General features: G+C 46.3%; 1 protein-coding gene across 3 annotated transcripts; it reads right to left on the bottom strand.

Annotated features, from left to right (window-relative positions):
• Nucleotides 1-17,764: 17,764 nt before the first annotated feature.
• Nucleotides 17,765-83,738, bottom strand: SMOX (spermine oxidase). Of its 3 annotated transcripts, none has more exons than XM_083862391.1 (7): nucleotides 83,647-83,738; nucleotides 42,475-42,709; nucleotides 37,291-37,517; nucleotides 29,222-29,395; nucleotides 25,833-26,532; nucleotides 19,581-19,741; nucleotides 17,765-18,257 (listed from the first exon to the last, which is right to left on the bottom strand). In XM_083862391.1, the coding sequence occupies exons 2-7, from the start codon at nucleotides 42,680-42,682 to the stop codon at nucleotides 18,120-18,122; spliced, it is 1,608 nt and encodes a 535-aa protein (XP_083718517.1). In that variant the 5' UTR covers nucleotides 42,683-42,709; nucleotides 83,647-83,738; the 3' UTR covers nucleotides 17,765-18,119. The 3 variants fall into 3 exon arrangements, with proteins under 3 accessions (XP_083718517.1, XP_083718518.1, XP_083718516.1); XM_083862392.1 differs by lacking the exon at nucleotides 83,647-83,738 and adding an exon at nucleotides 78,586-78,628; XM_083862390.1 differs by lacking the exon at nucleotides 83,647-83,738 and adding an exon at nucleotides 67,756-67,888.
• Nucleotides 83,739-103,870: the final 20,132 nt, after the last annotated feature.

The following is a 103,870-nucleotide window of genomic DNA, read 5'->3' as shown; positions in this document are numbered from 1 at the left end:
TATCTTTGCACTTCTGCATATGTGTAATTTGACTCCTGTTTGCTTTTGTGATTATTCAGTTTAAAAAGGGTAGAATGGACTTAGAACAGGCCAAAGATACAGGATAGTTTCCAGCCAAGGAACATATTTAAATCAAATGGCACTCTGATGACTGAGACTTCAGGTCTGTAAAACCAGGAGTGCTGGGGAGAAGACAAGCAGTGAATGAGTGTTCACTGCCTCTCATGGTACAAGAACTAAGTGACATCAAGCCCAATTACCAAAATGAACCAAGCGAGGTAATTCTTCACATGGGCTCATTTTTGAACAGTGGAACTCATCACCACGAGATATTGCATCTGTCTGTAGGGGTTAGAACAGCAATTAGGTGCCTCAGTGACAGATAAACCCATCAAGGGCAGTTGGAAACGTTTATATAATCTCTGAGCTGAGAAATCCCTGAGGCAGCAATTGCTGTCAGCTGGGAGGATATTTCAAGGGATATTTCACTGTTGGCTTTTTCTTTCCCTCTATTCCTTCTGAATTTCCCATGGTCAGAGAGGGGACTCAGAATGATCCAAGCTCTGGGAAGGTCCAGCACTCTTTGTGTCCCTTCCCTCTGCACACTGAGCTAAATCCATGCCAAAACTGCACCCTGCATTCCCCAGCCCATAGGCAAAAATGAGGGGGAAAAAACAAAATGGAAAACTCAAGTTTAGTCCCAAATGTACATCAAGTCATCCAAAGATTTTGCCATCCCTGTGTGCCAGTTCCTGCTGGGAAAATTTCTTTTGTTACTCAGAAATTGAAAACCATCCCTCTCAATAAACTGACTTACACAATTTTTTTCACAGGGATTGTAGCTGGGGCTGGGAGTTGCCCCAGAAGTTTCCCAAGAAAATTCAGCCATCCTGTATGAAGGTTTCTATTTTGTTTTCCACTTCCAGACCTTTAAGGATCCCTCTCTGGAGACTCACAACACACAGAGTGACACTAAGGTCACTGACAAGTAGGTTTGGGTTTTTTTGGAAACTTCTGTGGGATTCAGATCATGGAGTAAAACCTCTCCATTCCAATGAGGTGTCCATGTATAAGTCATGTTTAATTTCCATTAAAGAAAAAAAAAAATTGATTGAATATGGGCATTTTGTGCCATTTGAGCCATTCTGGGCTATCGAAGACATCTGCACACATCAGGAAACCTGATGTGCAAAAGTGGCTCAGGATCATGGCAGAAGGACCTGGGCTGGGAGTTGGGGAAGTAAATGTTGGACAAAGAACCGAGAGAAACTGAAAACCTGAGCCCTCCTTTTCTCTTGGGGAAAAGAAGACACAGGATATTTACTGTGGTTGAACTCATCACCAAAAGTTAGACCAGGACAGACCACACTACCCAGCCCCTGTGACATCCTGGGACACAGAGTCCTGCCAAGAGGCCAAAAAGGACAAATCAGAGATTGTAAGTTACCTTGAGGTCTCAGGAGACCATTAAAAAAAAAAAAAGGGTTAGAGCAAAAATGTTCAGTTCTATTCAGTTCAATAAGCCAAACTTGCCCAAATTTAAAGATTTCCTGTGTGGATAAACAGATGTCTTGAGGGTTTGAGGGAAGGGTGTAAGCATCAAAAATAGGTTTTATGCACTTTCTGAGAACATTACCTGGCATTTTTTGTGCCCAGATCTCCAATTTAACTTTTTATAATACACCCTCGAGCAGGACATTTCACACAGTCTGGAGATTGCTGAACTATCTTCACTTCTCTCCTTTGCCTTCAAAAAGACTGAGGCAAGGAGGGACTCAGCCCATTTTAGTCCAGCTCACCATGGCTAAAAATCTCACTAAAAGAAAGCATTTAGGATTTTCACCAAAAAAAATCAAGGCCTGATCCAGCTCCTGTGCTGAAAATTTCCTCTTCTTTTGTCCACAGCTGCTGTTTTCTGGATGAAAAATAATAATAATAATAACAATTTCCTAAGGCCTATAGATGATTCATAAATCTCACTGAAATGTGACATAATGAAGTTAGCAGCACTGCTGAGAGGAACAGCACTGCCTGTTCAAACCCCTCTGCTCTCCCCTGGCAGAGCCATGCTTGCTTTAAAAACTGACAGAACAACAGATGGATCAGGAATTTTGGAGTTCAGCTGTGGCAGGAGAGTGGTTTTGGAAAGAGGTCCCAAATCTCAGCCCCATCCGTGGCCAGGAGGCTTCAGCTGGAATCATTAGGAGATTTTCTCCTTGTCAGTGGAGATTTCCCATTCCCAAAGCTCGCAGGAGCTGCTTGAAATTCTGACAAAACTCACAGGAGCACAAGAAAAGACCCCCCCCAAAAGTCCTAAACCCAGCATATACCAATAGGAACAAAAAGCCAAACTTCACCTAGACTGAGGTATCCCAAAAGCCTTCCTCGTCTGCAAGTTGGAAGTTGGAATTTCTCCACACATCCTTGGGAAAAGGGTAAAATGCCCTTGGGTACCCCTGTTTTTGCTCACAGCAAGGTGGTTTTATGGGTTTAAAAGGTTTGCTGCCTCCACAGCACAGTTGTTAATATGGGAGTAGATTTCCATTGTTTTATGCATGTTTATTACTGCAGTCCTCAGCAGATGATTCATGGAGCAAATCCAATTTCACTCTGATTGCTGTGGGGCTCTCGTTTCTGAGCTGTTTCAGAGTTTCAAGCTTAAATTCTGCTTCTTAAAGCTTGAGGGGACAGGGGAGGGGGATTGGCAGGGTATAAATATGTTTTTAAATAGGTGTAAATTCACATATTTGTATTAATAGATATGTCTACTCAGATCTGCACATAAACACAGATAAACATGTGTAAAATTTATCCTTCTAACACTCTCTCTGTGCTCTCTTTGCCAAAGCACTCAGGGGGCTGTGTCCCTTGTCCTCCTCAGGGCTACCCAAAATTCTGTATGTTCAGTGCAGCTGCTGAATCACCACATAAGAGATGCAGAAATCAATAAAGGGTGTTCTGATATTCCATTACTGAAATCACTTGCCCTGATGGGACGTGGATTCTCCACCACTGGAGTCCAGGAAAATATTTATCATGGGATGGAGTTGGAGGCTTCTGAGGCTCCTGTGAGCTGCATAATTCCATATCCTGTGCTCTTCCATGTATGTGCTCTCACCTTTTTTCTTTCAAGGATCTTGTTAAAAAGAGGGAGAGCAACTTTTTAGATGAGTAGATATAGTGACAGGACCATAGGAATGGCTTTAAGCTGAACGAGGGCAGGTTTAGATGGGATATTAGGAAAAGATTCTTCCCTGTGAGGGTGGGGAGGCCCCTGGGTGCTCAGAGAAGCTATGGCTGCCCCTGGATCCCTGGAAGTGCCCAAGGTCAGGCTGGACAGGGATTTATTGTTTTCTACAACACACTCCCAAGGAATTAGAAAGTGGGTGGGTTTTTTTCAATTTTTGTGACTTGGCCATCTATTTCCATTTGCACAACAGGTATTTATCCCACCTCCAGCTTTTCAAACTGAGCAACGATGAATAATTGTTACAACAAACTGCCTGTGAAAAGGAATAAATGCATCCCTGCTGATTAATGTACCAGGAGATGTGATTTAGCTTTCGTTTCCAGTCTCCACTTTCTCCAATCAGCCTCTAAATTATCATCTTTGCTCTGGCAAAATGCTGTTCCTGAGACTCTCACAAGCTCCAACTGATCCCAGCCTCTCAGGATCTGGGAAGCAGGACTCTCATTCAACAGGCAAAGGAATAGAAAATCCACTGGCAGGGAGATGAAAATTTTTAAAAAATAAAATTAAATTAAAATCAAAAGCAAAATGAACACAGGGAGTTATTAACAAACAGCAATTTTTTCAAAAAAAGTGAGGGTGGGGAGGCTGAAATGCAAAACTTGGAAGGAAAGAGAGAATTATTTTGCAATGCATGGTCTGGCTGAGGGAAAAGTAATGGGTTTGATGTAAAAATTTGCTCTCCTGCCCTGCTTATAGAAGAGGTCAGGCTCAATTACCAAAATATGCTGTCTGTCCTTAAAAATAAAAGTTTTACTGCCTGACTTGGCAATTCCTGCTGAGCTCAAAGTATTGGCCAGAGATTGCACCTGTTTTGCAAAGGAGAAAATACTGTGCTGAGGTGTCTGCCACTGACCCAAAGGAACCTGAATAGAAAGGTAAGGACTCTCCTCTCCTTCTCCCTCTCCTCTCCAGCAATTTATCTAATTTTTGCTTTATTTTTAGCACCCATCCTTTGCATTACATTTTTCTACCAAGGGCCCCCTCAGCTCTATCTGCTGCTGGATATTGGCCAGATCAGTGGTGGAGTTTTTGACCCTTTTCTCTTAGGTATTTATTTTGGAGGGATTTCTTTAGCAGAGAGAAGAACCTGACTGAGAGGTCTCTCTTTCACTCCATCCTCTCTTTAAACCAAGGAATTGAATTTTGACACTCAGGGCATGCAAAGAAAGGGTCACCAATGGGCCTCCTAATTGCTGGATGTTTCTAATTCCTTTTTCATCCCACATCTCCTTTCAGGATCCAAGCTATCCTGTGGCAACAACTGCTTCCCATCTGCTGTCCATGGATGTGTGTAATTAATTTACAAATTATAAACCATCATGTCCAGCCTCACCATCCCTTTTCCAACGAAGGAATCCTGTCCCAGAATCTCAGAATTATTTATGTTGAGAGGGACCTTAAAAATAATTTCATTCCACCCCCCTGCCATGGGCAGGGGCACCTTCCCCTATCCCAGGCTGCTCCAAGCCCCATCCAGCCTGGCCTGGAACATTTCCAGGGATGTGTGTCCCAGCCTAGCTGAACTGGAGGTTTTTCCAGACCTCTCAATTCCCTCCTCCCCTTGACCTTTTCTAGGTCTGTTCCCTCCTTTTTTATGAACATGTGGCCAAAGACAACCTGAGTATTTCAGTAGCAGCTCCTCCAGGGATGCTGTTACATTCATAACAACATCATGCACAAGGAATAATCATATTTTTCTTTATTCACAATTCCTTACCAAGCCATCCCTACCTTTTTTTTTGTTTGTTTTTTTTTTTTTTTTTTTTGTTTTTTTTTTTTTTTTTTGCCTTTCTGACCACAGAGTTGAGGTTCCCATTCCAGCGACTCACAAAGGTTCAACAGCCCTTCCCTGGAGGCTGCTGCCTTCTCCTGAGTGCACAACCACCTCACCACCTGCTGATCCAATATTGAGACATCTCTTACACAAATATTCACAATTAGCATTAGCTTTGACTGCCCTGAAAAACAGAGGATTGTCACCAAACTGTCACCAACCTTTTTCCCAGGTCTTTTTGGAATGCAGTGATGATTGTGGGACCTAATAAATAAATTTTGTCCAATCTCAGGAATTAATTTAATAATTTAATCATACTCCTTTTGGTTTGTTTTTTTGTGTGTGTGTGTTTTCTTGGTTTTTTTGTTTTTTGGGGTTTTGTTGGGTTTTTTTTGTTTGTTTGTTTGTTTTCTGTTTTTTGGTTTTTTTGTTTTCTGTTTGGTTTTTTTGTTGTTGTTTATTTGTTTTTTGGTTTTTGGGTTTTTTGGTGGGGTTTTTTTGGGTTTTTGTTTTTTGCTTTTTTTGCTTCTTCACTGTTTATTCCACCTGTTATCACACCTTTATTCCACCTTTTACCTTATCCCATGGCAGCTTAGAGGGAGGGGAACTTTCTCAGGATAAACTGCTGAATGAGGAAATAAGGCTGTAAACAGAAATAAACCTTTTAAAGGAGGTAAATATTGACTATATGGGAAAGAAAAGTGGAAGAGGAATGGGTAATAGAAAGGAAATAATATCACAGGAGAAGAATTTCAAAGGCCATCAGCATATGGATACTGTGTACATTATACCTCACATTCTAACTTCTCAAAATCCTATACTTTTTTCCATGGGTGTAAAAGTTTAATAGCAAAATCCAATGTGACAGACAAGTGGAAAGTAAAATAGTTTATTTGTTTATTTATTTTAAACAAGAAAATGGTGTTTGTGTCAATGTATTCCTGAAAACACCTCTAGCAACACAAGGGGGAAAAAAGGTCATGGGCAGTGAACAGACAAAACTCAGGATTAGTTTATATCTTTTAATAAATTAAGTAAATAGAAAACCCCATAAATCTGTAATTGCATTAGGTTAGAAATATTTAACAGAGCTTAAAAATATCCCAAACTCTAGGTTACTTCAAGAGGTAATATCTAATGGAGGGATAAAGTACCAAAAAACTGAAAAAGGATTTTGAAATATCTTCAAATGAAATTGGAATCTCTCAGCCTAGTGCAGAACAAAAGGAGGAAAAGGCTCCCAGCTCTGTGGCTCATTCTGAGGCAGGTTGAAAGAGGATCTTGGTGAACCTCTCGCTTTGAGAGTCTCAGATCAAACAGAGCAGCCAGAATATCAGCACTGGTTGAAAAGAAAAGGGAACAAAAAAGGAAAGAGAACAAAAAAGGACTTTAGCGTTTGCATAGACCATAAATAATTAATCAATGAAAAGAAAAGTTAAACCAGTATTATGCTTCCCCATCCAGGGGAGACATCTGGGCTTCCATCCTGCAGATCAGCAGATCTCTAGGAGATTTCCCTGAGATAAGGGCAGTTTGGGTAAGGATCCCACTTTGCTGGAAGTGAGGCTGCCATGCAAAACGACCTGGGCAAGGGAGGCCAGAGGCCACAGTCATGGTGAGGAGTTTGGAGGGTGCACTCAAGGAGATGCTGAGGGAGTGGGGTTCATCCACTCCAGAGAAAAGAAGGGTTTAGGTGGATATCTGGCTGCACTGCTACAGAGGGGATGCAGAGAAGTCAGAGCCAGGCTCCCCTCAGAGGTGATGGGATCGACATCCAACAAGGGGAATTCCCACTAGAAGCAAACGAAAAAATGGTATTTCCTCTGAGTTCAGTGCAGCCCTGGATCAGGGATCCAGAAGGGCTTGGAGAGATACCTGAAACTGCCCAGAACAAAACCCTGGGCAACTTGATATTGGCCAAGTGTTGAGCCAAGGACTGAATTAGAGACCTCCAAAGTCATTAATTCCTCAGTCCTATGATCCTTTGGAACACAGATCCCATCTGTGTGAGGCTTCCAGCTTTGGGAGGTGGGTTTTTCTACAGGCCACCATTTGCCTTGGGTGAAATTCCTCTGAGGCTGTGGTAAGAAATGTCATCCTTTTTTCCATGATTTGGAGAGGGCAGAGCTTTACATTTTCTCCTGGAGAGAAACAATCAGATCAGAGGCTCTGAAGGGCCTTGGAAGCAGCAGATCTTATCAGGTCCCAGAGCAACTTTCACATACTCCTCAAACAGGCAGATGAGGTTGGCCACAATTTTAAAAACACTTCATTAAGAAACACTGGCTGCCCTCCAGGATATTAAAAATATAATTAAAAAAAAAGAAGTAAAACTGTTCTTCTCCTCTGCTGGTTTTGATTTGTTTACAATCATGGGGAGAAGGCAGTCCCTGTTGTTTCATTTCAGATGTTCTCTGGAGGTCAGCACACCCTGCGCCCCGGCAGTGCTCATAAATCAGGGATGACCTAAGTTTTCATCACCCTAATTTGCTCTGGCTGGTCAGAGCTTTTTATTACATCTTTCCTATCAAAAGGGTCAAAAGGGTCAGAAACTGAAAGGGCACCAAGGTCAAGTGATGTGTTTCCAAGGGAAAGACCCTCCCAGCCTGATATCCCAGTATTGATGATTGAGTCTCACCAAGGTGGGTGCCAGGAGAGAGGAGAGGAGTCTGTGGAGTAGAGGCTGGTTATGACTCCCCTCTCCAGGACACCCCACATGGGTGACACCAAGCTCACATTTCCAGCCTCAGCAGGCTCTGGGAGCCATTTGAGGGCACAAACAGCATTTACCCAGGAAATGGAGAAAGTTAACCAAAAATGCCACCCTTGGCTGGATTGTTCTCAGTCACTCCAAAACAACAACAACAACAACAATAAAAAAAGCATGTAAATATCATCAGCTAGGAAAAAAAAACGCTGATGACTGGAAGTGAAATTTGCCATTCAAAGTGGAAAATAAGTGTGGTGCACTCAGAAGCATCTAGACTTAGAGACTGAGTCATTTTTATGCAAATATATCCTCGCCGCCTCCCCAGTGGATACGAAAAATGGTCTTATTTATTGTAATTGATGTTTATGATAAAAGCACTTCCATATTCTCTGTGTACATACACAGTTACTCAGAAAGAAAACTTATTTTTCTCTCCTCTTTTATTTTCCATAAATTCTTCCTTGTTTTCTCTTTGGAAAGCGTGGCTTTCATGCAAAGCAAGCAGCAATATCTGCTCAGGCCTGTAAAGACAGAGGTTGGCTCACACAGGGACCAGAATTCTACTCCCTTGCCCTTGGTCACCTGTGGCTGGTGATGTGGCATTGGTGGACTCTCACTGATGAGGTGCACAATCTCATGTGTCATGTCCTTCTCCTCCTCTTTATCCTCCTCCTTAATGACTCTGAGCTAAGAAGAAAATTTCCAATCACTGGTGGGCTGTTGCTCTGATCTAAGAGAGTTGCAGCTCAATAGAGGCCCAAAACGCAACGTTCAGCTGTGGAAAAATCAGCTCCAAAGGAAATAAATAAAAATCTGACACTTGTTCTGATCTCTGGGAGGACCAGCTGTGAGCATTCCCATATCAGAGCCCACTGATCTTGATCTCTTCTGATGTTTTGTGTCTCTCAGTTGTGGCTGGCTCAGATCTCTCTAATTAGGAGTTTTGAACCACACCAGCACTTTCTCTCTCTCCCTTCTTTCAAAACCTTGGTGGTGCTCAGAATACTCTCCATTCATGCACGGATTTGGAAAATCTCCCACTCCCAAATTCCTTCCCCAGAATCCAATTTATCCCCCACCTCCACCACAGCAGGGATCTGCTCCAGGCCACCATCCCTCCTCCACTCCTGCACTAACAACCTGGAAAACATTACAATTTTTATGATTTATGGTCTCCTTGCATCAAGAAATCCACGAGCACCTCTGCTCTTGTCCTGACACTGAAGTGGAATGAGGCCAGAGGATAAAGCAGAGCCAGGTATTGGAAAAATATCTCGGGTTTCATGGCACTGAAGGACCTGCTGGAGGGTTAATGTGACATCACAAAATCCCACCAGATTAAACCATTGATACCCCAGAAGGTTGAGTTCCCCTCCAGGTACATGAGAGGGATTTCAACATTTTGATTGCATCCCACAGAGAATCACAGAATATCTCCACTTGGAAGGGATCCAGAAGGAACATTGAGTCCAGCTCCCTGCCCAAACCCATCAGTGAAGAAAGCTGAATAATCACATGTGAAGGGACAAAATTGAGAGCAGGTTCAGAAGAAAGTGCCTATGTCAGGGGAATAAAAAAAAAATCCAGGCAAGAGTATCTTTACCCTTCCATGAATGCTTCAAACTATGCAGAGAAGCTGCCAAATTTTTCATACAGCTGATGCTGCCAAGGGTTTTGACTTCCTGGAAAAGGGCCAGTGCTATGATCAAGCATCTAAAACTTGTGTTTGGTCAGAGCAGCAGCACTTGTGGCTCTCAAAAGCAAACAGCCTCTACCAGGCAGGCAGGGGGTTCCAGAGGGGCTGCCTCCACCCATGTCCCCATGGCATTTTGAGATGACAGCTACTGGCAGGAAGGGGTGTGAAATTTAAAAAAAAAAAAAAAAAAAAAAAAAAAAAAAAAAAAAAACAAAAAAAAAAAAAAAACTCTTCTTGACAGGAGAGGAGGAACTGTCAGTCCAAGGCCAGGCTGGACAGGGCTTGGAGCACCCTGGGATAGTGGAATGTGTCCCTGCCCACGGCAAGGAGTGGAACAAAATTAGCTTTAAGGTCTCTTCCAACCCAAGCATTCCATGATTACAGAATCCTGTGGGTCAGTGGTGGCCTTGGCAATGCTGGGTTGGTGGTTGGACTGATGATCTGAGAGGTCTTTTTCAAGCTAAATGATTCTCCCTTGGAGGTCTTGCAGGGAGACATCTCAGGCTCTTCTGTGCTTGCTGGCCTCCTCTGGAAGGAAAGCTGGCCAGGTAACCTAACCCCAAGTGTTGTTTTCCTTTTGAATCTTCAGAAAAACAAGGCCCAGCACTGCTGTGATCTGCTGCATCCCAGGACATCCATCAGCCTGAATTGTTCCATGTGCTTTTGCAAAATAACCCCTTACTTATGTTGCAGACACTGCAAGTGTTTTTCAGCCTCTCCCCGTGGCTCAGCTGTCTCAAGGCCCTGCATCCCAGTTGCCAAAAGCTGAGAGACCCTGATGTTACTTTTTTGAGGACAACACATCGATTTTTAAGAGAAGGTGCCATCAGTATTAGTCAGCACTCAGTGTTCATAAAACACTGTTTTGTTTGTTTTCATGACTGCAATTACAGAGTGAAAAGAGGCTTGTATTGAGCTGTGTGTCCTGATGCAGAGGTGTCACTCTCCACAGACACGGGTTAGATGAAAACTCTGGCCAGCTCAGGATTTGCTTTGTTTCTCCTCTGTGTTAGTTTGCATTTTATCCATCCCCAATCCCCTCTGTGGTGGTGATGCCGATTCCCCAGGCTTGTTTAGGTGTCTCTGAGGTTCCTCCTTGCTTTTCTACCTAAGTTAGTGTCCTGGGTTGCAGTGTAGGATGTGCCTAAAGTGTATATTCTATCACCATCCTCATGAGCTGTTGGAACCAGGTGGGGCAGTGTTTTCCCAGGCTCCCTCCCTCTGGACAATCTTCTGCTAATGGCCTATCAATGCTTTGCCCATGACTCACAGGTAACTCCCTCCAGCAGTTATCTCTGTTTAATGGGCCATCAAGGACCCACTTCACAACTCATCATCCCATTGTGAGATGCTCCACCCAGGGGGAGGAGCCAAGCATTCCCACCTGGAGAGAATCTGGGATTTGGGACAGGACAAGCAGCCCTGATCCACTGGATTCCCAGAGGACCAGAGCTACCAGACCTTTCTATGGGATCACTGCTTCAGGAAGAGCACCTCATCTAGACTGCTACCACCACCCTAACTAGCAGGGTGTCAGGTTGTCTTCTGACTCTATCAGAGGTCTTTTGTACTATTGCTTTTTATTTATTTTAGTTTACCTTCTTTCTAATAAATTGTATTTCTGACTCGGAGTCTCTCACTGGTTTTGCTTTCAAACCAGCAGTTAGCTCCAGGTCATCAGGATGCTCATTGGCCTCTCTTTCCCAGACACAGATCAGCCCATTAACCAGCACAGCACACCTGAGACTGATCCCTGACCTGGGACCTTCTGCCACAACTGATCCGTCCATTCTCCAATTGCCTTCTCCCAGGGCAGCTGTAGAGACACCACAATAGTTTCCCACTGACCCTGTGGCCTCTCTTCCTCTGGGAGGCACTTTAGACACTGTTAAAGACCTCTTGGGTATCCAAAGGCACCATGTCAACCAAGTCTCCCTGATCTACAGTTTCCCAATACAGTCATAATCCCTCTGTGAGAATTCTCTCAAACAGACAGTTTGCATCTCTGCTCTCCTGTTGTGAGATGTCTCCCTGAAACACCATTATCCTGGTTTTAAATACCATTTCAAAATCATTTCCCCAGAACGTGTTAAAAGAGGGATGCCCTGCAATTCCCAATCTCATCTCAAGGCTTTTTGAATATAAATGCAAAATTCTTCATATCCCAGAACTTCATTCCTTTCCTTATGAAGCTAATCAAGTCCTACCAAAGCAGCTTAAAAATCTTCCCAGGCAATCTGAACCACAAGGAGAGAGGTGGGGCTTTTCATGCTGGAGAAGTGAAGCATCCAGGGAGAATTCAGAGCCCCTTCTAATACCTGAAAGGGCTCCAGGAGAGCTGGACAGGGACTTGGGACAAAGGATGGAGTGACAGGACACAGGGAATGGCTTCCACTGCAAGAGGGCAGGGATAGGTGGGATATGGGGGAGGAATCGTTGCCTGTGAGAATGATGACGTCCTGTCACAGGGTGCCCAGAGAAGCTTTGGTTGCCCCTGGATCCCTGGAAATGTCCACAGCCAGCTCAGACAGGGCTTGGAGAACCCTGGGACAGTGGAATTGGTCCCAGCCCATAGCAGGAAGTGGAACTGATGGGCTTTAAAGCCCATTTCTAAACAAAACCTATCCTTCTGTGAAAACATCTCACTGAAATGAGGAAAAAGAACACCTGTAGAATGAGAAAGGGCACAATTTCCAGGTGGCATTTCCATCCAGCACCCCAAGTGCTGGGCATGCCTTTCACAGCACCTAAATCTTGAAAAATTCCCTTACAAGATAGCAACACCGCAGATTAAATTACCAAGTCATTTCCTCTTTTAAACTTTTGGAAGAATTCCATTTAAAGAAAAGGAACAAAATCTTGCAATTTCAAGGAAGCTTAACTGGGCAAGCTTCGGGTCCTCTCCCTGCACTTCTGCTCATCCCATTCACTTTTTGGGCTTTCGCTTGCTTGCAAAATTTTTTCCTTTTCCATTTCCAGCTGGCATGTTTTCCCATTCTTTTCCTCTTCCTTCTTCATTGACATTTCTGGCCTGATTGCAGCATTGCAATTGCACTACTTTGGGCAAGTCTTGCTCCTTTTCAGTGCCCCTCATTTCATCTCATCTCGCTCCCTTTGCTTGCAGTCGCTCCACTCACAAATTTCCTCAGTATTTTTCAATCACGCTGGTTTTCCCCATATCTCCTCTCCGGAGTGTCTGTTGGACTTTGTTCTCCTATTCCAGGATTTTGTTCCCTTTCCTGAAAGGAAGGCTTTCCCTTTTGGAAAAGGAAAGATTTGGACAGCACTGCTGTCCAAAGGGATAGGGTGGGATTGTTGGGGTGTCTGTGCAGGGATGGGTCCCTTCCAGCTCAGAATATTCCATGACTCCTGGCTTTTGCAGGAATCTTTTTGTTCCTACCACACAGGAGCACAGTGGTTGTCATCACCAACATTCAACCCATTTGCTTGGGGAACAGGAGTGTGACCAGGAACAGAGATTGCTGCCCTTACTTATGACCACAAACACATCCAGGTGTTACCAAGGTGGTCAGAACATTCTCAGGTCAGGAAGGAAGCATCCATTTGGATTTCGAAGCAGGAAGAAAGCATCCATTGGGACTTTGAAGCGAGTTACCTGTAGGGAAGTTCATTCAGGGATTGCAGCTGTGTAGCAAATGAAGCGAGGGAAGGCAGGGAAGGAGAGGTTTGCTTTGCTGCCTGTGCCAGAGTTTCCTGGAGATTTAGAGCCCTCAGCTGGTGACTTGGAGCACAGCCCCGCTGTATTTCTGTGTTCCCATCCCAGAATGGATGAGTGCCCTCTCTGCTGGCTAAGCCATCACCTGCACCCATCCACCCATCCAAAAAATCTTCCCTGAGCATCCGAAATCCCCTCCCAGTTCCTGGCATCTACCACCTCAGCCCTCACGCCCCACCCAGCCAAACGTGACATATTTAGCTCCACTTTTTTTTTTTTTTTTTTTTTTCTGTTCTCCCACTCTCCCACTCGTGTCACTCATCTTTCAGGCACTCACAGCAAACCCACCAGGTTAACTGGGGCTGGGAAATCTCTCCCTGTGCTTCACAAAGAGATTTTGGAGGGGGTTTTGCATTGAATCAGGTTATAGCTGGTATCAGAGTTCTTTGTTTGGAGAAGTTTCACACCAGTTTCTCAGCCCTTGTGGTTTGTCCAGTGGAAGGTGTCCCTGCCCACGTCAGGGGGTGGAAGGAGATGAGGCTTAAGATCCCTCCCAAACCAAAACATTCCATGATTCTACATCCCTGGAACTCACATAAGTCCTCCATATTCACCACATCACTGCTGGATCCTCACACAGGACCTGATTAATAAGTTATTTCTCCAAATGGACACCCAAATTCCCTGGGGGATGGGAGGCTCCTGAGCCACATTCCTGAGACACCAAGCTCTGGGCACAGGGTGTCCCAGTGATGCCTTGGGAAGGCTGACCTGGAACAGAGACTGGAGAGAGCTAGAAAATAGAGCAGATATTTATTAAAAGGCCTTTAAGGATACACCTTGGGCAGCACAAGAGCCTGACCAGGGCTACACCCAAAATAGTCACAAAATGGATGACTGGTCAGAGTCTCACACTTTTATAGGTTTTGGTCCATTTGCATATTGGGTTTAATTGTCCAATTACAGCTTCAGGTTGTGAAACTCCTTCTGGTTTTCTCTCTTTAGCCCACCACTGTTTGTGCTTTTGGGCCTGAAAACTTGTAGTCATTATCCTTGGTCTTCAGCAGGAAAAGGATTTGTCTCCCTACTCTGTGAAGAGAACTTACCAGCACTTAATATGAGGCTCAGAACTGCACCCCTAGGCAGCACAGAATCTAAAAAACATGAAAGTTAAAACTTAAGGCATCACCAGGGAGCCTGCAGGGTGGCCAAAACCTCACACATGTGGGCTCTGAGAGCTGGGAGATCATTCGGCTTCTTCCATCCACCTTCCACAGCTCCTGCCAACCCTCCAGGGATACTTCAGGCATCCCAGGGCACTCCGGGAGTGGAAACAGAACCTACTGACAAAGGATCAAATCTGTGCTCACCCCTCTGGGCTCCCACTGCTCTTCCTTCACTCACTCGTGTGTCAGTTTGCAGGTATTTCCTGAAACAGTCCAATTCTTACTATTTCTGTAGAATATTTTAGTGCCACGAGATGGCAGCACAAAATCACCTTTCCCAAGTGCTCAGCTTGCAGACGGTGCTCCAGATCCTGCACCACGAACAAGTCAGTGGTCTCACCTCAGGGGTGGCTTCAGGAGGAGAAAAGATCCAATCTTTCCAAGTGCAGAGCCAGAACCCACGTTTTCCATCCCTTTAACCACCTGCAGTGTGAGCACCCACTCATTGTTTCACTGAGTTTGTCTCACCATCTCCCAGTGGGTCCCAATCTCCTTTTTTCTGTTTTGGGTCTGTGTTTGCAAATAAATCAGCACCAGGGGAACTCCTTAAGCACTAAGCCCCACTCTCTTCTCTGTTTTATAATCAGAATCCTCTGGAACAATCTGGCTGGTGCCCACTTGCACCAGAGCCCAGTATGGATCCTGGGATACTCCTGTCATGGGGAAAGGACTAAACTCTGCTAATATCCTCAGCCCTGTGCTAGAAAATCCTGCCAGAGGTCTTAAATGTGCTGGTGCGGAGTCCGGGTGGTCCCCTCTGTGCATGGACAACCACAGGTCACTCCATGCCACCAACCAGGCTGGATGAGAGCACAGAGCTCTTTTCCAACCTTAATTCCGTGGTTCTGGGATTGGCCACACGGTGACACTAACGGGGCTCCCTGCTCACCACGGGTTTGGGCAAGGAGGGGTGTGAAGGCAGAAGCCAGGACCTGTCCCGTAATTCCACCACCCTCCTGGTGCAAGAGGAGCTCTGAGCATCCACTTCAGCTTTTAAAAAAAAACAACAAACAAACAAACTCTTTTTAAAAGTATTTCTTGCCACCAAGTTTAAGGAACAGAACCACGGAACTGTTTAGGTTGGGAAATTCTGAGACCATTGAGTTAAACTGTTCCCCCAGAGCTGCCAATACCACAAATGACCATGTCCCCAAGTGCCACATCCACACGGCTTTTAAGTCCCTCCAGGGACAGCACCACTGCCCTGGGCAGTTTGTGTCACGGCTGGACAACCCTTTCTGTGATGAAATTTTTCCTAATAACTTTCTTAATAAAGTTTTGTGAACGATTTTTCCTGGATCACCCAGGAAAGGAGCAGCCAGGGACAGCCCTGCCCGTTCCTCCACGGCACCATCACCCAGGGGGCTCAGACTCCCACCTCTGCCCTCCCCACACAGCCAGCCAGGAGGAGCAATTCCTAATTAATTCTGAGTAATCAGAAACATCTTACCTTCCCAGCACCCCCATCTGCTTTCCACCAACCTCCATCACTGAGCTCTTGGTGGGCACAGCTGAAATGATGTCACAGGTCTTGGAGAAGGCAGAGCAGTGTGGAGGGTCACAGAGCCCTGTGGTGGCACCACCTCTCCTTGTCACATGCTCAGGGTGGCCTTTGCTGCTACTTTTAAATACCTCTTAGTAAACAGCTGCTAAATTTAGTGTCCCTGGAACATGAGCATCATTTTAAAGGGTGGATTGCTGGTAAGTGATGGCAGCAGAGGAGTGAGGGAGGATTGGCCTGACACAGATCCCTGCTCAGCAAAGCCAGACACCATCACCATTCTGTCTGCACAGAGGAGAAAAAGGTGCTCTGAAACTCTGACCACCAGCACAGCTGTTTTCCTTGGGTGTTCCGTGATAAAGAAGCCTCAGGAATCACTGAATAATTTAGATTGGAAAAGACATCTGAGGTCATCAAGTCCAGCCTTTGACTGATCCACACATTGTCACCCAGACCAGGGCACTGAGTGCCACATCCATTTGTTCCTTGGACACCTCCAGGGATGGGGACTCCACCACCTCCTGGGCAGCCCCTTCCAGTGTCCAGTGTCTCACCCTTTCAGTGAGAATTTCTTCCTAAATTTCTTCACTGAAAAAGCAACTCTTTGTTTTTTTCCTGTGTTGGAGCCTCATATGCCCAAAGGATTTGGTTTTCTCCTCAGATTCCACTTTGCCACAGATCTGGCTGCTGGGACAGCAACTCTGGCTCCTTGAGGCTGAGCTCTGAGTGATTGAAGCTGGACAGACTTTTTATGTCTCTTCAATCAAGTGTGCTGCACTCTCCTCCCGCAGTCCAACTCCCTCTCAACTCAGTAACAGCATGAAAAGAGATAAAATGGGAGAAAAACAGCAATAAATTCAACATACCACCATCCTTCCCAGCTCTCCAGCAGCCAGGAAGGCATCCCACCTCCACAGTACAGCATGCCATCAGCACAGCTCAGCTGAGCTTGGAGAGAACCAGACAAACTCGGTGCCTCCTCTGCAGACATTTATCTTGGGACGCACTGACTCACCCCCTGGAAGGGGATTTTTCCCTCTCTCTGCCCCTTTTCCTCCCCTCTGTAACTCATTTATCAACACAACTCCCACCCCACACACACACAAAGAGGGAAGGGAGGCTTTACACGGGGCAGCAGATGCCAAAGCAGACACATCCCTCACTCCTCACATGAAGCTCTGGCCTGCAGCCAGCCAGATGGAGAAATGGAATGCAGGGAGATAAGGCAGTGGCTAAACGCCCATGGTCTTCACCCTTAAAAACTTTTTATTTTTGGAAACTGTTTAGATATCTTTAAACTATGCTGATGGCTACATTGTGCTCACTCGACTTTAAAGAAGAACATGATTTATCCCTCTGAGGAAGGGAAAAAAAAAAAGAGAAGGTTTTTTTTTTCTCATTCCTGATGGCAATTTCCACATGATCCAAACAAAACCTTGGGAGTCACTTGCATCAGGACTGAGTGAGACACATTTGCACAGTCCAGAGGCTGCTTGGATGGGGACAAGTGCTCCTGTTACAATGGAGGACACACAATTAAAAAATAAGGCAACAGAAGAAAATCCTGAGTTGGGAAGAACTCACAAGAAAACCCTCAAATCCCACCCCTGGTCCTGCACAGGGTATCCCAAGAATCCCACCCTGTGTTGAGAGCCTTGTCCAAACACTCCATGAGCTCTGGCAGCCTTGGGGCAGGGACCACACTGACCACAGAGTTGTGGAACCAGACCTTTGGATTGTATGGCTGGTAGAGGAAATCTTCAGTTGTGAGAGATCCTTCCATACAAACACCTTTTGTGTAATGTGTTTCTAACCTGTTTTCAACCTGTTTTCCTCCAAATTTTTCAGGAAGAAAAGAAATTCCAAAATTACAAAAAAAATATTCTTGTAATGTTGAATAAAAGTTACCAAATGAAGTGTCCAGTAAGTACCACAGCACCCAGTCTTTTTATTACAACATTTATTTTAGTATAGAAGGCACTTACAATACAGAAAGAAGAAAGAAACAAAACAAACATGATAGGCACCAAAAGTGAAATTAGAATTAAAAATGACAGAGAAACAGTTTACCAGACCAAAAGGAGCACCCTTCCCTGTTAACAATACAGCACATGGAAATGAAGCTATTGATGACTAACATTTTAAACAATCAGAGCTTTTTATTTTTATTTTTTTTTAATAGAAAAGATAAAAGGCTGTTCTACTGCGAACTGAAATAAAATAGAACCCCTCCACACACCTGCAGGAGGACTTGGGAGGCAGTGGTGGTCAGGCAGGGCTCCCTCAGGTCGGGCACTGCAGCAGGTCCTGGTACATCTCGATGAGCCGAGCAGCCTCTCTCTGCCCAGAGAGCACAGCACCGTGGGTCGTGGAGTAATACTTCCTGTGAGTGGCCTCCCCCGAAAACATCACCTGCATGGGCTGCAGGGCACAGCACAAGGGGCACAGATCAGCACAACTTACTGGGAAGCAGGTGGGAGGCTAAAAGGAGAGGAATTTTCTGTGCCCTCCCACACAGGAGGGTTTGGGTTGGAAGGGAACTGAAAGATCATCCAGTTCCAACCTCTGCCACAGGCAGGGACGCCTCCTCTATCCCAGGCTGCTCCAAGCCCCATCCAATCTGGCCTTGGACACTTCCAGGGATCCAGGAGCACTCATCTGTTTTGGAGTGCTGGTTCTCAAAACCCCCATGAGATGTCCCACAAGGTACCAGCTCCAAAAACTTTAAACAAACTTGCACGAGGTACAGAGCACATGCTCTGTACCATCTCCTCCCTTTGCTCCCCTAAATTACACTTCAGCCTTTCAGGCATTAAGGGAATTTTTCTTCCAGACAGCAACTTCAGAAGAATAACAGTCATGTCTCAAAACCCAGAGGGTGAGGCACAGCACTGTATCTCTTATACCAATAGTGAGGTGCTTGCTAGAACTGCAACTCGGATTTGAAGCAGGAATTTCTGGGAGGATTTCTCTGGGAACTATACAGAAAGATTCCTAAAGCTCTTGCTGGGTTTTCTTAAGTAGATTTCTGCACTGAATAAAATTATTTCTGCTGGGGCCAGGCTCTGGTGGAGGAAATGGACTAGGCTGCTGCTTGCTCATTTTCATCAGCCTTTGGATTTGGACACATAACCCTGAGTGATGGGGTGAGTTTGGCTTAATGTGTTCCTGAGCTGTGTAACCACCTCCATGTGTGCTCCAGCTCTCCTTGCTAAATTCAGAAAGCAAAGGCAGTGTCTGGGGAGAGAATTCATCATCCCCTGCCAAGGACTGGGCCTCCCTCAGCCTGCACAGCCAGCACAGAAAGATTTCCTAATATGCACCCCTGACACATTCAGACCTAGACATCAGCAGGGTCATAATAACAATAATCTTTAAAACAGATTAGCACGTGCTTTCCTGAGGAATTCTGAACTAGACAATAGGACTGATGGTCATTAAATGCAGATATCACAATTCCAAAAGTCACACACATGTGCAGCTCTTGATAAATTCAGGGAGAGATGAGGGAGTCCCTGAGACGTTGGCATTCCTAATGTTAAAGAGGTAAAATCCTACACACACCACTTGTTCATATAGGCAAAAAAAAAAAAAAAAAAAAAAAAAAAAAAAAAAAGAAAAAGAAAGAAACACACTACTGGAGGCCAAAGCAGAGATTTTCTCTTTCAACCTCCCTCCCCAAAAAGCTGCTGCCCAGTGTCCCATCAATTTTACTGCCACAGACCCCATCTGGGCCATACTCACAGGAGCTTTGGAGCTCTCGGCATAAGGCAGAGGTTTCGCCAGTTTCTCTACGTCGGCCCCGCTGGACCCAACCTGGGTGTAGGAGTAGGATCCACGGAAATGGGGATTGCTGCCCCAGGAGGACCGCAGGATCCGGCGAGGTTTCGGAATGTTTGGATTCCCTGGGTGGAAAGAGGAAGGCAAAAAGTCAGACTGTGTCCAAGAGGGAAGAGGACAGTGCCTGAGCAAGGTGTGTGTGACAGGGGTTCTGTCTGATTTATACAACACTCATCCCAGCAGAGCCCCCAGACCAGATCTCTCTTCCATTATTGAGTTTTACCTATTTTTATGACAGATATTGCCTCCCTTTTCATCTCAGCTCTTCCATTTTCCAGGAATCTGTTGGAGTCTCTATCCCTGGAGGTGTCCAAGGAACAACTGGACGAGACACTAAATGCCCTATCCTGCTTGATAAGGTGGGGAATTGGTCACAAGTTGGACTCCATGACCTTGGAAGACTTTTCCTGCTTAAATGATTCTGTGATTTAATTTGGAAAGCATCATTAAAATGTTTAGGTTCCTAAAAGACTGGGGAGCTTCAGGACACATTCTGGTTGGAAATACAAAGCATCTTCTGGTCACATTTGCAGTGGGGAGCCTGGTGGTATTAAAAGATTGATATATGATTGATCTCACCAAAATTTAGGTATTCAATTGAGTGCTCAGCCTAAATTGGATGTTTAGGAGCCTTGTGAGAGATGTGCCTCCAAAGAGGAAAGAAGGCAAATCTTCATTATGTGGGGGCATTGAAAAACCTGTCAGAAAGTTCTCAAAACCCATATTAAGTCATTCCACCAGCTTCCCATACAGCTGTCCCCACAAATCAAGCTACAATCCAGGAGAATATTTATTTACTGCACAAGGTGTGGAAAGCAGGCTTTTGAGACTGGAAGCAGGATTTCTAGATCACTGTAGGATTTCTCCTGCTAAGAGGTTGTAGGACCTAGAGGTGAAGAATACACCCATGACAGGGTCATCATCAGCCACTGTCTCCATCCCAAAGACCTTGGAGAACATGAGATCCAGGACTGCAGCTGGTGGTACAAGAGCCTCAGGTACAAACAGGGAGAGTCACACTTGGGAGATGCTCTTGCTAGGCTGGTTTTGGACCATCTCAGTGTCACTGCTTTTGCTGGAGTCCTGTGATCATAATTGGGCACGGCAGGAGAGGAACATGGGGACATGGAGAGTTCCAGTGAAGAGAAATTCCCTCTGCAGGAGCCAAGATCCACTCTTGAGGCAATAACACATATCCAGGCATGGTTCAGCTACTTAGGTTGAGTCTAAATCTTCCACAGCAAGGAGACTGGAACTGGATAATCTTAAAGGTCTCTTTCAACCCAAACCATTCTGTAATTCTTCATGGAAAGGGCTGTCCAGCCCTGGCAGAGGTACCCAGGGCGCTGATGGAGTCATCATCCTTGGAGAGATTTAAAAGCTGTGTGGATGTGGCACCTGGGGACATGGGTCCAGTGGTGGCCTTGGCAGTGCTGGGGGAATGGCTGGGATCAATGATCTTAAAGGGCTTTTGCAACTTAAGCAATTCTGTGATTCCAAAAGATCATCAGCACAAAAAGTAGGAGTTTTGAGATGTTCACATGCTATGCCTGCTTCAGACCCTGATTCTGTGACAACCCAAATTCCCCCACCTTTTTCATCCCAGTTTAGAGGGAGACTCAAAAACACCTACTCAAAAGTAAACACCAGTTAGGCACTGCATTATTTAGTCCTCATAAACTACTATTTAGCTGTGCCTTCAATTCCTTAAAATCAACAGCAGGTCCTGGTTCAGGTTCTGCTTTCAGGAGTATCCTGTCAGCCAGAGCTATGGAATAAGGCACTGGAACAAAGCAGAGGATGGCCTGCCCAGAGTACTCTGTGACCACTATAAAACCAGGCCACAGATCAAAATATGGCCCAGACTAGCAAATAAATAAATCCCACAAACAAAATACATCCCACAAAGCAATGTTGTTTCAGGAGCAACAGCTCTGCCTAACAAAGGCCTCTAAAAATGTTTCTGCAAGCCTCTTCAAAGCAGGAATGCCTGGAAGCGGAAAGCCCAAGGGAGTGAGAACTGGGAGCTCTCAGATGTGTCAAGGAAATAAGTTTTATATCATGTTTTATTTTTGAGGGGTGTGGGAAAGCCCAGGAGAACACACCATGGAAGCTGTCAGAGGACACTCCCCAAGCAGGGCCAAGACAGCCACCCATCCCACTGCACTGCACAAAAACAGCACAACGAGGTGTTTTCAAATAAAAGGAGTCTCTGCAGTGGCCTGGCGGTGCCTCTTCCAGAGCTGGTGCATGTTTCCATATCCACATCCTCATTCCCATGAGCTCCTTCCAGGGTCTCCAGCACACCAGGCCACGTTAGCAAGACCCAAGTGTCCACTGTGCAGCAACTGTTCCTCGGCACTCTGCATTTCTGCACCTTTTAATGCAAGCAGCTGCTTCTAAAAGGAAAATCAGGAGACCCAGAGGGGGGTTGTGGTTGAAAGTCAGACAGGAGCACGTAGCACAAGCTCTTGATTCTGAGCTGTTGTTTGAAGACAAACTACAAAGACTGAGAGCCACAGTCCTTCAAGGAACATACTTCACTGGGCTTTCTCATTCTGCTTTTAAACAGGGCAAACTTGCCTTCTTCTACAGATGAAAGTAACAACACAGATGTGGAAACTTCTGTTTCCACCATCCAAAGGGAGATTAAATGGCTAGAAAAAGGATGTTGGCCTTCACTAAAACAGGAGGGCACAAATCTCCATGCCACAGATTTCCACTTGTGACACTAGGGAAGACAACTCCCTGTGCCTCACACAATCCCCTTCTTCTTCACCTCCTAGGAGGTGTGGATACAGAGGTTTATTGGTTATGGGGCTGATTGAATTGCCATAAAATCAACTCACCAGTCTAAATTAAGGCACCCAAATTTATTTATTTATTTGCCTGCCTGAGAGCAGGGATCTAAGATTCCACCAAGGGAGATCTGTGGTACTGCCCCCACACCAGTGGCTACAACCACCAGAGTGGCTACCCCAGACACCCTCATGGGACTGGGAGATGTGATGCAGAACCTAAAACAGATCTGTCCCTCTCCAAATAAATAGCTGGAGGTTAGGGAGGAAAACATCTCCAGCTGCAGCCTGACAGGCTCCAGTGATCCCTTCAGCAGGGAGCCTCTGGCTTCTAACTCTGGGAGCTTATCCAACAAAGGAGGCAAAGCAAGGCTCCTAATTGCTCTGAGGTATTCCATTTAATCAGATTTGGAGGACACTGCTTTTCACCATCCAGTTGTGAAAAGCAGTAATTGCTGATGGTTCTTAGGTTAGAACAATCCTCAGAGCTTTTCACAGCAAAGCCAGATAATCCCCAACACTGATCTGAGAGGAAAATTCAAGGTCAATTCTCAGAGAGATTCTCAGTGTGAGCCTAAAAGAATGGATTTAACTTAAAACTGGTATAACATACTCTGAAGCCAAAAGAAAGGCCACCATGAGCAACAGACTGGGAAAAAACAGTGAAAGATGGGAACCTACCTGGTAATGCATTAACTCTTTCTCAGAAGAATAAGAGCATGGGGCATTTCATACCCAGAACATGAAAGCCACAAAAGGCAAAGCAAACATTAAAAGGCTCCAAGTATCTGCTTCATTACTGAATATAAGGCTCCCTCTATACTCAGTAGAGAAAAGCTGCTTCAGAAGATGCCACAGAGCACCGAGTGAGGTGTGGAAGTTCTGAGCTGCCTTATGGAAGATCCAGGCTTTCCACGGAGGTCAGGATCCTGGCAGGACTGGTTTCCTAACTTGGTTAGCTGACCTGTGTGAACTTGAGTGGTGTGAGAGGCTTTCAAAGCTGGGCTGGGTGGTGCTAACTCGACCAGAGGGGTGCAGCTGTGCTCAGAAGTGACTGTAGGTACATCACAGGTTGCTGGTCTAATCCCCTCTCACACTCCCCCCAGAACAGAGCAGCAGAGAAGGGAGGTGCACGGAGAGCTGAGCACACTTCCGTTATTTCAGCCAGTCTGGCACCTGGCCCAGATCAGCCCTGAGGTCCTGCTCCTTCTGGTAACCTCTAGGGAAAATGGGAGCAAGGGAAAGAGGATAAACTCAGGTTCCTTAGTCAGGGAATCCTGCAAGAGCTGTGAAAAGGTTTTTTACCAACAAGGTGTTTGGGGGCAGAAAGTGGAACAAGTCATGTTGGTTATGGGTGCTCCAAGTACAGATTTTCCTCTCACAGTTTTGAGCAGCTGCAAGGAGCCATTTCTCAGCTGATGCACAAAATGCTTGTTCCAGGGCAAGGCCCTGGTAAATCCAGTCTGGAATTCTCCAGGGAGAGATAACCTTGGATTAGGTCTGTGGAAGAGGCTGATGGACAGTGACCAGGTGCAGCATCAGCTGGAAAAGCAACTGCAGCACAGACCCACAGCCCAGTGCCAACACATTTCCATCCTGGGAGGAGAGGAACATGCAACACATCCAAACAGTAACTGTGAAGAAGCCCAAGAAGGAAGAGGGAAAGTAAACTCCCATGTGCCAAACTACAACAGACCCAAAGAGCCAAATTCCCACTGAAGAACTGAAGTGGAATTTTTTTTTTTTTTCTTTTTATTTTTAGTTAGGCCTTAAGCAAGAAAAGCTGCAACAAATAAGGTTGTTTGTACATTCAGCACTGCAACTACTTGGCCTGTGAGAGAAGAGCATCCTGCTAAGCCTGTGTAGAGCAGCAGTTCCCTGCTGGGGTCAGGGGAAAGACAGCACATAGGGACTGATGTGACATGGGACATCCAAAACTGCTGAACACCAACAGCTCAGGAGGCACAGCTGAAACAGGATGAAGGTTTGGGCACTGAATCAGAGCTTTTGAATCCAGAGTGTCTACCCTACAGCTCCTGCAGGGAGTGGTAAAACCTCTTTTGGCTGTAGTCACTTATAGATGAAGTCCTCAGATTCCAGGGCCCTTTCAGGAAAAAGGTTCTTCACCCAGAGGTGCAGGAACAGGCTCCCCAAGGAATGGTCACAGCATCAAGCCTGTCTGAGCTCAAGAGGCATTTGGACAACGCTCTGAGGCACAAAGAGATTGTTGGAGTGTCCTGTGCAGGGCCAGCCACTGGAAACGATGATCCTGATGGGTCCTTTCCAACTCAGGATATTCTGTGATTCTCTGATTCTCTGGATCTCCATGTGGTTGGTAGCAAATGGTCAGTAAGGACAGGGGAGTGCTGCACTTGGTGAAGGCAAATTTCTCCAGTTATCTGGAGCTCCATGGGCAAGAGGCAAGGTTGGAAACCCACTGAGTGCTGAGACTGGGCAAACACCAGCTAGCAGGAAGATATAAATAATTTAATCACAGGAGCCATCTCAAAAATAGCATAAATCACATCTAATCTTGGAGGATGCCGCTCTTATAACTGCTTGTAATTCTGTATAAATTCAAAACTGCTCTTAAGTCCACCACTTTTTCTTTCAGTGTTACTATCTTACACCTTCACTTGCACAGTGTCTCCCATCAGAGGATGTCAAAGACTCTCAGATACAAAAATCCTTTTTCTTGGGAAGGTGTCTGACCTCTAGAGAAATGACTGTGGGCAAACTAAAGCCCAGCATCCAAGTATTATTGCTTTAAATTATTTCATTTGGATTTTCTCAGTGTAATACACCTAAGATTTGCCTTGGTCCAACTGCTGTCCTTAAACTGATGTGTGAACACAGAACATGAAATCTGTGAACTCCAGGAAGGTTTCAGTGATGCACCCGGGAAATGGGAACTCTCATGATCAATGAATTTTTTGAAATTTAGGCCATTGAGATTTCCATAGAGTTGATACTGAATGAAAGTCAGGGGTGTGATTCAACCACACCTCAGCTGATCTAAACAGGTTCAACTTCTGAATGGGCTGTGCTGCTCTCCACAGCTGAGATCAGCCCTCAGAGCCCAACAGCTTCAGCTGCTGAAGAGCTATTTGTGATTCAATAAAGCAGAGGATGTGGAATCCTCCAGCACTTCTGCCCACCACTTCCTGAGCTGGTTTATCAGCCCCTCTGTATAAATAGCTCTCAGGCACACCCAAGCAGGAGCTATGCTGGAAGCACACGCACATTCAAAGGGACACGAAATGCCAAAGAACTAAAAATGACTTGAAAGCATTTCCTTCCTCGTGGTTATTCAATCCCCCCAGCCCCACACTCCCTCTCCCACCAGAGCACAGCTGACCTGTAAATTTACGCAGCATTTCGGTGCAGGTTTCTGCCACAGTTTCATCATCACACTTCTCCATAATCAAAGCCTCTTCTCCACAGATCCAGCCACTGAGGACGTGGCCGTACCTCTCGGGTGGGTACAGCACATCAAAGCTGCAGATCTTCTTGTACCACAGCTCCTCAGGATAAGTCAAGCTCTCGCTCTCCGCCTCGTCCTCCCAGACAAACTGGATGCTGTTGCACTCAGAGCTCCAGAAAGGCTCTTCGAACTCCAGGAAGATCTTGTCAGTGGTATTGATCCCCAGTTTCTCAATGGCCATCACCTTCTCCTCAGGCAGGCGGGGATGGAACAGGCTCTCGTGGCGCTTCTTCAAGACTCCCAGGGACACAGTCACAATGACGTGGTCGGCTGGGATGAACTCACAGTCCTCGCACTCTACGAAGACATTGGAGCCCTTGTTCTCCTCAGGGAGGTCACTGTTGTGGTCAGCCACCCTCTCAATCTCCTTGCTGACCGACTGGTTCCAGTGGATGCACTTGACCGGCTTGCGGAGCTGAATGACAGACTTGGGAATGGAGCGAGCCAGAATCTCCACAATTTTAATGAAACCACAAGGAATGACGTGATGAGCCCCGGGGATTTCGGTCCATTCCCCAAATTCACTCAGCGAGACTTCATCCATGCTGTGGGAGCTGCTCTCACAACTCTCTACCTAAGGAAAAGCAACACAAAAGCAACATTGCCACAGAGCAACTCCTTCAGCCACAGCACAGCTCTGCAAGGGCACAGAGGAGCTGCATGAGATGAGAGGGCTGAATTCCACTCTGAAACCAGATTAGTTTTGCTAGTAAAGAAGTGCTTGGCTATAGAATCTGACAAAAATCAGTCCTTAGCCTTTCTTGCAACCAGAGAAACCATTTTGCCATGGTAAAGACTTGCATCATCCAGACTTCAGAGACCAGAGGGCTGGAGCCCCTCTGCTCTGAAAACAAGCTGAGAGCTGGGGCTGTCCAGCCTGGAGAAGAGAAAGCTCTGGGAAGACCTCCTGACACCTTTCAGTACCTAAAGGTGCTACAAAAGAGCTGGAGAGGGACGTTGGACAAAGCCATAGAGTGACAGGTGAAAGAATTATGGCTTTAAACTGAGAGTTAAAGCCAGTTTGGACAGGGCTTGGAGCAACCTAGGATAATGGAAGGTGTCCCTGCCCATGGCAGGGGATGGAACTGGATGGTCTTTAAGATCCCTTCCAACCCAAACCATTCTGTGAATCTGTAATTCCATTATGTCTTTGCTTCTGCACAATTCTGGGTTAAAGCTGTTTTCTATCCTTTAAAACCCTCTGCAGTGACCAGGGACCTGCTGCCTGGTGCTCCTACAGCAGAACGTGGAGCTGAGTTATTCAGATGCTCATTCCAGTGCTAACAAATGTTCCCACGAGGAGCCACGAAAAACTTCTGGCAGCTATTTCTGCTGTCTGCAGCTTTCAGCATGCTGTCAAACAGTCAGCAATCAGCCAGCCAACAATCTGCCAGAGGTGAGAGGACCCGGCACAGGAGGAACTAAAGGAGACGGGAAAGGGAAATGCCAAGATATGAGCCACGTGTGTTTGATGTGATTACCAAAGCTTTTAGACCCATTAACCTGTTGGTTAATGTTTGTAGGAGTATTAAGTATAGCTGTAGCTCCCAACAATCCCTGGAACAAAGGCAGGATGTTTGGTCTGTCTTGTGATAAGCCTCTAATGATAATCCTGATGCACGGGACACAGTGATCTTAAAATCTTCACATCACCGGAGTCACAATCGCTCACACACTGTAATTCTCTAAGCATTTTAAGGAATATCACAATTCCTTGCCTCACCCTTTGACCTATTTTCCAGGCCTTTCCACACTTTAATGACTGTGCTTGGAAGCCTGACAAGCCTAGACCCTGGTGCAGAGCAGGGAATCTCTGTGCTGGGACAAAGTGAACAAGTCAGGGCTGCACCAGCAGCTCCCAGGCTGCTCCTGTGACTGCAGGGACAAACAGGTGCCTTCCCTGTCATGGTCACTGCCTGATGACTCCAGTGGGGACAGAGTGAAAATCCATCTTTGGACTGTCCTGTGGTTCCACCCCACTCAAGCCCTTCCCAGCCCTCCCCCAGGTCACACAACACAAAACTCGTGGCACACAGCAGGATCCTCATCCTGCCTGGATGCTCCAGCAGGACACTCATCATCATGAAGTTAAACACTGGTGGCTGGCTGATTCTTTCAACCATGAAGGCAAAATGCCAGGAGAAGAACAAGCAACTGCCAAGACTCTAACCCAAGACAGGTTAATCCCCACTGTTGTCATCTGATAGTCTTAAGCATGAGAAGCTTTGTTGTTCTCAGGTATTTGCATGAGAAGGGATTTGCAAGACTTGCAGGAACAGCTCTGCCTGAGGCAGCCTGGAGCTAAGTACAGGAGAAACCACCAGGAAACCCAGAGCTGTAGCCAATGACTTAACCCTGTCTGCATGGGTACTTTACATGGGTAACACAATCAATAACTGAGCTTTATGTGGCAACTGTGGAGACACCCTGTGATAAAAGGTTTTGTGTGAGGATGCTGAGATATCAGGGTCAGGACACCACTGTTTCAAAGCTCAGCTTTATCTCAAATCTCCTCTGAGACTCTTTAGGTCTTTATTCCTCCTTGGTTTAGCTTCCCACCTGAAAATGGTGAACACATGACAAAGTGCTGCTGCCTCCCTTGTCTCATTTCTGAAGCTTTTAAGTCATTCTAATTGAAATAAAAATGACTGATACACTTTACTCGTGGAGTGCTTGATGCAGCATTAAGTCCTCATCCCACAGAGAATTCATTTAGCCAAGGCACCAAGGATATAAAAAGAACTATGGAAGCCATGTGGAAAGCTGGTTTTATACAATCTATCTTGGATTTTATTGCTTTACCTTCGAAATGCTTTCTGGGGATTTCTTCAGCACATTACTAGTTCCAAAGTTACATTTCTTCTGGTCTCTGAGAGGTAAAAACACTCAGGCAGGATCAGGGAGTGTGGGTGTAAGTCACAAGATGAGAAATTACTAAAAGAACCTGACAACAGAGTAGCTTCAGGTGCTGAAAAAAACTAAATCACACCAGAAAATTTATCAAGGCCTAGGAAAGCCTCTTCTATTAAGAAAACTGGGGGTTTAAGGTAGGGAAAAAGAAGAGTTTAAAAGCATTATTCTTTGCAGCCCACTGCCTTTGGATCTGCATCAGGAGGGAAAACTGTCAACAGAAACACAAACTGCAAGAAAGCACAGAAAGCAATTTCCGGAGTTGGGCAGGGCTCAGCCGGGTGCCTGGATTCAGGATTTGTTTGCTCCTAGTTTAAACAAAAAGCAAACAGCCCAATGACGTGCACACATACCTTCAGGTACTGCTGGATCATGGCCAGTTTCAACCTCTTGACGGCCTCCGTGTCATCCGGGTCGGCCTTGACGCGTTTGCGCACGACGTCCCGTGTGAAAACGCCCACACTGTTCTGGCTCTCAGCATTGACTGGTTTACCTCGTTGGAAGAACTCCTGAGTCAGGTTATAGACCTGCCAGAGACAGGACATGAGGATGGGCCATGGGATTCCCAACAGGATGCTCCCTCACCTGTCCCAACCCACCGCATCCAGATCACTTCCTCCTCCCACCAGCATCCACGTCTTTCCTCATTTCTGATAAAAAGCACCAGCTCTTCTCCCATCTCCATGTCCCAGGTGCAATTCCAGGTTGCTCTAATCTGAAACCAGCCCTTCCACCCTCTCCATTATTTAGAAGGAATCCACCAGAGTTGGGTAAATTCAGTTTCACAGTTGTTTTTCTGTCGTCCCATGAAATCAGGAAGTGACAAACAGCACAGGAATTCTGTAGGCACACACATTTTACTTGAGCACAGGACAGGTAGAAATCCATGGAAAACAGTGACATATCTAGAGCCCCCTCACCAGGAGCCACAAGAAAAATCCCTTGTAACAAATCATTCTTTGAAGATATTCCTGGTGTTGTTTAACCCTAGTTTTCCATACAAGCCACTTAAAGGAAGGCAACACCATCCACCTCGACCCTCTGCTTGTGGCCACCTGGAATAACTTGTATTTCTATCTACAATATTGCCAGAAGAGCCTGCAATTGCATCATGGCTCTTCCTTTCTATAGGAAAAAAAAAATCTCAAGAGAAATCTTTTAACACAGGAAAGCTTTCAAAAGATGCCTCTCAGAAATGCAGCACATCCCATTAATGACTTGTTTGTCCAGAATGTGTCCACTTCTCATTCACATCATGCCACAGGGTGCACAATACTCTTACAAGGACAGGGGGGGAATTTTTCCTGTCAGAGATGGTGTGATTACAGCTTATGATCATTTTCTGGAGACAGATGATTTAGATATGTCAAGAAGCTGAAGTCTACAGTAAATATCTGGTACAAAGCTGGTAAAACTGTGGCAGCCTTGCCTTCAAAAGCTCCTGGAGCTTCCCATGCCCTGCTGATAGGGCTAATCCACTATGGTTTATGTTCTTCCCACTCCAATTTTCCCCAAGAGCTTGATTTTATCTTGGCTTTTAGGAATAAAGTGAATTTGAGGAGGCAAAATAGAGAGAAGAAGAAGAAAGGGAGGAGACTAAACACATTTCAGTGGTAGGAGTGAGACAGAGGTGGTCTGTGAGCAAATGGAGGAAGGTGAGTTGACGAGTAAAGGATGAGGAGGAAATAAAAGAAAATAATTGAAAGAATGAAAAAAAAAGCGGGGGGGGGGGGCGAAATAAACTATAAAAACAAGAGAAGAAACAATCGCAAGGAAAATGAGTGGGACTGGCAAAGACAGAAGAGAATTGCAGACACTGCCTGGGAACAGCCATTCCAAGGAGATTCCCAGATAAGAAAGGTGGGGCCCAACGCCCTCTATGAGAAAACAGCTTCCAGCAAAGGAAACTTTGGCAGTTCCAGCATCCCCTGGTTCTCAGGTCCATGGATTTCTGAGGCCACGAGCACTTGCAGCAGGTCCGGGCTGCACAGACCTTGCGTCAGCACAACGAGCTCGGCTTTCATAAGCTGATTGAGCTCTGTAAGCAGATAACACACTCACAGGACAAGCAAAGCCCTGCTAAAACCCAGCCACCACTTGGCCCACAGGAGAAGTGAGCCTGACTATGTTTTGTTAACTATTATATTCTTTGCTGCCCCACAGGGAAGAGAGCAGGAAGTTCTCTGTGCTGTAGCCATCAAGGAAAGTCTTTCCTGGAGGTGCCATCCCACTGATCAGACATCAGGTGTGTTTAATCACATCAAGATTTCTTATTTCTCCTGTTATTTCCTTGCTTTTCAAGTTCAAGAAGGATTTGGACAACACCCTCAGACGCAGGGTGTGATTTTGGGGGGTTTTCCTGTGCAGGCCCAGGAGCTGAAGTTGATGATCCTCCTAAATCATTTCCGACTCAGGATATTCTATGATTCTTGGGGGTGCTGAACCATCTGAGGAAGGACAGGAGGCAAAGCTGTGGTAGGCAAGAAGCAAAAGGAGAAACAACAGCAGGTCCTACATTAAGAGATATATTGACAGAATAAATGAATGAAAAAGATGCTCAAAATGTGTGTTTTAATGAACGTGAGCAGCAAACACATCCTGTATAAGAAGCTATGGAAAAGCTTCATAGGACACCCTCATTTAAGGTAGATTTGCAATCAAGCAGGAGCAGAACTGTGCTGTCTGGAGTTGGAATTACCCAGGTTTTCCTTCCCCATGTGGGGAAAGCATTATCATTCCTATGGGACCAGCACTGGGGTCACTGCAACAGGCACTTGTAATATCTGAAAACCCATACTCCTACAATCATTTCAGCATTTCAGCAGCAGGGTTCCTGAGAGAGTAGAAACGGGCTTTCCCTCAAAGATCCTGGGGAAAGGTAACAACAAGAACGACCTGAAAGATTCTGCTGATTTTCTAGTTAACCCTTCAAAATCTCCCTGCATCCAAACTCGAACTCCAAGTCCAGCAGCAAGGAGAGCTACACCACAGACAGTCCAGACAACCTGGACTTTTTCTATTATCATACACCTGATACAAGTAGGGAGCAAAACCAAAGGACAGACTGCATCAACTCCCATCTCTTACCACTGGCAATCTCACATCCCAGCAGATGACCTAAGCATTTCTCACTCTAAAGCTCCCCTGGATTGAGACAGAACAAGAGGCCTTGGAAGCTTGTCTGAAAAAACTGAAGTAAAAGGTAGAGAACATCTCAAGTAACCATTCTAAGAAGTTTTCCTTCCCTCATTCTGAAGGTTTATACACAGTCCTCCAGCAAATTCAGAGAATCAAAAAATGTTTTGGGTTGGAAGGGACCTTAAAGCCCACCCAGTCAGGGACACTTTCCACTATCCCAGGGTGCTCCAAGCTCCATCCTACCTGGCCTTGGACACTTCCAGGGATCCAGGGGCAGCCACAGCTTCTCTGGGCACCCTGTGCCAGGGCCTCCCCACCCTCAGAGGGAAGAATTTCTTACCAATATCCCATCTAGCCCTGCCCTCTGTCAGTGGGAAGCCATTCCCCTTGTACTGTCACTCTGTCCAAAGTCCCTCCCCAGCTCTCCTGGAGCCCCTTCAGGCACTGGAAGGTGCTGGAAGCTCTCCCTGGAGCCTTCTCCATGCTGAATAACCCCAACTCCCTGGCTCTGCAAGACAGAATGGGTTGAAGGTAAGAAATTAAAACGAGTTAATTGAATGTCCATAGTCCTAAAACAGCTTCACTTCAGCTTCCATCTTCTGTCTTCTTTCTGACCAGCTTTAGGGCATCACACAGCCAGGGTCTGTGCAGAGAACGTGGATTCCAGCAGGGATGTCCCCTCTGTTACCTACAGACTTCCTCCTCCACATGTTTATTTACTACCTACGTGCTCCGCCACCACAGGAAAAGGCAATTTTGTAGGAAGAACAAAGCTAAATAAAGAAGTTTCTCTGCACTGAAGGAGGCCAGGAAAGCACATCCCCATCCACACTCCTTCCTGTCAGCACCGGTGACGATGCCCAGCATTGTCTTTTTCTCACTTGGCTTACAAACTGCTGTGACTTAATCCCTGTCCAGTAAAAAGCCCCGATGGAGATAGGGCTGTGCTGTTCCCAGGCCAGACATCTGTCAGTGCAATAGAGGCAGGGAGGGAACAGTGACTCTCAGTGGCCCTTTGGTCCTGCTCTCCATGATAACTGCAAGACAAGGCACTGGAGCTTAATTGGGGATGGCAGGAAGCCCAGCACGGGGTGGGGGTGAGGAGGATGGAAAACGTTGTCATTCTTTGGCTGCATCCCTCCCTCACAAGCTGTTGCAGTGGGACAGGAGAAAGCTGACAGATAACAAGGCCATTAATTAGCTGATTGTTAAAGGGAGGGTTCCTTGGAAGCAGCTCTTTAGGGACCACATCCTTGCTGAAAAGATGAAATAAAAGCAGGCACTTTACCTAAATCAGGCTGGTGAAGGAGTGTGATTTTTTTCACCTGCATTAACCTGTCCACCTCACCACTTCCTTCCCACTCTTCACTAATAACTGGGAATCAGCTTTGAATTCCTCTCTGGAAAGGGAAATGAGGACTTAGCAGGGACAGAGGAACAACTCTGAGATGAATTGTCCCTGTTCACATTTTCTGAGGAGTTATACACACACACAACCCTGAAGCTGCAGCCATTACCCTCAGAAGTCCCACTCTGGTCATTTTTCTAAGAGCCATGCAGATGTGGTGTAAGTAGAAAGAGGCAAAATCCTCTTCCAGCCACAGGATTTCCTCAGTTATCCTCGAAGGAATGGAGAGGAGGCTGGGAAGATTACAAATACATGATGTGGGGCATCACACCCTGGGGAACCTCGCTGTGCTGGTGCCTCTTTCCCTTTGGAGACTGACCAAACGGAGTGACAATGACCCTGAGCACTGCCAGCCCCACACAGCTAAGAAGGACAATCCTAAAAGTCATGCCCTGTCTCAGGTAGCTTCCATTGGCCATGAGTGGTTGGGAATCCAGCTGGATGCTCTGCAGGACTGGAGACCTTCTTTGAAGGCATACCTCTCCTTCCATGAGGAGAATTCAGGTCACCTTAGTCACAAGCTCACAACAGATCCTGACTGACCCCAGTGGAGGGCAACAGCCTCTTCTGAGGAACTTTCTGCTTTCTCCAACTTTCTGCTGGAGAAATGAAGAGCTGAGCAGTCTTCAAGCAGTCTGACTGCTCTGCTTCCTTGCAACCAAATAAAGGCTTCTGTGAGACATCCCTACAGCTATTAAAAATTCAGGCTACTGCAAACAAAAAAGCAGCAAAACTTAGTATTGAGGTAGAAGAAGCCAGCCAAAAAAGACTGGATAAGTGCCTGGAAAAAGCCTAAAGACTTTCCAGATGAATTAGTGAGGAAAAGCTCTGGAGGTACAGGAGGGCTTTGCCTTTCACTCCAGGAAAATTCAGCACAGAGAGAACCTGCCTTGCTAAAATCTAGTTTCAGAGGCTCCACAGGCCCCAATGGAACTGAAGGGAGGCCCCCAGCACTTTGAATTCCCTAGAATTTGGCATCCAGATGACAAGATCACCAGGGCTAGAGAGACCTAGATGGAGAAGCAGGGTGAAGGCACAGGCTGGAGCCCCAGCAGCAGCTGCAGGGAAAGCCAGGCAGGGTGTGAATGCGTGGGGAGCGACCCGGCTGTGCACGGAGGGCAGGCCTTTGGAATGATGACAGATTTAGCCCTGCTCATTCAGGAATACATTTTCCACTGCTCATGCCAGTCCTACATCCCTGATTAGGTTTTGGGTTGCTGTCTGTTTCATGGGGTTTTTTTTCTTTTCAACTCAGGACAAGGTGTGTCACAGCCTTTGCTATCTCAGCCACCTGTGAAGGGATGAGATAACATGACAGTGAAATTGCTAATAAAAACCTGAGGAAGGCCTGGGAGCTGCTATGAGACAAGGGAAGACCCTGATCTCAGGATTTCATGATCTGTAAGATGACTTTTTACCCTGGACAACTTTAAAATGCTTTAACAAAACAAATCACAAAACCAGCCTCCCAAAAAAACCCCAAAAACCAGAGATGCAGAACTGAAAATTCCTGCTGCTCCCCCCCAGCATTCATTTCACCACCAGTTAAAGCAACAGAACTTTGGCCAAAAGAAAAGAGATGGAATAAACTCTAATGAACATGCAACACTCCCCCCAGAGAATCACAGAAAGGTTTGGATTGGAAGGGACATTGAGGATTGTATTGTTCCAACCCCCTGGCCATGGGCAGGGACATCTTCCATTAGATCAAATTGATCCAAGCAACATCCAACCTGGCCTTGAACACTTCCAGGGATCCAGGGGAAGCCACAGCTTTTTCTGGGCACCCTGTGCCAGGGTCTCACCACTCTCACAGTGATGCTGGGGAAGTGGGGGACACCACAAATCACAAACCAGAAATGCCCCACCAGACTCAGCATGTGTGGAACACCCTCTGCACTTTATGCCAGAGGAAAGTGTCCCCAAAGCCACACACCTGCTGCACATGGTCCTGGCTGCCCTCCCTCCAGGGCACATGTATTTCCTATAGCCATTTTAACTGGGTATTTTCATGAGATCACACAGTCCACCTGAATTCCCACTTCTCCTAGGCAGAGCAGGGAATAAAACACAGTCAAATGTCTTAAATCAGTACAGATCCTCCAGCCTGGCACCCCAAACAGGCTGGGACAAGCAGCTCAACAAAACCATGAGCTGCTGCTGCAAGAAATTCCAGCAGGCTTTGGAGGAAGGCAGAGAAAGCCCCTCCCAGCAAGAGCAATCAAGGGGCTGGCTGATGTCCCCTGCTTGGCTCCAGCTGTCCCTTACATATTTTTTATCGACACGAGTGGCTGCAGACATTTTTACAGGCCGTAAATGTGAAAGCCTTTTCTGTCTCCTAGTGATAAAGATATCCTGCGGCAATGATAAGCTAATTAGGTGTTGTGTAAAGAAGATTAACTTTTAATGTGCTGTTCTCTCATGTCACTGGCTGCCCCCTTCTCTCCCCTTTAAAAGAAAGGGTAGATTTACCAAATTAATCATTTCTAAAACACTGGTACCTTGTTATGGCCTTTATCTTGCCGGGTTTATCTCAAAGCTAAGTGGCTCTCATCTTTGTATTCCCTTCTCATTTTGGAGTCTGCCCTCCCTTTGCTGGAGATTTTCCTATCATCTTCCAGACAGGATGATCACCAAGCCCTGCATGCAGTTTGGCAACGTTCCATTTACATAAATAATGCTGCTCACTGCAGTATTTTCATTTACTCTTTCTAGCCCCAGTTGCTGTTAATCTTCTTCCACACACATCTCACCTGTCTTTTTTTCCTGCCTGGAAAAACTCTCATTCATTTTTAAATCCAGTAATAGGAGAAATTGTTCAGATGAATTATATCCACCTGCATTTGTCCAAAATGTTGTCCACAAGTTGACAAATCCTTCCCACAACAAGATTTCTTTGAAATACCAACTACTCCTCTCTAAAACTGAAATGATTTTGTGCCATCCCATCACCAATTCCAGTTCAGAAACGTAAGAGAGTGCCAAAAATATTTTCAAATGAAAAAAAAATACCCTTTTCTGCTCTCCAGCCAATTCTTGATAATTCTTTACAGGCTACAGTGACTTTTCTAATGCTCCCAGATATATTTTTAAACAAAGTATGCAAGAGTAACCTGAATCTAGTGAGTGTTCAGCCAAGAGTCAAATACTGAAGTTTGCTGTCAGATGGAAATCTGAAGGTTTTAGGCACAGCTACAGCCTGATGAAAATACTCATGTTTTGTTCCATTTTCTACAACCCACTGAGAGATCACATTACCTGGAGGGCCAGACAGTCTGCACTGATCTCTTTAAATGTACTTCACAAGCGACATTAAAAAAATGTAGGGAATAATTATAATTAACTTTGGCAAGCAAAAGAGTTGAAATAACCTTCAACTGAAGTCCATGATGGTCTGAATCTCCCAGAAAAGATGTTCCTTTCCTTCTGATGCAAAAAAACCTTTACAATTCCTAAGACACTGCACTTACTTTGGCACACCATACAGTATTTCACAGTATTCATAACCAATAAAAAGTCACAGGGATGCAATATTTAGCTGGTTGTTGCTAAGGTTTTGCCTTCTACTTTGTTTAGCAATTTGATCCCTCCACTACTCTAATTAACTTTCCCCAGCAAATTACTGGATCTCCCCAGAAGTAGGTGCTGGAATTGATTAAATGGATGACAAATGTGAAAAGATTGTTCTCCCTCACCACATCAGGGACAAATGGGGTGAAGTGAAGCAGATGAGAGAAAACTCAAGTGTTGGGGTTTTTTTCGAAGGAAATTAAAGACGTCAATGTTTTTCTACCTTTGTCCTGGAATGTTCTAACTGCCAAGGGGTCTCAGTGTTCCAGGCAAATCTACCACTTGACAAAGCAGCTGGACACCAACCTCGTTGTATAAATCACTGAATTCTTCAACCACATCTTTCGGGATCCTCTGCCCGTTGTTGGTGAGGTGATAAGCCACCCCATTCTTGGAGTAAAGACTGATCCGCCCAACGCTCCTCTCGCTGTCAGTGGTCTCTTCAAGCAAACCATTGTCTTCTGCTAGATGATAGACTGGGTTTCCATGTGAACCATGAATCCACGTAGCTCCCAGTTCAAAAGTGGCATGCCCTGCAGGAGAGGAAGCCAAGCAAACTGGTTAGGGAAGCCTGTCTTCCTGAAAGCTTCTCACGCTCAACCCTGAATAAAATGCGTAACAGCAGAATTGCCCAAGGACAACACGTGTTTGAACATCCCTTGAGGGAGTTTTCCCTGTTAGACACAATGCCAGCATTCTTCAAACTGGTCCTTTGGGACACAGGTTTGTGTATTTCCAGAAGGATGGGATGTTGCAATAAAGATCCATCACAGTGACACACCTCTGATACTTAAGGAGAAATTCAGACCTTCTCCCTTCCCAGTTCTCATCACGGTTGTTGCCAGCAGGGAGATGTAGGAAAATGTGGATAGCAACATTGGCCTGAATACTGAACTTTGTCCTGTGACTAAAACTGGTTGTTATTTACAAGTACACCGCTGATTAACTGTAATACAATATGCATTTCCATTCCCCAAATGAGTAAATAGGCTGTATTTTATTATTTATGCCTTTGGAGATTTATATATCAGGTTGTTTAAAAGGCTAAAGCACTGAAAGCATTTTGTTTTCATCACCTGTACTCTCTGCTTGAAAGTCACAGAGAGTTTGGTCAGCCCCACTCTCCCCATCCTTTACAACTACCTGGATTTACACCAGGGTTTTGTCCCTCCCAAATCCAGCACTGCCAGACTGGGCTGAGAGCACAGAGAGATGCTCAGCAGCTGAAAGGAGGTGCTAAAAATAAGCTTGGGCCATGTCTTCCCCCTTGTATTTTGACAGATTCTCAGAAGTCCAAAGCTGGTTTAAAGTCTGACAGAGCTGGGCACCTCCCAGCATCCCCACAGCAGTGTGGGAATGCCTGATTAAGCAGGGTAGTTAATAGGATCCTGCTTGATGAAGAAAGGATGGTGCAGTTCCCAGCTATCATTTGCTGTTTAACATGTAAATGTATGCTCAGAGAGAGAGGCACTGCAGCACTGAGCTGTGCTGCAGTCAGGTTTAAAGGGTGAAAGCTCAAAGGAATGCTGTTCCCTGGCTGAGCCCCTGCCTCTGAGGGAAGCTCCATAGATCTCATTTTCCAAGCAGCCCCTTTGTCAGTGAGAACTGTGCTGACTGCCCTTCAAAACCTGCAATAGAGCATGAGGCTTCTACACCACAGCACCCACACACAAACGTGAATACTTCAGGTGCCACCGACTCCCAACACATCCCACAGCCCCCAGCCAGGTAGAAATGACTGAACAGTGGAAGCCAAAGGTGGAGACCTCATCAATACTGCAAGTGGCAGTCCCCTGGATAATGCAATCCTCCTGCAACTCAGCCCATGCCAAGCAGCAGCAGAAATGCTGCCTCCTGCTCCTGTTCTCTGCTGCACAGAAATCCTGCTGAGACACCTGATCTTTGAAAGAAAACAATTTGCCAGCAGGTCCTGCTGCTGCCTTAGTGCTTTGGTGAAAGTGATGATGTGTTCCAAGCTCTCCTGTTTAGCTATGTGGAACATAATCAAATACCAACAAATTAAAAACTAATTCTTGCCTGTAATATTAATGCTCACTACCAAGCAGATAAACCAGGTCTTACCAGGTGTAAGTTAAAATGATTAATTATCTAAAAGTGTAAAATTAAATAAAACTCTTTTAAACAGAGACAGCCAATTTACTTTCAGGGCCTTAAAGGATTTTAGGTTCAATACTAATCTACTTGGAACGACTCATCCTATACAACAACAACAACAACAACAAAATAAAACAGAGAAACACACAGATTGTGCATCAAGCCTCCTGGATAGGGATGGCAATTTTCACATTTCCCTTTGCAGCCCTGACCGTTTCTTGGGTATCCTGTTGTGAAATAGCTGCAGTGGATACAGATGTTATAGGTCATGTGCAGGAAACACACAATGCACAAACACACAAACCCTCTGCCTCACCTGTGCTAGAAATAAATCTCTGAATATCCAAATTACTCCCCTAGGCTGAGAAGCAACAGTCTGTTGGAAAATACAGTTTCCCTACAAGACGTGGCTCAGTGAGGGGGAAGGATTCAGATATAACCCTGAGAAAGTGCCACAATGCCACAGAATGGTTTGGAAGGGATCATAAAGATCATCTCATTCCTACCCCCAGCCATGGGCAAGGGACGCATTCCACTAGCCCAGGGTGCTCCAAGCCCTGTCCAACCTGGCCTTGGACACTTCCAGGGATCCAGGGGCAGCCACAGCTCCTCTGGGCACCCTGTGCCAGGGCCTCCCCACCCTCACAGGGAAGAATTTCTTCCTAATTAGCGCCTCGGCTGAAATTTAAATCAGATCTTTAGTCAAGTGTGCAGACAGGGGAGAGGCCAGGGCCAGAACACAGATCCACCTTGGCAGAGAACTGCAGCCCACACCCACACAGGGCAACCTTGGGAGCTTGCAGAAGATAAGAAAGTTTGTAGTTTTAAAAAATTATTAAAAGACTAAGACTTTGGATGTCAGCCTCTGCTCTGCAACTAAGTTACATCTACAAACTCTGAGACTGCCTCCAGACTGAAACACCTGCTCATCTCCTGTTAATTAAGAGGTGTTAATGAGGAGGAGGAGGTGGATTGCCAGCAAAGGCAAATATGTGAGTTACTGGTGAAGGTGGGTAAAGATGAGAGAATCAGTCTCGGTGCTGAAACACCAGAACTATTTCACAAGTGCACTGGGAGAATGATCTGTTGCTCCCTAAAGATTTCAGCTCTTTCACACTTCCCTCCTCTCACAGGCACGATCCAGGATATTTTTAATACAGCGGATTGTGAGTAAAGGACACACTTCCCATCCTAACCTCTATGCCAAGTCTCAGCAGAATGTAAAGTGCCCTACTCAAACCCCTGGAGATTAGATTTTCCCGACTGCCTTTCCACTGGTTTCCCTTCTGCAAGTTCACAGGAGGCTGCTGTTTATTTACTGTGCTGAGTTTATCGAGTAAAACATAGTAAGTGATGTAAGCACCTAAGAAATAAAAAGCAAGCAGGGCAGCAAGAGTGCAAAGGTAATACCCAGAGTGGGATCAGAAACAGAATTAGTTAATTGGAATCAGGAAAGCAATTTGGGAAAAGCTGAGAGTTTTATGTCTCCTGCAGAGAAGAGACAGGCAATGTCCTTCTGGATACCAGGAAAAGCTTCAGTGACTCCCGTGCTGCAAAGGGCAATGTTTGTTCTAGGAGTGTTGCCTGTAGAGATTTTTAAATTGAGCTGGCATTCAAATATCCAGAGTCTGCACCTTTATTACACACTAAGAAAGGAGGCTGCAGAGATAGGAAACTAGAAAATCAGGATAAAGGGATACACTGAAGATGTTTTTCCAGCAGCTTAATTCCCAGTGGGTAGCGCCCTACACAGTAAATTAGCTCTAGGGAAATGAACGGGGTTGTTTGTGAAGCAGAACAGCTCGGGGTTTCCCCTTTCCAAGGGCTCTAAGCCCTGAGAAACAGCCCTTCAACAGCCTGGAGATTTACTGGCTGCTCCTGGGAAAGAGTCAAGCCGGAAAACCTGAGTGGAAACCATCTGCATACAGTTACTCAATCACAGACCTGTTACACAGAGCTCTTGCTGAGCGAGAGAAAACAATCACCCCAATCTTTTATTTCATGGAAACACAGATTTGGAGCAGCCCTGGGCCAGAACTGAGGCACCAGACAGCACAGAACCACCCACCGTAGTGTGTGATAAGCATATGCTAAGGTCTAGCTTACTGTAATGAGGTTTTTTTCTTTAGAGTTATTATGGTAGTTCTCTTTTAAATATCTTTTTACTTTAGCTTGGGTTTTGCAACTTTATTGTAATGAAGTTTTTTTTTTTTTCTTTAGAGTTATTACGGTAGTTTTCTTTTAAATATTTTTTTACTTTAGTTGGGTTTTGAATTTGTTATGTAAGTAATAATTTGCATATAGTTTTAATGTCTTTATTGTGTAAGTTATTTTTTGGACTTTTAAATTTTAAGTCATTCACAACAAAATATACAAAGCAATGTTAAAACGTCACATTTCTATTAGAACAGTGCACAGCAGATCCTTGAAATGTTGGGTGTCTACTTACATCCAACTTGACACAGAGCTTACTTTTTTTGGACCCTTACTCAGCTCTGGAAAGAGCTCTTGAATCTTAACGTCTAGTAGAACACAAGTTCTACTACATGATAAGATTCAAGTTCTGTTGGGAAAGATGGGACAGGAAGGGCTTATGGATATGAATGCCTGGTAAGAAATACTGGAGATGTAAAACCTGTGAGTGAAATAGAAATGAAGGCCAGCTTTGAGATGTGATCACGGCAGGCAGGAAGATGGTGATTAGCTGGAGTTCGGTTGAAGGACAGAAAACAAAAGGACCCAAGAATGTAGCCCCTCTCCACCCTGCCAAGGTATCAAGGAAAAAGTAGGTAAGAAAAGTAGTCTTTAGAGTTTAGAATATAGGATTATATGGTAATATAGTAGTTCTCATAGGCTGCATGCAAAGTTTGTAGGTTTTGTATCTCGTGCCAGTTGGTCACTGTAAATTAGAATGTTCAACACAAAAGGAGACATAATGTATTGTAACAAGGTCCTTGCTCTCTCTTACCTCTCTTACTGCTCTGACCCCTGCACTCTTCTTACCTCTCTTACCTCTCTTAGCTTTTTTACCTCCCTCACCTCATACCCTCTTCTCTCTACCCCTCTGTCTTTGGGGCTTCTCTTCAGCCGAGGTGGTGGCTGAAGGCAAAGCCCTTTTTACCCACAACCCTTGCCATAAAACCACATGTTTCTAGAAAATCTCAGGTCTGCAGAGTTCCTTCTCCCTGCCATCCACGGATGATCCTACAAAGTTCTACACCCCAAGAGGCACCCAAGGATTTAAACACTTCCACTCCCGACACCGCCACACTCCAAACCATTTTGCACATCACATAACCCCATTTCCCAAGGTTAACCTGACCTCATGGCCAGACACAAACCCCACCAGCAGCCCCCTGCAGGCGCTGCCCTCACCGAGCTGGACGCTCTGCACGCGGCCCCCGATGCGGTCGGTCGCCTCGAGGACTGTTACATCCGTGAATCCGCTTTCCAGGAGCGCCTTGGCTGCCGACAGGCCCGCGAGCCCAGCACCGATCACGACTATTCGAGGCTGTCGCTTTCTCCGTAGGCCACTACTAAGAGGATCATCCGTGCTGTCTCCAGATATTTCACAACTTTGCATGCCGTCCAAGCTCTCTTTCTAAGGAACCTGTGGGAGGAAGCAGACAGGTGTGTTCAGGGAGCTCAGGTCCAGCTTGTTCTCTGCAGTTGAAAGGACCAAAAAATGAAGAAGTGCAGCGGAAAAGAAAAACTTGGTGAATTAGACCCAGCCTTCAACATGGGATGGACAGAAGGGATAACTGAGGTCAAGCTGAGATGCAAAACAACTTTCAGCCTGGAGCACCAAGAACTCCAGAAATCTCCACCCTTTCATGCCATGTAGACTATTTCCAAACAAGTCAAAGGACTTTCAAACTCCCATCTTTTTATATAACCTCTGAAAGCGGTAATTTTGTGGTGAAGACTTTTAAAAGAAAGAGAACCACGTCCCCAGTGCTGACAAGCTCCACAACCCAGCAATGAAGCTCCACTTTGCCACTGTGGCAACCACAAAGCCTGAATTTCAGATCCTCTGAGTAAGGGAGGAGGTAAGGAGGATTTAGCTCAAAGCAAGGAGATCGAATCTCAAACCAGCCATTACAGAAATGGGACAGACGGGAAAATGTTTCAAGTGATGAAAGTCAACAAGGGCCAGTCCAAAATTTCACAAAATGCAGCCAACACTGGAGCCAACATTGTCCTGCCACATCAGAGTCAGCCTCAGGCTTAGATGAAGAGAGGTTCAAATCCACACCAATCCTGACTAGTCCAAGTCTACCCAACTCCCCATCTACCAATATATTCAGCTGCTCCTCCAAGCAAGAGGACCCTGTTTTCCTTTGCTCACTCCTAGAAGACACTTTTTTACTGCTATCTGTCTTTGTTTCTCAGGTCCCATCACATCATTTTAGTAGGTAGGACCACAGCCTGAGCCCATGGTTAAGGTTCAACCCTGATCAGGGATGACCAGAGCTTTCCAACCAGGATCCACATGCCTTTATTCACAAAAGCCAGTGTGAACTTACCTGGTTCTGGGTGGTTCACACCTGCCCTCAGGATCACAAAGAACAGGGTGCAGAGATTCCTACCCCTCCAGACCTGAGCTGACATGAGTCCCAACTTGCAAAGGATAAACACAAACCCCAGGATTTATCAGCCCTGGAATCAGCTGATGCCCAGTGATTTGGATAAAGCGTGCACACAATTCCTTGTCTCCCCCTCCTCCCTCCCCAAACAGAGATATCCAAGGAGCTCATAGTGTGCTGCCTCTACCTGTTGCCAAGCTGCTGGATTTTCCATTCTGAGTTCTTCCTCAGTTCTCTTTGGTCACTGACAAAGATTCCTACTCTTCTCTTCCATCACAAGAAGGGTCAGCTTAAAACACTGCTGGCCTACTGTAGTATACAATCACAGGAACTAACGAAGCACAAGCGAACAGCAGTTTCATTTGGAGAGTCCCTTTTTCTCCAGGATTTTATAGAATTTTATGTATGTTGACCAAGCAATATCCACACTCTGTAAGGGAGCTGACATCAGGCTGCAGTCAGCTGATGAAGAGGAGGAGGGTGGTCCCACTGGAGCTCTGACAACTCTTTTGAAAATGTCTGGTTTCAACTGAAACAGCTTCAGCTCAATCCACCCTTCTGTGGACTCACCTGCAAGAGGGATTTGCACTGTGTGTGCAAACTCTGATTCTGCCACTGCAGCTTGTCCCCACGGGCCCAGCATCAGCTCCAACTGCCACTGCAGCAGCTTCCAACGGCCACAGCCCAACAGAAGGTAGATCAGAGAATTCTGATGGATGGGACCTTAAAGATCATCCCATTTCCATCCCCTGTCATGGGCAGGGACACCTTCCACTATCCCAGGGTGCTCCAAGCTCCATCCAGCCTGCCTTGGACATTTCCAGGGATCCAGGGGCAGCCACAGCTCCTCTGGGCACCCTGAGCCAGGGCCTCACCACCCTCACAGGTAAGACCTTCATCCTGATGTCCAATCTAAAGCTCTCTCTAGTTTAAAACTGTTCCCTCTTTGTCTTATCACTCTCTACCTGTGTAAAAAATCACTCTCTGCCTTTTTTGTAAGCCCCCTTTAGCCCTCCCATAGACATTCTACAACCCTCTCCCCTTCTCATTCTCCTGGTAACACTTTGATCCACATATTTTCATTGCCACAGTGAAGGAGCATCTTTTCTGCCATCTATATCCTGTAGAAATTGAAGGGGTTTAGCTCAGTTCTTTAAGCACAGCTTTCCGAATCCTGGCTTTGGTGAGCTCCTGTGAATTCTTCACATGAAAGCTCCAAGAAAATGTTTTCCCTCCTGTTTCAGCATTTTAATACTGGATTAGGTGACCTGTCCAGACAGATGAGAAAATAACAGGGTATTTTGTGTGCACAGAACCCTGATTTGGAAACTACCCTTAATTAGCCAACAACCTGCACCATATGATCAGCAGGGAAGGGCAATTAAAATTTAGCAAAAGCTTGAGCTTTCCAACCAGGATCCACATTCCACAGTGGAATGAATGGGTGATATATATAAAGGAAGCCCCCACTGCACTTTATTTCAGTATCAATTAGTCCCTCTAATTGATAGGTAGGTGGGCTAATTAGGTAGGTTCATGAGTGAGACAAGCACATAAAACACAGCCCAATGTGTGCAGTGCTCTCTCCCTTCAGCACTTTCCAAGCCACCAGTGAGGGCTCTCGAGCCAGTGGATATTACCAGGTCCCCTGAAACAAAAACAGTTTGGCTTTTTACTTCTTGATTGCCAAAAAGGGTTGTTTCTTTTTTATTTTGTTTTTTTTTTTCCTCCTTTAATCACAGGGTAAGAAGTGTGTTGGCTGTTGCACTGTGATTCTCTCAGACTGTAATTTTGCTTTGTGTCCACCTAAGAACAAAAGTAGCACTAAATCACAGCTTCACTGAAAGTAAAATTCTCCTGCTTTGTCTTGCTTACAGCCTTCCTGTGAGACAGTCAACAGGCACTGGTTAACCACAATAAGAAATACCCAGATACACATCTTCTTTTGTCTAAAACATACAGCTTTGATCCTCTTAGCTCGTGTTGTTGTGTCTCACTCGTGATATTTTAATCACTTTTACTTCCAGACTTGCCCCCTTTTCTCAGTTTCTATCACCATTCTGTCCCTGACTCCTTAGGAGAAATTACCCTCCATTCATCCTCTCTCACTCATGTCCATTTCCTTAATTCAAAATAAACAAACAAACAAAAAAAACCAATAAACAATGACGACAACAAACCAAACACCTTAAAAAAATCCCTAAAACCAACCTCTCAAAAAAAAAAAAAAAAAAAAAAAAAGAAAAAAAAAAAAAGAATCCTGAACATAACTGCTGTTTTCCAGCAGACAAATCTTTGCAAAAATACATCTTCTAAGATGGGCATCATTCTATCAACCCAGAATCATGGGTTTCCATTCCTAGCACTTGGACCCACTGCAAGTTCAGTGGGGTGACAACTTCATGACTTTTGTTTTTCCCATTATTTTGCCAGTAAAACCCAGCAGGTGCCAAGGAAGAAGCCAGAGAATTAAAGCCGTTCACAACTGCCCTCCTTACTACAATACTCTGACCAGGCAATTCTTGTTCAGAAAGAGGTCGCTAAGGCTCCAACTATTTAAAAATAGAAAACCAAAATAAACAAAAGCATTTCTCAAGGAAATCTGCTATTCTTAGCTCACACAACTACTCCTGTGGTAGCATTGTTGTAGCCCTGGTGACACAAAGACTTGGGCAAGGCAATGCTCTGGAAACAAGGGCTGTGCGCTTGAAGGCTTGGATGAAGTTTTGGGGATTGTTTGGGGTTTTCCACCAGGATTGGTTAATCTTTAAAAAGTGACCTTCCTTCAGGCTCTGTATCACACAGCAGGTTGTCATTTACCCATGAGCTGGGACTGCTGCCATCCCCAGACCAAATTCATAGTCATCCCAGTGGGACCCATCTCATCCCTGTCATTATTTCAAGTATCCAGCTCGCCTTTGGTGCCCACAGCCTTTCAGGGCATGGAGAGGAGGAGAAATCCATCCTGCTGAGCTCTGGCATTCCTGTCTCAGGATGGCCAAGCTGAAAGGGATCTTACAGACACTTTAAAACAGCCACCAGACCTTCCTGAGTGCTATTAAATTGTGTTGAATAGACAGCCTTCACATTAACAAGTGTAACAGCCAGTCTGGAGGGTGAGAAATGCATCATCAACACAAATAAATTCCCTGCTGACCGCACAGACCAGCAGAAAAATTTACCAGAATCACTTTATTCCCTGTAGGTTTTTTTTTTTATTTGATGAGAATTGAGCATCATCCCTAATCAGAAAGCTAAGCAGTGATATTGCATGTGTTTAAAAGGAACGTGGATAAAAGCAGCAAGAGTCAGCTGAAAGACTAAATGGAAGCACAAGAAATAAACACACTACTATTTCCTCATTATTTTAAGTGCAGCTATTCAAAATACTATCAACACATGAAGGAGCACTGCACACACATGTGTTTATAATGCAGGTTTGTCATCACAGCCTGAAAGTGTTTACAGAGAAAATTTGACACCAAATTAATTCAATCTAAGCAAAGACAAAGCGAGATTGAGAAACCAAGAGCAGAAGCTAGGAAAAAAATCACAACAAAAATAAAATATCTAATTTTAACAATGACACTAATCTGTTGAAATACTTTTCTCTAAAGACAGAGAGGATATTTATTGAAGCTTTCAACTCAGGATCCAATCTGTCATAAACATTTACACTCCAGTCCCAGCAGAAGACCAGGCTGTGGAGCTGGGAATTATCCTGCCAATTCAATGGAGATGGCCAGGTTTGAATTACAAAACAAAATTTTGTGGCCTTTACACCTCAGGAATCTACCATGATGAAAACAGTAAAAAAAAATTTTAAAATAATAATAGCAGCAAACTTTTGATCCAGGGTTTCAAAAGCCTTTTTTTCAAGAGATGTAATAGCCTCTATTATTTCATCAGCTGCATAAGGAAAAGTGCTTATCTGAAAGCACTGTTAGCTGAGCCCAAAGGCAAAAGCTCCATGACAGAAACAGAAAGGTGACTTATCCAGCAGCTGTAAAGATATTGCAGTTGTTAGGCCATTAACTCATTACACAGCCCAGCACTACTTGTACTGAGTATGGTTGTAGGGAGTAACCCTCACCTAAGTAACTGCAATAAGAAAATTTCCAATCAGCATCTCTAATGCACCTTTTTCCCTAAGCTGAGCGAGAAGTGCTTGGAGGGATTATTCTGGTTGGAGCAATTTTATCTCCTCTAACACCTTTGCAGGTTTCAGACTCAGGCTGTTCCCTGAGCACAGGTCAGGACAGATCGTATCTCTGAGCAGATACAGAACTGAAGTGGAAGGGATTTCTGGGCTGGCTCCAGCACTGCCTGTCAGTGCCTCCTGATGCTGTGAGATGTGGTTCTCCACAGCTCCTGGCACAACAAACAAGCATTTTGTAACCTCTCCCTCCTTCCCCCTTTCATCAACCTTCTCAGACACAAGCACATTAATCCTTACTGCCTGTTATTTCAAGATGCTCTTTCCATGCTGCAAACATGTCAAACTGGGAGATGTGTCTCTTTTTCCCTTCTCCCTCCTTTTTAACCCAGCAGGGTGTACACCAAATTCACAACCCTTTTCAAAATCACTATTTACACCCTTTCAGGAGTGTTACTAATTGATCCCAAGTCCTCTGTGTCAGTTAGACACAGGGGGTGACAAAATCCCTGCTTTTCTTATCAGTAAAATTCATTCCCCCTACCACCTCTTCCTGCCTGACCAGGGCAAAGAGCCTTGCACGTCCACAGGGATACGTGAGCCTGAGTGAGCAATCCTGCCTGGTCTCAAAGAGGATTTGAGTGGAACATCATCATCTCTGCAGCACCCTCTCCACCGCATCCCACACCATTTATCCTGCTTGCCTCATCTCTGCCCACCAGCCCTCATGGTAGAAAGATGACCACGCTCATCTTTCTCACCATGATGGTACAAGGAACCCAGACTCACAGAAACAAGCCAGCACTCCTGTGCCAACAAGCAACTTGTGTCCTGCTTTGTATTTCCAGAGGCAGAACCTGAAATGAAGTGGTTTGATTTCCAGAGAGCTGCTGGAATTTTTAGGGGTGGCTGTGAGAGAAAAACAAGCTGGAAGTGAAGATAAATGCAACCATCCAATACAATTTATTCCTTTAAGAGCCCAAGCCATCAAACGTGGCTCGAGGCACTGAAAATGCTGATCTCACATCAACATCTACCAGCTCCATTTACAAATTACTGACCCACCCCAGTGACTGACACACAGGGAGTGCAGGCTGGATCAGACATCAAGGAAGGAAAGGCACTAATGAGACACCACGTGCACTCTTGGACAGCAGCGTGCCAAAATGCTTCCCGTTTTTCCCACACACCAAACCTGCAGCTCACTCCCAAACCTCCTCAGCACTGGTTTTTCAAAGGCAACAGGGACTTTCAGGCTGGCTCTGTAATCTTCTTCTTCTTCTGGACACATCCCAAAAGAGATAGGGAAATACAGCATTAACCTTTGCCTGTCCAAACTCAGGTGTCCTTTACTCTGGGAAGTTGAGCTTCCAAAGCCTTAACTTAATTTCCCCCCTCACTTCCAGGAATATCCCCTCCCTTCATCTCAGGAGAGACAGGAAGGGGGCCATACTAAATTATCTCCTCTTCCCAAGCAGGGAAAAAGCTGTGCTTCTTCAGTGCACACAAAAAATATAACAAACTCAAATAAACTACTCCAAAAGTTATGAAAGAGAAGAAGCCCAAAGGTGATGGATATTAAAGCTGAGGCCATCACACCTTATGCAGAATAGAGGCTCCTACACCACAGCACGACTCTGTGATCCTGCACTGCTGGCCCAGAAAGTGAAGCCGAAATGTTTGAGTTCTTCAACAACAACCAAAAAAATTGTTCTGAGAAATGGTATTTTTTTGCAAGTATGATCCAGGACAGCATCATACAATCCCCTTTGCCTCTTTTCACAACAACATCACCCAGGAAAAACGCAGTGGGGAGGCGGAGAATAAATCACAGAACTCAGAGAACCACTTAGGCTTGAAAAGACTCTTAACCATGACATTTGACATTTTATAATTAACTCTCAATCAACAAAGATGGTGGAACAAGTTCCAGAATAAGATTTCCTGTGACTTTGGAGGCACCAGACACCTCCTTTGCCACCTGATTTTCCAGCAACACACTGAGTGGTCCCCAGAAACACTCACCCCAATAAACCTCCTCCACCCTCCAAAATCACCAACTGGGAAAAATCTCTGCACTTTAGGAGGTTTGAAGGAGATTAAAATAAAACAAAACAAAAGAAAAATGGGTCACTGGATGGTGCTTTTGATCAGGAAACCACTGCACATTTTTACCACTGTGATCCAACTCATTTTAATGCCTGCAAATATCCCTTGAGTCAAATGAACTTGTTCAAAGCTGATTCACACCAAGGCTACTTTTTAAATTGGGTAGTTGTTGACAACTAGAATATATTTAACAAGCCCCAAGCGTCTTGGCATGCAGTATAAAGGCTTCCTATTATGAGCTGGATTTTTTTTTTTTTTTTAAGGGAACATATGGGCAGAGCAGGTTGTCTGCCACGGGGCACTTCCATACAGTGCTTGGCACTGACAGAACTGCAGATACCCAAAAAAATAAACCAAGGCACGTCACGCCAAGAACACAGGGGATGAATCACACGATTTAAAACTCGCTGATAAAATGCACCATTATGTGTTTTTCAAATTCTCCTCATCTGAAGGGAAAAGAAATGAAAATAATTGTGTTCCTCTGGCTGAAAAGGGTACCATGAGAACACAGCAGGCTCTGCCAGCTCCGAGGGGCTGGGATGGGAGCTGCTACCAGGAACACATCCTGGTGAGTGGGGCAGCATCTTGACTTACAGTGTGGGGATAAAATGAAGGACTAGAGGATTCTCTCCACCATCACAAACTCCCACTGGAGGCAGTCATCATTCCCAAGTGATTCCCAGAGAAATGGGATGAGAATGTATTCTGGGCTACGGAGCTTCTCCTGCCCGTGCAACCAGCAAGATCAGAACTGTAACGCTGAGGTTCATGTGCCTGAGGCTACAGTATTTCACAGTGCAAAGGAGTTCCACAGCAGTGACAAAAAGAACAGCTTTGGCACGTTCCTTGGGCAACAGAGGAGCAAATCCAGTGAATCCCCTGCTCTGCAAATCCCCTGCAGATAGAACAAGCGTGTGCTGTAGCTGGCACATCAGCATCCCCTTGTTTTGGAAGGCTGCAGACAGGTAAGAAGGTCCCACCTACCCAGAAAGCATCCCACAATATCTACCCACCACAGAGACAGCTGTTAGTGCCACAACACTCCCCTGCTGTGTCAGGAGAAGCTGCAGAGTTCGGGGACACCGGTTGCATTCAACCTGCCATAGTGAACAGGATACTCCCATCTCAACTCTGGTGATAGAAATTGTGATCTGACCAAGAACTCCAGTGCCTTTGCTTTCCAAATCCTACTGACCACCAGGGATCTGTCAACAGCTGGTCAGGATCTAAACCAGTGCATCAAGCTGCAGTTTGGCTCTGTCAGCCTCTGACAGGACAAAGGGTTGACAGCTCAAGAACAACTCAGAGTTGTTGAACTAAACAGGGCAAGCAGCAACCAGTCCCAAACTGACCTGCCTTTTCTTGTGTCTTTAAGAGCTTGTCAGGCTCTGGTGGACCCTTGGTAGGAATTTTTCCCTATTTCCAGCTCTGCCGACCCCTATTTCCAGCTCCTCAATCCCACTGAGCTTTGGGAGGTATCTGCCACTCCTAAACAACTGGCAGAAGCAAAGCCTGGTGTTTCAGGACTGTAAAAGGAAGGAAAGACAGACAGTAAACTACAGGGGAGAAAAAAAAAAAAAAGGTTACAAGCTAAAAACACTGGCATAATTGATAGAACAATGCTGCAAGCAAATTTCCTGCAGAAGTTGTATTCTGGCTGCCAAAAAGAGCTGTACCCTATCCCGTCTGCACAACCTTGAGATCTTATCTCTTCCACCCTCCTTCTCTCTCCAATTGTTTGGAAATCTTAATTCATAAAACGAGCCTTAATTAAATAGGAAATATGCCTGTGTTTGCACAACTCAGAACACAATTGCGTCTCAGTCAAATAAACACTGGTGTCCATATTACACTTGGGAATTTGCTGTGGTTTGGGGTTTTAAATTTGTTGCAGCAAACTTGTGAGCAAAGTTTCAACAGGAATCTTTTCTTCTCCTCCCATCCTCTGTACCAGGAGGGTGAGACAGGGAACAAATCCCCATGCAAAGAGGCTCAGTACTGGTTCCAGCTCTACGTGTACATGAGGATCATTTCAGGACACACCATATGAAACACGATAGCCAAAAGCAATTATTTTTCCTCACCACTTCTCAAAACCCAGACCTACCAAACTGCCCTGAAATAGCAGCACAGCGCTCGAAATAGCATTATTTCTTCTCTTTTTGAGAAGCAACACCCACACTAAATCTTTGATTTTAAGCCATCCCCGAGCAGTTACCACATCTTTACCATTCAAGCCACAGGGAAAATCATTAAATCCAACAGCAACACTATGGGAAGAGAACCAGAATTAGAAAAGCCAAACACCACATGGATTTACTCCCACAGTAACTGGATCAACTTCAGCCTGGAACAGACTAGACATGACTCCAGGAAAAATACATCTCTCCAGGTGCAGCTGTATCAAAGAGACTTTCCCTGGGCTCGTGCTTTGCTGGAGAATTAAACAAACCACATGTTCCAGCTCTGAGGCAGCAGACACGTATCCAGGGCTGGCCTCGGCACGCTGTGATTCACACAGCCTTCTCCATCCTTCTGTCTGCACAAACACACCCCTGGAGCAGCACGGAGCCCAGGGCAGGGGAATTCAGGCTGGGAAGCAAATCCTTAGATCCTGAAGGCTGGGGTTATGGCTGGCAGACTGGATTGTCTGGTCCCATCAAAAGCTTCCCTTGAAGAAGATGGGAATTTTCCCCATGGATTTGATTTCAGTACAAAAGGGAAGAGATTCTCCTCACTACAGACCGTCTGCATTCAGGTCACCCCCAGAGATATCCAAAGGAAATCGGCACTGCTATGGAAAATCTCCTATATAGGATCACATCCTCGCTGTAAAGCAACAGGAGCAATTCCCCCCCGCTGAGTGATTTTCCTCTTGAGTGCAGAATGGAGCAGAGAGCAGAAACAGCTCGTGAATCATGGAATCACAGAATAGCCTGGGCTGCAAGGGACCTTTAAAGGTCAAGACAAGAGGCAGAAGGGTGGGTGAGGAAAGACATGAAAACACAACAGTGACACCTTCACCTTTGTTCCCATCTTGTCGCAAACTTCAAAACAAAGCCTGAGGATGAAATTTTGTCTGGAGATTCCAACAGAAAGCCTCCTCCACTCGACTTGTTCTGCTTTGAGGTTTTAAGTGCCTTGCAGGCAAAGTGGAGCCTGGAGTACTGTGAGATGCACTCCAGTGATGGATTACCACTGCTGCAAGGTGCCTTTCATTTCCCCTGACACACCTGAATTCAAAACGTTTCTTCTCTGTGAGAATCAAGACATTTTACCAAAACAAAGGGAAGTTTATTTTAGTATTGATCCTCTGAATGAAACTGTGCCTCAAACAGCTTCACAGAACTGAGATAAAATGTTGCTCAGAAAGAGAATAATTAAATACCACAGGCTGAGGAAAGAAAAAAAAATATTTATTTTAGATCTAAGACATTTTTCACAGAGCAGGAAGATTTGTCATATGGTAAACAGTAGAAACTGTGAATTGAGACACTTGTGATTTATCTCTGCTTCCACAGCCTTCCCATGTGACTGGGGTAAAAGAACAACAGTCCTACCTATAACTTGTTCAAAATAAAGCAGAGTTTCAATGTGTTTAGGTGGAAGCTCATTTTATTCAGCACACTACACTTGATCCTTTCAGTCCCTCAGCTTCACCGAATGTAAAACAGCAACAAGCACCTGGCTGTGCCAGAAAAGCATTTCCATTAATGCCCTTGAATGAAAAGGCATCAGTATAAGATATTAAATCCCTACCAGGAGAGAGCTATGTGCAAGTCAGATGAGATAACAAGCCAGTAAATTTCAAATCACCACTTGCATCCATCCCATAACTACATGCTGAAATCCCTCCAGCTAGGCTGGCGTGTTGGCAGAAAAAAAATTGTCATTGCTAAATTTAGCAGACACCTCAATCATTGTGTGATGCTTCAAAAGCAATGGAGATGTAAAGTGGAATTTGTAGGACACCATTTAAACTGAAATGAGAGCTCTGCTCACTGAGCAAAGGCTTTTCTTAATTCCCTTCCTGTTTGGACAATTTGATCCACTTCTTTTTTTTTTTTTTCCATTACAACCACAAAGGTCTGTCCTGCAGTGAATGGATAGGCTTTTTTCTGGGATAACTTCCAGGTTAAAGAGAAAGGATTTACACTTGAATGAAACATAGGCACTGTATTTGGAAAATTTGTTTTGAAAACTTGGGAAGGAAGCAAAGCCTCCTTCATTTAAAAAGGGACTCAATTAACATTCTCCAACAAGTCTTCCTATCGAAAGGACAGTATTTGCTGGGGAACATGTGATCTGAGACTTGTTCTCCTCGCTCACAATGTTCCTTTCTGAAATACAGGGCACTGCTTTGGAGAGACACGAGGATCTTTGCAGAGCTTTCCAAAGGACTGCCTGTCACAGGCCAGGCCTTGACTCCAGGCATCAGATCTTCTGTGACTTAAGCTCAGGAAACTTAAAATAGTGCTTAAAGACCCTAACGAAGACCTAGAGTGACACAATCCTACTGTGGCTCCCTCTACAAGGACAGCTCATCCATGCTCAGCCATAAGAGCAAGATGAATAAACGGCATCACAAATCTCACCTCCTCGTTGTCCTGAAAAAACACATCTTTAAAACTTTCTGGAATGAACACACTAGAGACCAACCAAGCAGGTGTTCTGCTTTTGATTCCTGCTTGTCTGGGTGTGGGTTTGATCTGTAGCAGGCAGGGGCCAGACAGGACCACCCTAAGGGTAATCTTGGGTTGGAAAAACAATCCTGAGAGTGCTGGGCATGTCTAGAAATTGCCCACGCAGGAGGAAGAAAACAACCCATGCCATTATTTTTTTTCCAGATAAAGAGGGGAAAAATGCTACTGACAGTTTAATGTGCATTTTTATTTCTAAATTCCCTTATCAACTGCATAAGACAGAGCATTCTTCACTCTTTAATAAGTACAAGTTGAAGTTGAGCCTGACTCAAAGTTGATGACGGATTGAGTCCACATCAATACCCAGCAGGTTTGGATGGGAGACAAAGGCAATATTGGTGTGTATAGCTACAGCAACCATGCTATCAACACATCCAACACTTTGGGGAGACCATCTGTAGCAGCCCACTCTCCTTCATTTCTTCTGGATGCCTCCAATTGCAGCATGACCCAAGCACAAGCAACAGAAGGGAAGAGTTACCTGCAGCTACCCCCCACCAGTGCCTCAGAGGGACTGTGTAAGCAAAACAAGGACAGGCTGTCTCCAGAGCCTCTGCCAGGAATTTGGATGCTGAGATGTGAGCTACCCTTTGGAAAAAAATACTATTTTTCCCCGCTGATCATACTTTTAGTGCAGGCACTGTATCAGGTGTGGATAACCATAAAAATTCTTCTGCATTTAATCACTATTCTTTAGTTCTTCCATCTGGGAGTTTGTCTACACCAAAATGGACCAAACACCCCCATGATGTCTTCCCTCCATCCAAAATAAAAGTAATTTAGGAGTTCTGTTTCTAAATAGCATTTTCCATGGGAAAGTCAGCACGTTTTAAATTCACAGTACAGTGGAATAGTGTCCTCACACAGACAAGTGCCTGACTCTTAACCCTTGCTGAACACAAACACAGATGTCAGGACAAAGCAGCAGAGAATGCTCTGTACATCCCACGAGGTGCTTTGCACAGCTGGGAATGAGCTGCTTGATGATAAACACACTTAATGGAGTTTACATTTGGTTAAGACACTTACAGATTAAGAGGCTGGCTCCTGTCTTTGCTGTCAACTACAGGCAGATGCTGGACAGCACAAGGTGAAGATACTTTTCCTATGAGGTTAAGCAAGAAATAAATTAAAAGCTGTGGCCACCTCACACACAAGATACAGGGCCAAAAGCTGGGCTCAAACTGAGGTTTCTCTGAAAACCCTCCATCAGTCCCAAGACAATCCAGAAAATACATGGAGAGGACACAGTTCACACAGCCACTCTCTCATTACCCTGAGCTAAAGATCCCCTTGGCAGATCCATTTTTTGCACCCAGAAATGTCCCTTGCAGATCCCTTTGCCTGAGAATAGAACAGGTGGTGACAACTCACGAAATGTGTGCATACCCACATCGTCTACAAAAATCTGACTTAGGTTTCATTGCACCTTTGGAAAGAGGCAGCCCACTCCAAAAGTTTAAAACTGGGTAGCTGCAGTAACTGCATTTTTTCAGGAAAGAAAGGGAAGAGTATTTAATAATCAAATAGTTTTTCCTCTCCATGTACAGAACTGTGGAAGCTTCCTGATCCTGTCCACTGGGCATCATACTGGAAACAAGCTTTAGGACCAGGAATGTGCTGCAAAGTCCAGTATCACAAAAACACACAGGATGCTGATCTCTGTTCTATCACGTTGGAGTTAAAAACATGTATAAAGTTATACTGCACATTTTATTAAAAAGAAATTAGAAAGGGATCTAACTAGCAGAAAATCTGTGCTTTTCAAGGTGAAGTTGCCTGGCCAACATGGGTGAAGTGATGTAAGTCTCTGCTCTGGGACTCCAGCATTGATGTAAATGCTGCAGACACACAGAGCCTCTGCCTCAGAAGGTTACTGGGACTCAAGAGATGGGGACACAGCCCCACATTGACACCCCTGCCCCACTGTGCATCCTCTTGTGTCCATTTCTCACCGAGCGCATCTTCCCCTCCCTGCTCCAGAGCAGATTGAACTTAATATACTTATGCAGTTGTGAAGTGTCCTGCCTGTTATCCAATTAGGCAGCTAACGAGATCTGAGTAACAGCACGTAGGCACTGATAACTGCTGCCTGATATCAGCACAGATTAGACACGTTCTTTATATTCCCAGCCCTTGCAGAAAAAAGGTTGGGATTCGTTCAAAGGCTGCTCCGAAGACTGGATTCAGATAATTGTTTAATTTTGTTTGGGATCCATAAACACATCACGTTTGTTTCCTCTTGATCTCCTGGAGCTGTCATGTCACAACTGTCCCATTACAAAACTCCTGATCAATCTGGTGTGATTTGTTCAGTTGAACTTTCAGTGTGGACAGGGGCAGGACTCGTCACCTCCACGGTCCCTCCTAGCATCAGAAATCCATGGAGCAATAAAGGATCTGTGCATCATCAGGAAAAAATGTACAGGATTGATAAAGAGATTCAGAAATGCAATCTTTATTAGCTCTGACGCTGCTCCATATGACATTCCCGTAAGATCCACCTAAGAAAACATTAATTAGATGTAATCACCATAAAATGGCTGTATGTCAACATCATTCTTGGAGCATAATTACCAAGGGTTTGTTATCTAATTGGGAGGGCACTGGAAAGTGGGACCAGCCAGGCATAAGAGCTGTGCAATATTTTCATTACCAGTCGGGATGACAGACTGGAATGTATGGCCATACACCAAACAGATGATTCAGCTGGGAGGATTTGCAAGCACCATGGTGTACAGATTTCCATTTCTAAATGATCTTCATGCACTGGTCCAGTATCTACATCAGGAAATAATTAAGAAAGAGAAGTCCCAGGTACAAATACAGAAACAGGGAGCAACTCTCTATTCAGCAAGACTCCAGAAATGCTCTTAGAGGGTCAAGGAAAAATGGTGATATTCAACAATGTCTCACAGGTGCAAAGTTCAATGGATGAGCCATAGAAAGCACTCACTTATGCCGTGCAATGTCCTGCCCTGAGCTGCTCCTTGCCATGCTTTTTGGAACAGCAGGCCTGAGAGCACCTTGTGGAGAACAACAAAATTAAAAACCACCAGGTGTGAGATTTAGCTGGATCCATTAAAGCCAGAAGTGATCCTAAGAACAGACTAATGCAGGCAAGTAAGTGGGACACAGCCTGAGGGGAGACCTCTCCTTCCAAACCCAGCAGGAAAATTCAGAGTTTGGTTCTCTTGAATTGAACCCTCTGGCTTTAATCTCTGTTTGAAAACAAGGTAACAGCCATCAATATGGGTGGAAAGAACAAGAGTCCAGGCCTTAACAACATAGAAAAATGGGGAGATGGGCAAACACACAGCTTTAAACTGAGAAAGGGCAGGGATAGACGGGATATGGGGAAGAAATTCTTCCCTGTGAGGGTGGTGAGGCCCTGGCACAGGGTGCCCAGAGAAGCTGGGGCTGCCCCTGGATCCCTGGAAGTGTCCAAGGCCAGGCTGGACAGGGCTTGGAGCACTCTGGGATAGTGGAAAGTGTCCCTGCCCATGGCAGGGGGTGGCACTGGGTGATCTTTATGGTCCCTTCCGACCCAAACCATTCTGTGATTCCATGACTCTGTGGTTCAGATTTGCTTGGATCACTTGGCTGGAAAGGCAGCAGCCAAGGGACTGGAACACCTGATGTGAGAAGGGAATGAGGGAATGGGTGTTGTTGAACTTGGAGAAGAAATGGTGTTTGGTGAGGGATCCAGTTACTCTTAACTGAGGTTTACTGAGCAGATGTAGCCAGACTGGATGGCAGAAACAAAAAGACAAGATACAATGGGAATTACTGACAGTGAAGGAAATACTGATATCAGACAGGAGGAAAATATTCCTCACCACAAGAGCACTAAGCATGGCATCAACCTGCTACTCTTGACTAAAAAATGTCCAGGAAAGTTCACAAGAAACCTACTTTTGATGCTGGCTCTGTCTGAAGCAGGAGGTCAGATGAGAGCGCTTCAAATCTCCTGTGCCACTTCACTTACTCTTCACTTCTAAGAAACCTTTATCAAGATACACTGGAAAAGGGATTTTGCCCAAGAGTCTACATCACTCTGCACCTCTTTAGTGCTAGCAGACTCTAAAGCTATGAATAAAATACCTTCCACATGACTAAAGATCCCAGTGGCTGCAACTAACAGAGGAAAAAAAGTAAGGAATAAAAACACCAGAGCTTTCACTGCAATTTGAAAGAGAACAAGAAAAACTGAGGACTCACATTACACAAGCTATCATACAAAACCTCTGCAAGAAAACTGAGGCATTCAAAGATGCATGCTGATAGTTCAAACAAAAAAAAAAAAAAAAAAAAGCCAGACTGCTCCTCCCTACCTTCTCTTCCCACAGCAATAAACAAAAGTCGATGCCAAAAGATGTTTCAGACCTGTCCAGACCAGCCTTCATTTTGGTGAGAGCTTCTTCAGCTTTCTCAGGACAAAGGCTCTCTGTGTGCAGACAAACCTGTCACACACACTTCCTACTCTCTCCCACTGAAAGGTATAATAGAGGTGTTAATAGATCCAGAGAAAACGCCTGGAACAATACACACAGGAAAGTTTTGGGATTTTTTCCCCCTAAAAAATAAAGCAAAGGAGTTTACCATAGCAAATAATGCTTTTAAGTGCTGGCTGACCTGTTTTCTGTCATGTTTTATATTCGAGTGCTACCTCTCAGAATAATCTTCACATCCACTTTTTACCAGCTTTAGAAATGCATGAATAGCTGAATCCTTAAGCAGAACAAAGGGACAGTAGGTACAAAATCAGATGCACAGAGTGTAATCACAGCAGGGAGGGAGTAGGGAAGGTCACTCCTAAGCTACAGCTGGCAGGTCAGAGCAGGAAAGCACATTGGTTGAGCTGTAATCGAGCTAATCATGGGGAAAGCCTTGGTCAGGGCAGCTGGCAAGGACTTCCTTCACCTTACAACAGGGAGGAGTTATTCTGGAACAGTCAGACATCCAGAACACATCCCTGTGGAAAAGACAGCACTTGAACAAGGAAAGCACGTGCTCTCTTTTTATAGTTGGTAAAGAGACAAAGCCATAATAAAACCTTCCATGAGAAAACACTTCACCAGTGCTCTGTCTAAAACTAAAATGCATTCGTCACACCCCAAAAGTCCACCTGAGAGTCACAAAGTGGTGTTTGCTGGCTCAGTGCACGCAGGTATCTGACACAGCACTCCAGGCAAGTTTTGGACCCTGCAGCTCAAGGAAGACACGGCCCAGAGATTCCCAAAGGCAGCTCCAGAGGACTGAACAGCACTCTCTGTACAGTAACAAAAGGGCAAGAGGGCAGCAATTCTCAACTGCTGCACAGAAATCAAAGTCAGAGACTAGGAAAATCTCAGTAATGGCAAGAACAATGACCGACTTTCAAGGATCACCCAGGGAGGATGAGGAAAGTTGATCACTGGAGACTTTCAACAACTGCTCTGGACAAACATCTGCTGGGAAAGTTTAGATAGATATGACCCAGCCTTGGGGCAGGAGGTCAGATTAGACAACTTAAGGTCCCCCTCCGACACTGCAGCTCTTTGCTTGTAACAGAGATATGACAACAGAACACGTCAGCAGCAGCCCCAAAGCATGCAAGCCTCCCTACTATTTCCATCATACATTGGAGAAACACTCTAAGATCCCACATGCACCAGCTGCCTGTTCCCACATGGCACCTGCTCCCCTCACTCCTGGAGGAGCAATACAGGGAGAACACAAAGAGCTGGACTCACAGAACAGGAACAGGAAGAGAAGCTCCCCAGCACAGCCTTCCCAACAACACAGTTCCTCTCACATCCCACAGCATGGAGACAGTTGTTAACAGGAGCCCATCCCCACTGTCCTCGCATTTGCCCCCTTCTCATCTCACCCTGCTGTCTGAGCAGTTCTGTCTTTTTTCTCTTTAGGCCTTTCTTCTGTTCCTCCCTGGAATATTTTTATGTGTTAAGATCTTCAGGACTGGATCCCTGCCCACCACACAGCCCTGGATCCCACCCCAAGGGAATCAGGGAACAAAAAGAGCAATGACCTGGTGCTTCACTCCAAAGCCTGCGGTCACACTCAGCCCTTTGTCAAGTTCTCTCAAAGCCCAAACAGAGACACCAGATGCCATTGTGACACCAGAGCGATGGTGTGAACTCCCCACGACTAGAAAAGGACATTTAATTTAGTCTGCTGGGAGAACTTTATGCTCCTGCAAGCATTAATGAATGGCACCAAGTGTCCCGTGGGGTCAGAGCATCCGAGCAGCAGAGTGTAAACTGCAAACTCTGAAGTATCAGCCTTTATCTCAGGGTTAAAGCTTGACCTATCAAAGCAGTTTTAAGAATTTTTGCTTCCTTGTGTGGCCCCCCACAATCCTCTTGGCTCACTCTTGAAAATCCAAAGTCGACCTCCAAGCTCTGTCTATGGAACAAGAAGGGAGGAAAGTGACAGAAGTGGTCCCAGGGAGAAATACACATGTGAGTGTTTTTGTGAGCACATCCCGGCTATAACCACACGTGTGTGTGTGTTTGTCCACACACCCTGGTACATCTGAGGGCACAGTTATGCAATCCCAGAAAACTTAGATCCCAGTTTGTACTGTCCTTAAAGGACAGCCCTGACTGTACGTGTAGTGCTGACAGCAGCAGTCATGAGACAGGCCAGGGATTGGATCCAACTAAAAAAAATAACCTCATAAAAATAATAATCTTCTGCCAGGTGTGTGAGCTCCCTGACCAAGATCTCACAACCACAGTCACAACAGAACTTGCACAGGAATAGGATGACCCCTTTTCCTAGAAGTAGCATCTTAAATCTCTCTAAGTCACCCACCAGCCTGTGCTCTGGCGGCTGGGAAAGAGTTATGCAAGAGAGGAAACAAGCAGTCGGAGACAGGACAGCTCAGAGAAAACATCTCAGGGCAGTTCCTCTCCTAAAGCCAGGCTCTTGCAAAACAACCCTCGTGCCAGCCTGCCAGGCTTTCCCAAAGGGTCTGTGAGCTTCAGGAGTTCAACTGAAGGATTACCAAGCATCTTCCTGGCAGAGTCCTCTGGGATCGCAACGGTGACTGATTTCAAAAAAGAGAATCCTGTTAGAAGAAGACTGGAGATCAAAGCAGGAGGTTACACTTATATTCTGGAACACGCATCCCATGGGGCAGGACAATTTTTAATTCAGTTTCAGACTAAATACTCGTCCAAGAGAAATATCAGGTGAGCACGCTTGAATGTGCAACCTCTTAGGAGAAAATCCATTCCCCACCTGCCCTGAAAAATTAATTTAACTGAACCAAGTCTTATAAAGGAAAAGAAACTCCTCTTTTCCTATGCAATTCCCTGTTTAGGGATAGGCTAGGACTATCTGCTTCACTTACACAAGGAATTTTCTGCCTGCATCAGCTACAAGGGAGCTTGAGTAAGTACTTCACAACACACATGATCTAAAACCAACATGCTTTTTTTTTCTTCCCTTCTCAAAGTCTGCAAACAGCACCATGTCCTGTCAAATGTTTCAGTCATTCCAAGCCTGCCAGCAACCTACACTATTCCATGCCACTCAGCTCAATCTAGAGGACACACTTAAGGAAAATCTGGCATTATGAAGAATAATGAATGGTGAAGAAATTAATAACTAGGTATCCATTCTTCAAAAGTTATCTATATCCATTTAGTTTTCTACGCCATCAGGCAGGAAGGCAAACAAATATTTTCTTATTTCTTAAAAGGTAGTTTATGCCTTTGAACTCAGTAAGTACACACACATGCACACACACACGCACTAGAAGTGGAAATAAATGAACTTTTCAAGCCATTTTAAAGGCTTTGCAGCCCTTAAAAGACCTACTGGATGAAAGAAATGTAAATTACAAAACCAAAAATTCCCCACAAGCTGAAATCGTCTGGGTTTACACCGGTTCAGCTCTTTAGGGCCCTCCACAGCTGAGATCTCATTCTCTTTCTGGCACTGACCTGTTCTGTGGCCCCCAGTGCTCCCCCCATCTTTCTACTCCAGGAAGTGAGAGAAACGTGTTCTCAGAGCATGATGTGTTAAACTGCCCCAAAGAGGGAATATCCAACAACAACCCTGTAAATCTCTACTCTGGGGCTGCAAAATCTGTCTCCCTCAGACCCAGCAAGCTGCCAGCCACCATCACTTGGAATTAGAGAGCACCAACAATAAGTGCCTTGTTTAACTGAGACATTAAAGCAGGGCCTGGTAGCAGAGAACTACCCGAGAATAGCTCAGGGATCAAACTCCAGCAGGAAAAGCAGGGAGGGGCTTTTTTACCCCTCTTGCATTACATTCCTGCTGCTGAGCTCATCACCTTCAGAGCAACCCATGCCTTTCTCAGATCCAAACCACTCCCTGCTGCATCCTTACAACTTCCATCCCATCCTTGCAACCTCACGGACCTGGCCCCAACATGTCACAAAACAAAAACTTCAAGTCGCCACGAAAAATAACACCAAAACTGCACTTAAAACCATGATTAAAATTCACCAAACACCACCACATTCGCTGCATTTAAAGATTTCCAGAGGAAAAGGTCACCGGAATAGAGAGCACATCTCCCAGAGCTAACATCCTTGTCATGCGGCTGTTGGGTTCAGACAGCAAATACATTGTTATAAAATCCCTGTATGCTGTGTTATCCACAGCTCAGGGCTGCTGGCTGAATCACAGAATGGTTTGGGTTGGAAGAGACATTAAAGATCATCTCATTCCCACCTTTCACTATCCCAAGCTGCTCCAAGCCCTGTCCAACCCGGCCTTGGACACTGCCAGGGGTGGGACAACAACAGTTTCTGTGCCAGGGCTTCATCACTGTCTGACTAAAGAACTCCTTCCTAATATCTAATCTAAATCTAAATCTAATCTGAAAGTCCCCTCTGTCAGTGAGAAGCCATTCCCTCTAATCCTGTCAGTCTGGGTTTTTATCCAAAATCCCTCTCCAGCTCTCTTGGAGCCCCTCTAGGCACTGGAAAGTGGTCAAAGGTGTCCCCAGAGCTTTCTGTTCTCCAGGTGGACACCCCCAGCTCTCTCAGCCGCCCACCTGCACTGTTCCTCCAGCCTCCAGCCCAACCCTGTGCCAGGGTCCCTCAAGGGCACTGCCTCTTGTGGAAACACAAGAACAGGACCTCAAACTAAAGTTCCTCTAAAGCCACTCTCCAGAGCAGAGCCACACACCACATGAAACACCTGCACCACACCAATGTGCTCCTCAAGGTGCCACCCACACTCGTGGCGGTAACAAGAGTCACCACCAAGATTTATGTTTCAAGTGGTTCATATTCCCACCCATGGTATTTCTGGAATCTTTAGTTAAAACAAGAAGGAACCACTGAAATATTAGATTATTTTTTAAAAAAGGAAAAAATTTTCAACCAATTTCCACGGTGACTCCTATAAACTCAAGATTCATTACACTGCACACATCCACAGTGCCCTCAAGACAGAGCACAGAATGCCCAGACACAGCAAAGCCAAAAGAGCCAATGAAAACAGGACACAAAATCAAGGCAGCTGAAAATTTTCATGTCCCCTCAACAGGAAGACAACAAAGATGATCCTACAGTCTGGAAACACCACAAAGGTGGTTTTGAAGCGTCACTTGTAAACTATTTGCGTCTTAGGATTCCATAATTTGATTATTTGGTTGCATTTGGGATTTTTATGCTGCTATTCCCTATTCTCATGGTGGGTTACCATCCCTCTGCCACATTACTGCTGTGCTTAGATCAGTTTTTGCATGCAAGCAGAGCAGGACAGATCCCTCAGCCACATCTTAAAGCCAGAGGTTTAGACTTTAGACTCTCCAGAGAAAGAAGAGTTCAAACCCATTCTTCACCCACATCAATTCCAAGAGGAGACCTTTACAGCTCTTTTATTTATTATTTACCACTCTGACACAATGTTTTAGCTCACCAACAGAACTAAAAAATATCCCTTATTTAATTTCCATAGACTTGACTTCATTAACTTCTGGAGAGGAGTAATGTTTGTGGCCAGTGGGAAAGGGTATTTCTACATTTTTCCATTTTCTGGTCTGTTAATTGCAATTACTGAGAAAAGGAGACAGCGGTGAGATTTGTGAAACACAGCAGGCTGTGTTTCAATACTTGTGAAAAAAAACAGAGAAAATAATTTCTCTTTTTTGTATAACCCAATCATACAAAGTAATTCCACATACTTCAGAAGTCAGCATCACAATTTTCCTTAGACACTCATTTGGGCCAGCAGGAATTTAGCTGGAGAACCTCAATTTTGATTAGAAGGATTTACTTTTCAGTGAGATGAAAGGAACAGAAAATACAAAATGATGGAAGTGGAGTTGAGAGACAGGTAGATACATTCCTGAGGCTGGCAGTGAGATGCAGGAATACTCCTCCAAGCCTCTGAGGCAGACATGGGCAGGGGTCCAAAAGCTTTTGAGGATGGATGAGTGAGAAATACCCCAATTATACTACCTGGCTAAGGTGGAGGTCAGCAAAAGAACCATCACACCTCTTAGATGCTTTGGGAAGCCCAGAAACCACCACGTTCTTCTGTTTGTAAGGAATGTCAACAAACTGACGGAGTTCTCCAAACTCTACCTCAACCCCTCCAGTGCCACCAAATCAACCGAAATTCCTCCATCCCAGTAAAATATTGAGTTTCAGAGACACCACAGTTACCTTGTGACACTTTGGTGGGAGAGACACCACAGGGAGGAAGCGCTTCCAGCTCAAACCAGAGAGAGACAACCACGAGTGCCAGCAGCAGCAGCAGGGCTGAGGACACGGGACCCCAGGACACGTGCAGGGTATTTGTGGTGTTCCAGCCACACACTCCAGCATTTCAGAGAGGTGTGGCACAAAGTGGAACAGCTCCAGAGCCTCCGTTCCACGGAGCCAAAGGATGGAGAGGGATGAACGACCACAGCATCCAACATCAGCCAGCGTTTTTAGCATCTAAAGCCTCAGACCTCTACATCCCTTTCCACATAACAGCTCAGCCAAAACACCAGCTGGATGCTGCTCCAAACCCAAAGGAGTCCAGGTAAACATTTGATCGGCCACACAACGATTTGGATCCAGGCACTGAGTCAGACCAAGCCTGTTGCATTTTTTGCCAGCTCAGTAGTCATCCAAACAGGCTTCCTAGTCTGGCTACCCACTCCACAACAGCGGCACGAGGGAAAGGCAGTGCTGGTTTTTTTACAGGCAAAGCCAGCTGAAACCACAGGGCTCACTACTCCCTAAAAAACACGATACATCTGTTCCACAGCAGTGCCATAAAAGATTAGTAAGTGCTGCCCTAACAATCTGGAAAGGGAAAAGGACCTAAGAGAGCAAAATGTTATCACTGAGTCAATAAAACAACATCTGTAAGGGACTGAGAACATAACAGCATTCTTGCACAATACACAGAAATGCTCCTGGGCTGATTTCTTGTTCTCCACTAAACCTGTCTGGTAACTCTGGGAACAAGGACTGCGTCGTACAGGCTACGGGAAAAGTGGATCAACAGGGTGAGCTAAGGACAGAGCTCTGGGCTCAACTTTGTTTGTGCAGGATCACAGAGTGGACGTGTGTTAGACGATACATATGGTTTCACTTTTATGTAAAGCCTGTGTTTACATCTAATGTATCAGGCAATTACAGCTGGTCCCGGCACCAGGTTTGAGACAGCATGTCTATAACCCACGAAAAGCATATTTTTGGGATGAGCAGAGCAAGGATGCAAGCAGAGCAGCTCTGTGTGTGGGGTTGAGAATGTAAATAAAAGCTTTGTTTTGAGGTCAGTTTCAGTAACTGACAATTGGCTTTGTGCATGTTACTGCCCGGCATTCAGGACTAATCCCCCATCTACCACACCGATCTCAATCAAAGACGGAGAGCAATTCCGCAGGAGCCGCTGGATTCGACTGAAAACGCCAGATCGGTGCGAACCGCCAAGCCCGCGGTATCGTAACAGCTTTGTGTAAACACGAAAAAACACACCAGAAAAACAAACAAGCCGGGAGCGAGCCTTCGCCGCTCGTCATTCACATCTCCAGCACGGTGACTGCCTCGCTTAACCTCTCCTCTTTGGTGTCATCATGCGGGGAAGGGCGCAGGCACCCGCGGACTGGTGTCACAGGAGAGAAACACACCGACATCAACACACGGGAGGGGAGAAATAACACCCAAACCGCCCCAAAATCCCAACACAACCATGCCGGTTTTGCCTCAGCCGAGAGAGCGATCCTTTCTCTCGCAGTCCCGATAAAAAGCGGTCGGGATGACACCTGCTCCGCACCTGGGCTGGGGTGTCAAGGGGCGGAGGAATGAGGGTCGATAAATACCTGGGGTGATTTTGGGGCGTGTGGGATGGGGGCACAGCGGATGTGGCCTGGAGGAGTTTGGGGAGATGGGACTGTGGGATGGGGCACAGGGCTGAACCCTCAGGGCCGTGTGTGGGATGGGGCACAGGGCTGAACCCTCAGGGCCGTGTGTGGGATGGGGCACAGGGCTGAACCCTCAGGGCCGTGTGTGGGATGGGGCACAGGGCTGAACCCTCAGGGTGGTGTGTGGGATGGGGCACAGGGCTGAACCCTCAGGGTGGTGTGTGGGATGGGGCACAGGGCTGAACCCTCAGGGCGGTGTGTGGGATGGGGCACAGGGCTGAACCCTCAGGGCGGTGTGTGGGATGGGGCACAGGGCTGAACCCTCAGGGTGGTGTTTGGGACGGGACACAAGGAGCGACCCCTCGGGCAGCTCTGTGAGATGAGGCACAAGGAGCGACCCCTCGGGCAGCTCTGTGAGATGAGGCACAAGGAGCGACCCCTCGGGCAGCTCTGTGGGGACGAGGCACAGGGAATGACCCCTCGGGCAGCTCTGTGGGGACGAGGCACAGGGAACGACCCCTAGAGCGGCTCGGCTCGGTGGGCGTGTGGGACGGGTCCTCTGTGGCCCCAGACAAAGCCCCCCGCCCTCTCCCCGCCGCTGCCCGGGCGCTGTGTGCGGGGACGGAGCCCGGCAGCCCCGCCGAGGCGGCACCGGCCCTCCCGCCGCAGGTGCCGGCTGAGGGGGCCGAGGGGAGCCTGCCAAGGGGACGCTCGGAGGGGCCCGGGCCGCCGCCCGCCGCGTACCTCTCTGTGCGGTGCGGTGCCGGAGGGGACTGTCGGGGTCGGGGCGCCCGCCCGGCTCTCGCCTCGCTGCCTCCCGCGGCTGAGCGGCTCCCGGCGCGGCTGAGCGGCGGCTGCGGGCACTGCGGGCCGAGAACCAGCGCCGGCCTGTTTTCCAGCCGCCTCCCCTGCGGCCCGCCCCGGCTCCGCCTCGAGCATCCTCCGCCTCCTCCTCTTTCCCCTTCTCCGCCTCCGCCTCCTGCGCCGCTTCCCCCGCCCCGCTCCTGCTCTCGGGCGGCTCGAACGTGGAACTCTGAGGATATCAGCGTCTGTTTGGTGAAACAAGCGTATTAAACCTAGTTTTCTTCCTAAGCGGGACGGGTGTTTTTCACCTTCTGCGGTTGCCGCTGTACTTCAAGGCCGCTTTGATACTCCTGTTCCGGGGCGTTCACCAAACTACAGAGCAGACCCAGGCTGGAAAATAACTTAATTCCAGCGCAATTTATTTTTTTTTCCTATTCCTGTCCAGACAATGAAATTAATCTCATCGGAGTCTACCTCATAATTAAAGCCCAGCCTGTTGACCAGAAAAACACAGCCCACCGCAGTCCTACCCAAACACGGTTTCTTATCTCTCACCATCTGGTTTCTGCCACTCAGTGATATCAGTGTTCACGCACTTGCACCAGGCAGTGTGATATACTGAAAGAAAAAGAAAATCAAAAATAGGCGTAGCTTTAAACTTTTTTAGGCTTGAAGACCCCTTAAAGCTAGCAAAGGACCTTCTCCAGCATATATATACATATATATATACATTCATAATATAAAATGTATATGCAATGTAAATGTGTGTATACATAATACATATTTTAATATATACTGTATGCATATGTGTACTGTATATATATACTATAATACACACATATATATATTTATTAAAAATAAACATTTTGTGTGTATATATATATACAAAATATATACATATATATATATTGGATACCCCAGCCCTGGAAGTAGTCAAGACCAGTTTGGATAAAGCCCTGAGCAACCCAGTCTAGTGGAACCCCCATGGCAGGGGGTTGGAACTGTGTGATCTTTAATGTTCCTTCCAACCCAAACCACTCTGCAATTCTGTATATAATAAGAACGCTCCTAAGTGGCTCTGGGCACAGAGCCTGTGCCATGGAGACTTCTTCCAAATGGAGAGGAAAGCCAAAAAAATCTAATTCTAGTGTCACAATTTGGGAGATGGCAGAGCCCTAAAGCAAAGGGAAGACATCCCTGTTCCTTCTGAATTTGATGCCTTTCATGCAGATGCAAGGTAAAAGCCTCCTCTCCAAGCAGCAGCCCCATAAACACAGGTTTTATTAAATTACAGCTTCTTTCCGAAAAAACTTTGTGACCAGGATTGAGCAATGTGTATGTAACTCATGGGACACGAATCTACCATGGAGCTGGAATACTCAGACATCCCGCAGCCTTCCCATTAAACGCTGGCTGGAATTGCTTTTGGATGCCTGGAGGGAAAGTCTGGAGGAAAGATTGCGCCTTGGATGGAAATCAGTCATGTCTGCACGCTGCCTTCAAGCATTTTAAGGTTTATAAAACACGCTCAGCCACCTGCCAGAGGTTTGCACCTGCACGGCTGGGCTGAGGTTGCTGAGCCAGCCAAAACATCTGGGGGAAACAGCAAGAATAACATGGGCTTCCCAGCTTCCATCAGATGTCAGACAACTGTACAAACTTTTCAATTTCATATTTGCAGCTCGCAGGCTGTTTTCCTCCAGACCATGAGCTTCCCTGACTGCCCTTCACCACTGGACTTAAAATCCTTCAAAGCCCCTCGAGGCACCCAGGTGCTGAAGCCACTGTAATGTTTGACAATCCATATAGGATGAGGGACAATGCAAGGATATAAAGCTATTAGAGAGCATCCAAAGGAGAAGCATGAAACTGGGGAAGGGTCTAGAGGGAAAGCCTTACAAGATGGGATTGAAGTCCTTTAGTTTGTTCAGCTGGAGACTGAAGGAAGGCCTCACCATGGTCTGCACCTTCCTTAGGGAGGGAAGTAGAGAGCCAGCTCTGATCTCTGCTCTCTGGTGACCACTGACAGGAACCAAGAAAATGGCATGAGGCTGTTCCAGGTGGAGTTTAGTTGGATATTAGGAAAAAGTTCTTCCCCAGAGGATGCTGGGCACTGTCCAGGCTCCCCAGGGAATGGGCACAGTCCCAAGGCTGCGAGAGCTCCAGGAGCATTTGGACAACATTCTCAGGGACAGGACGGGATTGTTGTGGTTGTCATGTGCCACAGGGGCCAGAAATTGGACTGATTTGTCCTTGTGGGTCCCTTCCAGCTCAGAATATTCTATGATTCTATGGCCACACACTGTTTGGGATGTGGTTTGTGAGCCTGCCAGCCATTGGGGTGGCTGTCCCCATCCCAGGAGCCAACCTGTGCCTGGTGGTGGGCTCTGCCCTCTCACAGGTGCCTCACAGCCTCAGCACTGGGTCTCCACCAAGCCTACAGATGGAAGCAGAGCTTTGCAAATTAAAGGACTTCAGGGAAATGAGCCATATCCCTGTTCTGACCAGCAATATCTGGAAAGAGAGGAATTGGCAACCAGGCTGGAAAGAGCAGCCTTTCCCACCAGACCGGACAACATTGGAGGTGATAAGGAAATAGGGACAGTTTGATGGTCCAGCCTGGAGATACTTATCTGCAGAGGATGGAGGGGAAGCCAGGATTTCCTGCCTGGAGTGCTCAGCATCTCACAGAGCACTACCTGCCCCTCAGGGCTGCCTCAAATCCAGGCCGTGTTTGTTCCTGGCCAAAGAGGAGCCACGAAGGACAGACTGGTGCCCCCTGTACCCACAGAGAAGCTGAACCATGAGGGATGCTCGTCATCCAGCAGCTGGGAAAGCTGGTGAGCCAATTCCTACTGAATGGCACTTCTATTTCCTCCACAGCAAATAAACAACCGTGCTGCAGGGCTGCACCAGCTCTGAGCTCGCCTGGCTGCAATGTGAAGGATTGAACTAAATCTAGAAAGTTCTGGGTATTAGGAGTCCCCTGGGCTCTACCCTCTTTCTCCAGTTTATATTTGGCACCAGAGCCAGCCCTAAACCCTAGGAATGCTTGTGAGGCATTTTTAGGGTACGCAGAAATGCAATTATCTGTGGGAAAATAAAGCTAAAATACCTTGCCAGCCCATGTTTAATGCAGTGTTCGATGCATTAAGGAAAAGTAATTGACAGATATGACTGAAGCTGGTGCCTTGTGCAGACAGCAGTCCCAAGGAAATTTGATGAAATCTTAAAATCAGCACATTTTGTGCCTTTGACATTTGTTTTCTATGAGCAGATCTCACAGTGAATAAAGCATCTTTCTTGGGAACTACTAGTGAAGGACAGGTCTATAACTGAAATGTAAAGCAAATGGTAAAAGTCTGGTGAGCCTAACCCAAAAACTAGGGAGGAGAAAGACCTTGTGGAGCCTGAAAAGATTGCCCAGAACTGCAATCCAGAGACATAATCGATGTGAAGAAAGAAAAGCATATGATTGCCTGGAAGGCCCTTCTTTCTGGAAGGGCTTTTTGCACCACAGGATGGACAGAAATAGCTCAGGTCTCATGTCCTTCAACACACACCTTCAGATTCTAGCAAACAAATCAGGGGAGCTCATGGTGGGCACATGGAGGGTGGGAGGGTACCTGGGCACTCTGTGAAACTGTATGTCTGGGTTTGGGCGTGTTTGAAGTCTGGCCAAGGAGATATATTGGATTGACTGATGCTGCTTGTTTTGTTTTGTTTTGTTTTTTCCTTTATTTTCTGCCAAGCAAAATAATGACTTAAAGCCATTAAGTGATTGTTCTCTAGATTCCTATTGACCAACATAATGTCCCATTCCTAGAACTGTCAGGTAAGATGAGCATTAAGCCTGGCACAAAGCTTTTTTTAGAAAGATAAGGATCCAGCTGGCTGAAAAAGAGAGCAAAGGAGTGGCAAATAAAAACAGACAGCACAGTGCCCCTCTGTGCTTCAAAACACCACATTTCTGATATTCAGCATAAAAGGGTTTTGCCTTTTATTGTTGTTGCACAGCATCTTTCATCCTCGGATTTAAAAATGTTGGGAAAAGTGCTGTTATCTACTTGAAGTCAGGAATCTCAATACAAAGACCCCTGATATGAGCCACAGGGTGTCCTGTGCTTCAGAAGTTGACCACCCTTGCCAAGATTTGGCTTTGACTTTAGGAGCTGTCTGCAGTGATAAGGCCTCACAAGTTTGGCTGAAGTTTCTGGGTGATCCACTTGCACACTGACATCTGGCAGGATCCTCATGAAGTTATATTTTAAGTAAGTCAGAAGAGGGGTTTCCAGTTTTTTAACCCAGGAATTATTATCCTAAGGGTACCTGGGTACTGATTTTGTCTCCTGCTCTGGGCAGGGTGACACACAGTGACAAAGCTGCTTGTGTTTCCCAAAGAAGGACACCACGTACAGTCTGCAAAAAATACCTGTGTTAAATAACTACAGCAACTCCAAACAAGCCCAGCTGGCTTTTCCATCCTCTACACTGTTTGCTTACTAGAGAAAGACTAATCCCTTTTACCTGCAAAGCAAACTTACCATGAGAGCCCACATATAATGCTTTATTATTTTCCCATCCGTCCGTAATACAGAATTTCCATGATTCATTCACTCACTTGAGGAACACTTGAGCACTCAAACAAAAACATACATTCCCAGGAGAAGAATCAAACTCACGTCCGGTGCAGGAGACAGAAGCATTCTAACATAAATACAAAATCCCACCAGAAATTCTATCTGAATCAAGGCACAAGCACAACAAGGAAGGACAGAGATCAAAAACAGTATCACCTCTTGTGGGTGTTTTCCCCCTTTTCCTCACAATCCCCTGACAACAGGTCAATAAAAGGTTTTACCAAGACTACAAATGGAACCTAAAAGCCCAGCAGCTTCCCTTTGAAAGTAAATTCAGGCTACAGGCAGATTCAAAAGTCACTTCAGAGAGTCTGCTCTTTGCTAAAAAAGCCCCTGTGACCTTCCAGTCATCCCAGTGTAGCTGTAGCAGTTCATGGGAATGAGTAACAATGACCTTTGTTATTCAGTCATCATTTGACAGGCTGTCCAAGTGACAGGGAGCTCTCTCATAAATATTTCCCTATGATGATGAACAATCTGGACATGGAACAACCACTCAGCTCACCTTTGTGGTTAGAAATAAAACTAGTCCAAGTGAGAAGGAGAAACTCCCCTCCCATGTTTGTTCATCTTTATTACCTTCTAGGAAGGCACTTTCTGGAATGAGACTGCTCAAGCAGTAATTTTTTCTAATATCCTGAGAGCCTTGACACTTTGCTTCATGGATTTCTGGAAGAATATAGATGCTGAGAAAAGTATCTGATCTCAACAATGGGAAGAAAAAAAAAAAAAAAACATATGTGGAAGATCCTTTGCAATCCTCAATAAGATGGGGTAGCAAATACACACCCCAAAAGCTTGAAATGTACTGCTCTTTCTGGATTATATTTGTCAAGCTTCAAGCCCAAATTACTTATCCTTACCACAAATTTCTCTCTGCTAAATTTAAAAATCCTTCGTGATTCCATTTCTGTCAGTTCTTGTGCCTAAACTGTCCTTCTGGTTTCATTTGGATGAGGAAATTTGGAAATGCTCTCCCTGGAGCACAGGCAAAAAGCAGATTAAAAGGTGGCACTGTCTTTTCCACACACCCGTGTGCCAGCCAAGGAGAAACCTGAGTCTCCACAAGTGGCAGAACAGGACTCACCACTCTCAGCTCCCAGTTATTTTCTCTCAGGGACTTTGTAGGGTAGACATGGTTCCTCTGTGTTTAATAACCTTCTTTGGATTTTGTTTCCATGAGCTGGTCTGCTCTCTTCAGGTAAATATTGACAATGAATCAGGGAATAGTATCAGTGGCACATCCTTTGATTTGCATGGAGCTGGCTGTTTCCATTCATCATAGAATCATAGATTCATGGAGTGGTTTGGATTGGTAGGGACCTGAAAGATCACCCAGTTTTAATCCCTTGCCATGGGCAGGGACAGCTTCCACTAGACCAGATCACTCCAAGCCATTTCCAACCTGGCCTTGGACATTTCCAGGGATCCAGAGGCACTGAGGCCAGGGCCTCAGGACTCTCACAAGGAAGAATTCCTTCCCAATAGCCCGTCCAGCCCTGCCTTCTGGCTGTGGGAAGCCATTCCCCTTGTCCTGTCACTCCGTGCCCTTGTCCAAAGTCCCTCTCCAGCTCTCCTGGAGCCCCTCAGGCACTGCAAGGGGCTTTAAGTTCTCACTGGGGACTTCTCCAGGCTGAACACCCCCAGCTCTCTCAGCCTTTTCTGGTAGGAGAGGTGCTCCAGCCCTCAATGCTCTCATGTCCTTATATTGTGTGACACAGTGAACAGCTGCATTCTCAGCAACTTATCACTATTTTGTGCACCTCTAGCACATCCTTCACGAGGTATTCCCGGAAGATCCAGTCTTATCTCACCCAACATGCCTTCTTGTGAAAGCAGCTACGAACATTTACACCCATTCGTCACCAAGTCAGCACAGTTTTCATGAAACCACAATCACTTCAACTATTTCAAACACAAAAGGAATCCAGGAAATGAAAATCTGGCAGGTGCAAAGGAACAGGGTTGAATGTGGAAATCTGGGAGGAGGCTTTGCTGCTGACAGCAGCGCAGCTCCTGCCTTTATCTCACAGCAGGTAGAGGAAAGCACGGTGGAAAAATGCAAACTAGTCTCATTTAGGATCTCCAGCACTCCAGGTGTTTCAGATATATTATTCAGATATATTCCAGGCATTATGTTACTGATTTGGATATTTCCCTTCAAAAGCCAAGAGCTCATGCCTGCAAAAGCCAGAGAATGATGCTGAGAACCTCCCCTGTTTCCATCCCAGTCTCTGCAGCCCCTGCCTCCCCTCCTGTGCCTTGGCACTGTGGTGCCCACAGCAGCCTCCTCACGGCTCTCAGCCCTTCTCCCTACCCAGAGCAGCTCCATTTTCCTGCTGTGCCCTGTTCCCTGCCTGTGCCCTGTTCCCAGTTCCTGAGGGTGCCGAGCTGTGCAGGCCTCAGCACAGAGGCTGCCTTTGTGCTCTGCACGTGTTGGCTGCCAAGAGCTGTGAGCCATCCTGGCACTGCTCTCCCTAAAAATAGCCTTGCCCCATGGATAACCTGCTGCCTCTCCCAGTAGCAGGTCTTAAAGATAAACTCTCCTATAAACCTGCACAAACTCAGGTGCAGAAACACTCCTGGGGTGGAGAGGAAAGCTCTGAAGGAATGGCCTGAGAGGTGTAATAAAGAGCACAGGCTTGGTTCAGCCATAGGCAGCCAGGAGAGCATTGCCAGGGGGTCTGGAGAGCAAGTGTTGTGTATAACCTACACATAATACAACAACTGCTGAGCTACAGGGGGTTCTTTTACAGTCAGCTCCAAGTTCTGTGTGTGAAGACACAACACTGCCAGCAAAAGTAATCCAAAAGAACAGCAATCCATCTGAAAAAGCTGAAAAAACACTTTTTCTTTACACGTGGATGCGTATTTTGGATACAAAATACACCCAGATAGCATTTTTGCCCTTCCACGACTTGAAATATATCCATTTGTTCTTTCACATTTTATTTTAATAACAGGGGAGTCAAGTGAGCTCAATTGACAGGCTGGTTCCCAGGGAAACATGAGCAACTTATTTCTCTTAAATAGCAGGCACAAATGTTTCCTGTGTTAAACTGCACAGCCTGCTGTGACATTCAGATCCCCAGGATATAATCCCAAAAGAACAGAACGTTTTTGCCTGGCTCTGAGGTGGGGAAGGAGAGAGGTAGCAGCACACTAAAGCTTCTTATGGGTGCTAGCTAGATGGGTGCTAGAGATCTGGCACCCAAATAATTTTTGAGGAGATATGTCCTTTGTCCCAATCCCCAAAGGAAGGGCAAAACAAGAGTTTAACAATAACAAAGAAAAAAGAAAGGTAAAATTACCCAGTGTTGCTGGGAGAGAAATGGAAAAAGAGAAATCAGTAATAGTAAGCCTTAAAAATCTCAGTCAAAATGCCAGGCTGGCTGCCCAGTGTTGCTGGGACACATTAAGAGGATAAAAACAGCCACAGTGCTCTGGCCCAGGCTCCATCCAGCTTGGGAAGCTGTTTTGGCTGGTGAAGATGAAGGTAGGAAGGGACCTAGAAAAGAAAATGCAAGACAAAGCTGAGCATCCTCATAAGGTGCTCTCTGGTATCATCTGGGGCATCTCAAACACCTGGGATTACCTACATGATGGAGACTTTCCTGCCCCTTGTACCCAGGGATGCTGTTCCCAACTCTGATCAAATGGTGCAAAGTACCATGACTTTATTGGCCAGGTTCATTTTCCTTCCTGCTGCTTCAGGTTAAAGTGATGAAAAAAAAAATAAATAAAACCAGTGGCCACAAGCAGTTGCTCAAGGTTGGGTCAAACACACAAAACACATCTCCCCAAAGCTCTCCTTGCCTTCTTTATATTCACCTCAAGGGATGTCCTGAGCCTGGTGGGATTTGTCTGTTTAGTAAATCCCAGAAGATATCTCTCAATAAATTCCATCATCTCTCGGTTACCCATTTTCCTCCTGAACCTTTTTGTATCCACAATATCCTTCAGAAAGACATTTCCAGCTCAGCTACCCATTGCATGAGGACCCATCTTCATGGATTTATCCCACTAATTTCCCTTGCTGGCCACTAGTTTCTGTAGAGCCAAGACACTGACTGGCTGTTCCCTCGTTACCCTGTCCCTTGAACACAGGATTTTTCCAGACCTCTTTTATGTGCTCCTTCAGTTCTTCTTTTACTTATCTGAGCCAATATTAAAGTGAGCAGGTGATAATTTGGCCTTGGAACAACTTTTTCCCCCTCATTGCACAATTTAATTTTTGGTTGAAAAAAAAAAAAAAAACCAAACAAATGAAACCTTTTTTCCCCCCTCTGTTTCTTTAGGATTCAGAAGAAAAGAAAAAAAAATTATAATGAAATACAGGTTTTGCTTGCCAAAGTTTCCAGGTGCCCGAAATCTTGTTACTGGGACACTGAACAAACAACCTTCAAACACGATCCTTGTCTTTGTTCTCCCAGCTGGAAACATAGGTCACTCTGCACCCAGACACCACCTCGGAGCAGAGATATTCCACTGAGAAAAACTCTCCTTTCATCAGGAAAAAGGAAAAAGGCCAAAAAGGAACCTGGATTTTTTTTTTTTTTTTTTTTTTTATGAGTTCCTGGAGTAGTTTGTTCACCAAGGGATATTTTCTATGAGATCCCTGTCCACACAAGTGACTCAGCTCAGCAAACAGCACCAGTGATTCACTGCTCTGGAGCGTGCCACCAGAGGCTGGAGACCCGTGTGGTGCTGAGTCTGTTGCTCAGCAGGAAACAGCCCTAATAAATGACATCAGCAGCATGATTCAGTCACTAGGACCACGGGCTGCAAGGCTCCCACTCAGATTCCCCTTCTCCAGCCAGCTTTTGCTCTCCTGTGCCCCTCAGCTGCTGGCTCCTGTGCAAGGATTGGCTCTTGCTGCACAACTAAGCAGTCTCCAAGCTGGGCTGCAAACCCCAAAGTGACTAAAAGAAGGAAGGTTCAGATGATACTGGGGAGAAATCCTTCCCTGTGAGGGTGCTGAGGCCCTGGTACAGGTTTCCCAGAGAAGCTGTGGCTGCTCCATCCCTGGCACTGTCCAAGGCCAGGTTGGACAGGGCTTGGAGCAACCTGGGAAAGTGGAAGGTGTCCCTGCCCATGGCAGGGGATTGGAACAAGATGGTGTTTAAGGCCCTTTCCAACCCAAACCATTCCATGATTCTACAATTCCATGACTGCACAGTGAATTCACTCAAACAACAGAATTCAAACCACTTCCCTGAACTTTTCATGAAAATCTTCTACACAGGAGAAAAATAAAGTTACCAAAAGGAAATGAAGTAGATCGGCCACCAAAGGTAGCAGGCAACCCTCCATGGAATTACCTGCTCACAGATCCACATCCCCCAGTCCACCTCCAGCTGGAAACATCTTGTGAGGTCATTGAAATAAATCAAAATAGGAGATGAGGCAGATTTTTACTGCAGTCTGAGAAATTGTGAGAGTACATTTAAAAAGTCATTCTTTTTCACTGCGTTCAGGACAAACACCCAAATACCCAGAGGCTTTCCACGTCCTGGTGCTTCAGGTTTGTCTGAATCTTGCAGATATTTTCCAGAGAAACGGAAAAAAAAGTTGTCTCAAATAAAATAACCACAATCTTACGCAACTTAACTCTTCAGAACTAAGAATGCCTGATGGATGAGACAAGCAACTTACACCCAATTTTCTTCCTAAATACGAAGGGCATTTCACATCGTTTTGCAATTGCCCCTGCACAACCTGCTACCAACACATTGTACAAACCACAGAGCAGACCCAAAATGGCAAAACACTTAATTCTTGTACTATTTTTTCCTTGTCCTGTCCAGATAATGAAATTTATCTCATCAGAGTCCATCTCACAACTTAATCCAAGCCTGGAGAGCAGAAGACCACAGCCCACCAGAATCCTACCCAAACACCATCAGGTTTTCTTATCTCCCAGCATTTGTTTCCATTCAGACACATCAGTGTTTATGCAGTTCCACAAGGCACTGGGATATACAAAAGAAAAAAAGCTATAAAAAAAATCAAAACCAGGCATAGCTTTAAACTCTTTTTCATCTCGAAGACCCTTAAAAACCAGCATGAAATCAGCTCCCACTTATGCATAGCTCAAACTACAGCCCATGGTCCTGCTCATCTTTGTTACCTTTCGCTGAATCTTGCTGGTGCTGGAGGTGGCTCAAAGCAGGTCCCTTTAAATCCTTTGTTGTGTTTGCACAAGTGGAAAACAGCTCCCATAAAAAAAAAAATCCCCTGTGTGTGCCAAGCCGTGTGTAGAGATTATGAATCACTAAATGGCAGCCACGTGTCAGCAAAAGTAGCAGGAAGTGTCTTGCCTTTGACCTTTATTTATTGTAGCAAGAACACTTCATAGCATATAGTTATAGAGATCTAATCATCCCTGCTGGCCAAGAAACATAGGATCTAGTGCCTGCATAATATGTTCTGGCTATTAAAATTAAATTAAAAGAAGAATATTCAGCTTCTCTGGCTAATAGTTTTCAGTTGGGAGAGACTCGGAGAGAAGGCTTTCAGTTTGTTGCTCTTGTGTGTTTGGAAGGCAGAGAATTCCTTTGGGGATTCCCTGGGCTTGTAAGGGAATGGAGGGATTTGAAATCAAGGTGAGCCTTGTGGCCTATCCTTTGGCCCACCTCTCTCATTCCATCAGACATCCTTGTTCCACAGAACTGAGCTGTGAGCTTGGGAAGCAGGAACGTGCTGACCCCTCTCCTTGCTGCACTCAGGGAATTTGATAAATGTCCTTATTTTTTTACTAAATCTCACACATCAGAGAGCATTACTAAATCCAGACAAAGCACCTCTGGGCTGCAGTCCAGGGGAGAGCCTGGAGATCTTCTTGAATTATGCAGCTTTGTAAAGTGCTGTGCCTGGTTCATTCTCAGGTGCAAAAAAGGAATTTTGACATCTTTCCACATTAAGGGGAACCAGGGTGCTTTTCCCACAGGAGAGGGGGGTGCAGTGGGGTCCTGAAGCATTAAGATTCATCCCTTAGGATCCTCAGATCTTTCTGCAGACCTGTCACTGACATAATCCATCAAGGAGATCACAGAATCGTATACTCTTAGAATCAAGAATGGTTTAAGTTGGAAGGGACCTTAAAAGCCACCTAGTTCCAACCCCATGCCATGGGCAGGGACACTTTTCACTATCCCAGGTGGCTCCGAGCTCTGGCCTTGGACACTTCCAGGGATGGGGCAGACACGATAATCCATAATAATGCCATCCATCCATAATCATGCTATCCATCACCATGTGCTGACTGTCCTGTGCCCACCACACTCTGCACCTGGAAATTCAAACCTGTCAGGACAAAAAAAGCCCCAGTCTCTGCTGCTCCATGGTCTTTCTCTGCCTTCCAATAGGATCCTCTCAATGAACCCTCAAATAGAGACCAGGGTGCCTCACTTGGATTTTTTTAAATTAAAGCTCTTCTAATAACATAGAGGTATCTATTCTTTCTGAGTTGGTCAAACCAACTCAGCAAGAAACTGAGTGTTTGGTGGTGAAAATGCCACTAACACTGAGTTCAGCTGGTGGCCACTGTCTGAGGTGGCACACAGCAGCAGGATCAGTCCTCTAATCAGACTGTTCTCCATAGATTCTCATTATCCCCCTCAAACTCTTTTTGTGGTTCATTCCTACACTTCTTCCTCTACTTCTTCTGCTTTAACATTGAGCTGATTCCTGTGTTCTGTCCACCTTGTCTGAGGGCTTCAGCTGTGACTCCACACTCCAGAGCCACATTCTTGGAAAGGACACACACACACCCTGATGTTGGTGTTGCTGCAGCAACCACCCTTGACATCATCACCTTCCCCACATCTACCACTGTCACACAGGAGGTTGTGAAAGCCTCTTTGGCACTGCAGCTGCATATTTGCTGGGTGGCTGGGGAGGAGATTCCAAAGCAGGAGTGCAAGGAGATGTGTCTCCAGAGGAGCAGGGTCAGAGGGTGGCTTGGCAGCACCTGAATTTCTCCAAGGATGCCCCTGCCTGGCAGCATGGAGCTTGCTGCTCCATTACAAAGTTCCTCTTTCCTGGGACAGGAGTCATTCAGCCCTAACACTCCCAGCAGAGTGGACTCCATCCTCAAATGACTCTGGCATCCCTGTAGGACATGACTCCTGGGGGTTAGTCCAGACATCCTGTGTAGGTGTGGACAATGCATGACTCTTGCTTTTGGTGGTAGCTGTGGCCATTTTACAATCAGGGCAGAGTCCGGATGCCAGAGCTCACATGTTTTATCAGATGCCAGAAAACATCTCATTCCTGTGTTGATGCATTTTGTTCACCTGAGATGTTTCTAGGACAATGGACATTGCCAGCTCACACCTTGTCACCAGGAGTGTCCAAATCTTCATCACCCTTCCTAAACCCCACCCTTGCAGTTGCTCAATTAGTGGAAAAACCCCAGATTTTATCAAGTCACATACACACCAAAATCCATTGAATTTTCCAGCCTTCAGCTGAAGGGCTGACTTATGACTTCCAAACATGTGAGCAGGTTGCTCCTGGAGCCTCCCTGTGACTCCTTGAGGAACACATAAATTTTAAACCAGGAATGTTTGTTGTTTTCACATTCTAGGCTTCTGGACAGCCAAGTCAAAAGTGCTACATTAACGTGAAAAAATCTCCTTTTATAAAGCAGCTGAATCTCAGAAGCTTTTGGAGGCCAATGAAGCATCTGGAGAGCAGCTTCATGGCCTCTGCTCTGCAGAGCAACATCCAGGGAAAGCAAATGGACCCAGCCAGACTTGGGGCAAGGAAGAGCTACTACAGAGCCCAAACAAATGTCAAAAGTGAGATAACCCTGCAGATTCCTTTTTCCAACCATGTGCACCTTCCTTGGCCCCTTCAATCTCACCCTGCAGGGACAAAACAGTAAGTGGAGAGAGAACAATAGTTCAGCATGCAACAAAGCTGACAATGCCTAATGATTCCATGTGGATTTGTGCCTTGTAATCCCACTCTGGTGCAAGTCAACCACCAGCTTGTAAAACCTTTATATTTGTGATTCTTGCCATGAAATCTAGTGCAAGTTGGTCAAATGTGTCAAGGGAAGGTAAAGAACAAAGGTCACAGATGAAGCCAGGTCTCTTCCATACGTGAGGAAAATGTGCTTCTGAAAGTTATGTTTTCTCAGGAGACCAAGATAAAGACATGTTCATGGCAGAAATCTGTGGAAGTAAGCTCAGTGGGGACAGGGGAGCCAGGGCAGAGAGCCAGAGCCTTTATCCAAGAGTGACAGGTTATTCAGGTCTTGGATGAGGTTACACCCAAGGGATGGGATGGACAACATAATGCTGTCACATTCCTTAATACAGAGCCAGTCAGGATGCTTGGGAATTTTCCAGGCAAACTTTTTTTTTTTCCCATCAGAATGTGCAGATTTGTGGAATGCTGAAAAACATTCACAGAAAACACACTGCACTTGTTGAACTTCTGATACAGCACAGCCAGGGACATGTTTCCACTGGACAGGACAAATTTCCTTCAGGAACCTGACTGCCAGTTCATGGGGTGGTCTGAGGAGCTCCTCACAAACCAATTCCTCCATATTCCCAGGGAGCCAGGCTTGTTGATTTGCAGTCAGGATCCCAGGCTGAGGACTTGATGAGCTCAAGACTTCTCCAAAAGTCTCTCCTGCAGCTCCTGGTCAAATATTGGGATCATCTTGGCAGTTCATGTCCCTGGAGCGCCTACAAATTCATCCCAACTCCCATTATCCCTAAGCTGTTGGACTGTCCTCTAGGGAGCTTCACTGCCCTATCAGTCAGGTAACCCAATGACCAAAACAGATCTAAATCTGTTTGCACTGCTTGAAGTAATTGCTCTTTCTTTTACCCCTAAAAATCTCTGCCCCACCCCTGTTCCCACTGCTCCCATGACAAAACAGCACACAGAAACCTCCAAACCAAGTCAGGCTAAGCCAGTCCATTACCCTGGTCCAGCCTATCTTTGCAAATAAGGTCCTTACAGCCATCTGTCCATATGTCCAGTCACATTTCCTGCCTGTAACTACTTTCTCTAGGGTTTAGACCTTCCCATTTCACTGTGTAAAACAAGGCCATGGACTTTTTCCACTACAAAAGGTCAAGCAGGTCCTCCACATCTTTTGAACCAGTTGCAAATGATCTCATTAACCAGGACTATGGTCACACTGCCAGAGTCACTCTCCCCAGGGAACCAGTTCCTGGTTAAATGCTTTGGGCTCTTGTCTGTACTCCTTGCCTGGAATAGATTAACCGTGTCCACTCTGAACTGGGATTGCTGCATGTCTCTTCTGGGTCACCTGCTCCTTTTGGGCACAAAATGAAATTATTGTTATTCCTTCAGCTCAGAGACCTTGTGAGGGCTGTCCTCAACCCCCCCAGAGTGGTGTCCAAGGAATGTGCAGAGTGCCCTTGGACAAAACCTTGGGCATATGGACATGGCAGATGGTGCAGGACATGCTGGGGTAGTGCTGGAGGTTGGCAAGAGCCAGGCTCCAACTCAAATGCTTTAAGCCAAGATGCCCTAATGAGGAAGGAATGGAATAAAGAACAGGCTGTGTGCAGCCCCCAGGCATAGGTTCCTCAGCCCCAGCATGAGCCCAGAGCTGACAATCATGGGCCAGGACACGTCCCCATGATCAGGGATTGTGTCAGTGCCCATTACAAGCTGCAGCTCACAGCTGTCACCACGTTCAGTGGGTTGCTGGTCTCAGTCCAGGGACCCATTCCCTACCCCCAGGTCAGATCCAGTAGCTACATCCACTGCTGGGAGCTCAGCCCCCCACCCAGCCTGGCTGGCCCAGAGGTCCTGGCAATGCCCACATGAGGCACAGATGTGCTCTGCAGGGCACCTACACACCTTTCCTTGTGCTGTCACCATGTGGAGCATCACCATGGAATCATTTAGCTTGGAAAAACCTAATCAAAACTTAAACTAAAACCTAAAAACCTAAACTTTAAGCTCAAGTGCAACTCTTAACCCAGCACTGCCAGGGCCAGCACTAACCCATGTCCCAGGTGCCCCAGTGTTTCTGAGCACTCCCAGGAACTTCACCACATTCCTTGGAAGCCTGTTTCAGTCACTGACCACTCTTACAGTGAAGAAATTTTCTAAAATCAAGAGAGATTTGCCCTTCTGAATGCCAAATCTTTCCCTCCCACAGTTGCCTTCCCACCCCAAATCACACATTTACCTTTCTCTTCAAGCTGGCATGCCTGTGTTATTCAAGGTCAGGCTGTTTAAACCGAAGCTGCAGCTTTGGTCTTGCTGTTTTGTCGAGGAGACAGTTTCAGCATGTACAGCACTTCCTCTTCTGGGACATTTGAGGACTGAGGCTGTGACCTTTGGCTGCTGTTTGGGTTCAGCAGAAGAGGCAGCAGTCCCAGGGGTGAGTGGGTTGAAAGAGAAAAGTCCTCTTCCTCTCCCTCCATCTCCTTAGGGACAAACTCAGAGCAAAGCAAGCAGCCAACCCGAGGTGGGACACACACTTGGGACACTGCAGAGACCTGCTCAACACAGACCACAGCTGGAGCAGGGAGTTGATTCATCAGTGTCTCAAGCACAGGAGTAAATCTCAGCCCATCATCCTCTGAGCCTGGGCAACATTTAGATTTCATTCCTGACTTTCATATGGCCAGAAGTATGGCCCCATACCTGGAAATGTTCAGAGCCAGGTTGGATGAGCCTTGGAGCAACCTGTTCTAGCAGAAGGTGTCCCTGCTCGTGGCAAGGGGTGAAACTGGATTGTCCTTAAGGTCCTTCCAGCCCAAACCATTTCAGGATGAAAGTAAGGGAAATTAATCCTAATGTAAAATCTTTGCATGTAAATATTAAATAGTACTTACCATGAAGTATCTTTTTTACTCAAGCTTTTATGTATATTCACCTGTAGCTGAAGCCTTTCTGCTGCCTTATAAAGTAGGAATTACTTAGTTTACATCATAGCAGGATAAGCCCAAAGGAAAAGGCTGGGGAGGTCAAGAGCCCCATGTTTGGAGTGACTTTGTCTGGTTAAATCAGTAGCTGAAAAGGCTGAATGCTCCCCAGGAAGATCCAGGGTGCACAACCTGACAGACTCATCCCTTTCCTAAGGCAGAGCCCTGCATGGACAAGGGAGCAGGCACATAATGTGGGGCTGTCTCCAGGAGGATTTTCCTGGCAGGTATCATAGGAAAAGATTATGCCCCTTTACCCAGAAACATTTACAAAGCTGCTGATGAAAATGGAAGTGACTGCACAAGGTCAAATAGTACCATCTGCCTTGGCAGGGCCCTGGCAGGACTCGGGGTGCTGCAGTCTGGCTTCTGGCTAAGGTGTGAATACAAATCCTTCTCTGGCCTTTTGAAAGAAAACAAGAGGAAATCACCATCTTGAGAGGCACAACCATCCTTCAGCTCCACCTCAGTTCAGCCAAATTTGTGAGGAATCAACACTTTTTCAACCCTGTGCACACACACCCTGTCACACACTGACATCTACATCATCCAAAGGGTCTGGGTCTCACTTAGGCACCAAGGCAGAGCAGATTTTGAGCACAGTGTGTAGCAAAGGTGAGAACTACAAACCATGACAGCCTGTGGACCACAATTTCAGAGCAATTCAGAGTTCCTCCTGCCCTCCACAAACCTCTCTTGTCAATCTGGTGACTTGGTTTGATCCAAAACTAAAATGTGGCCTCAGTGAGGAAGTGGATTTTTTAGACATTCAGCCTAAGATGTCCTGCCTGGGCATGGACTGAGTAGCACACCTAAACTGGGGTGGACTCAAGGGATAGTTTAACTTGCTATAAGAAAATTCACTAAACCAATCTCAGGTACTTCCTTAGTGACATTTGGCAGAACATGTTGTACGAGTTGAAGAGAAGAAAAGCCAAGGTCTGATCAGAGTGCAAAATCCTGGATTCCTGAGTCCTCAGTTCATGGTGTCCACACTCTGATAAAGCATAAAAACTTCCTGAGTGTTTTATGCCACCAGGTGAAATGGGTCTGGAGCACATAGAAACTCACAGCTTTGCATACTGGGTCACCTCTCCTTCTACAAAGGTTTCTGATATCTCAACTTTAAAATCAACATGCAGTAATAGATTATAAATAAATACATCATTTTGTGCACGGTGCAGATGTTCAAAATTTACATCTGTTATGAAAATAGCCTATGAATCTCACACCTCTGAATCCCAATAAGGTCCTTTAGCTCCTAACAGGCTTATTGCTCCCACACCAGCCCTGCCCCAAAGGTTAATGGCGTGGGAACTTGCAGGCATTTCTGATCTGAGCAACACAGAGAGTTTGGGGAAGAAATGCTTCCTTTTAGCTCTTGGAAAGGTAAACATGAAGTAAACTGCTGAATCAAAGTGGGATTTTGTCAGCCTAAGGGGCTGAAGGACCTGAAGCTGGGGTGTCCCAGTGGAATCATTGGGATGTAAGAAATGCCACCTTCAGCTCTGCTCAGTTGTGGCTTCACCGATGATGCCCAGAGGCATCAGAGAGATTCAGGCTCCCAATGCAATGATTGAAACCAAGTACTGTAAAAAATTCTTCCTGCCCTCCAAATTTCAGCTCCAGCCTTCAGACCCTCCAGCTGCAAATCTGCAAGGCAGTCACAGGATAACTAAACTGCCTTGTGTTCCAGCTTGGGGACAAAGTCATCTCTCACATTGGGCTCTGAACAGGGCAGGGAGTTGTCAGCAAGATGCACATTTTGGCTTGTTCCAGGCTTGCTGGAATTGCCCTGCTTGGCCCTGTGGGGGGAAGGCAGATGGGGAAGCTGATGTGAATTTGCTGCTGCAGCACGGCCGAAAATTGGGGCTGTTAAAAAAGCAAGTGCCAGCATCGTGACTTCCCCCTTGCCTTGTGATCTGTGGGAAATGGGAGCACCAGGCTCTGTATGGGGAAACTCAGCAGCCTGGAGCTTCCCAGGCACAGGACCCTCTTTCTTTGCTCAAAAGGTCTCCCCCTGGGAATGTCTCTAAATGTCACTGAGCCAAACTGTGCTAGCAAGGACCACAGACAGCACTCCCAGCACAGGGCAGGGCCCAGTGTTTTTTGGTCACCTCCTGAAACTGGAGTGGGGATTTCCATCCCTGCTGGTTCCTCTGTATCCACACCAAAAGGCCAGTTTTACAAGGAAATGAAAACCTACCTCAAGCCCCTGTTTTACTTGACCAAGGCACAGGTCCTGTTTCAAGACACGTGGAGCCAGAGGTCACAAAACCAGCACCTCTGATGATGGCCTTGTGCAAACACCTGGAATCTGAGGCTTCCCAGCAAGGAGTCTTTGCAGAAAAACCTGCCAAAAGTATTGCTGCTTCCTCTTTCCACACCCATAAAATCACCACATGGATGGTGTTGATATTTAGACTTTTTTTCAGGTGGATCAACTCCCCTAATTGCATCTCTGTATGGTCAATAAACAGAGAGGAGATGGCCGGGATAAAAATGGGGATGGGCACTGGGAAGGGGGAGCATATTTGTGTTTTACTAGTACTGAGGAATGCTGTTCAAATCCAAAACACAGCACTGCACCAGTTATTAAGGAGGAAATTAACTCTATCCCAGTTGAAACCAAGACATGAGGCACTCAGGCTAAGCAGACACAAGGGCAGGGAAATGCCTTCAGTTCCCAAAGGTGCTGTGTGATCTGATCAATGCTGCTGCTCCACACAAGGCTGGGGGAAAGGCAGCAAAAGCTTCTCTGATATGCCTTGGCTAGAAAACAAATATTTGTTCAAAATGGCAAGTGGAGAAATACATATAACTAGCAAATTTTAGTCTAAGCCTTGCTTAGAAATGATTTGAGATTACTCCTATGAATTAGGATGGGGGAAATGATGAAATGTTCCTCACTGCCATCCTTGTTGAGGGTAGCTGAACTCCAGCAGAGGTGCAGTTACACTGGGATGGCTCCCATTGAAGCCACTCTAAAGGATCTACAGCTGATCTGCAGATGCAGCTTTAACAAGCACCTTCCTATCAGGATGTTTGGAGAGCACAGGGAGCAGGGAATGTTAAGGACACAGGGATGGCACAAAGAATTTCCAAACCATTTTGTGTATGGTCCCTGTGGACGTGACTGAAACCCCTTCCTGTGAAAAACCTCTGGGTTGTAATTTATCTTAGCATCATATCCACGAGAGGACAGAGGAAACTCTCACAGCAAGCCACCAAAACCCCTTCAGCATCCTCACAAAGTCCTGGGACCTAAAGAATATATGGGTGGGTCTAATTTACCACCAGGTAGACGGCACAAAAATGTGGGACCTGCAGAACAGTTCCCACCGTTCCCATCAGGTTCCATTCATCCAGTGACTTCTTTTTGGCCACATCCTGAATAGGTAAGAGTGTGCTGTTACAACAAATAATTTGAGATAATTCCCCAAAATATCCAGTCAGCTTCTAATTTGTGTGTTCCTGTGCCATAGAGATCAATTTCGTATTTAATTACCCACAATGATTTTTTTTTTTTTTTTTTGTCCATCAGTTTATCTCATTGCTTTATGAACTCCCATCGATTTTCAACATCCACAACATCCTGTTGCAAGGAGTTCCACAGCTTAATTACACACTGGGGGAAGAGCCACCTCCTCCTGTTTGTTTTGGATTTACAGTTTCTGGTTTCATCTGATGTCCTGTAATTCTTGCAGAGATAGAGACAGGGAACATTCTCTTCTTGTCCACCCTTCCCACACCACCCAGTGATTTACAGTCCTCTGTCACAACCCTTCTGATACATGTCCCTCCCAGACTGATAAGCTTTGAGCATATCGGTGTCCTGGGTCTTTTCCAGGTTCCCTTTGTGTTCTCCTGCCTTTTGAGGCCTGAGAACCATCTTTCAGATGTTCCCTCAAAGGGAGCATGAGAATTTTAAGTCTCTTTCCATGAGGGTTTGCTTATCCTATGCAGGCTCAAAACAAAGGGGTTGCCAACATGGAAGCATGGAATTATAGATTCATGGAATGGTTTGTGTTGGAAGGGACCCTAAAAAACATCCAGTTCCACCTCCTGAAATGAACAGGGACACTTTCCACTATCCCAGGTTGCTCCAAGCCCTTGGATACTTCCAGGGATGGGGCAGCCACAGCTTCTCTGGGCAGCCTATGCAGGGCCTCACCACCCACATAGGGAACAAATTTTTCCTAATATCCTAATATTTTTCCTCTCCCCCTTTCTTATCAGGATCTACTGTATTAAAAGTCCCTCTCCTTCTTTTACATAATCACCCTTTAGGCTCTGGAAGGTGCTGGAAGGTCTCCCTGGAGCTTTCTCTTCTCCAGGCTGAACAACCCCAGCTTTCCCAGTCTGGAAGATGGAAACCCCTCAGGCCAAAGCAGCTCTATCAGCTCTGATGATACATTTCTTCCTGCTCCCCTCAAGACTTTGGAGCCACCACACAGAGTTTGCAAATGGTCTTGGAAAGCTGCATTTTCCAAAGCCTCTCCACTCCTCACACTGCTGAGGAAGCGACGTGTCCATGGCAGAGAGCAAGACAGGGCAGATCCCACACGTGTTTCACTGGGCAAACACTTGTGTCTGCCTGATGTTTGCAAAGTCAGCAAGGACAGGAACCAGCCCTGGAGAGACAGGTTGGTTTTACAAACATGGACACACCAGGAACCTTTAACAGCCAAGGCAGGAGGTATCTTGATCTCAATCCACAGCCTGGGAAGGTGGGAAGTGTAAGAAAGCTTGTTGAGTATGTTCTGCCTCAATCACAGAAATCACAAACTTGCAGAGCTGGTGTGAGATCATTTCACCCCTCTCCCTGCTTCTCTGTTAAAATCAGATTATCTAGAGAGGGCTGCAGCACTGCAGGGCGTTCAGGGGTGCGCAAACACAACCAGCCCCTTCCATGAATGCATAAAAGCCTTTAAGAGGCTCAAACTGCAAAATCACCAGCAGATCCTGGTGGTGATTAATAACAGCCTTCCTGCCAAAAAACATCTGCCTGCCTCCCAGAACCTTCGTGTCCTTTTGGGCAGCACCCCACACCTTTGCCTGTCAGGAGCTGAGCTTTGTTGATCCTTGTGGGTCCCTTCCAACATGGAATATTCTATGATTCTCTATTCCATGATTTGCCTGCCTGGGACACCCCAGGAAGTGAAACTTTTTGATCTCACAACTCCACCAAAAGAGATGTCTGGATTAAATTCACTTTGTCATTTTAGGCTTATTCAAATTCCTGCTCATTCAAAATGATGCCTTAAGTTTTAGTTTTCATATTTTCCAGATTCTGTACTGTGTTGGTGTATAACTCTGAACTTCATATAAAGTGTTAGCAAGTTCTCTTCACAGTTTAGTTAAACAAAACAATCCTTTTCCAGACCGAGAACCAAGGGCACCATTGCAGCTTCAAGCCCAAAAAGTATCAACAACAGCGAATTGAGAAGAGCAAACTGGGAGGATGGGACTTCATAACCTGAAGCTGTAATTGGACAATTAACCACAATATGTAAATGGACCAACACTTATAAAAGTGTGAAAACGTGTGCTTGGGTATCCATCTTAGGTAGAGCCATGGCCAGGCTCTTGTACTGCTCAAGGTGTATCCTTTGAAGGCCTTTTTAATAAATATCTACTTTATTCTTTTAACACTGTCTAGCCTCTCTAGGCATCAAAAACCCCACAAGCCCATGGCTGAACTACATATGGTCAGAGACCATCATCAGACACCAATACGAATAAAACCAATTATAAAGAAGTAAAAGAAACAATGCTGGGTCTTCCCAAACTTTCCATTTCATTGTCATCCCACTGTTGTAGTGCTTTAAGAAGAAACTTAAGGAAAATAAGGATGATTAAAAGAAATTCTCCCCACCTGGGCTGCAAGAAGGCTGCAGACACCAGGGGCTGAACAGAAATTGGGATCAGCCATTCCGTAGGGAAAGGCAGTGGCCAGCCACAGAGAATCCATGGAGTGAGGAAGGTTCCAGATACCCAGGGCTGTGGGTGTGCAGAGGGGTGGGATGGACACAGCACAGCAAACACCATCAGGGTTTGGATACAGCAGGATTTCAGGGGCTGGGATAAGACCTGTATAAGCAGGAGGGGACAAATCCACTGTGTCAGCAGACCCAGTGATGTCCTCAGGCTTCAAGAAAGCACAGGAGGAACAAATTAACTATGCTGGGCACAACCCAAAATCCACGAGGTCGTGTCAAACACAGGCCAAGGGTTTAGTGAAGACATGATCTGGGTCTTGGCATGGTGTGTGCACAGAAGTGGCAACCAGAGAGGAAATCAGAGCCGAGGGAGAGTTGTTTCAGATGGGAAAGATTAAAATGTGCTTGGGCTGCAAGGAGCAGAACCAGAAGCCAGTGGAAGGGTAAGCAAAAAGAGAGCCAAAGCGAAAGGGAGCATCAGGTGACGGAGCGAGGAGGATGGTGGGGACAGTTCTGGGACAGGAAAGGGCTGTTGGAGGGAAAGGAAGAAATGTGCTCGTCTGCCAAAGTCTCCTTGGAACAGAGAGCTCCTGTTGAGAGCCAAAATGGGGGGAGGATGAATGAGGAAATCAGCTCCATCACGAGATATCCCACAGCAGGAGAGCACAGGAGGGGAAATGGAGGCTGGAAAGTGGCCAGGGCTGGTGGGATGGCCTGGGGGACCTGCACAGAGCCAGCCACTGAGAAGTTATTTTGTCCCTTTTCAGCGATGGCCTTAGCCTATGGCCACCTCCAGCCAAGGACAATGTCCTTCAGCTGATGCAATGTATTCACAGGCAGCAGTACAAGTCCTACCTGGAGACCTGCAATAACTGAGGGGTGGAGGTTTGTTACATTCCCTGACAGCATCGTGGCTTTCAAGCAATAACTCAGAAGGCAGAGTTTGCATTGGCCTGGGTGAGAAGCCAGATTGTGATGCAAGCAGATGAAAATTGGAGCTTAGGAAACCGTCGTTTCACCTCTGAGCTGGTGGAAATGTCACCTGGGTGTCCCTGACTTGAGAAGTTCAGGAGACTCATGGCCCTGCCTAGACAACCATTCAATTCTCACACCTTTCCTCTTCTTCCTTCCCAGATATCCAGGCACCTCTTCACCTCCTCTGACACCTGATAGGAAGAGCACTTGCCTGTCCATCAGCCATCAGGGTGTACAAAGCCTGTCTAAGATCAGAAATGTGGTATCTGGGCAGGTCACACTCCCAAAGCCAGAAGCCAGCTCATCCTGATGAGGTTCCTGATGCATGGAGCTGCCCCAGGAAGTCACTGTCCCCAAGGGCAATGCTGCCTATGGCATGGCCACCCTCTAGTGGCCACCATTCCTTCACAGAGACATCTACATGAACGTCCATGGCTTATTCCTCTGTGGTAAGAGGTTGACTCAGGAGCACAAAGAAACCTTTGTGGAAAATCTTGCTCCCTTCTGCCAACCATTTGCAGCAGCTCAGTGCAAGAGTTCACTGACTGTGTGTTCAAAATGTAGGGAAAAAATAAAAAAATTAAGGTTCTCACAATGATCACATGAATTTGTCCTGATTTGTGGTCCAGCAGAACATTTGCCTTTGTCAGCAACATGGCACCAGCAGCACAAAGAGACCAGGTAGAGATCAAATGCTTTTAGTAGGGAAAAAACCCACAAGGTCTGTTTGGATGCACTTTCTTTCATGGTTTTGGGCTTTTTTTAAAATGGAATATTCTGATCCTCAAACATTTTTATGGAATCCATCTGTGGATTTGTGGAATCCAGTGACATCTATCTGTTGAGTGCCCCATGCCTGGAAGTGTTCAGGGCCAGGTTGGACAGGGCTTGGAGCAACCAGTTTTAGGGGAATGTGTCCCTGCCCATTGGACTTGGTGGTCTTTAAGGTCCTTTCCAGCCAAAACCATTCCATGATTTTTGCCTGTTTTTCTGGAGAACTCCATCTAGATCAACCCATCTATATAGTCACCTGTCAAATTAGGTGAGTATGAACACCCAGGGCAGAGTTTGCTGGGCTGGAAGACACAATGCAGCTCTTCAAGGATCAGCTCCCACATCCTGCACTCCTTCAGGATGAAAAAACATTACACCACTGAAAACAACATTCCTCTCCCCAGGATCTGTGAGAGCATCTTGGGCACCCCATGAAACCAGGGTTTGGTTTCCCCTTAACTTTGGTGTCCACTTAGCACGATGTGTGTTGGCCCCCAGGACAGTGAGGGTTGCCCAGTGAGGTGCTGGGTTGGGAGGAGAACTAAAGCTGTACCAAATCAGAGAGGCAAAGGAGTGTAAATATTTTCAGACAAAATACCCTGTGGTGCTGCTGGAAAACAAACACATGCTGCTCCTGTGTGAGTGGGCAAAGCAGAGCAGGAATCAAACTGGAAGGCAAAAAGGAAGTCAGAAGCCCAGAGGTGACGAGGAACTCAGGTGTCCTGCATGACTCAAGATCAAGTGGGACCCTGTGGGGTTGATTCCTCCCTCAGCAGCAGCTTCAGCAGCCAAGAGTCATTGCAGACAGCGAGGAGAGGCTTTGGAGCCCCACTCCAGACTGTGACAAAGGAGGAGGAGTGACACAGGGCAGTGTGCACAATGACAGTCAAGTCCTCTGCAGCCATCCCCAAAGGATTTCCCACTGGGAAGAGCGTTTCCAGGCCAGGTGGATGCTGTAAGGGACACCTGTCACCCATCAGGCTCACTCAATTAGCTACCAAGTAACCAAAACACCAGCAAGGTGGGGAAATCATCTCTGGGATTTCCTGGAATTTAAAGTGCTTGTCCTGTCAGCTTCATGTGATCACTCCTAATTCTTGAGCTGTATGAGGCAGAGCCCTCATCCACACTCTTCGGACTATCCATGAGTTTGTAAGCTGCTCTTGAGTCCTCCCACAGCCATCCTTCACAGACAAGAAGTACTTACCTGGCTATTCCTCATGGGAATAGAACTCCCTGCTTCCACCTTCCTCACTGTCCTTCTCCACACCTTTCCCAGCTCCAGCTCCAACTCCTCTGGCAAACAATCCATGGCACAGCAAAGGCTGTTCTGATGCTTCCCCTGTGTTCTTAACTCCAGCATGAGATTTCCTGGCACCTCACCCATGCTGGAGTCAGCTTCACCTGAGAGTGAACCTATCCCAGCAGGAAAGGCGTGGAGAAAGGGGACTCAGCAGCAGGGAATGTGCCTCGGATGGGGATGGAGATGAGGATGCTGGAACCATCCTCAGCCCTGCCTCCATAACCTGCAGAGGAAGGAGCCAGTGAGCACAGATGTGTCTCTGTCACAGCCCAACAAGCCTCCAGCAAGATCTCTGGGCCATAACTCGGGAGTGTGGAGGGTTCTGGCAGTGCAGGAGAGAGCAGGAAAGCATTTGTGCTCTCACAGAGCTCCCAAGGACACGCGTGTGACCCCCAGTGCTCTCCCTGCCCCACGAGGTGGGAGCATCCAGTGTGAGTTTATGTCAGTGGGAAGAGCTTATCCCAGAGGAGCGGAAAAGCAGGAGAGGTCAATTCCTGTGTTGTTCTTCCTTGGGAAAACCCCTCTGGATATCTGCTAGCTCCGTGCTGACGTTGTTGGGCCTCTGCCTTTTGCAGCTCTCTGTCCCCTTGGCCATGAAGGGTCATGGGTGGTGACACCAGAGCTCGATGCCCTGAGGAGGAGAGGGGCTGGCACTGCCCATGGCAGGGGGTCACTCAGGACTGGTCAGCATGGACTGGTCACCCTGCACTTCTCATGGTGCTGTGACTGGGACCAGCACAACCACAGCCCACCTTGGCTCTGCCCTCACTCTCCTCCCAACAGGGCCATGGGGACAGGTTTGTCCCCAAGGTGGCACGGGCTGTTTGTGTCTTCCATCCCCTCACCAGGTGTTTTCTGCTGCTCTTTCCTGCTCAGATCCCTTTTCCTCCCCACAGGGCTGAGCTGATAAAGCAGATTTGCAATCACTTATTGCTTAGCAACATTTATTATCCTCATTATCCCTGACAAGCTTACTCTGGCTGCCAAAGGGAACCAGAATGAAACAAGCCTCACCCAACATTTTCAGTGAATTTTCATCTCTGTGCATGCAGACATCACAAGGGCACACAGTGCTACTTATCTTTCCCTCCACTGTCCCAAGACCTCTACCAGGACAGGGATTGGCATCTCCTGCAATGACAGAGGTTTTCAAAGGGATGCACCTTGTGAATTAGCTGAAGATCATCTACAAGGCAATGGCAGTAGGGATGGATCACCTGCACTGTGACAGGTAGGAAAAGCCTCTTGAGATGTGTCAGCAGTCCAGTGAAATGCTTCCTCTCTTTCAGGGCTTGGAGTGGGCAAAGCCCTTTGAAGTCAGCAGGAATGAGGTTCAGTTCACAGGTGAAAACCTCACTACCTGGAATCTAGAGGCAGGACTCAGCTACCTAAATATCAGCATCCCTTTCCATCCATTGGGCTTTGACCCAGGAGAACTCTGGGATCCAGGATGCTGATTCAACAGGTTTCTAAAAATGCCAGCTCTCCTTCCAGAACAATGAGCTTCGCCCACGGAGGAGAGGAACCATGATTGCTCTGTTCTCCAGCAGCTGCAGCAAACAAAAGCTGTGTCAGAGCCCATTCCAGTAAGGAGGCACAGAGGAGCAAACTGCCCAAGAAAATGCAAGGAATTTCCTGGCATGACCAGCCCTCCTAGCATGATCCATGCTCACAAGCTAAAAATTCAAATCCCTGTGTTGTTAGCTAAGATGGGATTTAAAATCACATGTAAGCAGCACTGGCACCAGTGCTGTAAGGTGGGGATGCCTGGCAGAGGAAGGGATCAAAAGAAAATGCATTTACAGGGCAGGAGGAGTTTTCTGAAGGAATTTCCTTGGGATGAGCCAGGACAATGGAGAAGTGAAGATACCTGGAGCTTGTTTTGTAGTAGAAAACAGAGTGAATTCCTCAGTGCAGGGAGAAACACCACAGTGGATGATTCCATCCCTATGTGGCAACACACCTCTGAGAAGATCAGAGCTTTTCAGGAAGGCAAAAGGAGTGTTGTAACCCGTTTCATAACAAAAGGGAAACCACAGAGACTCCAGGGACAAGCAAAAGGAGGAGCACAGATGACAACTTGACACTTTCTCCCTGACCCAGCCATGAGAACAAGCTGTGTCCTCCTTGGGCTAAAAACCAAAGTATCCAGGAAGGGTTTCTGGAGCTGCATCCAGGAGTTCCTGAAGGTGGCCACAAAACGTGGAGATGGACCAAAATCTTCTCCTTCTGAGCAGAATAGAAAACACAAGCAATGTGTAAAATCCCATATATTTTTTCTGCCATGGCCCCAGACAATCCAGGGCACACCAATCCATAGTTACATCCCTGGGGGGAGCCCAAATAGCACAACCTCCCCAGGGCATGCAGGGGAGCTGTAAACCTCACCTGGTTTTTGGAGCACATCAGCACTAGCACTCAGCATTAGGCTGAGCCTAATTTCAGGGTTCCCTCCACTACATCAGTTTATGAAATGTGCTGCAGCCCAGTGAGGCAGCAGCTGAGGCTGAAAGGAAACTGAGGCAGAGCTAAGCTGTGCATGCCAGGGAGAGGATCTCAGTGCCATGCTTTCCTCCTAAGCAGCCATGGTCCCAGGCAGAAAAAGGCAGCACATACAGAAGTGGGCAGTTTCCAAACAGCTGAGCTCTCTGGAGCTGCTTTGGCCAAGCCCCCAGCCCGTGTCTGATGGCCCAGGTGAAATGTTCCAGTGCTGGCCCCACTCCTGCTGGAAGAGGACAAGGATGAACAGCTTGGCTTCACCTTGCAAACCAAGCCAGAGCCCCAAGAGCAATGACAGGAAGAAACCAAGCAGCCTCTGGGATGTCCTCCCAACCACTAATCCCCATTTTCCACAGCAAGAAATGGGATGAGAGTGTTGGGATGTGCTCTGATTACTCTGCTCTGGAAAATGCTTTGCTGCACTGCTGATGTTTCCTGCCCACCTACAGCCAGTGGCCTCAGTGTTTGTGCTCTTGGCACAGCCCAGGAACCCGGGAGCTGAGGGAACATTCAGAGGGCTCCAATGAGTAGCAGCCCTGTGTTTGGGCTGAATAGCAAAAGGAGCTTGTGTGGGTTTCCTTTTCAAAGCCGGCTGAGAAAAGGTTTTGTTGCAAATCCCAGGCCAGAAGCACCAAAAAGCCTTGAATTCTGATCTCTGTGCTTGTTTGTGCCTATTTCATTTCATTGTTTACTCTCCAGCTGCTAGAAGGGCAGCTCAGAGTTCTTGCAGAGAGGGTTCCTGCTGGTCCTGGCCAGGCCTGATTCAGCTTGGAGACCCAAGGAAGCCCCTCCAGGACCCAAACACCTTTCTGTGCAGGACATCATTGCTGTGGGAATGACCCCACAATGCAGCTGCAGACTCTCCCCAATCTTAACAGGCTGCTGAGAGGGTCCTCTTGTACTCAAGGGTTTTTTCCAGCCCAGACACAGCAAGAGGAAGAGAGGCAGAGTGTGGGTGGAGTTGTAGCCACTGGAGATTCTCCCCTCCTCCAGGATCTCTGCCCTCAGAGCATCCCATCATCCCACAGCTTCTGTGTCCTCTTCAATTCCCCCAGGCATCCCAGCAGCTGTGGTGGGAAAGAAACACTCCCTCCCAGCTAGCCCTGACCTCAATCTGACACCTCATCAACTCATCCTCAGACCTACTGCCATTTCCCACAGATCACAGCTCTCCAGGCTTGTTGGATCTGCCTTGGAAGGAAGACATAACACATAGTCTGGAAACACTGTCATGCCATCAAAAATTATCTCCTTGGTGGACTAGCACAAGGAGAAGTCATGGATGGTGTGGTGCTGTCTCTGCCAGACATCCCCTGGTGTCTTCTGAGGTGCATCCATGGCCAGCACTCAATGGCACAAGGCACACACAAAATGGGGACAGCCCTCAGCCATGCCCAGCCTTCTACAGCCTTGAGGTTCAGTGGTGGCCTCCTGGCTTGGAGCTCTCTGGAGACCAGTGACAGGGCCCAAGAAACAGCTGGAGATGTGTCAGGAAAGGGGTTAGGGGTACATTAGGAAAAGGTTCCCCACCAGAGGGTGATTGGGCACTGAATAAGATCCCCAGGTCATGGCCCCAGGCCTGACAGATTTAAGAAGCATTTGGACAATGCTCTCAGGCACAGGGTGGGATTGTTGGGATTCGCCTGTGCAGGGCCAGGAGTTGGACTCAATGATCCTGGTGGGTCCCTTCCAGCTCAGGAAATTCCATGATCCTCTGATTCCAGTCAAGGTTTCTGTGGAGAGTGTGTGATTTTGGCTGAGCCCTTCTGCTCCCATTCTTTGTGCTTGTGCTCCAGACCATCCTTTCCTCCTTTCAGCCAGAAAACAACTGGGACAGCACCTTCATTTCTGCAGTAAAGCTCATCAGGTGCTTAGACGCACAGATAACAACTTATTGCAGCTAAGCTACAAAGAAAGGCACCCCAGAAGGTTTCTGGTGATGCTGATTGAAGGTCCCAGTTTGATTTACTGAAGGAGAAGCATAAAGGAAGGAAAGGGGTGGAGTGGAAGAGGATAAGGATAAATACTACTTTACAAGTATTAATATTTAGTAGCCAGAGCCTCAGTCCTTGAACAGTCTTTGAATTCAGAAATTAAGTTCTTGAAAGGGCTTGGAGGGATTTTTGTGCCTCATATTCTCATAGGTGTCAATTAATTAGATGAGCCAGCCTGAGGTGAAGCAGGATAACCAAAACCAGCCTGTATGAAGAAAAATAATTCTTCATGAATAATTCAGAAGGAGCACAAAAACCCTAATTAAGTCCAAACCTCACAGAGGGAAATGTGGATCTAAGGTTTGAGGTTTTGGGTTTTTTTGTTGGTTTTTTTTTTTTTTTTTTTCCCACTGAATTTGAAGTTTGAGTTCAACTTTGAGCTGCAAAAGACATGAGTTGTGGCTGCTGGGCGTCCTCCCTCAGTGCCACGTGCCTGTGCTGCATGTGCTGTGTTTATCATCCCCCTGGGGCTGTCACTGCACTGCAGTGCATCAGATGTCTCCAGGGACATTATCCTTCCTGGAAACCTGACCTCAGCCAGGCCAGGCTCCAGCCAGGGAACATCCTGGCCCTCGCTCTGCAGTCACCCCGGCTGACACCAGGATAACCCTGTTCCTTTCCAGGGAGTGCCTCCCACTCTGCACGTGAGGGGATGACCCTGCTGTGCTCCTGGCTCTGGAATTCTCCCACGAGAGGGCTCGTTGCCCTGCAGTGCCTGCTGACAGGAGCTCCCTGCAGTGCCTCACATCACACATCCCACTGAGCCGTAAAGCCTTCAAGGAGTACATGGAGGGGGATTTTCCTGCCCTTAGAGCCTTGGCATTTCATCACCTGCTGAGCCACATTTGACACCTGCAATCCCAGGTGTGCCCCCAAGGCATTTCTCTGCAGCTCCTTCCCTCACTGCCTCTTGCAGACCATTCTACCAGCTGGAAGCACTGGAGTATTTCCCAACCACCAGAAAAGCTCTTCTCCCCCTCTCCAGCCAAGGTCTAGTGTTATCCTGAGAGGTGTCTCTGGCTGGAATGGGCTCAAGCTCTCCCAGGTCCCTCTGGAACTCCCTGGTGAAGCACAGATGCTTCAGACACCATGGATGAACCTTACCAGGCTGCCAGACCATCCCTTCCCTGGTGGTGGTGCAGTTTTCCTCTCCTCAGGATTCTGAGTATTCACCTTTTTCCAGGGAAAAATGAACTTGGCACCTCCTGGATGAAGCCCAGACTGGGGAAGCTTTGATGTTGACTCAGAGATGTCCCTTCCCATCCATCCTAAAATTTCAATTTGCAACAATAACCAGAGGCAGACACCAAAAAAGCCATCATGACACTGAGGAGAAGGATGAACGCTCCTGCCTCCCTTTCTCCTCTTCATCTTCCTACTCACTGTTTTAAGAAAGGAGCAGAAGGGGGGAGGGAAGCAGCTGTCCCCCCCCCCCAGGCTCGTGCATTTTCACCCATCAGAAAGCAATTTTCTGTGATTACAGAGTTTGCTATTCTGGGCTGCAGCTGAAGGTTTATTAGCTAAGAGCGCACCAGTAACTCTGGGTTGTGCCTGCATTAGGAGAAGCACTCAAACCTCATCATGCTCTGAATGAGACACTTCAGGAAACATCCACAGCAGTTACAGCCTTTGATGGATGTCTGCCTGTGGCACGACTTAATGAGCCTGTATTCCTGAGTGGGAATAAGGAGAGGAGAGGGGGAAGAGGGTGATACAGCTCCCAGCAAATCACACTCATCTTCACCGAGGAGGTTCATGAGATATTGATCTGCTCTCAATATTTAAAGCCCAAAAAGGGAGTCAAGTTTAAGCAGGCGAGAAGTTCTCTCCGAAAGTGCAGAAATAGTGAAAGCTGTGCAGGAAATACAGAGCAGGCAGGAGCTCATCAGAGATTTCCATCAGCCTGCACAGCCAGGAAAATTCCACCCTGGGATCCTCTTTGCCAGACTGCAGGGAGATGGGGCAGCTGGGGGACATCACAAGGACAGGGTGTGACACCACATCAAGGGACATGGCCAAGGGGATGCCCTTCACACATGGCCTTGCTGCCCAGACCCCTGAGCATCTCCAGCAGACAAATCCCCCCAAGAGCCCACTGGGAGATGGAGCAGTTCTCATTTCACAGCCACAAGCTAAGGCAGGGCAAGGACAGATTTAAACCCAAGCCCTCAAGTACCCAAAGTCCCTTGGTCATTCATTTAAGGACCTAAACTTTACTGGACTATCAATGATTGATGTGTTATAAAGTTACCAAGATCACTCCAATTTACAGCAGAACCTGGGGACTGATTTTAATTTTTTTCCTCTGAATGAACAAACATTTTTCTAAATTGTAGAGCCAGCCTTCCACTCCATCATTTAAAATAAGTGATTATTTAAAATAATAATAATAATAATACCTAAATACAGAATAGAAATAAAATCAAAGCAAGTTTAGAGATGAAAATTTCAGCCAAAATCTACAGAATAGAAATAAAATCAAAGCAAGTTTAGAGATGAAAATTTCAGCCAAAATCTTCCTGGGACGTAATTTTCAGATTATCAGGGGATAATCTGAAAAGATTTTATTTGAAAAATAAAATATATTTTATTTATTTATTAACATCTTTTAAACTTAAACGCTTTTTCAAATGAAGTAGGAAAAAAAGTTCACTCTAGAGGAGTTTAGGTAGCCCTTTCTTGCAGCAGAGACAAAATCCCACTCTCTGGGAAAGGCAGCTCTCCAGGATGGACCCACGCGGGACGGGGTTATTTACCCAGCACGGGCTCTGCTGACGCACTTCTTGTTCTGGTGGAGCTCAGCCCGGCATCTGCTGCCTTCCAGCAGCTCCGGCCCGGCTCCCGGGGATGGTTTTGCGAGGACAGAAGGTCATTTTCCCGGTCACCACGGGCGGCAGGGCGCAGTGTTTGCAGGCAGCTCCAAAGAGCACCTTCTGAGCATCAGTTTTGCAGCATCCATCGGCCGAGCAGCTCCCTCTGCTGCTGCAGCTGCTTCCAGCCTGAGCCAGCGGCGAGGAGGCAGTGGGATGGGTTTTGGGACAGAGCACAGTGTCCAGGATGGAGGGAGCAGCTGAATGCTGTCACAAAATGCTCAGTGACACCTGAAACATCTGCAGAGGTCACAGGTCCTGGAGGAGACCCACCACAGCTGGAGGCCAGCAGATCCTAGGACAGTTCCACCAAACTGTGTGAACGGACTCCAGACCAATTGCAAGGTTTTTTGGTTCATTTTCCATCCCTTGGGGGTATTTTTAGAGGAAAAAAAAAAAAGTCAGGCTTACCCAAGACCAAACAAAAGCCTTCACTGCATCACTGAGTGCAGGAGGATCCTCTGATATCTCCCTCAGTCTCTGTGTTCACATCCCTCACTGGGACCATTCCCAGATCAGATGAGCAGAAATCCTGGGCAGGGGGTATCAAAAGAGCCTTTTCCTGGTTTATTTTGGAGGTGTTGCATTCAGCACTGCACACTCTGCCCTCAGACTCAGCTGGAGTGCAAATCTCCACGGCATCTCCTGAACCAAGGCATTTATCCACCTGGCATTTGCATTCCTGGCCCTTGGAGACTGGGGAATGCCAGACACCTCCTGAGCTGGCAAACACAGGGATTGGCAGTGGAAAGGTGAGAGAAATGAGCTGCTGGTTTATTGTCCATCCCAGGAGGAGTTACCATTGTCTTAGTGGTAACAATGCTCCAGCCACTTGTCCCCAAGTGGAAACTCAAGCCCCCTGATGTGCTGGGCAGGTTGTGTGACACAGCAGGAGGCAGCCTGAGATCAGAGGGGTGAGAACCTCCACCTCCAAATCACACGTGGAGAAACTGAGGCACGAGGTGGCTGGAATGGATCAGTGGTCAATTAAAAACATGTCCCTCCAAGTTCTGCCATGAGGATGGAGCTGCACAGAGGCACAGCTGGTTCCAGACGTGTTTGAGGAGTGAGGTGATGCCAGGAGGTCCAGCTGTGGCAGGGACAGCCTGGAGGGAAGGCAGGGGGGGACATGCAGGCTGTCACCCAGTCACCCCTTAATTCTTCCTCAGGGACTGGTCTGGGGTTGGGTTTCTCACCTGAGATTCGGGTGATTAAAAGTCCTTCTAAAAGCCCCAAGCCACATCACAAGAAAAAAGCAGAGTGCTCAAGGGCTTTTCTTCAGGTTTCTCATGTTGTTTATTATTTCATATCTCACAATTTTCTCTGCTCCCAGCTGAGGTCGGGACAGTGGTGAGGACACAAGGTGACTGACCACCAATGGGGCATTGCTTTGCTTTTATACAGATAACTACATGTCTATTATTTATAATTTCATACCAATACCTAGTGTCTATACTAACAGGGTCATTTCTACTTTGACTCAATCCTCTCAAACTACTTTGCATCATCACCACCTCAGAAGATGGAGGACGAGGAAGAAGGGGAGGAACTCAAGGCATGACCCTAATTCCTCCATTTTTGCCCCCCACTTACTTCTATTCTAAGAACCCCAAAACTACTAAATTTTTCATCTTGTGCTGTGCTAAACTACAGTTTTCACACCTTTGTGGTTTGTAATTTCTCTCCCAGTGTCAGAAGCCTCTCCCATGGACTAAAATCAAAGCCAATGTCTGTACCAAGGTCTCCAAACCCCCTGGAATGGCTCCACATCCCCTGTCCAGGGCTCAAACTCCCTTCCTCAGGTCCCAGGTCATCCAAGGGGATGCCCTGGATTCTGACAGACTGGCAGCAATGCCAGCAGCTTCCTGGCAGCCGTGAGGATGGAGTGGAGGTGCAAGGGAAGTGTCCACCCACCAGGCACATGGAGGAACCGTCCCCTGACAGCTGCTGGACGTGCCCGTGTTGAGGTTGTCTCCCACCCACGGCCAGGATGGACCTGGTAACCTCAGGCTGTGTGAGGTAGTGACCCAGGGGTGAATGGCAGCAGGGTTTATCTCAGAGGGTTTGTTTTGACAAGGGTGTCCACCCTAAAATGAAAATAACTGGCATCCTATTTTAGGGCTGGGCTGTGCCACCACAGCCAAGCAGCTCCAGGTGGGAGTGGGACAGCAAAGCTCTGGGTTTGTAGAGCAGACTTGTACCCAAAATGACCTTGAGTCCCTCTTCCCAAGACTCTGCATAGCCCTCAGCATCTTTTTCCAACATCTTCTCCTGCCTACAGACTGTGGCCACTAAGGGACATGGAGGAAGTAGGACTTGCCCTCCAGAAAAGAAGGAATGGTTGGAAGGAATGATCTGTAAGCACAGGTCAGAGATGCCAGCTCAGAGGAAAAGCTGCAGAGATGGGAGAGGGATGTGCCCCACGGCTGCAGAGTGGAAATGTGCCTACAGGAGAGATTCATGATCCTGGACAGGGCAGAAGACTCAGAAGAACAGAGATTTGGAATGATAAATGAAAAAAGTAAGTTCTGCTTTTCACAGCAGCTACAGAGCCCCTTACCAGGAGTGTTGAGGAGGAGCCAATTTTAGGATGCTTCACTTTTCTCTCATACCCTGAAGGCTGTCAGCTCCTGGAGAGATCTAAAATTATTGGAGCACAGGTTCATGCTCCACCATCATGGGTGAGAAAACTCAGCCTCTGCATTTCACAGCATTGACATCCCAGCAAACCCTGCCTGGAACAGTAGCAGCTCCTCAGGATTCCTCCTTCTCTGCTGGCTCTGCCTGCTCTTAAGTGGAGCAATTTGATGATGTCAGCCCAATAACCCTGGGAATATCTTAAGAGGAGTCATAAATCACTGACAATGATTCAATGCCTTAGCTAATAGCTAAGGCAAAGAATACTTTGTTCTAAAATGGAGAAAAAATTGCCAGGTTCAAAAAAAGGCCCGTATTTATCCTCAGTGATTTCTGCTGTTGACAGGAAAGGGATTCTAAAAGAGATTTCCTGTGGAATTTCTGTCTCCCTCCCCATGGAGCAGAGGGAAGACAAAAGCAGCTCTTAAGGTAATTCCAAATTTAAGACCTTAGGTCACCAGGTCATTTAAGAGGAAGACTTTGCAAAA

Source organism: Zosterops lateralis (genome assembly GCF_965231275.1).
Source record: "Zosterops lateralis genome assembly, chromosome: 5".
Lineage (NCBI taxonomy): Eukaryota > Metazoa > Chordata > Aves > Passeriformes > Zosteropidae > Zosterops > Zosterops lateralis.
Note: the sequence above shows the minus strand (reverse complement) of the source record. Positions and strands in the feature narration are given on the sequence as shown.

Bases quoted from the DNA above. Each gene is read 5' to 3' on its own strand.
- SMOX (XM_083862391.1), bottom strand. From the start codon at position 42,682: ATGCAAAGTTGTGAAATATCTGGAGACAGCACGGATGATCCTCTTAGT. The intron at 29,396-37,290 runs GTTGGTGTCCAG...TGTCTCTGGCAG, and splicing joins TCAGTGATTTATACAACGAG to GTCTATAACCTGACTCAGGA. The intron at 18,258-19,580 runs GTGAGTATGGCC...TGTGCCCTGCAG, and splicing joins CCGAGAGCTCCAAAGCTCCT to CCCATGCAGGTGATGTTTTC.